The sequence below is a fragment of the Podarcis gaigeae genome, assembly GCF_964106915.1.
Source record: "Podarcis gaigeae genome assembly, chromosome: W".
Lineage (NCBI taxonomy): Eukaryota > Metazoa > Chordata > Lepidosauria > Squamata > Lacertidae > Podarcis > Podarcis gaigeae.
The window spans coordinates 9,766,174-9,910,352 of record NC_139695.1 but is presented as its reverse complement, the minus strand read 5'-3'; the positions used below and the strand labels follow the sequence as shown (position 1 = coordinate 9,910,352).

Here is a 144,179-nt window from a genome sequence, read left to right as displayed (position 1 = left end):
CCAATGCACAGTCTTCGCAGTAGGGCTCTGTTCCGATGGCATGAGGTAGTCACGACAAACTGGTAGATTCCTATCTGCTGCAGCCTTCATCTGCCTTCACAGCCGTTGTAACACACCGCTTATTATCATCCGCCTGTTCTGCCGTTGAGGACTTCTTGGATCATTCTTTGTCTAGCTCCTTCCCTGTTATGTACTAAGCTTGGATCCTAGAACAATAGGCAAGTAGGATCCTAGAATGCAAGAACTGATTGGCTTGCAGGAAAAGACCAATCAGGCTCCAGGAGGGAAGCAGAATCAGCCAATCAGACGGGGCTCATTGTGTAAATAATGTATATAAACGCCTGAGGTTTGGGGGGGAATTCAGTCACTGTTTTACAAGCTGCAATAAAGTGCATGAAATCACTACAGGACTCTGAGCATATTTCATTTTCTTTGACCTTACCGCCTTGGGTGACCCTGCTGGGAGTATGAGATTCCCGACGGCTTCACTCACAAGGGTCATAGGAATGTGCAAGCCCACTCACCATGACAAGTGAGAGAACTGCGATAGATTGCACTGAGCCCTGGTTTCATTAGACAAAGCGTGTCACCAAAAAGGCTCTGGCTCTTCTTGAGGACAGCCGGATATGTTTTGGGCCAGGGACCACCAGTAGGTTGCTGTTAGATGAGCGTCACACTCATGGGGGGTGTATTGGGAGGTCACAGACTGTTTAGGGCTTTAAAGGTTAGCACCAAAACCTTGAACCTGACTCGATACTCCACCTGGAGCCAATCCAGCTGATGAACAACCAGCTGAATGTGGGCTCTCCACAAAGTCCAAGTAAGAACTCATGCATCTGCATTCTAGACCATTTGGAGTTTCTGGAGCAGTCTCAAGGGTAGCCCTGCATCTCTCTCTCTCTCTCTCTCTCTCTCTCTCTCTCTCTCTCTCTCTCTCTCACACACACACACACACACACACACATTTACACATTTATACCCTGCCCTCCCCGGCTCAGGCGTAGAGCAAGTTAAAGTAGTCTAGTCTGCAGGTGACTGCTACATGGATCACCATGGCTAAGTTGGAAAGGGACAGGTACGGTACCAATCGCCTAACCTGACATAGATTAAAAAATGCCAGTTTGGCTACATTTGTGACCAATGCCTCCATAGAGACAGAAGCACCCAGGATCACACCGGGACTCCTGATGGCGGCTACAGGTGACTATTGCGCCCCATGAAGAGCTGGGAGCTGGCAAACTGAACCAAAATCTTTCCGGCCCAGCCATTGGACGCCCATCTTTAATAATAATTATTATTATTTATACCCCACCCTCCCCAGCCAAGACCGGGCTCAGGGCGGCTAACAACCAATAATAAAAACAAGTTGATTAAAATACAATTTAAAAAACAAGATTAAAATACAACATTAAAACATTAGGATGCAGCCTCTTCAATGGATAGAAATTCAGCCGACTCCGTTTCCTCCATCCCAGTACACGGGCCTAAAAATTGGCCAATATATCCAGGGTAGCATCTGGCCAGGGCCACAAAGCAGTAGATCCATGATGTTTGTGGTCAGATCTGTGGTTATGTGCAAGATATTTGAATAAAGGGTGAATTTGGGGCTCCCCAATGCAAAAAGAGTGGTGATCCATGAGGGTCTGTGCTTCAGAACCATGTTTTTGGGCCATGGCGTTGCCAGGAAGCCATGGATCCAAGTTTTCTGTAGTGCAGGCTGTGCCCCTGGCTATGATGTGTGATTTGACGGTGAGTTTGGGTTGGCCCAATGCAAAAAGCGTGAGGATCCATGAGGATCCATGCTTCAAAGCCAAGTTTTTGGGCCATGGTGTTGCCAGGAAGCCGTGGATCCGTGATTTTTGTGGTGGATGCTGTGCCCAGGGCCATGATGTTTGATCTGATGGTGACTTTGGGCTGATCTAGTGCAAAAATCATGAGGATCCATGTTTTTAAACCATGTTTTTGCGCTCCTGCGGCCCCACGAAATAGTGGATGCATGATTTTTTTGATTCTGCCTACAGAGTAAGACATGGTCTACAGTATCATGGTGGTTTTATTTAATTTGAACGAAAAAATCATATGAATTCATGAGGATCCATTTAAAATCAGCTGGATCCACCTTTTACCCTTTCCCGGTCTAAATACCTGTATCTTCCTTGGCTACGGGCTTCTTCTAAGGAAGCCCAACACACACAGAGAGAGAGTCTATGTTGGGTGTTTTTGTATGCGTGTCTAAATCCCCTGGGATAGCTCAGTTGGGAGAGCCCAAGACTCTTAATCTTAGGGTTGTGGGTTCGAGTTCCACCTTGGGCAAAATATTCCTGCATCGCAGTGGGTTGGATTAAATGACCCTCGTGGTCCCTTCCAGCTCTATGATTCTATGAAATCTGGAATAATAGTTGGCTTTGGCTCTGTGCTAATAATCAGGCGCTTGGAGATGGGTGCCTGCTCTACCCGGACCATTTTGAAAGAAGTGATCCTGAAATATACTCAGAGTCGCAAAGTGATTTCATGCTCTTTATTCAGCTCATAGTGGTGAGGAGGAATGAATGAAAGTCCCCTCAAAGTATCTGCTTTATATACATTATTTACACAATGGGCTGCACATGATTGGCTAATTCCGGAATTCTACTGTAAACCAATCAGGTTGTGGATTCACTTCTATCTGGAGCATGATTGGGTGGTTCCTGCCAACCAATCATACTGCTGCATTGTTCTAGGACCAATCAGACTGCTGCATTCTGAATCCTATTGTTCTAGGACCAATCAGAGTGCTGCATTTTGGATCCTCTTGTTCTAGGACCAATCAGACTGCTGCAGTTTGGATCCTATTCAACTCAGTACATAACACCCCTCCCTTCTAAGTTCCAGTCCTGCCCGGGAGGTCGCATTCATAGTCCTCAAGGTACGCTGGCGGCCTACGTGTGCGTTGCGGCCTGGGGTGTTCCCTGGTCCGGGGTTCAGGTTCTGGCTCGTGTTCCAAGGATGCTGGCTGTGATGGGGCCGTTTGGTCTGGCGCAACCGGCTCGCTCAGTCGTGGTTCTGGTTCCGGTGTCCTTTCGGCCTCGCGAGTCCTCTCTGTATTTACTGATTCTGCCTCTCCTGCTGGCCCCTCCTGCTCTATGGGCCTCACTGCCCCACTGTTCCCTTGGGACTCCTCTGACCTGTCCTCCTCCTGGTTTTCTTTTTTCTTTTTTTTTTAATAAAATTTTTATTGGGTTTTTACATTTTATAAAGACACACACACACAAAAAGACAAAGACAACACATATACAATTTCATACCCTTACTTTCTTTACCCTCTTTCCTTGACTTCCCCCCACCCCCTCTTCATACATCCCAATTCCAATAATTATTTCAGCAAGTTCTTGTTATTATTGTTATTATTTTTAAAACTTAACTCTTTTTACTTATAAACATTTAACTTTTCCATTTCCAATTCTCTTATAAACATTAAATCCTTTTTCTAAGGTCGACCTAACTTCCCTTCCACGAATTTCTCCCTTTATTATATTAATTATAGGTCACATTGGCCAAATACAAAAGTCATAAAATTTTAAAATTCTATTCTCCCCTCCCTCCCTACCCCGGTTTCCATCCCTTCCCAAGCAAATGTCCAAAAACAGTTCCTAGCCCGGATTCCTCACATCCGAGGCCTTCAATTCTCTGTCAGTCTCTCTCTGCCAATTTTGTTTGTAGTCCTTTTTGTTGGTCCTCAGGTCTCGAAGAAGTTCTGTCACAGTCAAATCAAATTTTCTTCCATCCAAAATGTTTAAAAGCAATTGCTGCAAAAGATCAACTGCTCTCCCATACTCAAAAAGGAAGTCTCGATCATATTTCTTTATTGTTTTGAATTCCAGTGTTCCAAGTACTCCAGGGACTTCCTTCTTCATCTTTCTCATCTTTCGCAGATTTGTAATCCAAAGATCTTCTTCCTTATTTTCTGACAATATAGGCTTTTGGTTGGTATTTATTTGGTTGGTATTTTCCACCTGAACTATCTCCACTCCTTCTTTCCTCTCCATCCATTCCAAAAATATCTCTTCTGGTTCAGCTGCAGATTTTTTGTCAATCGAATCCTTTGTGCACTCAGCAGAGTTGTTTGTTTTAGAGTTCAAGGTCATAAGTTCTTTGTTCATAGCCGTACTCTGCTCTTGCAGAATTCCCACGAGAAAGAACATTTTTTCTATTTCTGCCAGTAATTTTCCCTCTGCAGCCATTGTAATGTCTCTAGCTCCCCCTAGGGGGATTCCAATTGCTTAATAGTCCTTTTCCAACAATCCGTTACTTTATTATTTATTACTACTTTGTTTCCAACCACCTCAATTCAAATGTATCACCTTTAGTTCAGAGAGTTATTAAATAGCAAAATTCTTAACTTTAACCGCCCGTTTGACAGCTCCTTTGACAGCTGTCAAACTCCTTATTCTTTTTCCTCCGGCACCCGCACAGGACGCTCCCGGGTTCGGGGGGGGGGGGGATTTACACATAAAGTTCCAAAATTCCTCCCTTTCTCTCCAGCACAAAGACTTCTCCTGTCAAATTCATGGAAAGATCTTTTATCTGACAGAACAACAATCTCTCCACCTTAGTTCTCCGATCCTTGCTTTAGATCGTTTGTAGATAGGGGGGGTGCGGACTTCCCTTTAGCACATCCCCCGGTCGTGCCAAATTCAAAGGTAAAAATTTTACAGTCCAAATTCCATTCTACTCACAGGTTGTTTATTTTCCAGTCCAAATTTTGGGAAGAAAGTCAGCGCTCTCCAGCCATGGCTCGCGGCTTCACTCCACTGAAGTAGCGGTCTACTCACAGCACCACGCCACTCTCCGTACCCTCTCCGTAGCCTTTAAAAAGGCTCTTCGTGGGTCGGGGAGGGCGCTTAAGGTGCCCACCGAGTCACCATGTCCGCAGGCTTCCGCGCCTGCGGTTTCTAAGGGTCCCCGCGTCGCCGGCGCGGCAGGACCCGTCCTCAGCAGAGCCGATTCCCTCCGAAGCTCGGAGGGAATCCGCCATTCACCGATCGCGCTAACCCGGAAGTCCCTCCTGGTTTTCTCCCGGGAATCATCGCCGTATCTGGTCGCAGTGGCGGCGCCAGCACTGCCCCCCATCCGTTAGCACCTTGTACGACACAGGGCCAGTGACCCTGGTGACTGTGGCGGGTACCCATGCTGGGCCTTCCCCAAAATTCTTTGCATACACTGGGTTGGGGCCTCGAAGGTCCGGGGGTTCCTGCCTTCCCCCCCCCACTACCTCATCCTGAGCTCTATCGGGGTGAAGGCAGTCCAATGTGATTGCAAGGCGCCGACCCATTAGTAGTTCAGCGGGGCTCCGGCCAGTCGTTGAGCTGGGGGTGCTGTGCTGTGCTAGAAGGAATGTGGCAAGGCGGTACTCCCAATCCCCTTGCGTCATGTGGCAAAGGGTGTCCTTGGTGGTCCACACCATGCGTTCTGCTTGGCCATTGGTGGCAGGGTGGAATGGCGCCGAACGGATGTGGCGGATGGCGTTCTGCGCTGTGAAGGTTTGGAATTCTCCTGACGTAAATGCAGTCCCGTTCTCTGAGACGAGAGTGTCAGGGAGCCCGTGGGTTGTAAACAGCCTGCGTAGTACCCGGATGGCTGCGGACGTAGAAGTGGACGGTACCAGTGCAACTTCCAGCCATTTGGTGTAGGAGTCCACCACTATGAAGAATGTTTTCCCCTGAAAGGGGCCAGCAAAGTCCACATGCACAGTCCACATGACCATGGTGCTCGGGCAGACTCCCAGGACTGGACTGGGGTCCTTGAGGGATCTGAGCGGGATTCTTGGCAGGCCTGGCAGTGTTTGACCCAGGCCTCTATCTCTCCGTCAATCCCCGGCCACCACACATAACTCCTGGCAAGGGCCTTCATTCTTACTGAAGCATGTGAAAGTATAGTCGGTACCCACTTAGAGTGAACAAGGATCAGGCAGACACAGCTTTGGAGAAAAAGAAGGTGAGGTTTTATTGCTGAGCAATAAGGACCCAGTGGAATCTCTTCCAAAGAACTGGGACCCCGAGAGACAGAAATCCTGAGGTCTTTATACCTGAGCAAATCACAGCAAATCACAGATCATGAGACAATCATGAGACAGTCACGAATCGCCAGGGAAAATTAACCAATTAGCGTGCTTCTTGCCATGCTCACGGCTCCTGGTCAAGCGCAGAGTTCTACTTCTGCTTTCCGTTGCCTGCAGTGATGCGCTGTCTAACCTTTCCCCTAGTTCTGACAGAACAGGGAGTTTTTGAGTTTTTGTGGTTTAGCTCTTCCTCTTCTGTGGATTAATTTAGCCTGTATTTGAGGGGATTTTGTACCAGTGTCTCTGATTCATGTCTTCCCCTTGTTCAGGGTCCAAGGATGTTTTCTAGGGGAAAGGTCGGTTCTAAATTGCTGTTCCAAGCAGTTTGCAATTAGCTAAGGCAAAAGCTTTCCTTTGATTCAAAATGGATTATAAAAATACTGTAAGCCCTGATTATATGTGAGCATATATGAATATATTGATTACTGATAACTGATTATATGAATAGCATAAGGGTAGCCCTTCTTTCCTTGCCTCATTCCCCCCTTTTCAAGCTCAGAGAGAAGATTCATCTGACCCCTGAGCTTGAACACCACTCTGGACATCAGAATAAACCACTGTTTCCTGCAAGGGGACCTGTTCCTGCACCGGAACTGGTTCCCGATGCATTCGCTCGTAACCATTGTCTTCCTGGTCTTCCTCTGGCTCCTCTGGCACTGGGGGCAGAGCTCGATATATTGCCAGAATCTGGGGGTCAGTAAGATGCTTAATATTGCGGGCTATCATTCCCCTAAGCAAGGACAGACAGCAAGGGATTACAGAAAGAAGCAACAGAAAAATAAATCTTCCTATGGCTAAGGCAGTCAGAAGGCTATGCACCCACCCCTCTCCTGGGATCCACGACCACATCTTTTCCCAGGGATTTTGAGTGGGTGTGTTGTCACCTACAAGAGACTGTAGCTTTTGCAGTTCATCCTCGATTGTCTTGTTAAGGTCATGGAATTTAACCTGGCATTGACCTTTGGGGGCAATTTTGCAAAAACCTCCCGAGCATGCAAGGAGGTAGTCCAAAACTAATCTATGGGTCATCATCAATTGGTTCAAATCTTCAACCTCTGCCTGTAGGGAGCGCAAGACACGAGTGGTGGCACTGATAGTTTTCTCCAGCCTGCATGTAAGAGCAAAGAGCGCCACTCGATTTTGCTCAGAAACTACTCCTGGGTATATACCCATTGAGAGGAATCCTTTAAATTCTCCCCCTACGCTCCCCACAGAATTTGACAGAAAATTTTCATCTTCACAGTGCTCGCCTAGGGCTGCCCTTTTCCGTCTGCTTCCAAGGTGGGGTACCTGGTGATTGACCTCCACCATAACCGGAAAGGTGAACGCGCCCACGCCCACACACTGGAAATTTCCTGGGTGGAAATTTGTTGCCAATCCATCATATAGAAACCAAAGGTTAGGATCCTTAATCATCCAGCCAGAACATATGGATCCTTGTCCAGTGAAATTAACCGAATACTGAGGAAAGTATGGGTACAAATCTGAACAGGTAGTATTGCCTTGGTAGGAGGCATTGTAGGAACCCCAAAGCCAAAATTTATCAGTGCATTGGGTATAGTTTCCCAGCCATCCTTTGTCAATGTGGTACTTAACTTGGGGCCAATACTTGCATTTGAAATTCCATACTCCAGTGGAATGACAACAAAAACATAGGTGTCAGGGGCTCAGGAGCAGAAGCACAGGAAATGGAGAGCGAAGGGGAAGAATCTGAGGGCAGCGTAGGAGAAGATGACAGTGGCCCGAGAGATTCCATGAGCCTCTCCAGCGAATCGGAAGATTCACAGAAGGGGGCGCCGGTGGCCAGGGCAAGGGGGGTCCCAAGGGGGACACTCCAGAAGCAAGGGGCCAGCGGGGACTCCCAGAGCAGCAGTTGGAGATCAGGACCAGCTTCCCCACCAGAGCATAGTGGGGGGGAAGAGTCCCAGGTATCGGGGCCAGCGTATCCCCCAGCAGGGAGAGAAGATGAGTCAGGGCTGACCACGCCTCCATCGGAGAGTCAGGCAACGGAGGGGAGGTCAGGTCCAGCCAGCATCCCGGAAGAGGGAAGCAGTGATAGAAGCAGTGTAACGGTCAGGAGGAAGGTCACTGGGTTGGCGAGAGAGCCAAGTTCAAATGTACAGGCGCGCGGGACAGCAGAGAATGAGGATTGGGAACCAGGTCCTAAAGCTCGCCGGAGGCAGGGGGAGGAGTCAGGAGACTCAGCGTCAGAAGACTCAGTGTCAGGAGACTCAGCGTCAGGAGACTCAGCGGACAGGAGGACCCAGAGGAGGAGAGAGCAGAGGAAGAGGTGGAGCAGGGCTAGAATCTTAAACTGGTGTCAGGGGGGAGGAGATTCAGACGGAACTTCGGCGGTCTAGGGTTTAAGACGTAGAGCTGCGCGCTACGGCTTTGAAATGGAAACTGAACTTCAATAAAGACTTTTGTATATAATGACGATCTGGCGTTGGTCCTCTGTGAGCTGGGACCTTGGGGCAGCTCTGACAATAGGCCTTTTGTGGTTCTGGTGTATCGGATGTATCGGTAGGGGGTGTCATTCATTTCAGAAGGTGGGGCTGCAAAGAGGCCACTTTGATTGTAAAGCAGGCCTGCCAAAACAGCATCAGGATCCTTGATTAATCCTGGTATAAGGGACATGTCTGCTACCTTCCTTGGGTGCTCATAATATAATATAATATAATATAATATAATATAATATAATATAATATAATATAATATAATATAATATAATATAATATAATATAATATAATATAATATAATATAATATAATATAATATAATATAATATAATATAATATAATAATTATCTCCATATATTTGGAACATGTGTTCAGCATGCTTTATAAAGGCATTACCCACTACCATTGGGCCTCTCTGGAGTCACAAGCACATCAAGATTAATAGGAGCTTCATTCTCATTTTCCCTTTGTGGGCCTTCGGGGTTGAACTGTATCAGTTCTGGTTCTGGGTTGTTGTCACTACTGTAATCCTTCTTGTATATGCAGGAGAGAATCAGGACCAGAAGGAGTGAGGTTGCAAGAATTATATAAGGTAGCAGGTATCAGAACATACCTTAGGCGAGATTTAGCCTCCCGCTCGGCCGCACCCAGTGGACTTATCAGTGGTCCCCGGGTTCTGGTCAGGCTGGAGAGGTCAACTCACACTGTATACACTCTGCAACTGCTACCTTGAAGGGACCTGTGGGTGGTGGAGGGGAAAAGGCTACAGTGACCAGTATGGCACGGGGAAATGCCTCTTGGGGAGGTGGGTAGGAGAAGCTGCGTATGGCTCTCCTTGGTTCCCCTGGCATGTACTCTTCCCCCTGTATGTGACACTATTGTCTTGGACCTGCTTGTGCCCAATCTGGTATGTAGAATTCACAGAAAAAGAAAGGAATGTAACAACCGTATGCACTCAACCAATCCACCCACTTATCACGAATGTCCCACCTTCTATCTGCCCTTGTTACTGTTATTTGTACTAGGGGTTTATATGCAAAATCTGGCTGAAATCTGGGATTGACTGATATTTTAACTGGTAGGGGTCCTCCCATATGCTGGTGCAGCTCCCAAATCTTCCGGTGTGCGTAGACTCACTGGCTTCCGGGTGCAGTGAGAGCAGACCTGTAGTCCCGATGCCCATGCTCCTGCCCGCCTCCGGAGGGGCTAGGTGCAAGGGTTCCTGGTGAACGTCAACTTCAGAGGGTCAGACGGGTTCAGCTCACAGTTCCAATGTCCCTCAGACTGCTTCAAATGAGAATGATGAATCCACGGGGTTACTTCCGCTACTTTTACCGCTGTAGGCGTGGCCAGCAGCACTGTGTAGGGACCTCTCCACCGAGCCATCAGGGGTTCGCTTTTCCACTCTCGCACCCAAACTTGGTCTCCTGGGCAGAAAGGATGGACTGGATCGGCCAGGCTGATCGGCGTGCGTTCGAGACACCACCTGTTTAAATGAAGACAAATACGAGAAAGAGCCTGGATTTGCTCTGCTGCTATCTGCCCCCCCCCCCACTTGAGTTAAGTCTGCTGTAATTCCTGTAGCTATTGGAGGGGGTCTCCCATACAAAAGTTCGAAAGGGGAAAGTTTCAGTCTCTTTGTTGGTGAACATCTGATCCTAAACAAAGCTATAGGCAACAAGTCTACCCATTTACAATGAGTTTCCTGGCACAATTCTGCTAACTGTGCTTTAAGAGTCCGGTTCATCCTTTCTGTTTTTCACGAACTTTGAGGTCTATAGGCCGCGTGTAATTTCCATTGTATTTGTAAGGCTTTGCATACACCATCCACTATTGATGCAACGAAAGCTGGGCCATTGTCACTGCCTATACATCTTGGTAGACCAAACCTTGGGATGATTTCAGTTAGGAGGCGTTTTACGACTTCCTGGGCCTTCTCTGTTCTAGCGGGATAGATTTCCGGCCAGCCCGTGAGTGAACATGTGAAGACCAAAAGCGCTTTAAAACCTTTTGCCTTGGGCATTTCTGTGAAATCCACTATTAAATTCTCCATTGGCATTAAGCCTGTTTGTTGTATTCCTGGTGGAGGCACTGGGCCTTGCTTGGGGTTGTTTTTGGCACACAGAAGGCATGCACGTGACACTTCTTCGGCCAGCTGGGATAGCCTAGTTATGTAAAATTGTCTATTCAGGCTTTCCCGCAATGCTGTGGCCCCATAGTGAGTGGACTCATGATATTGTTTTACTATGTCCCTGCCTAAGGCTTCTGGGACAAAAACTAGCTGGTCTGGTAGGATAAACCATCCATCCTGTGGTGGGATTCTGTACCCCCCTTCTTGTAGGGCCCATTTTGCTTCTGCCTCTGTGTAAATAGGTTTTATTTGCTCTACATCAACTGCTGTAGGAAAAAGAGAAGCGGTTATAGAGGCAGGGGGCAGTGGTAATAGAGCAGCCCGTTTTGCAGTTAAATCTGCCAATTGATTTCCCTTTGCGGTTTCTGTGGTTTCTTTGCTGTGACCTCGGCAATGTATGACCACAACTTTTCTCGGAGCCCATACAGCTTCCAAAAGAGCCTCTAATTCCGAGCCATGTTTCAGAGCTGTAAAGGGAATTGGGGTTGCTTGTGCGTAAGTGGCCACTGCTTTTGGCAACGTTCCCTGGCTAAACTTTTCCCTGGCTGAACAGCCCTTTCTCCGTGGCTGTGTCAGTCACTGGCAGAATCCGTCAGTGGGCGTTTCCTGAACTTCTTCCAACATAAAAGCTGTTTGACACCAAGTCTCCGCCTAGCCTCCCTGCGCGGAGGTTTTCTGCGCAGAGTGGGTGTGGCCAGCGGAGGTCCTGGGCTCTCCCTGCTGGTCTCTGTGGAAGAGTCTTGGAGCCATCTCTCCGACGTCCCTTCCGGCTCTCTTTTCTTCCTGGTGTCACGCTGATCTCCTTCCTCCGATGAAGTGTTCCCTCTGTCCCGGCTGGGCCCTTCTCCTGCATCGCTAGGGAGCCTCACCTCCACTCTTTGCTCCGATGGCAGTTCCCTGACAAGAGCTTTTCCTTTTGCTCCTATGAGTCCCTTTTCCTTCCACAAGGCTCCCTGGGCATGTAAAGTTAAAAAAGCAAACTTTGAGTCTGTATAGATATTTACGTGACAGCCTGCTGCCAGCTGAAGAGCTCTGGTTAGAGCCACAAGTTCTGCTTTCTGCGCTGAGGTTGAAACTGGCAGAGGCCTCGCTTCGATGACGTCACTGAGGGTAACCACAGAATATCCAGCCCTCCTTTGCCCTTCCCTTATGAAGCTGCTTCCATCTGTGAAATATTCTACATCAGGGTCTTTTAGAGGCTCATCCTGCAAATCTGGACGGCTAGAGTAAATTGCGTCCATTACTTGAATGCAATCATGAGGCTCATGGTCCACTGACTCGGGAAGGGGTAGCAAGGAGGCGGGGTTCAGGGTGTTTACAACTTGCAAATGTACTTGTGGGTTACCACATAAAAGCCCTTGGTATTTTGTCATGCGCTCGTTGGAAAGCCAATAACTTCCTTTGTATTCCATTAATGTTAAAACAGCATGAGGCACATTCACATAAATTTCCTGTCCAAAAGTGAATTTAAATGCCTTTTTAACCAACAAGGCTGTGGCGGCTACTGATCTCATACAGGGTGGCCATCCTTTTGCCACTGCGTCCAGCTGTTCTGACAAATAGGCTACAGGTCTCTTCCAGTTTCCCAATATCTGAGTCAAGACCCCTGCTGCCACCCCGCTTTTTTCATGAACAAAGAGATAGAAGGCTTTATCCGGATTTGGCAAGGCTAAGGCTGGTGCCTGCGTCAGTTTAGATTTTAATGCATTGAAGGCTTTCCTTTGTTCTGCATGCCACTCAAAATGAGCATTCTCTCTGCCTTTTGTGCTTTCATAAAGAGGCTTTGCTAGGGTGCTAAAATCAGGGATCCAAATGCGGCAAAAGCTGGCTGCCCCCAAAAAACCTCACAATTGCCGGCGGCTTGTGGGTTCCTTAATAATACAAATGGCGTCCTTCCTTTCGGATCCCAACGCCCTCTGCTGGTGGGAAATGTGAAAACCCAAATATTTCACTGTCTCTTGGCAAATTTGAGCCTTTTTCCGAGACACTTTGTATCCTGCCTCCCAAAGGAGATAAAGCAAATCCTCTGTGGCCTTTTTACAAGTCTCATAGCTATCACCAGGACATGGCAAATAAAAAACAAAACAAAAAGAAAGTCAGATAAATAAAGTAGAGCACAAAGGGAAGGTTTATGAAACGGAAGACTAAATCAATAAATGTTTTGTAAAATACTTCAGAAAACTATATAAAAGAGGGTCAGAAACAGAACAAGAAATTGCAGATTACCTCTCAAAGAGGGAAATACCTAAAATAAGCAAAGAGAAAGTGGAACAGTTAAATGCCCCAGTTACGGTAATGGAATTACACCAAGCAATTTCTAGTTTGAAAATTGGTAAAGCACCTGGTCCAGATGGACTAACGTTGATCCACTATAAAAAATTGGAAGATAACATAGTCCTGCCTTTAAAAAACCTAAGGAATAAAATATTGGAAGAAGGTAAAATTCCAATGTCATGGCAAGAAGCAAATATTGTATTAATTCATAAGCAAGGAACACCTAGAGAGCCAGTAAGTAATTACAGACTCATATCGCTATTAAACAACGATTATAAATTATTTGCGGTCATCCTGGCAAGCAGACTCAAATTAATACTAAAATATACTAATAATTATGATCAATTGGGCTTTCTACCAAACAGACATATGAAAACAAACACTGGAGTGGTTATCGATTTAATTGAATATTTGGAATTAAGACCTAGCAAAAAAGTAGCATTTATGCTAATAGACGCCGAAAAGGCCTTTGATAACCTATCTTGGGCCTTTCTGCAAAAAAAAACTATAGAACTATCAGCTCTTGGAGAAAAAATTCTGTAGAGGTGTCAAAGCAATATATAAAGAACACCAAGACCGATGTTATAAAAATTGAGACGGGCACCAGGCAGGGTTGTCCGCTTTCGCCCTTGTTATTCATAACTCTCGGAAGTTTAAATTCAGAATTAAGATGAAATAAAAGGGATTACACTAGGGGAAAAGATATTTAAAAAGGAAAGAGGGGGCTTTGCCCTGCCAGACTTAAGGTTGTATTATGAAGCCGCAGCTTTCTGCTGGCTAAAAGACTGGCTACTTCTCGAAGACACTGATGTGTTGGATCTGGAAGGGTTTAATAATAATTTTGGTTGGCATGCATACTTATGGTATGACAAAGTTAAGATCAATAAGGCCTTTAAGAACCATATTGTCAGAAAAGCAGTGTTTAATGTCTGGACAAAATATAAAGACTTATTGGAAAATAAAACCCCAAGGTGGCTTTCACCTCTGGAAGCTAAGGCCCGAAAAAGACCCAATATGGAAGCCAATTGGCCAAAATATTGGGAAATATTAGAAAAAGATGGAAATAACTGGAAATTGCAGAGTATGAAAAAAATGAAGGATAAAGTGCGAGACTGGTTACATTACGCTCAGATTAAAGAAGTTTTTAAAAATGACAAAAAGCTAGGGTTCCAGGTGGAGAAATCGAAGTTGGAAACTGAACTGTTAGAACCTAAGACTAAGGTACTTTCAAGAATGTATAACTTGCTGTTGAAATGGAACACACAAGACGAAATGGTTAAATCGGCTATGATAAAGTGGGCACAGGACATTGGGCATAACATTATGTTTGAGGAATGGGAAAGGTTGTGGACCACTGGGCTAAACTTTACTGCATGTAATGCTTTGAAAGAAAATATAATGAAAATGATATACAGATGGTACATGACCCCAGTTAAGCTTGCCAAAATATACCACTCGTCTGACAATAAATGTTGGAAATGTAAAGAAAATGAAGGAACATTCTTTCACCTCTGGTGGACTTGCCCTAAAGTGAAGGCCTTCTGGGAAATGATATATAATGAACTGAAAAAGGTATTTAAGTATACTTTCACTAAGAAACCAGAGGCCTTCCTTCTGGGTATTGTCGGCCAGAAGGTGTCAAAGAAGGACAGAACTTTCTTTATGTATGCAACAACGGCAGCAAGGATACTCATCGCAAAGAACTGGAAAACTCAAGATCTACCCACGCTGGAAGAATGGCAGATGCAGCTGATGGACTATATGCAGCTGGCGGAAATGACTGGCAGAATTCGAGACCTGGGAGAAGAAAGGATTGAAGAAGACTGGAAGAAATTTAAGATTTATTTACAAAATTATTGTAATTTGATGGAATGCTAAGAAGGATGCTTGATTATAAACAATTGGCCATCACTAAATTAGATGAGTATTACTAGACTATATTGTAATGATTGGTTATAAGATTACAAATAAGATGGTAATTTGCTTGAAAAATTTTATGAACAATGTAAGTGCGAGCGGATGACGCGAGGAAGTCCAAAAATGTTATGAAATTTTGTAAAGACACAAACAATGCTGTTTTTCATTTTTGTATCTCTTTTATTAAAAAAACCTAATAAAAATTTTGGAAAAAAATAATAATATTTAAAATCAAGGCGTTTACTGATTACATCATTTTAACGACTGAAGAACCAGAAACAAGTGTCCCAAAAGCAATAGAGAAAATTCTAGCATTCGGCTGTGTAAGTTGACAAAGTTAATGATGAAAAACATGCAAGAGCAGGAACAAAAAGATCTACAGGAAAAGACAAAATTGTAAATTGTGAAAAAGGCAAAATATTTAGGTATAGAACTAACCATGAGAAATATCAATTTATTTGAAAATAATTATAAGGTTTGGAAAGAAATAAAAAAGGATTTTGAAACTTGGAGCAGATTAAAATTATCAACAGGAGGAAGAGTTTCCATAATTAAAATGAATGTCCTTCCCAAAATGCTCCATCTCTTTCAAACAATTCCCATAATACGTTTCAAGGAGTGGAGGAAAGATATGACAAAATTCATATGGCAAAATAAGAAAGCCCGCATAAAATTCAAACTCCTGACAGACAAAAAAGAGAGGGGAGGTCTGGCGTTGCCAAATTTAAAATTATACTATGAAGCAGAATGCCTTGTATGGCTGAAAGAATGGATCACTTTGAAAAAGCAGATTTATTAGACCTGGAGGGCTTTAACAACAGGCCTACCTCACATATGATAAGATCAAAGTCCATAAAGACTTCAATAGCCACCTAATTAGAAACGCGTTATTTAAAGTCTGGAGTAAGTACAAAGCGAGACTGGGGCCAATGACACCATGGTGGCTCTCACCTCTAGAAGCCCATGCTATGAAAAAAACTAAACATAAATAAGGAATGGGCAACTTATAGAGATTTGATAATGGAAGATCAAGGTAAACTTAGAATAAGACCATATGAGGAAATAAGGCATTATGTCTCCGACAGATGGCAATATATACAACTTGGAAGTGTCTTTAACTTGGACTCAAAGAAAGGCTTTGCTAAAGAGAATTAATTAATGCATGAAATGTTATTTTAAAAAAACAAAAAATTACTATCTAAAATGTATAACCTTTTGCTAGATTTGGACATGATTGACATGTTTGCACCAGGCATCCTATTGGGAAGACCCAGTTTTCCGAGTGCATGTTCTGGATCTTGGGCAATAGGGGCAGTACAGGATTCCTTTTGGTGTACCGACCTCCCCGCTGCACCAAGGATTCCCTGCCTGAGCTGCTTCAGGTCGTGGCGGATGTTCTCCTGGAGACACCTAGCTTGGTCGTCCTAGAGGATTTTAACATCCATGCCGACACGACCTTACAAGGGGCCGCTCGGGACTTCGTGGAGAGCATGGCCCTGAATAAATCTGGCCCAACCCATAGCCGCGGACATGCCTTGGACCTGGTGTTTACTTCTATGGATGTTGGTGATCTGACACTAAGTAAAAGCGAAATGAAAGAAGTGCCACGGTCAGATCACTTCCTGGTGCAACTGGACTTCTCTGCGACCCATCCCCTCTGCAGGGAGGTGGGACCAATTTGGTTGGTCCGCCCCCGCCACTTAATGGATCCAAATGGTTTCCAGAGAGTGGTAGGGGATGCTTTATCCCATGTTGATGGCCTTTCAGCTGATTCCCTGGTGGCCCACTGGAATGTGGAGTTAACCAGGGCTATTGACTGTTTGGCTCCGAAGCGCCCTCTCCGATTGCATGGAGCCCGGACAGCCCCGTGGTTTTCCACGGATCTGAGGGCAATGAAACAATCGTTGAGACGGCTAGAGCGCCAGTGGCGGATAACTCATTCCGAATCTGACTGGACACAGGTTAGAGCTCAACGTCGAGCCTACCAAGTGGCGATAGCGACGGCGAAGAAGAATTTCTTCACTGCCTCTATTGCATCTGCAGAAAACAGTAGCAGGAGACTTTTTCAGGTGGTTCACAATTTAGCGGAACCACCTGCAACATCGGGGCCCAGTACGGGCCACATGTTCTCCTGCAATGATTTTGCAAAGTTTTTTGCAGATAAAATCGCTCAGATTCGGGAAGAAGTAGACTCCACCGTGGGAGCAGGGCCGGGGCGGGAGAGTGCTAGAGTTCTGTCTAGTCAAGTTGAGTGGGATCAATTCCAATCTGTTACCTCCGAGGATGTGGACAGGCTGCTTGGACGAGTGAAACCAACCACCTGTCTCCTTGCCCATCCTGGCTTATAAAAGCTAGCTGGGAAGGACTGGGCGATGGGCTTCGTGGGGTGGTGAATGCTTCCCTCCGTGAGGGAGCCTTCCCAGACCCGCTGAAAGAGGTGGTTATTAAACCGCTTCTTAAAAAACCATCTTTAGATGCGGCCACGATGGCCAACTATCGCCCAGTCTCAAATCTTCCATTCTTGGGCAAGGTGATTGAGCGAGCGGTTGCCGAACAACTCCAGGCATGCCTGGAAGAAGCGGACCATTTGGATCCCTTCCAGTCGGGATTCAGGCCTCATCATGGGACTGAAACTGCCTTGGTCGCACTGGTTGATGATCTCCGGCGGGCTAGGGACAAAGGTGAGAGCTGTTTCCTAGTTCTGCTGGATCACTCAGTGGCGTTTGATACCATCGACCATAACATCCTTCTGGACCGTCTGGAGGGGCTGGGAGCTGGGGACACTGTCATACAGTGGTTCCGCTCCTTCCTCCTGGGCCTTGTTCAGAAAGTGGTGGTGGGGGATGAGTGTTCAGACCCCTGGGCTCTCACTTGTGGGGTGCCTCAGGGTTCTGTCCTCTCCCCCATGCTTTTCAACATTTACATGCAGCCGCTGGGAGAGATCATCAGGAGGTTTGGGCTGGGTGTTCAGCAGTATGAGGATGATACCCAGCTCTACCTCTCTTTTAAATCAGAACCAGTGAGGGCGGTGAAGGTCCTGTGTGAGTGTCTGGAGGCGGATGGAGGATGAATGGCGGCTAACAGATTGAGGTTGAATCCTGACAAGACAGAAGTACTGTTTTGGGGGGACAGGAGGCGGGCAGGTGTGGAGGATTCCCTGGTCCTGAATGGGGTAACTGTGCCCCTGAAGGACCAGGTGCGCAGCCTGGGAGTCATTTTGGACTCACAGCTGTCCATGGAGGCACAGGTTAAATCTGTGTCCAGGGCAGCTGTTTACCAGCTCCATCTGGTACGTAGGCTGAGACCCTATCTGCCTGCGGACTGTCTCGCCAGAGTGGTGCATCCTCTGGTTATCTCCCGCTTGGACTACTGCAATGCACTCTACGTGGGGCTACCTTTGAAGGTGACCCGGAAACTACAACTAATCCAGAATGCGGCAGCTAGACTGGTGACTGGGGGTGGCCGCCGAGACCATATAACACCGGTCTTGAAAGACCTACATTGGCTCCCAGTATGTTTCCGAGCACAATTCAAAGTGTTGGTGCTGACCTTTAAAGCCCTAAACGGCCTCGGTCCAGTATACCTGAAGGAGCGTCTCCACCCCCATCGTTCTGCCCGGACGCTGAGGTCCAGCGCCGAGGGCCTTCTGGCGGTTCCCTCATTGCGAGAAGCAAAGCTACAGGGAACCAGGCAGAGGGCCTTCTCGGTAGTGGCGCCCGCCCTGTGGAACGCCCTTTCAGCAGATGTCAAAGCGATAAACAACTACCTGACATTCAGAAGACATCTTAAGGCAGCCCTGTTCAGGGAAGCTTTAACGTGTGATATTTTACTGTATTTTTGGTTTCTATGGAAGCCGCCCAGAGTGGCTGGGGAGGCCCAGCCAGATGGGCGGGGTATAAATAATAAATTATTATTATTATTATTATTATTATTATTATTATTATTAGAAAGAGACAATGATTAAATGTGCACGAGACTTCGGCCACACAATATATTTAGAGCAATGGGAGAAACTTTGGCAGGAAGATAGAAGGTTTACCGTGTGTAGTACAATAAAAGAAAATTTCATCAAAATGTTCTACAGGTGGTATTTAACACCAGTCAAATTAGCAAAAATCTATAAACTGAAATCCAACCTCTGTTGGAAATGCAACAAGGAAGCTGGTACAACAATGCATATGTGGTGGAGTTGCACCCCAATTAAGTACTTCTGGGGAGAAATACATGAGGAGTTGAAAAAAATGCTTAAAATCCCATTAACAAACAAAAAAACCCAGAGGCTTACCTACTGGGCCTTTAGGAAAAGAAAATCAGAAATCGAAAAAAAGAATTTTTCTTATATGCGACCACCGCAGCCAGGATAGTAATAGCATCTAAATGGAAAGCTAAAGAACTACCTACCAAGGAGGAATGGATTCTCAAATTAAATATTTAAAATTGGCTAAATTAACAGTATCCATACGACAGCAGTCAAATCAAAAACTAAAAAATGAATGGCAATGCTTTGATGATTATATGACAAAATATTGCTCCAAAAAAGACATGCTTAATATGCTTAGATTAAGAATGTAAATGCATCAAAACTATAATGACATATGTACAGTGGTACCTTGGGTTACAGACGCTTCAGGTTACAGGTTTTCAGGTTACGGATGCGCCGAAACCCAGAAGTTCCAGAATGGGTTACTTCCAGATTTCGGCGCTCGCGCTAAATCACACATGCGCAAAAGTGCCGAAACGCAACCTGCGCGTACGCACACACAGCACTGCGGGTTGCAAATGTGCCTCCCGCATGGATCACGTTCGCAACCCGAGCATCCACCGTATGTATAGGGAGAAAATAAAAACAATCAGAATGCAATGATAAGAGTAAAATTGATTCTAGAGAAGACGAGTAGCGGTGGAGTGAAGTTAAACAGGGGGGTGGGTTTATTTTATTTTGTGTGTTTTTTCTTTTTCTTTTTTGGGTATTGTATAATGATTTAATGTATAACACTGGGCAACAATTTTTTACTTTTTGAATGTTGTCTAGATTTCTACAACTGATTCAGGGTATTTTTGCACTGCTGAATCAGGAAATGGCATCCATTTCTCTCCATCAGGTCAGGTTTTTGTGCTATGTTGATTTGAAAAAAATCAGATCTTGTGACAAAATCGATTACATTTTTGTGGCATTATCAGCTGGTTTTTGTCAACACATATCATCCTAAATATGTTTTTAAGAGAAAAAAATGTTTTTAAAACAACATATATTGATTACCTGATAGAAACATCGATTACTGTAAACTGAATGGTGGGCATTGATAAAGGTAAGAACACGTAAATCTTCGGGTAAAAGTAAATTTACCTTCGGGTAAATATAAATTGCCGTCCAGTCACTCTTCCCTGCGCGAACTTTTGCTGGGAATGCTGACCTGGCAGGATAGCAGAGTAGCAGCAGCGGTCCTGCGTCCGTGTGAGAATAGGGATAAATCACGTCCAGAGACAGTTCGTTCTTATCTCTAGTAGCTTTATTTACAAAGCAGTAAATCCATTAGTAACCATCAGAAACTTCAGCCATTCTCTGTGCTTTCCAAAAGCACTCTCTTGCAGCTTCTGTGCTGCTGCTGTGTGTCAGCCAGAAGCGAAAGCAGATCTGAACTGAGACACACACTGTGACGCATTTCCCTGCATCAAGCTCCTCCCAGATACAGGACACCACAGAGTTTTAACCCTGTTTGTTCCAAACTCCACACCCCTCTTGTCCTGCATCTGGGGACAACAGCCAACATTGCTTTCCCCATACACAGACCCTCACAGAACTCCTCGTGCTTCTGGAAGGTCAATGGTTTTGTGAAACCATCAGCGAGGTTCTTTGTTGAGGGACAGTATTTCAGAGCAACTAGCCCCTCATGAACGCTCTGACATACATTCCGGAAACGTATGTCCAAATGTTTGGTCCTCGCCTTGAATTGCCCCGTCTCAGCTAATTTAAGGCACGGTTGATTGTCTTCATGCACCACAACGGGCAGACAATTCTCTCCACAGATTTCCTCGACCAAACACACATAGAACTCCAGCTCTCTGCAAGCATCTGATAGCGCACTGAACTCAGCTTCAGTAGTCGAAAGCGCTATGAGACTTTGCTTCCGGGACCTCCACCCAATCACTGAGCCCCCAAACTTCACCACTAGGCCTGACACTGATTTGCGGTCCTCAGAGGTAGCCCAATCTGAGTCCACAAAGCAAGTCAGTTTGACTTCTCCTTCGGCTGGCAACCTAAGACAAAAATCTTTGGTATCTTGCAGGTAACGCAGCACCCGCTTTATACCATTCCAGGCCTGCACACTAGGACTTGAAGCCTCTCTACTGAGCAGATTGACAGCAAATGCAATGTCTGGTCTGCTCCACTGTGACAGATACAACAGACTACCCAGAGCTGACTGAAAAAGTTCAGTATTTTCGAACACCACGCGTTCTACTTGCTGACACTCCTTCATGTATCCAGTCTCCATGGGTGATCTGGCACCTGCACAATCAGACATCCTGAACTTCTCAAGCAACTGTTCAATCTTACCTTTCTGGCAAAGCAAGAAGCTTCCATCACTTGCTTTTGTGATCTGCACGCCTAAATAGGATTTGACATCTCCAAGCTGCTTCAGCTTGAACCGCTTTCCAAGCTCCTTAGCAAACTTCTCCACCTGTTCACCTGTCTGTGCCATGGTCAATATATCATCAACAAACACAAGCACCACTTGCTGTTTTAAGCCTGAATCTCTAATGTAAAGACAACTGTCTGCAAGAGATCTCTTAAAACCTAGCTCTTCTAAGGCTTCATGTAGGCACATATTCCAATTCCTGGCAGATTGCCGTAATCCATAGATGGATTTGTGCAACCGCCACACGACGCCTGGCTCACTGACTTCAAACCCTGGAGGAGGAAGCATGTACAACTCCTCCTGGAGATCTGAGTTCAGGTAGGCGACATCTACATCAAAATGGTTCACCTTCCAACCTCTCTGTGCTGCTATCGCCAAAAGCGTTCTTAGAGTCTCCGCTCGTGACGTTGGCGAATACACCTCCGTGAAGTGGACACCCTTTTTCTGTGTGAATCCTCGGGCCACTAATCTCGCTTTATGCTGTGGTTCTCCCGCTTCTGTGGGTTTCAAACGGTAAACCCACCTGCAACTAACAGCTCGCTGGTTAGCCGGCAGCTGAGTGAGTGAGAACACACCAAGAGACTCCATTGATTTCATCTCCTTCTGCATCGCCTCACGCCATTTGCTGGCTTCTTCCTGAGGCAACTTTTGAACATCCTCAAAGGATTCAGGTTCACATCTAGCCACACCAACCCAGACACTTGTGGCTTCATACCTTTCAGGTGGCTTCCCTTTGGTTGATCTTGCTGACCTCCTCAGCGTGAATTCTGGAACTGCGCCTGATTCACCTGGATCAGCCCTACTATCCTCTGTGTCTGAAACATCCCCATCTGACCTGCTGCGCCGTTTCGGGCGTACAGCTGGTTCTGCTGGCGAGGATGGTTCACTCCTTAACTCAGACTTGACAGAAACCTGTGGAGGGGTCCTGGGACTCCCTTTTGGAGAGATACGGAGCCTCCCCCTTGGAGATCCCTGCTCTGGACTCTGTGGCTGTGGACCGTGCATCTCAGCAACAGGTTCAACCTCGTCCTCCTCCTCTTCCTCACCTGAGTCTAACAGAACATCCGGGTTCCCGTGAAGACGTTTCCACCCACTCTGCTCGCAAAACTCAGCACTGCCGCTAATAAGCAGCTTAGACTGGTTGCCAGTAGGGTATGCAAAGCGCCATGCTTTTGAACCCGGCTCATATCCTACAAAGATCATCTTCCTAGACCTAGGCTCACCCTTTCTGCGCATGGCCTTTGGAATGAGAACCCAAGCCTGGCAGCCGAAGACATGAAAGTAGTGTACTTTAGGCTTCTTCTGATGCAACAAAAAATACGGTGTGTTGCCTACACTGGAATTGTACACTCGATTTTGGAGAAAACAAGCTGTTTTATAACTCTCAGCCCAAAAGCGCTGTGGCAAACCCGAGTCTGCCGACATAGCGTTCGCTGATTCCTGTAGTGCACGAAATTTTCTCTCTGCAACCCCATTCTGTTGCGGCGAGTGGGGGGGTCGTCAGTCGATGACTGATACCCTTCTGCCTGAAAAACGATTGCAGCGCAGAACCTGTGAACTCCCCCCCCCCCGATCAGATTGAAAGGAAATCACCCTGGTAGATAACCATAGCTCTACCGCTGTGATCCAATCCCTGATCAGTGCAGCTGCTTCTGATTTCTGTTTCAGCGTAAAAATCCAGGAATGCCTAGAAAAATCGTCAATCAGAACCAGAACCCATTTAGACCCAGCTAAAGAAGGTGTTGGCATGGGCCCTGACAAATCTGCATGCACAAGTTCAAAGGGTTTGCTGGTTCGCCTCTCTGACCTGGGGTATGTGCATGTTGTGACCTTCGATTGCTTACAGGCTTGACAATCTAGGTATTTGCCACAAGCCTTGAACCTACAACCAATGGTGTTTTCTGCAGCTTTTTGAACAAGTGACCACCCAGCATGTCCAAATTTCCTGTGCCACAAATGTATACAATCATGGTGTGGTGGGACATTCGCACACTTCCCTTGAGCATCTTCAATGGACTCTCCACTAGCCCCATTTTCCACCAGCCCCATTTTCCCACCAGTCCCATTTTCAATGGGCATCTCCACCAGAAAGAGCCTGTCTGTCAGAGCCACCCGAGGTCCCAGCTCACAAGAGACCAAAATCCAGTCCAAGTTATATACAAAAGGTTTTATTGAAGAACATTGTTGTTGTTACATCCAAGCTCCGTGGCTCAGCATCTGTTACCCTTAGATGTTAGAAGTCCCCTCTGAGTCAGTCCCGCCCCTGCACCAGCTTAAGAGGCTTGTACTGCTCCACCTTTTCCTCTCCTTCCTTTTCCGCAGGGTCTTCCTGCCCCCCTGTGCTCCCTCCCTCCGGGACTCCCCCGAGGCTGAGTCTTCTGACGTCTGCTCCCCCCTCCTTCGTGCTTTGGGACCAGGCTCCTCCTCAGGGCTCTCCTCATTTCCGCGCGCCTCCACATTTGAACTTGGCGCGCGTACGTTGCCTCTGACCTTCCTTTCGACCGTTACGCTACTCTCGGTACTACACTCCTCCCCTTCCGGCAGGACGTTCTGCTCCGAACTCCTTCCCCTCTCTGCTTCCTGTTCTGCTCTTTCTGACACACTGGCAACTCCACCCCCTTCACTCCGTTCCGACGGAGAGGCCGGTCCCGATCTCCAACCCCCACTGGGGATTCCCTCTTCGTTCCCCTGCTTCTGACTGCTTCCCTCTCTACTGCCCCTTGGCCTGACCAGGGGGGCTCCCTTTTGGGAATCCTCGGATTCACTTGACGGACTCACTGACAACCTCGGGTCGTCGTCGTCCTCTTCCTCGTCGCCCTGGGACCCCTCCCCCTCGCTCTCTGTCCCTGAAACCCTGACATCCATCCCCCCCTCGAAGCCCCCCCTTCCCCCCTCCCGCCCATCGGGTGCAGGTTGTAGGAGCTGCAGCTCTTCGGAGGTGGATGCAGGATACAGGTTGTGTACCTCCATATCCTCTGCTTGTAGTTCGGTGTATGAGTGTTCGAATTCGGGTTCCTTGACCCAAAGTGTTCTCTTCTCCCTCTTCCATTGGTACCTCGTCTGGTGCTGCCGGCCAAGGTCCCGTCAGCCATTTCCTGCGCCAGTCCTCCTCTGGTTGCTCGTCCCACCAATAGGAGGTTTCTGTGTCCACCCCTGAGCACGATCCCCTGGGCGGGCTAGATTCTGGCGTTCTCTCCTCGGCTGAAGAAAAACCCCGGAAAGTACTGCCTGAGAGTGTGGGCGTAAAGAGCCAGTCATCAAAGTACTCGGCTGGCATGGGTCTATGCGGGAAAAGGGCATGGAACTCGTCTTTTAGAAGAGGTTCGTCTAAAGCGTAGCCCGGCACCCAACCGTTGGCACTGGCTGGAGTGCCCTCTGTGGCTAGAAAGTATTCTACCCCCTCTTCCCCCCATCTCGAGTCCAGGATTTCTGTGACCTCGTTGAGTGGTTCGGCCCTAGGCGCCCTCTCCCTCTCCTGTGACTTAGTGTGTAGTTGCGGGACTGTTTCAGACTCCTGAAACCTGTGCGGTGCCTTGTAGGGGGTGAGCACCGACCTATGAAATACCGGATGCACTCTGGAACCTTCGGGGAGGGCTAGTCGAAAGGCTACAGGGTTGATCTTAGCCTCCACTTGGTACGGCCCTAACTGCCTGTGCCCTAGCTTCTTCTTGGCCAACGACTTGGCTGGCATGGCTTGGGCGGCTAACCACACCCAGTCCCCCACCTGGATCTCCTCCCCCGCTCTCCTGTTTTTGTCTGCCTGCACCTTATATGCTTGCTTGGCCAGCTCCAAATGTCTCCGCAACTCTTCGTGCACCTCCTGCAGCTCCGCTGCAAACTGGTCGGCTTCTTGCGGCACCCCCTCTCTCGGTGCCCCGAACCCCGGGAAGGTTCTGGGATGCCGACCGTTGTTCGCGAAGAACGGCGTCACCCCCGTGGACGCGTGCTTCGTGTTGTTATAGGCAAACTCTGCCATCGGCAGGTAGTCCACCCAAGCTGCGGGTCGCTGATTGGCGTAACATCTCAGGTACTGCTGCATGATCGCGTTGACCCTCTCAGCTTGGCCGTTGGTCTGTGGGTGTCTCGCCGACGTAAGGTTGATCTTGACGTTCAGGATACCTAAAAGCTTCTGCCAAAAATTGGAAACAAACTGGCGCCCCCTGTCGGACAGGATGGACTGCGGCAGCCCATGCACCTTGAACACGTGATCAATGAAGAGTTTGGCAGTCTGTTCCGCCGTCGCCACCTTTGCGCACGGAATGAAGTGCGCCATCTTGGTGAACAGGTCCACAACCACCAGTACCGCCGTCTTCCCTCTGGAGCTGGGCAGGTCAGTAACGAAGTCCAGGGCTACCCTCTCCCACGGTTGCTGTGGCGTTTCCAGCGGTTCCAACAGCCCCGCTGGCTTCTGGTGTACTGGCTTGGACCTTTGACAAGTGTCACACCTGGCGACGTAATCCGCTACCTCACCACGCATCCGAGGCCACCAAAAGTCCCTTGCCACCAGTTCTATTGTCTTCTCCTTGCCGAAGTGGCCTGCACTGGGGGCGTCGTGCAACTGCTGCAGAACCTTTGCGCGAAGCTCGTCGCTTGGCACGTAGAGGGCACCTTTGCGAGTTAGCAGCCCGTCGCGTAGTTGGAAATCTTCGCCACTCTGCACACCTCTGCGCAACTCCTCCATCTTGGACTGTGCGAACTGATCCACTTGCAACGCGCGTCGCACCGCGTCCAGATCTACTGTGATGGCAGCGCACGACCACGCCTGCGGTGCGAAAATGTGCCTGGCTGCTACTGGTGTCGCTTCATCGAGATATTGCGGTTTCCTGGATAACGCATCGGCTATAACGTTGGAATCTCCGGGGATGTACTCTATCCGAAAGTCGAAATCCGCGAAGAATTCCACCCAGCGCATGTGTCTCTGGCTTTGGAGCTTCGCCGTGCGCCAATACTCTAGGTTCTTGTGATCCGTGCGGACCTGTACTGTGTGCTTGGCTCCTATGAGGAAGTGTCGCCACGCTTTGAACGCTGCGTGAATGGCCAACAGCTCTCTGTCCCATATGGTGTAGTTTTGCTCCGCCTTGCTGAGCTTTCGGGAGTAAAAGGCACCGGGTCTCCAGTTCCCATGTGGATCTTCTTGCAGGAGCACGGCTCCAACCGCCCTGTCTGACGCGTCGGTCTCTACTCGCATGGGCCTGCCTGGATTCACGTGCAGCAGCTGCTCCTCGGAGGCGAAAAGGCTTTTAAGCTTCCGAAAAGAGCGCTCCGCCTGTTCCGTCCACACGAACCTCTTCTTCTTGGAACTCAGAGTGTCCGTGATCGCTGCCGTCTCCTTTGCAAAACCTCTGATGAATTTGCGGTAGAAGTTGGCGAAGCCGACGAATCTCTGGACTTCCTTCCGATTGCGTGGGCTCTTCCAGTCCAACACCGCGCGGACCTTGACGCTGTCCATGGCCAGCCCCTTGTCGGACAGCTTGTAGCCCAGGAAATCCACCTCCGTCACATCAAACTGGCACTTCTCTAACTTGGCGTAGAGCCTGTTCTCCCGTAGTCTTTGCAGGACTTCCTTTACGTCCCTCTCGTGGGCCTCTTCCGTCTCCGAAAAGATCAGGATGTCGTCGAGGAAACACACACATTTCTTGTAGAGGAGTCCCGCTAGCACGTGATGCATAAAGGCTTGGAAGACGTGAGATCCATTTTGGAGACCAAACGGCATAACTCTGTATTCATACGTGCCCAGAGGCGTGAACATGGCCGTTTTCCACTCATCGCCCTCCCGGATGCGTATGAGGTTATACGCTCCACGCAGATCCAATTTGGTGAAGATCTTCCCCTTCCTCACGGTTGCTAGGAGATCATCAATCTTAGGCATGGGGAAGGCCTTGGGTTTGGTCATACTGTTTATGGTTCTATAGTCCACAATGAGTCTCTTTTGGGGCGTGTCCTTCTTCTTCACAAAGAACACAGGACTGCCCCCCACTGCTTTCGATTCCCGGATGAATCCACGCTTCAAATTGTGCTCTATGAACTCCCTGAGCTCTTGCATTTCGTCCTCAGACATGGAATACAGCTTTGCAGTCGGCAACTGTGCCCCCGGCACCAGATCGATGGCACAATCATAAGGTCTGTGGGGCGGCAACTGGTCAGCTTCCTTCTCGCAGAAAACCTCCAGGAACCCTTCGTACTTGCTAGGTACTGCCTGCACCATGCCAAGTCGCAGCTGCTGCTCAGCCCCCTCCTCCTGGCAGGACTGGATGCAATTTTGAGCACAGTACGATGAACAAAAGGTGATCTGGCGTTGGTACCACGCTACAGCAGGACTGTGTCTCTCCAGCCAACTCATGCCCAATACTATAGGCGTGTCAGACAGGTGGGTGACATTGAAGCTAATGACTTCTCGGTGATCTCCAATCCGCATCACCATGGGAGGTGTCTGTTGCACAACTTGCCCTCCTAGCAATTTCCTGCCATCCACCGTGACTACGTTCAGAGGCGTTGTGGCGGGCAGAAGCGCTATGCGATGCTGCTTGACGAATTGCATCCCCACGAAATCGGCGTTGCTCCCCGAATCGATCGTGAGGGGCACTTCTAGGGTGGTCCCATTTGGCAACTGAAGTGTTGCAGTGAGCTGCACCGCTGGCTTGGGTGGTAAAGGGTCTGTGGGTTGCAAAGACGCTGGGGACTGTTCTACAGATTCGCCTGGCTGAGCCCCAGCAATTCTGCTTCCAGCCAGGCATTGTCGTTTCCCTGAGGTTCCTCTTCCTGGATCACTTCTGCAGCTACCGTCGCTAAAGCTGCAGTGTGTTTCTGGAGCCTCTGGGGGCACTCTTTCGCCATGTGCAGTGCACTGTCGCAGATGTAACACTTCCTGGTCCCTCTAGGAGGCTTCGCCTTTACTGCACCGGAAACTGGGGCTCTGGCTGTTGCTTGAGCCTTAGCACCACCAAGTTCCATCGGCTCCTCCCCCTGCCTCCCCAGCGGCGAGGGATGTGACTGACTGAACTCCCTGGGGATGAAAGAAGACGTCCTCGCTGGTGGACGCACCTGACGTTCTTCCTCATTGTGCCAAGGACGTCCCTCGTGACGTATCCCAATCGCCAGAGCCCTCTGCACCACCTCCTCCAGGGTCTGAGGTCTGTCTCCCCTGGCAAGTTCGTCCTTTATGGGCCCGCTGAGACCCTCCCAGAACAAATCCCTCACAGGTGTGCAGTCTTTCTCCCAGCGTAACGCAGTCAGTAAAGCAAAAAATCTGGAATGGTACTGACGCACAGTGGCTTTGCCTTGCCGCAGTCCAAATATCTCCCTGCGTGCAAGATCCAAATCTACGGTTGACTGGAAGCAGGCATCCATCGCTTTAATGAATTCATCAGAATCGCGGCGGGCAGGGCCATCTTCACGCCACAAATTGCGCAACCAGTCTCTGGCCGGCCCATGCAAGTGAGAAACAATAAACCCCACTTTCTCCTCCTCATCTTTAAAGTCATGACGAAGCAAGTGCAATGCATACAAAACGTCTGCTCTGAAACTGGGGTAGTGCTTCAGGTTCCCATCGAAGTGGGTGACTAGGCTGCCCCCCCGCCTTCCAAGTCCAATGCCCTCTGATCTGGACCCTGGGAACCCTTCCCTGTTTGCACGCTCCCACCTTGTTTGCAGGTCCTGGCAGCGCTTCTCCATTTCGTCATGCTTCTTCTGAGACGCAAGGACTGCAGCGGTGAGTTCGGAAACTGTAGTTCGCAGTGCTGTCAGCTGATCCTCCGCACTCATGGCTGTCACCGTTTGTGAGCTTTGCAAAAAAAAATTTTGCGTTCTTTGGGAGGGGACTTACTGTCAGAGCCACCCGAGGTCCCAGCTCACAAGAGACCAAAATCCAGTCCAAGTTATATACAAAAGGTTTTATTGAAGAACATTGTTGTCGTTACATCCAAGCTCCGTGGCTCAGCATCTGTTACCCTTAGATGTTAGAAGTCCCCTCTGAGTCAGTCCCGCCCCTGCACCAGCTTAAGAGGCTTGTACTGCTCCACCTTTTCCTCTCCTTCCTTTTCCGCAGGGTCTTCCTGCCCCCCTGTGCTCCCTCCCTCCGGGACTCCCCCGAGGCTGAGTCTTCTGACGTCTGCTCCCCCCTCCTTCGTGCTTTGGGACCAGGCTCCTCCTCAGGGCTCTCCTCATTTCCGCGCGCCTCCACATTTGAACTTGGCGCGCGTACGTTGCCTCTGACCTTCCTTTCGACCGTTACGCTACTCTCGGTACTACACTCCTCCCCTTCCGGCAGGACGTTCTGCTCCGAACTCCTTCCCCTCTCTGCTTCCTGTTCTGCTCTTTCTGACACACTGGCAACTCCACCCCCTTCACTCCGTTCCGACGGAGAGGCCGGTCCCGATCTCCAACCCCCACTGGGGATTCCCTCTTCGTTCCCCTGCTTCTGACTGCTTCCCTCTCTACTGCCCCTTGGCCTGACCAGGGGGGCTCCCTTTTGGGAATCCTCGGATTCACTTGACGGACTCACTGACAACCTCGGGTCGTCGTCGTCCTCTTCCTCGTCGCCCTGGGACCCCTCCCCCTCGCTCTCTGTCCCTGAAACCCTGACGCTGTAGACCTTCTTCCCATCCCTGTAAAAGGAACACAAATTGTTAGAGAACCGAATTTCGAACCCATCGGCCATAAGAGCTGGCACACTTAAAAGAGAGTGGGCAAGCTCTGGAACCACATAAACTTGCACCCAATGATCTATAAAAGAACAATAGAGAAACCCAGATTCAGTCAATGGTCTTTGAGACCCGTCCGCCAATTTAACGTAACGTCCAGTTTTAACTGTCTTGCAGTTTCTCAGGAGCTCCCGTGAATTCACGAGATTGTGGGTCGCACCTGAGTCCACCACGAAAGATAAAGTGTCTCTCTGGCTGTCTTCCAAAGCTGCCATGGCGTTGCTTGCTACCCTTCCGGTTGCCATGGCCACAGCCTCCCCCCGACTGAGGCTTTTGTCTTTTCCCAGAGACACCATCGCAGCTGTGAGGTCAAAAGACGCCTTGTCTTCGTTTTCCTCCTGGCCTGCAGCTTTCCCACGTTTTCGCTGAAAACAGGCCCTGGGAACCTGCTTTGTTGACATTCCACTCCAGCTGGTGTCCTTGGCAGCCTGGGCTTCCAGCTGATGCTTCCCAGCCCTGTTGGACGTCGCAGCAAAGCAAAGTTTTGGAGACTTTCGCTTTCTCAGAGCTCTTGGATCGGCCTGCACCCCCACTCTTGGGTGCACTGCTGCCTGAGGAACAGCTTGCCACTGCCTTCCTCTTTTCAGCTCTCAGCTTTTCTCCAGCACACAGTCCATCACACAGACGTGTTGAAGCATTGCAACAGCTTCCCAACACAGTGCCAGCCCCCACTGGGCTTTCTGGGCATCCTTCAGCCCCTGGGCTTCCAGCCCCCTCTGGTCTGGCTCCCGCTGAGCTTTCACACAGACTCCTCAGCGCCTGCCGGGCGGCCTGAGCCGATTTAACACCCTCCAGATGAGGCAACAGCAAAGCGTCCACAGAGGCTTGCAACATGCAAAGCTGTCTCTGCTCTCTCTCCCTCAGCAGAGCAGTTGCTTGCGTGGGTGGGGCCGGCTCCTTCTGGACTGGACTCCAGAGCCCTGTGGCCACAAACCACCCCCTGGCTCTTCTTGACCAGGCCTCCCAATTGGCCCCATTTAATCTTTCAAAGGGGATATTGAAGCTCTCATGGCCCTGCTGTGCCTGAGCAGCCATCTTCCACCCACCGGGGCTTAAAGCGTACTCACTCTGCCAGGAAGCTGGTCCTCCGAAGCAGCCGTCTCTCTTGGCTCTTGGCTCCGATCACCAGCATTCCTCACTGCCCTTCCTGGCAGGAGATCACAGCAACTCAAAGCTGACAGCCTTCCTCCCTTCTCACACTTGTCAGGAGACGCGGAACTCCCATAACCTCTTCAGGTAAAAGTAAATTTACCTTCGGGTAAATATAAATTGCCGTCCAGTCACTCTTCCCTGCGCGAACTTTTGCTGGGAATGCTGACCTGGCAGGATAGCAGAGTAGCAGCAGCGGTCCTGCGTCCGTGTGAGAATAGGGATAAATCACGTCCAGAGACAGTTCGTTCTTATCTCTAGTAGCTTTATTTACAAAGCAGTAAATCCATTAGTAACCATCGGAAACTTCAGCCATTCTCTGTGCTTTCCAAAAGCACTCTCTTGCAGCTTCTGTGCTGCTGCTGTGTGTCAGCCAGAAGCGAAAGCAGATCTGAACTCAGACACACACTGTGACGCATTTCCCTGTGTCAAGCTCCTCCCAGATACAGGACACCACAGAGTTTTAACCCTGTTTGTTCCAAACTCCAAACTCCACATGCATGTTGCTTCATCATTTTTCAAACTTCAGGGCTTGAACTTCCGTTTCTTGGAACTCCTGGAATGCTCAGCGGCAGGGAGTTCTCTCTTCAGAGTCCAACAGTAGTCAGCCATCATGACTGCGTCCCAGCGACCCTGATACCTGGTCTCCATCTCTTTCATGACCTGATGGAATCTCTCCCCCTGCTCGTCACTCATTGAACCCAGGTTCTCAGGAAACCGGTCCATATGTGAAGCAGTCAGCATGTTGTTGACAAGTTCTGCGTAGTTTCTGGCCTTATTGTTGCCAATAAAGTTCTTCACTACCAGAACAAATGCCTTCCATGCTTCCAGTTCCACTTCGTTCATTGAGTTTCCGAACTCTGGATCTCTGATGAGCTGACGGATCTGAGGACCGTCAAAGATGCCAGCTTTCAACTTCTCCATGGTCAATCCTGGCGCAAGTAAATGAAGCAGTCACCATCCTTGTCCAGAGCCTTGGTGAACTGCTTGATTAAGCCGAGCTTGATGTGCAGCGGTGGGAAGAGTATTCTGTTTCTGTCCACCAGAGGGTCGTTGATGACGTTTCTTTCTTTGCAAGGCACCAATTCCTCCTGCACAGGCCAGTCCTTCTTCGTGTAATGCTGAGCACGGTCTCTACTATCCCACATGCACAGAAAACATGGGTACTTGGTGAAGCCAGACTGTTGTCCCAACAAAAAGTTCACCATCTTCAGGTCAACACAAATAAACCACTTATGCTGATCATAACCAATTTTCTCCAGCACATACTTCACCTCTTCATAGTTCTCCTTCAGTGTACTCGAGTGAGCCATGGGTTTTGATCCCCCAACTTTATGCTTTGCCACACCAATTTATGGAAGATTTCGAGGTTTTATGACTTCAAACTGATCCCTTTTTGACATAATCACCCAGAACTATCGGACCTGAATACTTCTTGTCATTAAAATAATCATTTCCAATCAAAACAATTGTTCGACATGGCATTTTACCCGCACCAACTTCTTCTAAAATGCTCCACACAAGCGTACATGTGAACAAAAATGTAAAAAAAGACATGTGGCCATAACTCAAAAACTTGACCTGATTGAGCAAAACCAAAGTGATGTTTTGATTCAGCGCATCAGATTCGTCCTAAATCAGCTGAAAAAACGCAGACAACAAATTTGTTGTTGACCAGTGTAATGATTTAATGTTTCTTTTCTGTTATGTATTATTTCTCTATTTTAAATTAAATTTATGATGGAAAATCTAACTAACTAACTAACTAACTAACTAACTAACTAACCTGATTCTCATCAAGGCCACCATCAAAATAAGTTACATGCACTGATGTCTATTTTGCAGTTTCCATGACTCTGGTTCTCACTTTTGAATTTTTGGGAAATGATTGATTAAATGGCCAAATCAATGTGCCAAATAAAAGCAATGATGCATTGCTGGGGTTACACTGGATGACCCTTGGGTAGGGTTGCCATGTCTGATAAGTCCCAGACATGTTCTTTTGGGGCCCAACAGGCCCATCCAGGGGTACTTATAAATTTTAAAGGAAATGTCTGTGTTGGGGGGACAGTATTTACCGTATTTCCCCCTCTATAAGATGCACTTTATCCCTCCTAAAAAGAGGTAATGTATGTGCGTCTTATGGAGCGAATGCAGGCTGCGAAGCTATTCTGGAAGCCGAAACAGCAAGCAGGATTGCTGCACAGGAATCCCTCTTGCTGTTCTGGCTTCAGGGATAGCCGCGCAAAGCCTCTTCAACATTTGATTCAGAATATTTTTTTTTTTGTTTTCCTCCTCTAAAAACTAGGTGCGTCTTATAGAACGAAAAACAGTATTTTGCCTGACTTGGGCTGCTCTGCACACAGTGGCCGCTGCCAGCCTGAGCCAGGAGAAGCGTACAGGCACTCTGCATTCCCTGGCTGCTTCCAGCCTGAACTTTGTGGCTGTGGCCCCGCACGCCCCTTTCCCCAGGTCACTGTCCTTTTTGTACTCAATATATGGCAACCCTTTGCATACATTACTGACCCTAAAATTGTGTGCCCTTCGCAGGTTAACCTTGTGTCTCAACACTAGCTTTCTCCCTTCTTTGCAGGTATGGTTTGTGTGCAGCTACCTCCTACACGTGGTACAAGAAATTCATTCAGAAGGTTCACCTCGAAGACTTACAACTCCTTGGTGCAAGCTTGGCCTCAAAATGCTCACAGGAGCTGCAGCCAGTCTGAGGTCACTACTTTATACAGAGGAACAGGCCTTCTGACTTGATTGCAGCACTTCAGTGACCAGAGCAAGCAGACCCAAGCAAGGAAGACTCTTGTGTTCTGCTGAAAGTTGGCTGCAATATATTAGAGCTGCAGTGTTATCCGACTGACCTGGGAATAAGCCCCACTGAATTCAGTAGGACTCACTTCTGGCTAGGCATGGTTAAGGGAGGAATTGGGATGATAGGGGCCTTAACAGGGAAAGTGAAAGCCTTTCAAATTGTAGTGCTTATCTTGGGTTGTTTAATTCTATGTAATCAGAAATGACATGAAGGAAATCAGGATTAAAGAGTATTAGTGTTTGTGCAAATCAGCATGTTGCTGATACAATATGATGCAAAGTTCCATGTAATGAAGTAGTAAATAAATCATGTCGCATATACAGCTTTGTTTCTTCTTGGCAACAATAATGACACCAAGTCCCTATCAAAAAGAAGTATTGTAAACTTCTGAAGTTCATAGTTGCGGGGTATTTCAATTGCACTCTTCCCCTGTGAGCTGATTGATTTCTGTTGTCTTGTCAAGGCAGCTTATGAAATGTTCTAGAACCCAATATACTTGCAGCTAACATTGGCCAAAGCTCCATGGAGGTATTGTTTGAGCTTTCACACCTGCAGAGATAAGCTTCCAGGGTGCTCATTACTGGCACAAATCTTAAATTCTCTCCCCTTGGGACGGAAAATGGAGAAAGGAACGCTGGAATAATTTCTTCTTAGGTGCTATGGAATCCCCCTTTACTAGACAAGGCTACCATAAGACATAACTGACAGAACACCACACTCTAATCACTAAAAACTTACAGAAAACAACTGGAACACATTTTGTTTGCAGTATTTTATTTTTATGGGAATAACTTCTTGAGGCAAATCAGATACATCTATCCAAGTTTAGTGGCCAGTTCTTTAGCCTTGGCTTTTTCAAGCTTAGCAATGCGGGCAACTGACTTCGGCCCCAGAAGATTGCCGCCCCAGTGACGACGAATCTGGAAGGAAAAAAGATTGCTCACATGTCAAAGTGACTTACAAAACTTACAATTAAAATTTAGATTAAATGGTATAATTTTTTTGAGGATTTAACATTCACAGCAATAACCTGAGTGTCGGCTTTTAAGTACAAATTAGATGCAAAAACTACTACTGGAACAGAGACTCAAATCAACTCCACTTCATACATTACAGCTGTGCTCTAACAAGTAGTAACAGTTCCAAACATTGTAGTACTATAGACACAGACTCTGGAATATTGCTAACAGGCTGTGTAACTCAATGGTGGCTCAAGTCCTTTTCTTTTCTCTTGTGGGAATTTTTAGATTCTCAATCCTGTTATCTTGTCCAAAATATTTTTAGATGCTACCAGCTCAGTGGGTCAACATGATACTGCTGCTCACTCACATTATTTCTGCTACATGAGGGAATTCTCTACACAGGGCTGGAATGAATGTTCATATTGGAGGCTGCTAGCAAGCCATTCCTGATTTCAGCAAGCTGGACAGTGGTCATGCCACTGCAAGGGAGGGGGGGGCACTTTCCAAAAGCTGACAAATTAGTCAATATACCCACAGATCCTATAGGCACAATCTTACCTCATCGTATCTCTCATTGTAGTTGGTCTTGACAGCTTCCACGAGTTTAGCTAGAGCTCCCTTGTCCTCGCTGCAAAGGAGAAGACAGATTCAACAAGCCAGCAATTGAGTTTGAGTTCTCCAAGTAGATTACAAATTGAAATACTGCTTTAAGTGCCACTTTTCAGGGCAATGTTCTCTTAAAAGTTCATTTAGCTTCAGCAGTTGTGTTCATTCAATGACATTAGACACAAAGCAGACCCCTACAAATGACTAACAAGTCCCTTAATTTCTAAGGGTTGCATCCAATTTAGTCCTATTCAGAGTACACACTGAAATTAGTGGCTTCAAGTTAGGCATGTCCATTATTTTCAATGGGTCGGCTCTGAGTAAGACTCAATCCAATGGTTTGAACGTAACACCCATTATGGTCCACTTTAGGGTGAACCTCTAAGTAAAAACACAGTTTGATGCCACACTAAGCTAGCAGCAACAATGCCAACTTTTAGGCTTTACATGCAGTCAATGCCCTGCAGGCCTGGGGTCATGCAGTAGTTACCAATATGGGAACCAACTGCTCAGCTGGCACGTGAACTTAGCATTTTCAGATGCGGAAGGAGAAAAGGCTGCAGCTTTAACAGCTGTTTAGCTTGCGGTTAAAGGTGTAACTGCCCCAAGCCATACCAGCCTCTTCGGTTTCTTCATTTGAATTAGAAAATAGGTGAAAAATGTTTTCAGGGCTACTTACGGATTAACCTGAGTGAAGGCAACACAGGTACAGGTCTTTCGGTGGACAAGGCAGCCCAGCCTTGCCTTGCCTTTGATGATGCAATAGGGCACTCCCATTTTTCTGCACAAGGCAGGCAAGAAAACTACCAGCTGGATCAGAGAGGGGAGAAGAAATGCTTTAAAGCTGGCGGTCGTTCAGTTTTTAATACAGTAGGAAGAAGAAGAAGAAGAGTTTGGATTTGATATCCCGCCTTTCACTCCCTTTAAGGAGTCTCAAAGCGGCTAACATTCTCCTTTCCCTTCCTCCCCCACAACAAACACTCTGTGAGGTGAGTGGGGCTGAGAGACTTCAAAGAAGTGTGACTGGCCCAAGGTCACCCAGCAGCTGCATGTGGAGGAGCGGAGACACGAACCCGGTTCCCCAGATTACGAGACTACCGCTCTTAACCACTACACCATAGGAATTAGGAACTGTGGCCCTCCAGACTTTACTGGACTCCTAACTTCCATCAGCCCCAGTGGTTAGGGATGATGGGAGCAGGAGTCTAACAACAGGGCTGTCCCCATCCCTGCTTTACAACAAGGGCTCTGGCAATTGCTCAGGGTTAAAAAGCTCGTATGATTTTGCTCTTCACAGATAGGGGTCAGTGTTGAATGGTCTCTTTAAATTTGAAGGTTCATTATTGTTCCACAAGATGTGTATTTCTTTAAGGACCAGAGCAAATAACGTGACCTAGTTTTACAGCTGTGAAGCAGTATAGCAGGTGCTGTTAAGTTATGTTAATTAAGCTGTTGGGTATAGTATATAAAGAGCAGCACCTAGCTCTCTCAGTACCCTGGTGGATGGGTTGTTGGTTGGTTGGTGCTTACTGATATATTATAATTAATGTAAAAGGAGTTTTTGATTTTGTTATTAAACCCTAGCAAAAGTTATTGTCAGAGTTATTTTGCATTCCTTATAATGTGTGGTCTCCCCAGCACGCCTTCTGCAGCGCAACTAATCTGCAAATAGCCAACAGTCAGGTGAAGAAATTCAAGCACCATTGCAAAAGCCATACCCTGCTCTATAAAGAGTCAAATGGCAGAAGGATATTTCCAAGTTTGTCTGGGGGGGAGGGCGCAAAAGGCCAAGGATTAAACATAAGACACTTACAGATATAAAAGAAAGAGGCGGGTTTGCCCTGCCAGACTTTAAACTGTACTATGATGCTGTGTGTTTGGTTTGGATTAGGGACTGGATAAAACTGGAAAAGGAAGAAGCACTACATTTGGAAGGCCATGATAACAGATTTGGATGGCATGCATATTTATGGTATGGGAAACGGAAAGTCCACAAAGGATTTTATAATCATATAATCAGGAGATCATTAATGAGGGTGTGGGAGAGACCTATTAGAACAAAAAACACCCTGGTGGTCATCACCAATAGAAGCTTCGTTGCTCAAACCGCTTGGCAAAAAGGGGAAGTGGCGTACATAGAGATTTGTTGAGGATCAAGAAGGAAAATGGAAATTAAAAGATTATGAGGAAATAAAAGATCATTTTCAGAGTTGGTTACACTACAGACAATTACATGAGATGTACAAAGAAGACAACAAGAAAGGGTTTAGTATACAACTTCTAGATTTCAAAAGGACGTTATAGAAGAAGTGAAGCTGTTGAAGAAAACCTGTAGTATTTTGCTAGAATGGGAAACAAAAGATGAAGAGGTCAATTTGGTCATGATCAAATGGGCACAAGATATAGGACATAAGATACAATTTGAGGACTGGGGAAAATTGTGGAAAGTAAATTTGAAATTTACAGATTGTTCTCTTTTGAAAGAAAATTATATGAAAATGATGTATAGATGGTATATTACACCAGTACAGATATTGTAGAGAAGTTAATTTTTTTTTTTGGGGGGGGGGGAAATGATAAACAATGAATTGAAAAAAAATGTTTAAAACGACATTTGTAAAAAACAAACAAACCAGAAGCATTTCTGTTAGGGACTGTAGGACAAGACCTGCCAAGAAAAACAAAGAACCTATTTATGTATGCTACAACAGCAGCAAGAGTCTTGATAGAACAAGGATGGAAGAACAAGGAAATCGCAAAGAAAGAACAGTGGCAAGAAAAATTGATGAGTTATGCAGAGCTGGCTAAATTGACATACAAATTGCGGGACAAAGACAACTGTGACTTTAAGGAAGAATGGGAGCTTTTTACAAATTATCTAAAGACAACAAAATGAACTGGACTCCTTGGCAGGTTTTCAATGAACATACACAAATTTATTGGTTGACAACAGGGTAGATAATGTAAGGATATGTATAATTTCATAACATGCAGAGAATAATATGTGCTGAGACATCAGAGAGGAGCTGAGGGAAGTCTCGGGGTGGGGAAAAAGGGGGGAAATAATGAATATGATATGTTTTGATAATTTGTTATGTTGAAATTGTTAATATTTTTTTTTTAAAAAAGAGCCAAGTTTGAAAATTTGTTAACAGGACTCTGATGTTTTCCAAAGTAAGTTGTACAGCCAAGCACATTTGAACAGTAACCATAGTGACCGGGCAACATTAAGAATTATCTAGAGCAGGAGTGGGTGACCATTTTGTTCAAGCTACGGAAAGAAACAGCAGAAAACACCCGTACAAGAATGCAGTGGCTGCTATTCATTTAAAAAACTACTTAGCAGCATAAATCTGAGCTTTTGGGTACAAGACCCCGACTCTTGCACCTCCTTACCTCAACAGGGTCTACATCGTGTGCGATCACCACCAGCTGCGCCTTCTTGTTCTCCACCAGAGTTGTAACGGTGTTGACACCTGCAGAAAAAGCCAGTTAACTTGACTGTGCTACAAAAGTTTGTTTTCCCAGGCAAAAATAAAGAAATCCAAAGCTCCCTGTCTGTGGAAAAGCACAGTGGCTCAAGTGGTGTTAACAAAGCACCAAGCTGCCAGCTTTTCCTAGCCATGTCAAGGACTAGCAGAGGAAGGGCCTGCTACTGCTCAGGGTTTAAAAGTTATGTTATGCTCTTCAGTCTGCAGTTCAGGTGAAGAAATTCATACATCATCGCGGTAGCCAGTGTGATGCAGTGGTTACCTGGGCGAAACCAGGGTTCAAACCGCAACTCAACCATGGAGCTCACTGGGCAACCTTGGGCCAGTCACTGTATTTCAACCCAGCCTACCCTACAGGGTTGTTTGTGAGGGTAAAATGAGGAGGGGGAGAACCATCTACGCCATCTTGAACTTTTTGGATATAGACACAATAAATAAATACGGCTAGTTGTCCAAGCTTTCATTCAACCAGGTTTAAATGTATAAATATAAAGTAGGAAGGTTACCTGCTCTGAGCACAGGAGGCCTCTTGGTAGGGACGTCGCCTTTCCCTGCAGCCTTTTGCTCTGCACGGGCCCGCAGCCTCTGCTCCTTCTCTTGCTTCGTCTCAGGCCTGTATTTGTGGGCCAATTTCAGAAGCTGAGTAGCTGTGGAAGACAATCGGAACCCTTCAGAGGAAAGCCTCTCTCTTAAACACCATGTTCCCGTTATCCCCCTCCCCTAAAGGACATGACTTTTGTGCATCGGTTATCTTGGTGGTTGGGAGTCATCAAGGAAGTTCAGGTAGCAAATATTTTGCTAGCATCATCTGCACACAAAGGAAAACCCTTCCTTACTACAAAAAGGTAAAGGGACCCCTGACCATTAGGTCCAGTCGTGGACGACTCTGGGTTTGCGGTGCTCATCTCGCTTTATTGGCCGAGGGAGCCGGTGTACAGCTTCTGGGTCATGTGGCCAGCATGACTAAGCCGCTTCTGGCGAACCAGAGCAGCACATGGAAACGCTGTTTACCTTCCCGCTGGAGCAGTATCTACTTGCATTTCGTGCTTTCGAACTGCTAGGTTAGCAGGAGCAGGGACTGAGCAACGGGAGCTCACCCCATCGTGGGGATTTGAACCGCCGACCTTCTCATTGGCAAGCCCAAGGCTCTCTGGTTTATCCCACAGCGCCACCCACATCCCTACCTTTCTTACTATAGCACTGTGTAAAACTAGTTCTCTCACACTTGCCTCTTTCCAGCAAACTCCCAAAACATGGGGTGCACATTCAATTCAAGGAATCTGAGCAGCTACCCCACCTCCTTCTGCAACTCCACCTTATAGCCAAGGAAAGGAGCCGGCCTTCACCTGTCTGACGGTCCAATGCTTGAGTGAACTGGTTAACTGCTGGAGGCACCTTCAACCTTTTGTAGAGGATGGCTCTTTGGCGCTGAAGTCGGATATAACGAGGCCATTTCACAAAGCGAGTCAGGTCCCGTTTGGGCTGAATGTCCTGCCCTGAAAGGCAAAATGACAACTCAAAATAATTGCTTCCTTAGCAATTACTGGTTATCCTTTTGTATTCCTGGTTTTCAGCCCAGAGCAAAGGTGGCAGGAGCATCAGCGATCTTGGTGGAGAAGATTGTCAGCAGCATCACTCTGATAGCAAATATTCTTTTGCATCATTTGCTCACAGCCCAGAGAAGCTTGGTCTTCCAAAACATAGTGGAAACACCAGGCCCTTCTAAATGCCTGCCAAAAAGTTTGCTATTACATAAATCCTAATTTAGATAGAAATACACTGATAAAGAAAACATATTTAGCGAGACAAGCAATTAAGAAATATGATAGATTTAAATTTAAAAGATCTGTGGAAACTAATGCACCCTACCAAAGGAGAATTCACTTTCTTATCACCAGTGCATCGGAATTTCTTTTAATAAGACCAATTTTTAGCATCATCCTCAATAATCAAATCCACGATGTGTATCAGATCACAGCGCAGTAATCTTGAAATGTGAATTTAGTAAAACAGCCAAGGTAAAAAAATGGGGTATTTAAATGTTTCCCTTCTTAATGATGAAGGATTTATACAACATATGTGAACAGAAACTATATAATATTTTGATTCTAATTCTGCAACAGCTTCTGCAAGACCATTTGAATGGGAAGCATATAAAATGTATATGTGTGGCCGAATTATTGCATATTCCTCTGATAAAAACAAATTAAAGAATAAAAAGGGGGAAATGTTAAAAGAGGAAGTTAAGGACCTTTGAACACAAATGATTGGAAGTCCAACCACTATATTGTACAAGGAAATACCAAAAAATGAATTAAATAATATAGTAGCTCAGGAAATATGAGTGACCAGACTGGTTTCATAAAAACAAGACAAGCCGCAGATAGTATTAGACTAGTGGTGGACTTGTTACATTTAATAAAAATAAGAATCCATTTTTAATTATATCATTAGAAACTGAGAAGGCTTTCAACAAAATTTATAGACTACACAGAAGCAGCTTTAATCAATTTGGATTTCCGCTGGATTTTATAAAATGGATTAAAATACTGTACGTTTCAACCACATCTAGAGTTAAAGTAAATGGCATTATATCTGCTCTGTTTCAATTGGCCCAAGGAACCAGAGAAGGGTATCCACTTTCATGTTTGCTTTTTAATAGGTTTAGAACCCCTGGCGACATTTTGAGATTTACGTAGTTCTCAACTCAGTTAAATACAAATTAGTGTTATTTGCAGATGATATTTTGGCAAGGTATCAAGACACACTATTAATTGTTCCAAATAGGAACTGAGATGCCAGTAGGTGAAAATTTAATCACACACCTAATTAAGCAAAATCAAATTTCTACCGAATCTATTTAATTTGGGCATGTTAATACCAAGCGATATAACATAACTAGTAACAATTAATATAAATAACATCTATACATCAATAGTTAGGGTTATTAAGCCTTACCCTTTAGAGAAGGATGAATGCCCTAAAAATGAATATTATTCCCAGATTTATCTATATTCTGAGAGGACTTCCAGTTTTTTATATCTGGGTCATATTTCCAAAAGATAAACTGTTTATTTAGGAAATGCCTTTGGGGCTCAAAAATACAAATAATACCTTTGCAGAAAATGCAATTACTAATTAAAGAAAGTGGATTTGGAATTCTGAATTATACCACCAGGCATATTTACTGACAAGTATTATTGGAAACCTGTTGATGGTCTTAATGGGCTGGGCAGTATCAGGATCAAAATATTTGGAAGTTCAAATGACTCTTGAAACAATTAAAGTCAGCTAGAAAGATATGGAATGTATTAGCCAATAAAAATAAATTTGACCCATTTTCACATGCAAAACACTCTCTGGAAAAAAAGTGGTAATATAGAAAAGCTGCATGGGAGAAGGGTATTGACCTTGGACAAACCAACTGATAGATGAGGAAGATTAATTTTATACATATAATGCATTAAAAGAGAAATACCATCTACCAGTTGCAGCCCAATGACAATACCTGTAGTTACAGCATCTTTTAATAATTCTGTTTGGTCCAGTGGTCTTCTCAGCTTGAGGCACCTAAAATACTGGGGCAATTGGATAATTCATTTGAAACTAAGAAGCCAGTGATTACTTTTTAGATATTTAGTATCAATAAATAAATTTGATATGCAGAGTTTAAAAAATGATTGGAATAAGGAATTGGTATGTCCACTATTATGCAGACCTTGGGGAAATGTTTAAGCTTCAATATCAAACGCATCGATGAATCTTAAATTAAGACTTAAGGAGCAGAAAATATTATTCACAATCTATTGGACTCCATTACGCTTGTAATAGAAAGTGCTATCTAATGTAGCCTTTTGCTAGAGTTGTAATATGGATAATGCTTTTTTGATACACATACTTTTACAATGTCTCACACTTTTAAGTTTTGCGATTGATTATATAAATATGTCACTGAGGAATTTAAGATTTTCAGACGGGCATATTCTTTTGAACGATATACAGTACCCCTCTACCTATTGTATGGAAAGTGACAATGGGACAGCAAAAATAGATTCTACATGCCCTAATGGTGGCTAAGGGACCAATGAACTAGAAGAATAGTTATAATTCTCCATAATCAATAGCTTGATAACATGGCAATATTAACAAAATATGAACAACCACTTATAGATGCACTTTCTTTGGATAAATATATTTGGGACGGGTTTATACAGAAAATACTAGGTTATTGATAAACATATTTGTAACAGAATATTAAGGCTATACATTAGTCTTAATATGTACGGAAACCTAATTGAGTATTTTTTATTTTAATTCTCGTTCATATTTTCCTTTTCTAATCATTTTTTTAAAAAATGAAATTCTTCCAATGAAATATCAATTAAAAATTGCTACTCCCCAAGGCCTATGCAAGCATTTAAGAGTAGACCCCTCCTCAATGATCAACTGATGCTTGCTTTAAATTATTTTGCTTTTCAAAAATGATTTTACTGTATGGTTTTATACTGTTGCAAAACCTCAGCGATATATTTCTAGGATACAGAAGCATATAAATACTTGTTATAAATAGACAAATAAATAGTCACTGGTAAAAATGCAACAAAACCAGCAGTATTCCCCATGCACATGTGTTTTAGAGACAGGCGTGTATTTCCCACTTCTTGTGAAACGCCTATTCAGTATAGGCTCCTTGATGGATCAACAGGGCTGCAGAGACCCATCATTCCAATCCCCAATTCCTTTTTCCAACTCACCTATGCCGAAGTTCTTGGGCCTTTTCTCAAAGAGAGGATTTGCAACCTTCTTGGCCTCCTGTTTCTTGACCACAGCAGGGGCCGGAGCCACCTTCTTCCCCTTGGCCTTCTTCCCCTTGGGCTGCGTAAGTTCAAAGAACGATTCAGTGAATTCCCTACCAAAAGCGGGCGAGCTGCACATACATCGGAGGCCTGCACCAGGCCCGGGCCCCCAAGCCGGTTCCCCATTTCATCCGCTCTCCCCAATACAAGGCGCCAAGGATTCGCCCGGGTGTCCCGTGCCTCCCCTGCTAGAAGAAGCCCAACCATTAGCCCGTTTAGAGGACCGATGGCGGCGGATTGAGAGTCCGCCGCTACAACAACAGCCACAACAACTCACCATTTTGGCTTCAGCTTCGAAAAGGAAAGGGCAGGAAGCTCGGGGTAATATATTTAAGAGCCGCTGAGCGGGCTTTAGAAATCCGCGGAGCGGAAGTAAACTCTATAGTTATACGTCTATGGTCGTTGTGGCTTTTCACCGTAGAGATGCAAAGAGACAGAAGGCCGCTCCTCATCCATAGAGAATCCTGGTCCGTGACTAGAGCGTAATCGGTTTATGGCCGATGACAGTATCAAAGCGAGCATGCGGCTGCAAACCACACCTGCGCACGAAAGCAGGCATAGGGAATTCCCCAGTCAGCGTAGGGTTCACTTCCCACATTTATGGAACGCTCTTTCTAAGGGAGGGCTTTAAGGTCCCAGATTAAATCCCTGACATTTCCAAGTAGGGCTGGGAGATTCCCTGTCTCCATTCATGGAGAGCTGATGTCAGACAGTATATACAATACTGACAGCATACCCTCCAACATTTCTCTGATGAAAATAGGGACATCCCATTCCATAATTATAATTTTATTATTTATACCCGATACATCTTACTGGGTTGCCCCAGCCACTATGGGCAGCTTCCAACATTTATAAAAACATAAAAAAACAGTAAACATTGAAAAACTGCCTTCAGATGACTCAGGGTGGGATAACTCCACACCCTCCAACTTTTCTCCAATGAAAATAGGGACAGCCTAATGAAAGTGGAGGGACGTGGGTAGTGCTGTGGGTTAAACCACAGAGCCTAGGACTTGAGCTCCCGTTGCTCGGTCCCTGCTCCTGCCAACCTAGCAGTTCGAAAGCACGTCAAAGTGCAAGTAGATAAATAGGTACCGCTCCAGTGGGAAGGTAAACGGCGTTTCCATGTGCTGCTCTGGTTTGCCAGAAGCGGCTTAGTCATGCTGGCCACATGACCCGGAAGCTGTACACCGGCTCCCTCGGCCAATAAAGCGAGATGAGCGTCGCAACCCCAGAGTCGGTCACGACTGGACCTAATGGTCAGGGGTCCCTTTACCTTTAATGAAAAGTGGGACATTCTGGGATCAAATCAAAAACTGGGAAGGCTTTTCTAAATCAAGGACAACCCTGGAAAATAGGGACACTTGGAGGGTCTGTACTGAGTTAGAGGAACTAAATGTTATAGAAAATAAGGAGGTTGGCTTTTGCTGCCCAACTCCCCAAGGGACGGAGTCCACTAAGTCCATGATTGGTCAGAAAGGAATGGCGGTAGAATGCACTGAAAGCAAGGCAGATCTTTATTTTTCTGTTGCAACAGAGTTCCCTCCCCTCCTTGCAAGGAGGCAAGAGAGACCTAGAACAATGGTGCACAAGAAAACTGCCCACCCTGTAGCCTAAGACCACCCCAGAAACATCATACATACATCACAGAAAGTGGTCTCCAGCAGAAATTTGAGTGTGTTGCTTCTCTTCTGTCTGCTAGAATACCTGATAATGCCTTACTGATTGCATTTTCTGGGTAGCCTGGCCATTCCTTTGAAATGGTAAATACTTAAGTTCCTGAATCGCCTTTTTACAAATTTACACTTTATTGATAGTCTGCTCAGCTTAGCAGAAACTTGCCAGACTGGATTTGCAGGGAGGATTTGCAAATGAAAAGACAATTGGAAAGTTTCTCCCATCCTCATGCTGCAGAGAAATATTTGAGGTCCTTTGGGGAGAGTCAAAATGGCTTCAGGATTACTCTCTTGTACTATTTTAGACATGTGGTTTATATGCTTATGTATGTGTGTTTACCTTGTGCATTTATGAACATTTATTAATATTTATTCTATATATGCACCTGCCCGTTCTGCCTTCTTCCGGTTCAAAAGGGCCCATGCATCACACGTCAATTGAATCACACACCTAATATGGTTCCTGCTTGTATATCAGAAATTGAATCACTCCTCTGCTCTTTCACATGTCTCTAGTATCTGTGTAGCACCCTGCTTGTGGTTAACGCTTAGCTGGAATGAAATATTCAACGCAGCAATAGAGAAATTAAAATAGTAATTTATTTGTCAGACAAATAAATGAGAGGCACAGTGGTATATGGTTACCAAGCTCTGGCCTGGCCTCCTGCCATTCTGGCCAGCACTTATATTTCCTTAATCCAGCCCCCTTGCTCCTCCTTTGGCTGCCTCTGTCCAATCAGCCTGGTTGAAATTCCTATTGGCTGTTTGCTAGAACCAATCACAAAAGATACACCCATTTCCTTCTGTCCTTTTATGGAACACAAAGAGCTATATATTCTTATATCTATAAATGACAAATAAGTAGTAATATATCTTACATGTGTCTCAACAAGGAATCTTAATTACCAGCTCACCTCTTGCCCTCCTTGCCCTATTGCCTTCCAAAACAGATGGTTAATCTTAAATTTTTATCTTCAAGGATCTTTAGTTCACATCAACATTGAAAGATCTCCTTCATTTGAAGGTGTCTAAACAAAAAGGCCTGACAACTATATATCAGGAGTGCTCGATGGCGTCTCCTGTCTGGCAGGAGGCTGGGCTCATTTGCCCCTCTGGTCTCCTATTGCAATATGACTCTATGAAATAAGAATCTAGCATTTCTTAAATCCTTTGCATAATTACATTTAAGCTAATATATTTCATACATTATCATAGGTAGCCTTTTAAAAGAATTAAACCTTCTCAAAGTGAAAAGGAAGGAACAGTTTCCAGCCTCAAAATAAAAATAGAAAGAAGCTTCTTCTTCTCCAGCCAAGCCAGTTGCCTTTTTCACTGCTCTTGGCCTTTTTAACCTTAGGAAGAAGATATGGCTCATTTTACTGGGAGGCACATGGTGTTATTTTACTATTTACCAACCCTTAATTTGTTTATCTCTGCTTTTTTTTTATCTTCTGTAACATGCAAGGTCAGTGTCCTCGCTCTCAGCCTGTAATTCCCTTTTTATGACTTTGAGAATTGTTTTCTGCTATAAATCAGGGGGCCCCCTTGTCTTAGGAGGAAAAACATTGCCAAGGCTCTCTAGTCTTCTGCCTGGCATGAAACATTTGAAAATCTTTAAGCTCATTTTAAGATTCAGGCCCTGATCAAGCCTTAATAAAAATGCAGGCTTATGATTAGATGCCTCATCTGTGTTGCATCCCATCAACAACCGTTTCATTTTTATTGTCTACAAAATGGGAAAGGCACACTCATATTTTCAGCAATAACACAAAATTGACTTTATTCATTTAAAAAAATGATTTTATTGAAAATTTTCAAATATACAATCTTGCATTCATCGACTTCCCTCCTTCCCCTTCCATGGTTCTTTAAAATTTCCAATATCTGCATACTCTAAAAGGTAAAAAAAATCCATTTAATTTAGTTCCGCCCCCATTATATCTAAGTACTGTTGAATTTACCTTAATCCCGCTAGTGTTTTCACTTGTTTAGAGTTATTTTCCAAATATTCCATTAATTTTTTCCACTCTTCTTTATATACTTGACCTTCTTGCACTCTTAGGCCTGTTAACTCTGCATATTCTATCATTTTGAGCTGCCATTTCTCTTTCTAAGGAACTTCTCTCACCTAGTTTTGGGCTAACAAAATCCAAGCTGCTGTAATTGTATACATAAATACCTTTTTCTGGCTCCCTGGCACCTCTGTCTGCACCATTCCCAAAAGAAACACTTCAGGTTTGGGGGTGAATGTTTTTCTAACTAAAATATTTTTTCCATCTCATTATGCAGTAATACCTCCGCGAACGTCCGCCTTGTCTAGCGTCCATTCCGGCGAACGTCTGCAGCAAACCCAGAAGTACTGGAACAGGTTACTTATGGGTTTGCTGCTCGCACATACACAGAAACGCAAACCGCTCTGCACGCATGCGCAGATGCGACACTTCGCCCTGCGTCCATTTCGGCTAGCGTCCAGGGCTCCGGATCTGATCCCGGCTGCAAAACGAGATACGACTGTAGTTAAGGAATATTGGGAAATTATATAATCTGCATGCCCACCACATATGTAGAAATGTTCCTCCCACTTCTCTGCATTTCCAATACATATCAGATTTAGATTTATACATTTTAGCTAACCTGTTTGGAGTTATATACCATCTATGTATCATTTTCACATTGTTTTCTTTTAGTGTGTAGTACGCAGTAAATTTCAAATCTTTCTTCCACAGTTTCTCTCAGCGGTCAAATTCAATATTATGCCCTATATCTCTTGCCCAGTGAATCATTATTTTACCAGCTCATCTTTTGTTTCCTGCTCCAATAACAACTTATACATTTTGGATAATAATTTTTCATTGTTTTCTAATAGGATTCTCTCAAATTCTGAGCTTTGGTCCAAAAAAAAAATATTTTTAAAATCTATCTTGAACCATTCATTTAACTGATAACACTGGGGAACAAAATTTTTGTTGCATTGACACCTGCAGTTGTTCTAACCTAATTTTGACATGCTGATTTCATATCTGAAGTTAGTTTTGTTCTGTAAGCTCTAGTTTTTTTGCAATTCATGTTTTTCACTTTTCACCATAATCTTGGTTTTTCACAATGCAAAAATTCAATATTTTATTAAACATATAGCCAAAGTAGTACAATATGAGTATAAATGTAAGTGACTTATATAGCATTGAACGTGGCATGTACAGCATTGAAAATGACATGTATATCTATGTACAGTTGGAGGTATGCAAAAAAATGTATTCCCTTGGGATACACAGTATACTGGGGAACAAAAATGTTTTCATTTTCTTTTGCATGAGATTTTTCAACTGTTCTTTGTCAGCATCGCCCTTGAGCCAGTGCCACCAACTGGACTCATGCACTTCATCCCCGACTGGGCTAGGCGAGCTGGGTAGCACTTCCAGAGACCACCTTCTGGACAGGAACAGGTCAAAGTGCTGTGGACTCACAGCTTAGAGTTGTGAGCACCGGATTCACTTCCACAAGAAGACAGTCGTCGCACAGCAGAGTCTAGCAGAGTCTAGCAGAGTATATAAACGACTTGGAGAGCAGCTCTGTAGAATAACTTCTTTATTCTATCTACAACTATTATACAACTATATACAGAGCTTAATGAGGTCTAAGCATAAATGAATGCTGCACTACACTGAGTGTCTGCAGCTGCTCTTAGCAGCAACCTTATCTCTACACACGATCTGTAACACTCAGTCTGTCTCTCTCCAACACACTCACTGACTGACTGACTGACTCTTTGATGTGGTGCTGGAGCAGAATAAGTAGAGAGCAGAACACTGCTCCTCCTCTCTGGAGAGTCAGCAGAGATCATCAGGAGATTCTTGGATATGGGAGGGGTGAAATCTCCTCATGTTCTTTCAATGCTGATTTCAAATCTGAAATCGATTTTTGTATACATGCTATAGTTATCTTTCAATTTCCGACTTTTGCTGATATGTCATATTTACACTGGGGATAAGTGGACACTGACATGTTGATCTACCCTAACCACATGGTAATTATTATTTTGCAAACTTAATTTTTCTTTATTTTTACAGTTTTGTAACCTAAATATTTGTATTTTTCAGATCGGACCATGGCTTCTTCAAGTAGACAAAAATGTGTAAACTGAGTAAGACTAATGATTGGAGAGCTAGCAGTAATCCCAATTGGGCTACTCTCGAATATAGTTTCTTTGAACCTCTTGTAGGGTGGACTAAACTTGGCTCCAATTTTATGAAATATCCTATTATCCTGGAGACTATTAAAGCACCTATAAAAATTTGGATGAATATAAATAAAAATAATAAGGATGACCCCTATCAGCATGAGAAATTAACAATATGGGCCAACCCAAAATTAATAATTGAAAATCAAGTAATAATTTGGCAAAATTGGATGGAAAATGGTATTTTATAATAATTATTATTTTGACACTGAATCAATTAATTAATGAAAATTACAAATTTGTGGAATATAAGACTTTGCAAGTAAAGTATGGAGTAACCAGTGAAACACAATGGCAATACATCCAATTGAAACGTATGTTGGACAGGCAATTTGGCCCTGATGCTATAGCAGCATCAGAAACACCCATGCTGCTATAAGATTTAATTTCTGCAACAAAAACAAAAAACTCTACACTTGCACTATATAAAACCCTACTCAACAGGAAGAAATATGATTTAGAATATGATAGACAAAAATGGAGTGAAGAGTTAGGGGTACAGATAACAAATGATATATGGGAGTCAAGTATAAAATCAACAGAAATAGCGTCTATGAATCTAAGACTAAGTCTTATTCAACAGAAAAAGATATTTAGAGTCCACTGGTCTCCAGCAAAACTATACCAGAAGAAAATGACAAGTGCAGACAACTGCTGGAGATGTGGGAGTAAAAATGTGAACTTAGTACATATGATGATTAACTGCCCGATGATAAGATCATTTTGGTGCGAGGTGAGGATATCTATAGCAAGAGTAATAAAAAGAAATTGTTATTTAGGGGAACTGAATTTAATTCTAAATTATATTCTGGAAATGTGGGAGATTACAAGGGGTCAAAAAAATGGATGTACCGTGCCATATTAGAAGCAAAAAAACTTGTTTTGATTAATTGGAAGAGCCGCAAAAAGATTCCATTGAGCACATGGATTGATAATATGGACAGAATAGCTACATATGAACAAATTGCATGTTGACGCAAATTAAGAATGGATAAATATGAAGAAATCTGGAAGGAGTATTTAAGCGATAAGGCGGACAGTGGTGGGAAGTAGGGGGAGGAGAGAGAGGTAGGGAAATATTGTTTAAAAGGTGTAGTCATATAAGTATTCAAATCTGAATTGTCAAATTGTGTTATTAGTGTTACTATGGTTTTCGTTGTATGTGTCTGTTATGTGCTGGCATGGTTGCTCAAGAGCAAACAGGCAAGACTCCCACCAGTCTTTTCCAGGCTTTATTATATGTACAAACTCATTTACAGTGCAGAGCGTCTCAAGTCCATGTCTGCTCAGTCGCTAGCAGAATCTGGGAGTGGGCGGTCCTTAAACTTTCCCCAGCATAGCAGTCTTTTGACCCCCATCCTACGCCTCCCCTCTCTGCGCGTAAACTGACTGCGCAGAGAGGGCGTGGGCAGAGGGGGACCTGCCTCCCCCCCCTTTGCTCATGCTCGGTGCTGTGTCTCTCTCTTGCATCTTCCGAGCCCTGCATCCCTTCCCCACTGGAGGCGGGGCTTCCCTCCTCGCCGGAGGAAGAGCTGCTTCGCAGGATCTTCGGAGGCTTCCTGTAAGACAACTGCCTTTCCACTTCTCGTCTCTGAGCTGATGGCAGTTCCCTGTCAGTGTCTTTTGCAGTTGTTGTTTGTATTGAAAAAATGATTAAATAAATTTAAAAAAAGAAAAGAAAGGTTGGCAGTAGTTTTGTCAGTAGTTTTGCAATGTTTTAGATGGCCCAGTCCTGTTTTCAAATACAGTGGTACCTCTGGATGTGAACGGGATCTGTTCTGCAGGTTGTGATTTGCCGCGTCTGAACATGCGCGTGACGCCATTTTGAGCATCTGCGCATGTGATGAAGCCCGGAAGTAACCCGTTCTGTTACTTCCGGGTCGCGGCAGAGCGCAACCCGAAAACGCTCAACCTGAAGCAACTTCAACCTGAGGTATGACTGTACATGTACGCTAAGGTCCACATCCAGACTTTTACCAAAGTGTGAGCAGATGGTTTGCAGAGAAGGGTGTGGTAGAAAGAGGCATCAGCTTATACAGTAAGTAGTTACATGATAGGGCTTTAATTCCTTATACAGCTGATCGGAAGGGGAAAAGCCAAATACTCTAGCAACTGGAGTACAGTGGTACCTCGCAAGACGAATGCCTCGTAAGACGAAAAACGCGCAAGACGAAAGGGTTTTTCGTTTTTTGAGTTGCTTCGCAAGACGATTTTCCCTATGGGCTTGCTTTGCAAGACGAAAACGTCTTGCGAGTTTGTTTCCTTTTTCTTAAAACCGTTAATACCTAGGGAATCCGCGCTTCGCAAGACGAAAAAATCGCAAGACGAAACAACTCGCAGAACAAATTAATTTCGTCTTGCGAGGCACCACTGTATGGGAAAAGGACTAAGGCCTGTTCCTTTAGTCAAAAACAACCCTTGAACACTGCTCCCTGAAGCTACTCAATAGAGTAGGTATTTGCAGGATAGGGATGTGAGTCTTAGCTTACACAACTGATACGGAGAAAATACAGTACTGAAAACGTACTATTATTACTTTTTAATAGTTGTTCTTAATTTAGTACTAGGGCCACCAAGTTTTTTCATTTTGTTTACAGCTTCTGCACCTTCAAGAGAAACCGACCATGTGGACAAAGACACTCTTCTTATAATTTTGTATCCAGTGGCAATAATTTCAATGGGTTAAATTTCTGCCATCTTGGGCTGCCTTGAAGGCAGCTCTTGCTCTAAAAATTCCTATTCAGATACTAAAATGTCAGACTATAAGCAACAGCCTAACTTTTCCCCACAATAAATTCCATCTAAGAGAGCACAGTTCCCAAGGGATCTACATTTCACTCGTAGGTAGGGAACACTAAAAGAATGCCTGCACGCCAAAGACACAGCCACAAGAGAAGCAAACTTCCCATCTTGACTGCACTGGGCACTGGGTTGGCTACCCTGTGAGGTGGTGCCTAGAGAAATGTGGCTTCTTGCAAATACAGCTGAGGCCTGCTGCGAGAGAAGAGGTGAGGCGTTCCCAAAGTAAAGGAAGGATTGAACTCTGATTAATAAGAATACACACAGAGGCTTGAACCAGCAAGACTCTGGGAAGGGTGCGTATAATAATCTCTCTCTGTGTGCCTCCACCCCTTGGCCCAGGTCGTTTTATTCACAAAAGAACTTTTACAGAGTTGTCAGGGAACTGCCATCGGAAGGACAGGTGGTGGACAGGCTCCAGGAGAATAGGAGAGACTCTGCAGCAGAAGAAGGAACCAGCAGGGGGAGTGCAGGAGTTACAGCGGAGGGGAGGCTCTGGGATACTTCTAGTGAGAATAGTGAAGAGGGAACAAGACCCCCCTTAGGAACTCCCACCCTTCGCCGGAAACTGTCACGCAGAGAGTCACGAAGGCGCATGTCCGTCAAACAGCTTTTATGTTGGCGTAAGTTCCGTAGACGCCCACTGTCAGATTCTACCAGCGACTGACGGAGCCATGCTTTGGGGGCTCCGTTAGTGCCTCGGTTTGGATGACCAGCCAAACCCCAGAGGGATCAAGCTTTTACGCACAAGCAGCTCATTATCCCATCACAGCAATCTGACAGTCTCTGAAAGCAGCTTGTGCAAGCAGAGGGCATCATGAGTGAACCAGCAGGAACCGGAGCAGCTGGAGCGGGAGCAGGTCCAAGCCTGGAAGAAAGGTACAGGGCGTTGGAGGTCCAGCTCGCGCTGCAAACGGCGAGGCTCGAGGAGAGGAGGGCTCAAGATGCGGATAAGGGGAAAACCACCCCACTTGCCAGAAGGGTGCCTGGATTGGTGCAGAAATTTGGGGGGGATCCCAGGAACTATCAAGCCTTTAGGACAGAGATGCAATATGCTCTCAATCTACTGTTTGATGACTTCCCTGATGAGAACTCTAGAGTGGCGTACGTGATTGGCCATCTAGAGGGAGGGGCGAAGGACTGGGTTCGGCCCCTGATGGCAGCCAATAATGAAATCTTAAAGGACACAATGAAGTTTTTTCGCGCCATGGACTTGATGTTTTCCAGCGAGATTGAGCAGGGGGTGGTGCGCAGGCAGTTAATGGCGTGTAAACAGGGGAGCCGATCTGTACGTGAGTACTGGACTGAGTTCACCATGCTGATTCATAGACTGGGGTGGGACCTTGCTAGTGAACCTATTCAAATGCTGTTTGAAGAAGGTCTCTCTCCGGCAGTGAAAGATGAACTTTCCCGGGCGCCTAGGGCGGAGTCTATGGATCAGCTGACTAAATCAGCGCTGTCCATAGGAGCACGCCAGGAAGCTAGAGCTATGGAAAAGCGGGAAGGAAAGGGGGAACGTTGGAAGGACTTCCGCATTCCAGAGATTCCGGAGCAGCCTTTCCCGCCAGCAGAGCCGATGGAAATTGGAACAGCGCGCGCGCAGTTTCAAACACCAGTGAAGGGCGGAAGAAGGAGGGAAAGAGCGGCAAGAGATGTTATCTCTGCCAACAGCCAGGTCACTTTGCCAGAGTCTGTCCGCAAAGGAAGGAATGGCAAGGGATGGCGGGAACTGTTGGGGGGAAGGAGGAGGAAGAAATCAAGGAGCAAGTAAAAGCCAACGCCTGGCTGCCAACATCAGGGCACAGCAGCCAGGCCAGGGAGTAGTGAACGTGCCCACGCCGGAACCTCCAAGACCAGCGCTTGTGATAGAGGTGTTGCTGGAACTGGCAAACGGACACCCACTAAAGATAAAAGCGCTATTGGATTCAGGTAGCTCATGTAATTTCATGAGTAAGGAGTTTGCAGCTGAACACCAGATACAGACTATCCCATTAAGTAAGCCTTTGCAGGTTACCACGATTGATGGGAGGGAGCTGTTGGGAGGAGAAGTGAGCCAACAGACTGTACCAATGATAATGAGGGTGGCACGACACACAGAACTGATAGCGTTTAACGTAGCCACCTTGGGAGGAGCTCCTATTATCTTGGGAATGAGCTGGCTGGCACTACACGATCCGCTAGTAGGCTGGCATCAGAGAGTGGTTTCCTTTGGATCAGCACATTGCCTAGAACACTGCAAGGAGGGAGAGGGTCAGGCAGGCGCCAGGGCCACTCTAGCAGGGATGGAAGTGATGGACAAGGGGAAGGTGCCACCACAATACGCTGACTTGATTGACGTATTCAGCGAAAAAGAAGCAGATAAACTGCCCCCGCACAGACCCTTTGACTGTCAAATTACCTTACTCCCAGGAGCACAATTGCCAGTGGGCAAGCTGTATGCAATGTCAGACAGTGAGATGCAGGAGTTAAGGGAGTTCATTGACAAGAATCTCAAGCGAGGTTTCATCAGAGAGTCACGAGCGGTGGGGGGCAGCCCAGTGTTCTTTGTGGACAAAAAAAACACGGGTAAACCCAGGCTTGTATGTGATTTCAGGGCCCTAAATGCAGTGTCAGAACCAGTGACGTTCCCTATGCCTAGAATTGATGACATTCTGACACGGGTGAGAAAAGGGAAAATTTTTACCAAGCTGGACCTTAGGGGGGCATATAACTTGATACGTGTGAGAAAGGGGGATGAGTGGAAGACCACTATGTTCACCCCCTTGGGGGCTTTTGAGTACCTGGTTATGCCTTTCGGATTACAAGTGGGCTCCGCCTGTTTTCAATCATTCATGAATCACGTCCTGGGGCCATTGCTCTACAAGAACTGCGTAGCGTTCTTAGATGACGTCCTGGTGTACTCAGAGAATGAGGAGCAGCATGTGCGAGATGTAAGAGAGGTACTGAGCAAACTGCGAGAAAACCGGCTGTGGGTGAAACTGGAGAAGTGTCAGTTTCATACCAGGGAGGTGGAATTCCTGGGGTACCGGTTGTCTGACAAGGGATTGGCCATGGATCCCAGCAAGGTTCAAGCGGTACTGGAATGGAAAACACCAAAGACCAAGAAGGACGTGCAAAGGTTCCTGGGCTTCGGAAACTTCTATAGGAAGTTCATCAAAAACTTTGCCCATTTAACAGCGCCCATCACGGATTGTCTTAGTAGCAAAAAGAAATTTGTTTGGACGGAAGAAGCGCAGCGGGCGTTCGAACGCCTAAAGCAGGCGTTTGCGTCGGAAGAGCAACTTCTGCACGTGGATCTACAACAACCAATGAGAGTGGAGACTGACGCGTCAGACCGAGCGGTGGGGGCCGTGCTTCTCCAGCCGGGAAAAGATACGTCTGAATGGAGACCGTGTGCATTCTTCTCGCGGAAGTTGAACAAATCCGAGAGGAACTACACAGTATACGACCGAGAACTGCTCGCCATTCATGAAGCATTCCGGAAATGGCGGCACTTGCTGATTGGGGCGCAGCACAAGGTTCAAGTCCGAACTGACCACAAAAATCTGGAATACTGGAGAACAGCCCGAGTGCTGAACCAGAGACAAGTGCGATGGGCCCAGGAGTTCTCCAAGTTCCACTTTGAGATTCGTTACGTGCCAGGCTCCGAGAACGTGAGGGCGGACGCTCTTTCCAGGAAACCTGAGTACTTAGAGGGGGAGGGAGCACCTGAGGCAAGGCATGTAATCCCTGAAGACCGCTGGGTGTGTGGGGCGGCATTGGTGGGGCAGAGGGAACTGATAGAGGGTACTGAGAACGATGAATACGCCCAAGAGAAACTCAGAGAACTCAGGAGGACAGAGGAGAACACGGGGGTTTGAAGAAAAGAACGGGGCGTTGTATTACAAAGGGGCACTGTACATACCCGATGGGGAACTGAGGGGCAGAGTACTCAAGCAGTTGCATGACAGCCCCACAGCGGGACATTTTGGACAGCACAAAACCATGTGGTTGGTTACCAGGGAGTTTTGGTGGGCCAAGGTGAGGGAGGACGTACGGGAATATGTCAGGGGTTGCGACAGGTGCCAGCGAGCGAAAGGAGAGAGGGTGGCGCCAGCGGGGCTATTACAACCCTTACCCACGCCAGAAAGGCCATGGGAGGCAGTATCCATAGATTTTATGACGGACCTGCCAAAATCCAAAGGCAAAACAGCTGTCATGGTGGTGGTAGATCTATTAACCAAAATGTGTCATTTTATAGCTTGTTCACATACGGTCACAGCGGAGGAAACCGCCAAGTTGTTTGTAGAACATATTTTCAGGTTGCATGGCGCCCCCTTGAGGGTGGTCAGTGACAGAGGGAAACAATTTACTTCCAGGTTCTTGAGGAAACTTATGAGCTTACTGCACGTAGAACTCAATTTCTCTACTGCCCGGCACCCAGAAACAAATGGGCAAGCGGAAAGGGCAAACGGGATTTTACAACAATACCTGAGGTGTTATGTAAAAGACAGAGAAAATGATTGGGTAGATAAGTTACCTCTAGCAGAATTTGCCTACAACAACACGGAGAACGTGTCCACAGGGATGAGTCCTTTTCTGGCAAATTATGGGTGTCATCCCCGGGCATTCCCAGGAGAGGGAGGGGAGAGGTGGAGCGTGCCGGCGGCGGAACATTTGTTTGAAGAGATGGAAGCGATCCACCGTCAGCTTCAACTTAACTTAGAGAAAGCCAAGGAAGAATATAAGAAGCAAGCAGACAGAAATAGGAGGGAAGGTGAAACTATAAGGGTGGGAGACCGGGTGTGGTTGTCCACCCAAGGACTACCGTTCAAGGGCGGGAGTAAGAAATTGAGACCCAAAAGATTGGGACCCTTTGAGATCATACAGCAGGTCAACCCAGTAGCATTCAAACTCAGACTGCCCAGTCACATGAAATTACACCCAGTATTTCACAGGTCATTACTGTCGCCGTACCGAGAGGGAAGTGAGTGGGGGGAGCGTGAGAGAGAGGCCACCCAAACGCCCGTGATAGAAGAGAGAGAACGCGACATGAACGTGGCAGGAATCATTGATTCCAGGTGGAAGGGGAATCAGGTGGAATATCTGGTAGAATGGGAGGGGGAGGTAGAGTCGGAAAACACTTGGGTACCAGCAGAGGTAGTCAATGACGAGGTTTTAATAGAAACATTTCATCAGCGTTTCCCAAAAAAACCGCAACCCATGGCACGATTTAGAAGGGAACACTTTGGGACCACCGATGAGGAAGGAGAGTTTGAAGGGTTCCCAGAGTCAGGGGTGGGTGAGGAAGCCGTCTCCGACGAAGAAGAGGAAGACGGGGAGAGAGACGGTACGCCGTGGCTAGAAGTGTTTGAATCCTCGGACGACGAGGAGAGCTCCTTCAGGGGCTTTCCGCCCTCACCGCCAGTGGGAGAGGAGGCGGGGGGGGTGAAGGGGGCCCTGGGGGGGAGGTGGATGTCAGGGAACTGCCATCGGAAGGACAGGTGGTGGACAGGCTCCAGGAGAATAGGAGAGACTCTGCAGCAGAAGAAGGAACCAGCAGGGGGAGTGCAGGAGTTACAGCGGAGGGGAGGCTCTGGGATACTTCTAGTGAGAATAGTGAAGAGGGAACAAGACCCCCCTTAGGAACTCCCACCCTTCGCCGGAAACTGTCACGCAGAGAGTCACGAAGGCGCATGTCCGTCAAACAGCTTTTATGTTGGCGTAAGTTCCGTAGACGCCCACTGTCAGATTCTACCAGCGACTGACGGAGCCATGCTTTGGGGGCTCCGTTAGTGCCTCGGTTTGGATGACCAGCCAAACCCCAGAGGGATCAAGCTTTTACGCACAAGCAGCTCATTATCCCATCACAAGAGTGTTCAAAAGAACCAATCAGATTTCTTCTGAGCATTTCAACAAACTCATGTGGGAACAAAGTTAAATCAAAAGAAATTCTTTTAACTGCAAAGACTACTACTCTGAGCATGCATACATAATCTGAGAGTAAATAAAAGAGGACTAGAGAAACTCCGGAGATCACAAACAGGAGTAAACAAGAGAGGATGGAAAGGATGGCATCTTTATCACCTTCCTGTGAAACTATTTCCTGGCCCTAAGATCAACATCATGAGATTAACATATTGGAAAGGCTACTTCAAAGAAGCTTGCCCACTATCTTTATGGCCCAGGAGGCCTGCCTGTCGAAGCAACTGGCAGTGTACGTGACTGGTCAAGAAAGAGAAATGAAACAGGGATGCAGAGGTGTGGATTGATCAAGAATCATATCAAAATAGTTTAAACCCAGTCAACGGAATGCTTTCATTGCTGATACAGATGGTTTACTCTATATTTGTTATAATTCCTCATATCAATCCCACCTGATCACTACAAAGAGGGTCGGGGTGGGGGGGAGGAAAATGTTGTCTTGATGCAACCACCGGAATGTTCAACTGTCAAAATGCAACAAAGCTGGGGAGAATTTCAGGCTCCCTTTTCAGGCATGCTCCGCTGGGCCTGCTCCATGCCCGTTGATGTGAGGGTGAGAAGGAGTGGACCCCTGAGGGGCCAGAATGTTCTCTATCATGGCAGTCGCCAGAGGCATGGCTAGGCCTTCTCCAATATGCTTCACACAGTGGGAGGTTGTTGGTGTCACACAGACTGTAGCTTTCCCCGAATGAGATGCCCGTTAAGGAGAAAAGGAAAGATAGAGAGAGATACAGGAGGGAGAGAAAAGGAGAAAAGCAAGACAGAGGCAACAGTGTTAAGAAAACAGCAAAAAAGTTAAAAAAAGCAACAACTAAGGTTAAGAACGCAAGAGCCCTCCAAGATCAGGCCAAAGGCTCATTTAGTCCAGCATCCAGTTCTCACAGTGGCCAACCAGATGCTAGTTATGGGAAGTCCCAAAGCAGGAAGCAAGTGCAACAGCACTCACCTTACTGGTAACAACAGCTAGTAATCAGGTTTTACCGCATCCCCTCCAAGGTTTTGAGGAAAGGGAATCTTTCCCAGCCCACACTGGAAATACCAGGGATTGAACCCAGAACCATCCTCATACAAAGGATGTGCTCTGCCACTGAGCTATTGTTCTTCACCTAAAAGTAAAGCAACACTTCAGTCCTCATGATACTGAAAGGCAACATAGGAAGCTACCTCATCCCAAGTCACAACACTGGTTCATTGATCCCAGTATTGTGTACTCTTACTTCCAGCATTTTAGATAGGGAGTCTCTGATAGCCCTGTCTAGAGATGTCGGGGACTGAACCTGGGGCCTTCTGCATGCAAAGAAGGTGCTCCGCCACTGAGCCATACTCCCCCCCTTAAAAAAAAAAAGATGCTGCAAGTGTGTAACCATTTATCTTGGTCCTTCTTGCTTGTGGAAATCCTGCTCTGAAGCAAACAAGAGGTGCAAAAGAAAATAAAGCAGTGGAAGAAAAATTAATGTAGTTATCAGCTGAAATGACAATTATATTTCCCCATACACACTGCTGTTTTATTTACAATAAAGCTTGCAGCAAATATTTTTAATGGGATATATGTGTGTGTATAATAATAAATAATAATAATAATAATAATAATAATAATAATAATAATAATACTATAATATAATGGCATTACAAAAGACTCCTTAAAATATTGCTTTGTTTTGATGCATCTTAACGTTCCGAAACTGGAAACTCATGGTCCAGTCATTACAGACAGAAGAACAAATGCTTATTATGTCCAATCCTATGTATCTTTACTCAGAAGCAAGCTGTCAGGTGTGCGTGCAGGAGCCAGGCCCTGTGACCAATAGGTCTCTGCAGGACTGGGGCCTTCCTAAGTTTGTTCTGAAGAGGCAAGGCATGGCCAGACAGGTGAGGCCAATTGGTAACTCACAGCACCTGGTGGCAAGAGCCGGGAAGGGATATAAGGTCAGCATTTTCCCTTCGGCTCTTTGCCACAGCAACACGTTCCCTGCCTTGCTGCGTTTGACTCCTTGCTTCTTGATCCTTGGACCCCTGACTTCGTGACTCCTTGCTTCCTGACCCTCTTGGCTTTCTGACCCCTGGCTTCTGGACTCCCATTCCTGCTCCCACCCCGCTATCTTGCCCCCGGTCCTGACATCCCCAGCCGGGTCTTTGATCGCCCGTGAACCGGACCGTGACCCAAGCCCTACTCTACTCAATTGTGATCCCTTTCAGCTAAGGGTGCGTATGATTGTATCCTAAACCCCAAAGTTCCATATCTTCTCAACTGCAGCCCTTCAGATGTTGTTGTTTGACTACCACATGCTTGTACCATGCATCCGATACCACTTTAAACAATTATGGCTTCTCCTGAAGAATTCTGGGAGCTGTAGTTAAGGGTGCTAAGTACTATTAGGAGGCCCTTGTTCCCTTCACAGACCTACAATTCTCAGAGTGGCTTAACATTCAATCCCTGTTCACAGGGAACTCTGGGAATTAATTGTAACCCTGTAATCTCTGCACCATTCAAAAACTACAGCTCCCCTAATTATTTGGTGGAATCCATAACTGTTTAGTATGGCATCATAGTCCTTTAAATGTATTGTATGAATGTGGCCTAAAGCTGCCATCTTCATTTATTATTTATTTCATAACATTTATACACCACTTGATTGTAAAAAAAGATTCAAAGCAGTTTAATCCCACTTAGCTAGGAACAAACCCCACTGAATTCAAGAGGACTTCTGAGTAGACATGGTTAGGATTGCAGTTTACACTGACTAGTGATTAGCGTACTCTGGGCAGTTCAAGATCCAATACCTGTTCCTGTTTGCAAGTCATTTAGGTGACAAGATCACAATGCTGATGAGGGGGCAGGAGAGAAGCTCACCTCCACATCTCTGTGGAGAAAGTCCTAGTTACATGCTGTGCTTGCCCTCCAAAATGGCCACATCTCACGTCAGACATGAAGTACTCAGTAAAATGGCTTTGGGGCCCAGATTCTTTGGGTGCTGGGAATTTAGGGATGCTTTTTAAAACAAGGACAGTTGTTATTTTCACACACACCCCGCCCCCACCCCCTGTCAGAAGGAGGCAATTGTTGTGGTTACTATAGGGCAACTGTCCATGGCTTCACTTGTACCTGGAAGAGTAATATTCTTCCTCCAGCTCATAGAGGTTTATCGAGATCTCATCATGCAGGGTAATAAGCTTCTTGTCACATTCTTCCTGAAGGCTGCGCAACTGCTGGTTCCGCTGGTTGATGGCTTTGTTGATGGAAGGGAAGTCACTGAGGATCAGGAACTGTTTTAGGTCAGAGACAAGCTTCATAAGAGACTCACCAGCCCGAACCTAGCAGAGACATCCATATTCAAATTATTTATTGTATACTATTTATACACCACTAGATCATAAAAAGAAAAAGTGTCAAAGCGGTTTACAAAAAGAATAAAACAATGAAATCATAAGTAAAAAGAAAAAAGAAAAATACTACACTACTATTTAAAACAGGGGTAGGCAACCTAAGGCCTGTGGGCTGGATGCGGCCCAATCGCCTGAAGAATATTTATTGCTCAGATAAGCCTTGGCGTCCAGCCCGCTTCGGCTGCGCAGCTACCAGCCAGGCCTCCGGACTTCAAAGGCCACATTGCAAAGGCTCTGAGCAAACGCAGAGATAAGCAGCGGTCAGAGAAAGCTGCAAACTCAAGTGCTTTCTTCAGTGTGCTTAAATAAAGTCCACTCAGGATCATTCAGGGCATTACATGCCGTGAATTTCATTCCAGTGGTCCATAACCTTTCCCAGTCTTCGAACATAATGTTGTACCCAATATCCTGAGCCCATTTTATCATGGCTGATTTGACTATCTCATCCTGGGTATTCCATTTAAGCAGCAAGTTATACATTCTCGAGAGTACCTTGGTCTTAGGTTCTAACAGTTCTGTCTCTAATTTCGATTTTTCCACCTGGAATCCTATTCTTTTGTCCAACTTAAAAACCTCTTGAATTTGAGCATAATGAAACCAGTCTTGCACCCTATTCTTTAATTTTTCAAAGCTCTGCAGCCTCCAATTGTCTCCAGTTTTATCTATTATTTCCCAATATTTCGGCCATCCGACCTCCATATTGAGTCTTTTTCGAGCCTTGGCCTCCGCTGGTGATAACCACCTCGGGGTCTTACCTTCTAGTAAGTCTTTGTATTTTGTCCAGACCATAAATATAGCTTTTCTGACAATATGGTTTTTGAACATTTTATGAACCTTTACCTTGTCATACCACAAATATGCATGCCATCCAAAAGCGTTATCGTGCCCTTCCAGATCTAGGACATCAGTGTTCTCAAGGAGTAACCAGTCTTTCATCCAGCAGAAAGCCGCAGCTTCATAATATAACCTTAAATCTGGCAGGGCAAACCCCCCTCTCTCTTTTGCATCCGTTAGTATTTTAAATTTTATTCGGGGCTTTTTGCCCTGCCAGACAAACCTAGAAATATATTTCTGCCACTTCTCAAAACACTCCACTCTGTCCACGATCTGTAGGGTCTGAAACAAAAATAACATCTTCGGCAATACATTCATCTTTATAGCTGCAATTCGACCCATCAAGGAAAGTTTCAATCTTGACCAAATCTCTAAATCTTTCTTAATTTCTGACCAGCATTTTTCATAATTATCTTTAAATAGATTCAAATTTTTGGCAGACAAGTTTACCCCTAGGTATTTTACCTTTTTAACAACATTTAACTCTGTCTCTTACTGAAACCCATCTATTTCCAAAGGTGTCAAGTTTTTCTCCAGAACCTTAGTCTTTTGCTTGTTCAATTTGAACCCCGCTACCCGACCAAATTCATAAATTAGTTCTAACACTCTCTTCGTACTAGATTCTGGCTCCTGTAATGTTAAAACCAAATCATCTGCAAAAGCTTTCAATTTAAATTGTTTCACTCCGACCTGTATTCCTTCTACCAACCGGTCTTCCCTAATCATGTTCAAAAGCACCTCCAGAACAGAAATAAATAACAGAGGGGATAGGGGGCATCCTTGTCGTGTTCCTTTTTCAATTTTAAACTCTTCTGTCACCACATTGTTTACTATCAATTTAGCTTTCTGCTCTGAATAAATTGCCTCTATTCCATTTTCAAACCCCCGTCCCACTCCCATCCCTTCCAAAAAAATTTTTTTAACAATTTTTTTTAAATATGGTTTTTAAATGCTTTGTGAGCTTTAACCTTGTCATACCACAGATATGCATGCCACCCAAAAACATTGTTGAAACCTTCTAGATCCAAAATGTCTGTGTTCTCAAGAAGCAGCCATTCTTTCAACCAGCAAAATGCTGCTGATTCATAGTAAAGTTTAAGGTCTGGCAGGGCAAATCCACCTCTATCCTTAGCATCAGTTAATATTTTAAATTTTATTCTGGGCTTCTTGCCCTGCCAGACAAATCTAGAAATGTCTCTCTGCCACTTCTTGAAACAGTCCATTTTGTCCAAAATTTGCAATGATTGAAACAAAAACAACATTCTTGGCAATACATTCATCTTTATAACAGCAATTCGACCAAACAAGGAAAGCTTCAAGTTTGACCATATTTCAAGATCCTTTTTCACTTCTGACCAACATTTCTCATAGTTGTCTTTAAATAAATTTAAGTTCTTAGCGGTCATATTAACCCCCAGGTATTTTACTTTCTTAACCAGTATTAAACCCGTCTCCTTCTGAAACCTCTCTTTCTCAATCGGTGTTAAATTTTTCTCAAGAACCTTAGTCTTTAACTTGTTCAACTTAAATCCTGCCACTTGACCAAATTCCCGAATCAATTCTAATACTCTTTTAGTACTAGATTCTGGCTCCTGTAATGTCAGTACTAAGTCATCTGCAAACGCTTTAAGTTTATACTGTTTAGCTCCGACCTGAATACCTTTGATCAAATAGTCCCTTCTAATCATGTTTAGCAAAACCTCCAGGACCGAAATAAAAAGCAATGGGGAAATTGGGCAGCCTTGTCGTGTCCCTTTCTCCATCTTAAATTCTTCTGTCACCACATTATTAACTATCAATTTATCCTTTTGTTCTGAGTAAATTGCACCTATACCATTTTCAAAACCTTGACCAACCCCCATCCCCTGTAGATTTTTCTTCATGAAACTCTAAGAAATATTGTCGAAGGCTTTCTCCGCGTCAACAAATATCAAAACTGCTTTAGTATTAATATTCACTTGCAACTTCTCTAAAATGTTAATTATATTTCTCGTGTTGTCAGACAAGTGTCTACCCGGGAGAAAGCCAGCTTGGTCTTTGTGTATCTCCTCGACTAATACCTTTTTCAGCCTTTTGGCCAAAATATCTGCAAAAAAATTGTAATCCACGTTAAGTAGGGATATGGGGCGGTAGTTCTTAAATTGTGTTTTTTCGGACTCAGTTTTCGGTATAAGTGTAATATAAGCTTCCTTCCACGACTCAGGCGCTTTTTTCCCCTCCAAAATTTCATTGCAAACCTCCTTTAGTGGTTGAATTAACCAATCTTTCAAGGATCTATAGTATTTTGAGGTTAAACCGTCCAGCCCTGGAGATTTGCCCAGCTGCATATTTTGGATGGCACCTTCCACCTCCTGATCTGTTATTTTACAATTCAGCATTAATTTATTTTCTTGAGAGATTTTTTGTAATCCATTTGTTCTTAAAAATTGATCTATATCAGTCTCTTTCTGTGGCCCTTGTGTATATAGTTGTTTAAAATATCTCTGGAAGCACTTTCTAATCTCCACTGGATTCTGTATATTCTTTCCTTCCACTTCCAAGTTAGTAATGGTATTCAGTTTTTGTCTTTTTTTCATCTGCCAAGCTAGCAGTTTCCCACATTTATTAGCCGATTCAAATGTCTTTTGTCTCATCTGCTTGATTTTCCATTCTATTTCCTGATTTATCATTTGCATGTATTGTACTTGATACAGCTTTATTTCTCTCAGAATCTCTTGCGACTTTGGTTTCACTCTTAATTTCTTCTCTCCTCCTTTTATTTTCTCCAAAATTTTATCTTTTTTCTCATTTTGAGTTCTCTTCTTTATTGCATTCTGTTGAATCAGAAACCCTCTCATAACCGCTTTGCTTGCGTCCCAGATTACTCTTTTTTCAACCATAGTATTCAAATTTATCTCGAAATAGTCTCTCAAAGTTTTTTGGGCCTTCTTGGTAACTTCTGCATCTCTAAACAAGGTGTCATTCATCCTCCATCTAAAGGAACCAATTGGTGTTAATTTCATCTCCATTCTCACAGCATTGTGGTCGGAGCAAGTTTTAGGGCAAATTTCCGCTTTTCGAATTTTAGGAGCCAGTCCTCTAGTTATCCAAATTTGGTCAATTCTTGTCCATGTCATTTTGGCTTCAGAGAAGAAAGTTCCCTCTCTACCCAAGGGGTTCTTAGTTCTCCAGATGTCAATTAAGTCCATGTTGTCAGTCATGTCAAAAATGTTTTTTGGTAGTCTGCCGTCTTTAGTAATTACCTGTCTTTGGGACTTGTCCATATTTGTAGACACCACTCCGTTCATATCTCCCATCATAATAATGTTATATTCCATATAGTCCAACAATGTCTCATGCAATTTCTTTAAAAATTCAGATTTCCCCTCATTTGGTGCATAAACTCCTACTATCAAGAATTTCTCTCCTTGAATTTGTATTTCAATTGCCACAAATCTTCCTTGATCATCTTTAAAAATAAATTTCGGTGAAAGGCTCTCTTTTGCATAAATTACAACTCCGCTCTTTTTAACTTTATCTGACGAAATAAACTCTTGGCCCAATCTTTTATTAATCAGTACTTTCCTGTGGAGCCTTATCACATGAGTTTCCTGTAGGCAAATCAAGTCCAATTGTTCCTTTTTCAATAAATGGAAAACCTTTCTCCTTTTCTCTGGGGAATTAAAGCCATGACTATTCCAACTTAATATTTGCAGAGACATGATGTGATTATTTTGCTTCTCCTCCAACTGCTCCAAGTAGTTGTTCTTCTGTTGGTGGTGGCTCTTTCAATTTATCCAATCCCAAAGGTAGTGATACTAATTCTAGTAGTCCTGGTTTTAATGCTTTTGGCTCTTCTCCTTCTTCAGCTTCTTTTTGTAGATCTTCTTCGTGGTCTCTCAAGAATTTTTCTTTATCTTCCACTGATCTTATTTTGGTGTTTTACCCTTTAAAAGTAAAAGAAAGGCCTTGGGGAAATTCCCACCTGAAAACAATTCTGTTTCTTCTCAACAGGGCCACCAGATCTCCGTAGTTAGCCCTAAGATCCAATAAATGTTTCAGAATATCCTTGAAGATCTCAACTCTTGATTCTTGTATCTCCAGTGTCTGCTGGAAATGCAGATTCAGTATTTTGTCTCTCCCTTCTTTCATTCGGAGGGTAATCAAACAGTCTCTCACCCTGTTTTTTCTCCCTCCTCTTCCAAGTCTAAAGGCACTTACAATCTTAAAATCTTGCTTAGCATCCAGGTTCCAAAAGTCTGCAAATTCCTGCATAAGAAAGTCACTTAAACTGTCTTTTTCAAGTTCAGGTACTGCCCTGATCCTCAAATTAATCTGTTTTTCCTTAAGTTCAATCATAGACAGGAGCGTCCGGTGGTCCTCCAATTGTTTGCATATCGGTGTAATCTTTTCCTCCACAGCCAAAGCTTTTTCCTGTGCTTCCTCAGCTGCCTTTTGGTTCGAGGTAGATTTTTGCAGCAGTCTTTCGATGGATTCTGTGTTTGAGTTCACCTTTTGCCCCAAACTGTTAATGCTGGTAGTGTTTTGGTCGATTTTAGTTGTTTGTTCAGTAACTTGGTTACTTAGTTTTTCCAAGGTTTCATAAATTTTGCTTAATACTGAAGTAAAACTCTCTTCAGATGCCATTCCTTTAGGCCCAGCTTGTACTGGATCCTTTCCTTGTGTTGCAGTTTGTACTGCGGTTTGTGCAGGGTCTTTTCCTTGTGGTACAGGGGGGCCAGATGCGGATGCTCTGCGCTGCTGCAGTACGCTGGTCTGTGTCAATCTAACCTTACCCGATCTTGTTGTCTTTTCCTGAGGCAAGTCTGCCATAACACTTTATCTGAGGATCAAAGTCAGTCCCACGGCTCGAAGCTTGTTTTGCAGTGGAAATTTCCCTGGCCAGTTAACAGTGGAAAATCCCCAGCTAGTTGTAACAATTTCAGTATTCCTCTAGGGGGACACAGTAACAGTCAATGGAAACAATATAATGTCTTTTCCAGTTTTCCAAAGTCCCCCATCAACACAATAGGCAACAGTTTCTCACTTGCAGAGTTAGCTGTCAAAAAGTAACATTGTCTATGAACAGTGCATCTCTTATTGATCCTGGCAGTCTGTTCCCAGGGGTTAAGTGGTGGTCTTTACTCTCTTTACTTTCCTTTTTTTTTTGCAGGCAAAAAATACTTTTCTCCTCTTCCCTCCCCTTTCCTGCAATTCAGGGGGGGGGGATTTTTTTGTCTGATGTTCGGATTTAAGTCCTTTTAGACACAACTCTCCAGGTTTTAGCTTAAAGAGTCTTTGCTTTGATCTATATACAGAAAACGGAAGGCGGGCTTCCTGTTTACGCCTTCCCGCTTCAGTGCCAAATTAATCCTTTTTTCTTGTATCCCTGATCTTAAACTTGACCTACTCACGGGTAGTTGATTGTCAGCCGAATTGTCACAGGAAAAAGGTCAGCGCTCTCCGGCAACAGCTGTGCGGCTTCAACCCACGGAAAGAGCAGTTGGCTCTCAGCACCGCGCCAAACCCCCGTTACGCTCCGGAGCCCCTTGTGGGGTTCCCTTGCAAATTGGGGGGGGGGGCGCTGATGGTGCCCGCTGAGTCCCACGATCACAGGCTTCTCCCGCCTGTGAGTTTCAAAGGGGTCCCCGCTTCGCCGTAGCGGCAAGACCCAATTTTCGTGGAGCTGGTCCCTCGAGGTTAGAGGGAATCCGCCATTGCCGATGGCGCCACCTCCGGAAGTCCCATTTCCTTCTGCATCGCCTCATGCCATTTCCTGGCTTCTTCCTGAGGCAGTTTCTGAACATCCTCAAAACTCTCGGGTTCACACTGTGCCATTCCGACCCACACGCTAGTGACGGCAAACCTTTCAGGAGGTTTCCCCTTGGTCGTCCGAGCTGAACGTCGCAGCACTACTTCAGGAACCCCCTCTGACCCACTAGGGCCAGCCAGAACGTCCTTGGCATCAGAGAGCTCCCCCTCTGACTTACTGCGCCTTCTGGACTTCTCAGCCGAACCTGTGGGGGAAGATGGAGCACTGCGTTGCTCAACCTTCACAGCCTTGGGAGAAGTTCTCCCCTCTGCCTGCACTGGGTCTGAACTCTGAGCCTCAGTAGCAGGTTCAACCTCTTCCTCTCCTTCATCGGCAGAGTCAAGCAGACTCTCTGACAGGATGTCAGGGTTCCCATGTATCCTTGCCCAGCCACTCTGCTCACAGAATTCAGCACTGTTGCTGAGCAGAATCCTGGACTGATTCCCTGACGGATAAGCAAACCGCCACCCCTTGGTCCCTGTCTCATACCCACAGAAAATCATCTTTTGGGACTTGGGTTCACCTTTCTTGCGTTTGGCCTTTGGTATGAGGACCCAAGCCTCACAGCCAAAAACGCGGAAGTAGTGCACTTTCGGCTTCTTTCCGTGCAGCAAGAAGTAGGGTGTGTCACCTACCACTGAATTGAACGACCTGTTCAGAATAAAGTTGGCCGTTTGCCAAGCCTCCCCCCAAAAGCGCTGTGGGAGCCCGGCATCAAACAAAAGAGCTGCGGACATCTCCCCTAGAGTCCTGTTCCGTCTTTCCGCAATCCCGTTCTGTTGGGGACTGTGTGGAGAGGACAATCTGTGTTGATGTGCTGGTCCCGGGGGAAAGGTACCGTTACTGTAGTCCGAGTTCACAAGATGAGAGGCGAGGTCCGAAACAGGGAGCCGGGCGGGGAACAGGAACGCTGGAAGGTCAGAAGCAGGAGGCCGGGCAGGGAACAGGAACGCTGGAAGGTCAGGAGCAGGAGGCCGGGCAAGGAACAGGAACGCTGGAAGGTCTGAAGCCAACAACGACGTTGCTCCCGCAACCTGGGACCGGGCTGACTGACCTTTATCTTCTTCTAAGGCCAGGGGCGGTCCCGGCCCCCAGGAGCCCCGCCTCCTCTGGCCTTAAGGCGAGCACTCCTCCTGGGAGCAACCAGTTCCCTTCGCCTCTCTGCCCTAAGCCTCTGCAGTTCAGGAGAGGCCGAAGGGTTACTGGGCCCCGGAGGAGGCTCACCTGTAGACACTGAGTCCTCAAGCACCTCTGGGGCCAGAACGGTTTCACCTGGTGCCTGCTCCTGAGGATCTGACACAGGTGCAGGCTCCTCAGAATCTAGGCCTTGCCCCAGTTCAGCCGGCCCTGGAGGCGGGGACTCCTGTGCAGGCCGGGATTCCTCTGGTTCAGCCTCTGAATCGGAATCCCAGGCCATCACAGTTGAATCCCCTTTTTGCGGAAGAAACTTTGCAGTGCAGACCCGGTGAACTCCCCACCGCGATTGCTCTGAAAGTTTTATTTTATTTTAAATAAAATATTTATTGAAGTTTCAACAATTATATAAAAAAAAAACAATAATACAAACAAGACACAAACGAAAACAAGTATAATTTCAATCCCTTATTTTCTTATACTTACTTCCCCGACCTCCTCATACCTCCCCTTTCTGTATTCCAATTTCCAATTATTAATTCAGCAAATCCTCTCCCTTAATTTTCATTTAATTTTTAACCTTTCTTTTCTTTTTACTTAATCATTACAGCTGAAAACCACTTAATTTCTAAACCAACATCATTCTAACATTCATTAATTTTGCAATGTTTCCTAAGATAGTCCTTAAATTTCTTCCAATCTTCTTCCGCCGTCTCTCTTCCCTGGTCTCGGATTCTGCCAGTCATTTCTGCCAGTCCCATATAGTCTATCACCTTCATCTGCCATTCTTCCAAGGTGGGTAGATCTTGTGTCTTCCAATAGTTTGCGATGAGTATTCTTGCTGCTGTTGTAGCATACATAAAGAATGTTCTATCCTTCTTTGGCACCAATTGGCCGACCATGCCCAGGAGAAAGGCCTCTGGTTTCTTCAGGAAGGTATATTTAAATACCTTTTTCATTTCATCATATATCATTTCCCAGAAAGCCTTAATCCTTGGGCACGTCCACCAAAGGTGAAAGAATGTACCTTCCTTTTCTTTACATTTCCAACATTTATTATCAGACAAGTGGTAAATTTTTGCAAGCTTGACTGGGGTCATGTACCACCTATAAATCATTTTCATAATATTCTCTCTTAGGGCATTACTGTTGGAATTCTGCCTGGGTCAGAGGAATGTGCCACAACGTAGGCACCGGCAGATATTCCTTGTCGACCTCCCCGCTGCTACTCCCGGCAGATAAGCAGGCGAGGTCTCGGCGATTCTTCCCAGATGTGTGAGAAGAACACACCGTTCCTTCTCTCTCCCCTTTGGTATCCCCAGGGAGGGGAAAGAAGCAGACAGGAATCTATTTACATTCTTTATTTCTGTCTCTTACAGCAGTACAGAGAAACATGTCTGCACTCAACAGCAGTAAGAATTAAACTCCACCCATGTACTTCCAGTACGGGTCACATGACACACACACTGAGCTAACATCCGGTGCTCAGTACAGAATGGACTGCCCCTTTCTTCCCATGGCAACAGTCACAAACATCCTGTCTGGCTTTCCAGCCACAAGCAGCTGACTTGGCTGCTAGAACCTTTGCTTGCTGCTGCATTGGTGCTTTATGGTAACAATTACATGCTGTAAATTTCATACCGGTGGTCCACAACTGTTCCCAGTCAGTAAACATAATGTTATGACCAATATCTTGTGCCCACTTGATCATGGCTGATTTAACCGTTTCATCCTGCGTATTCCATTTCAACAGCAGATTATACATTCTTGATAATATCTTAGCATTGGGTTCTAACAATTCTGTTTCCAATTTTGATTTTTCCACCTGGAAGCCAATTTTCCTGTCCAACTTGTAAGCCTCCATTATTTGGCAATAATGAAGCCAGTCTCCCACTTTATCTTTTAATTTCTCAAAACTCTGCAATTTCAGTTTATCCCCTTCTTGTTCCAGTATTTCCCAATATTTTGGCCATTTGGACTCCATATTAAGTCTGCTCTGAAAGTTTTGCACCCGTGTGGAAAACTGCAGTTCCACAGCTGCAATCCAGTCTTTGATTAGCGGCGCAGCTTCATTTTTGTGTTGGATTGTGAAGATCCAGGAGTTGCGTGTATGGTCATCAATCAGAACCAGCGCATATTTGGCTCCGCCCATACTGGTCAAAGACATCGGACCACACAAATCTGCATGAATTAACTGAAAAGCCCTAGTGGTCACCCTCTCAGGCCTTGGGTATGTGCACGTTTTTACCTTTGCAGACTTGCACACTTTGCAATCTAGAAACTTAGCACATGATTTCATTTTGCACCCTTGCGTACACTCTACACTCTGGGATCTTCTTCACTGACCCCCAGGACACATGAGCCATACGTCGGTGCCATAAGTGAGCACACGCATCATGAACTGGAACGTTGGCACACTGTGCTTGAGCCACCCCCGTGTCACCTGTACCTGCAAAAGAAGCATCTATCACAAACAACCTGTCTTTACATTCAACACTGACTAGTTGCTGTCCATTCTTAGAAATAGAACACTTATTGTTCTCAAAACACACTCTGTAGTTCTCAGCAAGAAGGGCGCTGACAGACAGCAACGCGCAGGACAGTCCTGGAAGAACAAAAGCCTGGATTGAATCCTGTAAGAAAGAACAAAACAGTGAGCCAGTCTGCGTGAGTGGGTGTCGAGTCCCATCTGCTAAACAGATAGTCTTCCCAGAAGTTACAGAGGTGCAGTTCTCCAGGAATCCTGCAGATGGCACTAGAGGATGGGACGCTCCACTGTCTATTACAAAAGCCAGCACAGCATCCTGTTGACAACTCTTGACTGCAGCCATAGAGGCTGCCAAATGTTTATGTTCAGTGTCTCTGCCAGCTGCCTTCGGCTTGCCTTTCCCACGCTTTGAAGAAGAGCCCTTTATCTGGTTGCTACGGGAGACGGCCTTCGGCTGTTCCTGTGCCTCCACTGGACATTCTCTCACCAAATGGGAGGGGGAGCCACAGCGATAACAGCGGCGACGCGTAGCAACAGCTCTCACAGCTCCCTCTTCAGCCATTTCTGCGTTCCCAGCACCCCCACCTTTGGGTGCACAGCCTGGGCCTGCACGCTCCCCAGCACTCTGCTTGTAGGCCTCAACATCACGCGGCCCCTCGGAGACAAAGCAGCTACTCCCAGCTGTAACTTCAGGAACATGGCCAGCAGCCCCCACTGGGCTCTCGGCTTCCTCCTTGCTCTCGGCTTTCTCCCGGCCCTGGGCTCCTGCTGAGCTTTCACACAGACCCCTCAGCACCTGTCAGGCGGCCTGAGCCGACTCAACGCCCTCCAGGTGGAGCAACAGCAAAGGGTCCACGCTTGCTCTCAACATGCAGAGCTCTCTTTGCATTCTCTGCTCTCTATCTTCCAGCAAAGCAGCCTCCAGGTCTGCTGCGCCATCTTCAGCAGCAACTGGCATGGGTGGGGCCGGCTCCTTCTGGGCTATACTCCAGAGCCCTGTGGCCCAAAACCACTCCCTTACTCTCCTAACCCAGATATCCCAGGACTGGGTTGTGAGCTTTTCAAACAGGACATCATAAAAGTCCTGGAGCTCAGCCATCTCCTCCCCCAGTGCTCCCATTGGGGCTTTGAAGTACTCACGCATACCAGCCAGCTTCAAGGAGAGGCCTCCAGTGGCTCTTTGCAGCACACAGCATTTCAGCCAGTTTCCCTGCTTTCTCCCAGGCAAAGCCTCAAAGCAGGACTTTTTCTTCCGGCAGCAAAAACAGCAGCTTCTCAATTTTCACAGCCTTTTTAAGCACACAGCACTTCAAAGCAGGCTTTCCCCAATTGCCATTACTGTCGTCCATAACCTGAAGGATATTTATTGCTCAGATAAGCCTTGGCGTCCAGCCCGCTTCGGCTGCGCAGCTACCAGCCAGGCTTCCGGACTTCATTTTTTTTTTAAAAAAATATTTATTAGGTTTTTACAAAAAAGAAAAGTACATAACCACCACAAAAGTAAAAAGAATGTAAAAAGAAATAAAACATAATCAAAAATACACATAGAACAGATCAAAACACTAGAATATAGAATACAGTAAAGAAAGGTTCCACCCAACCAAATACAAAAACATAAAAACTCCAACTTTTTCGATCATACTTAATTAACTTCCTTTCTTGACTTCCTCACACCTCCCTTTTTTGTGTTCCTCTTTACCCAATCAGATACAGCAAATCCTTACCCTCTTTCAGATCTCATTTCTAATTATTAAGTTCATTCTATTATGTCACCAATCTTTTCTCCTCGTACTTAAACACCTTTATAATATTATTCACCTTCGACATAATATCACTTTAATCTTTCCTCCTTTTCTGTTGCATTTTGTATACTTTTTAAAGCTATACCACTAATGCCTTATTATTTCCAAATCCAACATTATTTTAACATTCATAAACTTTGCAGTGTTTCTGCAGATAGTCTTTAAACTTCTTCCAGTCCTCTTCCACTGATTCTTCTCCCAGGTCTCGGATTCTGCCAGTCATTTCTGCCAACTCCATATAGTCTATCACTTGCATCTGCCATTCTTCCAAGGTGGGCAAATCTTGTGTTTTCCAATACTTTGCGATGAGTATTCTTGCTGCTGTTGTCGCGTACATAAAAAACGTTCTATCTTTCTTTAACACCAGTTGTCCGACTATGCCCAAGAGAAAGGCCTCTGGTTTCTTAAGGAAGGTATATTTAAATACCTTTTTCAGTTCATTATATATCATTTCCCAGAAAGCCTTTATCTTCGGGCACGTCCACCAAAGGTGAAAGAAAGTGCCCTCAATTTCTTTGCATTTCCAACATTTGTTATCAGGCAGGTGATAAATTTTAGCAAGCTTGACTGGGGTCATGTACCACCTATAAATCATTTTCATAATATTCTCTCTTAGGGCATTACATGCCGTGAATTTCATACCGGTGGTCCATAACTTTTCCCAGTCAGCAAACAAAATGTTATGACCTATGTCCTGTGCCCATTTAATCATGGCTGATTTAACTGTTTCATCCTGAGTATTCCATTTCAACAGCAAGTTATACATTCTTGAAAGGATCTTAGTTTTAGGTTCTAACAGTTCTGTTTCCAATTTTGATTTTTCCACCTGGAAACCCAGCTTTTTGTCCAAATTATAGGCCTCTCTTACTTGATAATAATGAAGCCAATCTCGCACTTTGTCCTTTAATTTCTCAAAACTCTGCAATTTCAGTTTATCTCCTTCTAATTCTAATATCTCCCAATATTTCGGCCATTTGGCCTCCATATTGAGTCTTTTCAGAGCCTTTGCTTCCATGGGTGACAACCACCTTGGGGTCTTGTTTTCCAATAAATCTTTGTACCTTATCCAGACATTAAATAGTGCTTTCCTGACAATATGGTGTTTAAAAGCTTGGTGCGCTTTATTGATATTGCAGTGTCCCGTGCACAGCGGAATGATGAGGAGTACGTGCACATACTCTATATTGCTTTATTTACACTTCAAAGCTGGTAGGTTACAGAAAAACATCTTGCCTCTGCCGGAGCAGAGAAAAGCATCCTCTCTCCTCTAAAGCACGGAGAGAAACAACGCACTGAACTGCAAAGAACAGTGAAAAACAGGAAACCAGTGTACGTCACATCCAGTCTCCCTTTCCCGTGGGAAAACCCAACAGCAACTGACTGTGGAATGTAAACACCTGTCTCGTGACAAGCACTTCGCTGCACAGTGAAAGAGAGCAGAAACCAACTTCCTCCCCCTTTCTGTGAACATCACTGGGCAGCGTGTTCGTACAACATCAGTACAAACCCAACTTCTGCACATAGGTACAGTGTTGTTCCCTTGATACAATCTTGGACAATACATCAGCAGGAATTTCATTACCTGGCATATAGGACACCGTTACGAGTCCCTTCTGAATACGTTCCCTAGCATGTTGCAACTTCAATTGCAAGTGCTTCGTGCTTTGCTTACAACCTTCAGAATTCAGCAAAGCCAAACATGCTTTGTTGTCCTGGTAAACCTGGATTGGACATTTGACAGGAATTTTCATGTCTTTGCACAATTGTAACAACCATTCACAATCCTTAAGTGAATAAGACAGTGCATTCAGTTCAGCTTCACAAGTACTTAAGCTAACTGTTGTTTGCTTCTTGCATGACCAATCAAATAGACCCTGATTGTACATGTAGCAAACTCCAGACGTACTTTTCCTGTCTGTAGTGTCACTTCCAAAACTTGCATCTGCAAATATCTCAAGACCACCAGACTTCTGATTGTTAAATCTCAGTCTGTAATGCATAGTGCCTTTCAAATACCGCGCTATGCGTTTCAGAGCTTTCCAATCCTTAACAGTAGGATTGTTGACTTGTCTGCTTAGCAAATTACAGCTAACAGCAATGTCTGGTCTTGAACATCTGGCAATGAAGTTTAGCTTGCCTAGCACACTTCTGTACAGTGTAGTATCAGAAAATGCTTCTTCAGTTTCATCTACCTGATAACCTGTTGTCATCGGTGTGTCTACAGGATTAGCATCCATCAGGTTTAGTTTGCTTAACACATCAGCAATTTTCCGTGATTGGTGTACTAGAATGTTACCATCTTGATCTCTCTCTATTTCCAGAGATAGGTAGTTGTTTACCTCACCAAGATCTTTCATGTCAAAGTGCTCTTTCAGTTGAGCTAGGGCATTATTGTACATTGTGACATCCTTCCAAAAGAATAAAAGATCATCAACATAAAACAAACAATACAGTTTCTTTTGCCCCTCCTCTTTGACAAATACACATGGATCAGCTTTCCCTTGCTTAAAACCTAGAGAAAACAATACTTCAGTGAGTTTTGTGTGCCAACACCGTGCACTTTGTTTGAGACCATAAAGGGACTTCTTCAGAGCACAAACATATCCCTGTTTTACCTGTACGCCATCAGGTGGAAGCATATAAAGTGATTCATCTAGAGATCCGTACAGAAAAGCTGTATTCACATCATGGTGACTAATGTGTAGATTCTCCTCTGCAGCTAGCTTGAGCATAAGCCTAATGCTCTCATACCTCACGGTGGGTGAGTAGGTCTCGTGATAGTCTTCACCTGGTATTTGTGCAAAACCTCTGGCTACCAATCTGGCTTTGTGTCTGACTATCTTGCCATTTTGATCTGTCTTCGCTTTGAAGACCCATTTGCTTCCAAGCAGTTTCATTCCTGGAACTACTGGAACTAGGTCCCATGTTTTGTTCCTTTCTAAGGAATCAAGCTCAGCCTTCATGGCATTTAACCATGGCTCAGCTTCCTTTGAATCCAAATCCTGGATTTCTTGGAAACTTGAAGGTTCAAATACCTTCTTGGAGCTTTTAACAGCTGTTACTGCTATCTTAGCAAACTCATCAGCAAATCTCTTTGGAGGTCTGCCTTTTGTTGCTCTCTGTGACCTGCGAATTAGCCTTAAGTCTTCAACACTCTCCTCTTCCTTCTTAGGAGAAAAGTGACCTATTGTGAACAATGGTTCCTCCAATTCTTGATCAGAGCTTTCAGAGGGTCGCATAGAGGCTTTCGCACTCTTGAAATCCTCTGAATCACCCGATTCAGTGTCAGAATCAGAATCAGAACCTTCATCAGTGGGCGTGGGTTGTTGCGGTTGCTGTTGCCTATCCTCAGTTTCATCACTGTCATCAGGATAACATTGGAAAATTCCCACATTCTCCCCCCACTTGGCATTGTACTCAACACTTCTTGTGAGCTTAATTGTCTTAGAGTCAGTCATCATTATTCTGTAAGACCCTTTCTGATAGCCTAGAAAGATGCCATGCAATCCACGCTTGTCTAATTTGGAGCTTTGTGGTGAGTGAACCCACATGTCAGAACCAAAAATTTTCATGTGTTTGATGTATGGCTTCTTGCCAAACATCTTCTCATAGGGGGTACAACCAATCGCTGAAGATAACCTGCGATTATAACTGTAAACAAAACACGAGAGAGATTCAGCCCAATAACTCTCTGGAAGATTGGCATCATGCAGCAAGGTTTTTAACCCTTGAAGCAATGTTTGATTTGCCCTCTCGCAAAGTCCATTCTGCCATGGCGAATTCGTGTTGAATTCCTTTCTCAGTCAGAAAAGCTTCAAACTGCTGAGAAGTGAATTCCCCCCCGCGATCAGTGAAAAGAGTCTTTATCTTCTTACCATGCACATTTTCCAACCAAGCACAGAATTCCTTGAACCTAGGAAAAGCCTCTGATTTCTGCTTGAGATTGTACACATAAATATACCTGGAAAATGCATCAATGAGAACCATGAAGTACCTGTTTCCACCCAAAGAGGGCGCTAGTGGTCCAACCAAATCAGCATGAACAACCTGGTATGGTTCTGTAGCTTGCCTACTAGACACCTTACCTTTCGCAGCCATTTTCACCTTGTTTGCTGCGCATGCCTTGCACTTCATGTGGTACTTGCAGGGTTTAATAGTCATACCTTCAACCAAGGCAGGCATTTTAGATACTGCCTCAAAATTCAAATGACCAAATTTTCGAGGAAAATCATGAATACATCCTGCATGCAAACTTTCGTTAGTACCTGCAACGCAACAAGTTTCATCCTGCACAACATCATCAAAATACAAAACATACAAACGATCAACATATTCAGCATGCAATACATAATCATTTTTCTTTGTGATGATGCACCTTTTGTTCTTAAAGGAAACGTCAATTTTTCATTCAGCTGTCCAACGCTGAGCAGATTATGTTTGGCATCTGGCACATAAAGCACATCCTGTATCGATTAGTCCAAACTGTGAAGAACAACAGTTCCGTAGCCTTTACTGGGGATTGTGTGGTCATCCGCCTGGTGAATCGCACCTTCCTGCGGTGTAAAAGACACGAACAGTCGCTTATCGTTGCACATGTGATGCGTTGCAGCCGAATCAACAACGAAGAAAGATCTAGACGTCTTCTGGACCTCTGCAACCTTTGGAGTGAAGCGTGAGACCATTGCCTTGTGCTGCGTTGTCCTGGACACCGGACCTTTGCCTTTGCCTCGGCCTTTTCCACGCGATGAGCTTTCGCTGCGCTGCTCTGTCTTGGCCCTGGGATATCTGCATTTCCTCTTCATATGGCCTAGACGTCCACACGAGTAGCATTTCACTGCCTTCAAAGCTTTGGCGCCATCTGGTGGTTCCACTGCACTATGGGATGACGTCTGTGAAGTCTCCCCCTTGCCCATGCAGCTATCCCCCTGGCGGTCTGCTTCATTCTGAATCACGGCAGTATCACAGGCTACTGTGAGTTGAGCATTTGGCTGATCAGTGGTATCAAATTCCCCACTTGCCTCAGCCAGCCTTCTGCAGCTAGCCATCATGACTCTGGCATTAGCCTTCTGCGTCATCTCTGCTGCTTTAAATCAAGCTGCTTTATACAAGCTGCGTCTGTGCTGCTTCATTCCAAAAGCAAGTTCAAAACAGCCTCTGCCTGTGAGCCTGTGCCACTCTGCTTAACTGCAGCTGCTTCAAACCTCATTCCAAAGGCAAGTTCAAAAGTGCTTTCTCTCTGCTGCCTTAAATCAAGCTGCGTCACTGTTTTCTGCAGCTGCTTTATTCCAAAAGCACTTTTAAAAGTTACTTTCGATTTCCCCAGCATAGGAGCTTGTTCCTTTGAGCCTTTGCCTGTGCCCGGCAAAACGGCCATAAAAGTTCAAAGTCCAGCCATAAAGCCATTAATTAGAAGCTGGCAGGCTGCCCGGAGCAGTAGCACATACCTCATCAATCATCTTGACGCTCAGAGCAGATACCGTCCGATCCGTCCCTCTGCATTCCGATCCTTTTGCCGGCACTCCGATTCGACTTCTGGGCGTTTTTCTGGGCCCCATAACCATTTATGTTGATATTGCAGTGTCCCGTGCACAGCGGAATGATGAGGAGTACGTGCACATACTCTATATTGCTTTATTTACACTTCAAAGCTGGTAGGTTACAGAAAAACATCTTGCCTCTGCCAGAGCAGAGAAAGCATCCTCTCTCCTCTAAAGCACGGAGAGAACACCGAACTGCAAAGAACAGTGAAAAACAGGAAACCAGTGTACGTCACATCCAGTCTCCCTTTCCCGTGGGAAAACCCAACAGCAACTGACTGTGGAATGTAAACACCTGTCTCGTGACAAGCACTTCGCTGCACAGTGAAAGAGAGCAGAAACCAACACGCTTTAACCTTGTCGTACCACAAATATGCATGCCAACCAAAAGCATTGTTAAAACCTTCTAAGTCCAAAATGTCAGTGTTCTCAAGAAGCAGCCAATCTCTCAACCAGCAAAATGCTGCTGATTCGTAGTAGAGTTTAAAGTCCGGCAGGGCAAACCCCCCTCTTTCTTTCGCATCTGTTAATATTTTAAATTTTATTCTGGGCTTTTTGCCCTGCCAGACAAATCTAGAAATATCCTTCTGCCACTTCTTGAAACAATCCATCCTGTCCACAATCTGTAAGGTTTGGAACAAAAATAACATTTTTGGCAATACATTCATTTTTATAACTGCAATTCTCCGCAACAAGGAAAGCTTCAATTTAGACCATATTTCTAAATCTTTTTTAACTTCTAACCAACATTTCTCATAATTGTCTTGAAATAAATTCGAATTTTTAGCTGTCATATTGATCCCCAAATATTTCACTTTCTTAACTAAGGTCAAACCAATCTCATTCTGAAACCTTTCTTTTTCAGTCTGTGTTAAGTTTTTCTCTAAAACTTTAGTTTTTGACTTGTTCAATTTAAAACCTGCCACATGACCAAATTCTTGAATCAGTTCTAATACTTTTTTCGTACTAGATTCTGGCTCCTGTAATGTCAAAACTAGGTCATCTGCAAAAGCTTTCAGTTTGTATTGTTTGGCTCCGACCTGGATTCCTTTAATCTGACTGTCCCTTCTAATCATATTCAACAGCACCTCCAGGACTGAAATAAATAACAATGGAGAGATAGGGCAACCTTGTCATGTTCCTTTGTCTATCTTAAATTCTTCAGTCACCACATTATTAACTATCAGTTTAGCTTTTTGTTCTGAATAAATTGCACTTATACCATTTTCAAACCCTTGTCCCACCCCCATTCCCTTAAGGTTTTTCTTCATGAAATTCCAAGAAATATTGTCAAAGGCCTTCTCCGCATCAATAAAGATTAAAACAGCTTTTGTGTTAATATTCACTTGTAACATCTCCAAAATATCAATTATGTTCCTTGTATTATCAGACAAGTGTCTGCCTGGGAGAAAGCCTGCCTGATCCTTGTGAATCTCTTCTACTAATACTTTTTTTAATCTGTTAGCTAAAATGTCAGCAAAAATTTTATAATCCACATTTAACAGGGAGATGGGACAGTAGTTCTTGAGTTGTGTCTTTTCAAACTCTAGTTTAGGTATAAGCGTAATAAAAGCTTCTTTCCACGACTCCGGCACCCTCTTCCCTTCCATAATTTCGTTACAAACCTCCTTTAATGGTTGAATTAAGTAGTCTTTCAAAACTTCATAATACTTGGAGGTTAACCCCTCTGGCCCTGGAGATTTGCCCAGCTGCATATTCTGAATGGCACCTTCAATCTCCTGTTCTGTAATTGCGTGATTCAACATTGTCCTTTTTTCTTGAGATACTTTTTGTAATCCATTAAATCTCAAAAATTGGTCTATATCAGTCTCTTTCTGAGGCCCTGGTGTGTACAATTGTTTAAAGTATCTCTGGAAGCACCTTCTAATCTCCACAGGATTCTGGATGTTTTTCCCTTCTATCTCAAGGTTTGTAATAGTGTTTAACTTTTGTCTTTTTTTCAACTGCCAAGCTAGCAGCTTCCCACATTTGTTAGCTGATTCAAATGTCTTTTGCCTCATCTGCTTTATTTTCCATTCTACTTCTTGATTTATCAGTTTCATATATTGTACTTGGTAAAGTTTAATTTCTCTCAGAATCTCCTTTGAATTGGGTTTCAACCTTAATTTCCTCTCCCCTTCTTTTATTTTTTTTCCAAAATTTTATCCTTTTTCTCATTTTGAGTCCTCTTTTTTATAGCATTCTGTTGGATTAGAAACCCTCGCATGACCACTTTACTTGCGTCCCAGATTACTCTTTTTTCCACCATAGTTCTCAAATTAGTTTCAAAATAGTCTCTCAATGTCTTTTGGGCCTTCTTGATAATCTCTTGATCTCGCAGTAAGGTGTCATTCATCTTCCATCTGAAGGAGCCAGTCAGTTTCATTTCCATCTTTACAGCATTATGGTCGGAGCAAGTTCTTGGGCAGATTTCCACCTTCTTTATCTTAGGTGCCAGTGCTCTAGTTATCCATATCTGGTCAATTCTAGTCCATGTCAATTTGGCTTCAGAAAAGAATGTTCCTTCTCTTTCCAGGGGGTTTTTAGTTCTCCATATGTCAATTAAATCCATATTGTCAGTCAATTCAAAAAAAGCTTTTGGTAATCTGCCCTCTTTTGTTGCAGTCTGTTTCTGTGCCTTGTCCATATTCGTGGATACCACTCCATTCATATTTCCCATCATGATGATGTTATTATAGTCCATATAGTCCAGCATCATCTCGTGCAACTTCTTATAGAACTCCGATTTCCCCTCATTTGGTGCATAAATACCTAAAATAAAAAAAAATTCTCCTTGAATTTGAATTTCAATTGCCAGAATCCTTCCTTGTTCGTCTTTAAAAATAAATTTAGGTGATAGGCTTTCTTTTGCGTAAATGACCACTCCTCTCTTTTTAACCTTATCCGATGCTATAAACTCCTGGCCCAATCTTTTATTGATCAAAATTTTCCTGTGAAGCCTAATCACATGTGTTTCCTGTAAACAGATTAAGTCCAATTGTTCCTTTTTTAATAGATGAAAAACCTTCCTCCTCTTCTCCGGGGAATTCAGGCAGCAAATATTCCAACTTAATAGTTGCAGAGACATGATGCTGTGCTTCTATTTCCCTCCTACTGCTCCCAGAAGCTCTTCCTCCTTTGACGGTGGTATCACTTTCCCTGGCTGATCAGATCCCAAAGGTGGTAATATTGAGCCTAGTACTCCAGATCTTAAGGCTCTCAATTCTTCCTCCACCTCTTTTTGAAGGTCTCCTCCGTGATCACTCAATAATTTTTCCTTGTCTTCAACCGATCTTATTTTGACTTTTCCCCCTTTATATGAGAAAGATACCCCCTGGGGGAATTCCCATCTGAAGACAACTTTATTACTTCTCAATAATGCCACTCAGTCTCCGTAGTTAGCTCTAAGTTCAAGCAAATGCTTGGGGATGTCCTTGTAAATTTCCACTCTTGAATCTTGAATCTCTAAAGTTTTCTGGAAGTGCGCGCTCAATATCTTATCTCTCTCTCCCTTCGTTCTGAGGGAGATCAAACAGTCTCTCGACCTGATTTTCCTTCCTCCCTTACCAAGTCTGAACGCACTTACTATCTTAAAGTCCTTATCCTTTTCCAAAGGCCAAATTTTTTAAAATTCCTGTGTAAGATACTCACTTAAATTCTCTTTTTCAAGTTCTGGGACTGACCTGATCCTCAGGTTGTTCTCCTTATTTCTCAATTGTATCATAGACAGAAAATCCTGATGTTCCCCAACTTGTTTACGCATCGGCTTTATTTCCTGTTGCACAGCCTCTACTTTCTCTCTCGCCTCCTCAGCTATTTTCCGATTCGACGCAGGCCTCCGGACTTCAAAGGCCACATTCCAAAGGCTCTGAGCAAACGCAGAGATAAGCAGCAGTCAGAGAAAGCTGCAAACTCAAGTGCTTTCTTCAGTGTGCTTAAATAAAGTCCACTCAGGATCTTAGCAGCTAAAAGCAGTTTTTATTTACAGCAGACTATCCATTGTCGAACAGCATCGTGAAAACACGTCCACTCTCCTCAAAAGCGAAAGTAGAGGAAAAAAGAACAAAGGCTGGAGACTCTCGGAAATGACGCAGAATCTCCCCCCTCCCAACTTGTAGGCAGGGCGTACACTCTGAGCTGTTTAACCCTGTAAGCTCAGGTTCTCCTTACATCGCCTTCTAAATCTGGTCCGCGGACGGTTCGGGAATCAGCATGTTTTTACATGAGTAGAATGTGTGCTTTTATTTAAAATGTATCTCTGGGTTATTTGTGGGGCATAGGAATTTGTTCATCCCCCCCCCCCAAAAAAATATAGTCCGGCCCACCACATGGCCTGAGGGACGGTGGACCAGTTCATGGCTGAAAAAGGTTGCTGACCCCTGATTTAAAACATTCAATGAATAATTAAAGTCAATGACAAGCTGAAAACCAAATTAAGATGTGTCTGCCTTCTACATGTCTGGACAGGCTTACCTAAACAAAAATGTTTTTGGCAGTTACCTTGGAGTACAGTGAGGGCACCTGCCTGATGTCAATGGACAGGGAGTTCCAAAGCATCAGTGCTGCCACCCTAAAATATTAACTTCTTACAAGTGCAGAACAAGTATTACAGGGCATTTGTAACAGTGCCTGTTCGACAGATCAGAACAGTCCACTGGGCATATATTTGGTAAGACTATCTTGCAGGTAAACTGGTCCCAAGCTGTTAAAGGTTATATATACTAACACCATGAACATGGCCCAGTAGCAAATGAACAACCCTTGCAGGTTTCTTAGCTTGGGTGTTATATGCTGACAAGGTCTTGCTCCTGTCAGCAATCATGCTGCAGCTTCTGGAATGAGCACAAGGGAAGCCCATATACAGCACAATTTCAGTAATCCAATCTTGACATACAGCCCCAAATTACCCTGAATGTATAACAACAACTACAATTTATTGCCCACCCTTCACCAGCAGGTCCCGGGGCATATTAAAACATTCAGTTGTGTGGTTTTTGTTAAGTTTTTATTAGTTTTATCAGTTTTTATTCAGCTTTTATCAGCCTCAGTATTTTATCTTCAACATTTGGCAGCTTTTCCTTAACTAATATATTCACAAAGCTTGAGTTAAAAGCTCAAGTTAAAAGTCTTAGAGAAAGTCTTGGAGAAAGCCTTAGTTAGCTACAGCTCGACTCAGTCTACCAACTACTTATCAGCAGAAGTGGAGATTAATTGCTCTATTTTGGGAGGACGCCAAGCTTTTCAATTTACAGCAGAAATTACCACATTTTTTGCTCTATAAGACTCATTTTTCCCCTCCTAAAAAGTAGGGGAAAATGTGTGTGCGTCTTATGGAGCGAATGCAGGTTGCACAGCTATCCCAGAAGCCAGAACAGCAAGAGGGATTGCTGCTTTCACTGTGCAGCGATCCCTCTTGCTGTTCTGGCTTCTGAGATTCAGAATACTTTTTTTCTTGTTTTCCTCCTCCAAAAACTAGGTGCGTCTTATGGTCTGGTGCGTCTTATAGAGCGAAAAATGTAGTAGCGGCTGCATCTCCAGGAAAATGACTAGGTAGGAAAAAGAAGTGACCGGTCTCATCTCCACAAGTGAACCCACAGCTGGAGTGCAAGCAGTGTAAACTGGGTGATTTCATAAGAGCACAGAATTCAGAACCTACCACATCCAACAGAGCACATTCCCAGGTAGGTGGGGGCGTTTTAATGGGTGGAGATCACCTAGGGGAGAATGCTGAGACGAACGCTCATGAACTTGTTAGGATATTTCCGTTCCACCTTAAGAAGGGAGCAGGTTGTTGTGTCACAGCCTGCGTATTTCCTGTTCATAGGAAGTTTCTGTTTTGTCTATAGCTGTTGTTTTTTTCTCTCTCCGCGCCTGGACATCGAAGCAGGCAGTCATGTTTTCTTTGTTCTGACCAACGCTGAATAAAGTTGTAAATAATGCTCTCCTGAGTGCATCTTTTGTTGTGCGAACTCTGCTGATAGAGCGTGCACAAGCCCTGGAATGTGGCAAGTTATTTCTGAGGCTCGTGTCGCTAATTGACCGATACTGTATCTACGGGAGATCGATGGATCGTCCGGAGGCGACCTGGAGTCATGATGGCCTTAGTCTCCCTGGCAGTATCCCAACAGAACTATCCCATGAACTACTATCAGAGGGGGCACCGCTCTATGCAGAAATACTCACAGACCACTGACTGCAAGAACAGTGGAGGAAATTAACAGCAAATTAGAAAAGGTAACGTCTCTTTTGACTAAGTTGGTGCGTCTGGCGACCAGAAATAGCTCCCTCAATTCTAAAGAGGCTGGCCACAGTGTTGCCCTCCCCCATGACCATCGTGTACAGGGGTGTAACTGGTCTGGACTTGATAACTGAGTGAGTACAAATAGTAAAAATAACAATAGTGAAAGTAGGGACCTAATCCTACAATGCACGGAAGTAGCTCTCGATATATATCCTTTCAACGGTAAGCTGCCTTACTGGAAATCAATTGACAGCGTGAAGAGAAACTTTAAGCTTTTACTAAACATCCAGTGCGACAATTTGATCATGATAAACTTGCTTTGCACGGACCCCCCAGCACACTAGACTCATGCTGACATTTTCCGACTCGGCGACTCCTAAAAAGCTCCTGAAATATAGGGCCCTCTTACAGGACTATAATATTGATTTGAGGCACGTTTTAAAAGACACAGAACGAAAACAACTACTGCCAAATTTGCCGTATAGCCGGACCAACCCCAAGAAACCAACACCCTCTCTGCCAAAGGGCTTTTGTCATAGGTCTGCAATTCATTTGGAAGGGCCGTCAAAGATGGATACATGCGGTGAACCCAACCGTAATACTCCCTTGGAGAGGAAAACCTCAGAGCAAATAGGCCAAACACATAAAGAACGCCAGCCCAATCTAGAGAAGTCAAAGATAGAACAATCCATCAGACCTCTGGCAGATCCTGAATTTCACCATTCTTTACCCCAGCTGGAATCTATTCAGCCAACGACAAATGACGCTCCTTCCAAGGGTAACGTGACAAAGTCAGAGATAGATCTAATTGTCTTCGACGAAGCCCCCCCCCCCCAATGATCTCAGCAAATCAGATAACACTGTCTCCAGGAAAAACTACAGGGGAGTAGAATTCTAACATTGCTCCAAGTTCTAGTGAACTCACCCCTCAAATCGCCAACTCGAGTACGATCAAGGAGATGACAGTTGCAAGTCCAAGAAGTAATGACACCAGGGTCAACAGACTAACAACTGACACCCCAGAGCTAGTGAAGGAAAAACATCAGGAACAGTCTGGGGCTCCAAGTGATAGCCAACCTTCCGACATGCACCTAGATTGACTTTATGCCATGGCTGGGAACCTGGTGCAACATTCCTCTTTGAAGCTGTTATTGTGGAATGTGGCAGGGTGGTTTTCTAAGCTGTGTCTCCTTGACTTTGCAAAGTTAATAAGGGCACATGATATAGTTTGTTTACAAGAGACCAGGTCATTACATCACATTGAACTTGCAGGTTTTAATGCCTTTTCAATTCCGGCAACCAAAAGCCACAAGAAAGGTAGGCCTTCGGGTGGATTGTTAACCCTGTCGGGAAATTCAAGCCCTTCTCAGGAGAAGCTGGCAGCAGTCCCAGGCACCCGGCTTGATTCCCTGTTGACCTCCCTGGCTGCATTCCCCAGCAAGCGCAGGCAAGGTCTCGATCGGCGATTCTTCTCAAACGTGAGAAGAACACACCCCCTCTTCCCCTGGCAGGGGAAAGAGATAGACAGAAACGTATTTACATGCTTTTATTTCTGTCTTTGCAGCATTACAAAAAAAATAATAAATGACTGCTCTCTCCAAACTCCAGCAGTGTTGTGACTAACACTTCCTGTACATCCTGTACAGCTCATATTACACTCTGAGGTAATTCCGGTGCTTTGCACTGTGAAATGACTGCCCCTCTGTTCCCACAGCAGTCCCAACATTCCCATCATGTTTACTTTTCAAGCTAGGACTTTGCAGCAGCATTGCTTCATTATCGTAACAAACCCTGGTGGCTCCCCATATAAAAAGTAAACATCCTGTCGACAAATGCTAGCTGTAAATTACTAGTAACAAAGATAGAGCTAGTGTGACAGGAAATGTTATTGATCAATGTGTATATCCCTCCCACTCCTACTGTCACAGCCAAGAACCTACAATGGAAATTTATTGCACATGTGCTCGAGAATCTGGACTTCATTTGCCCTGACCTACATATTATCTTGGCTGGAGACTTTAATGCCTGCCTAGGCCAAGGGTGGGAAGTGTATACAAAAGCATGGGAGATCTTGGATACCACTGTTCTTCCAGACTTCTTTTTCTGGGAATGTATATCCTGGGATCCAGTAATTAATCTGGCTAGTCTGCGACTCACCAAGCTGACCTCCACCAGGACCCTGACGTGGCTCATGGGCTAACTGATTGGGAAGGCTCTGGGAATTTTACCTATATCTCCCCACAGGGAAATAGTGTGGTGGACTATATTCTGATACCCACTAATTTCATGCCCTATGTGGCTGAGTTCTACATAGGTGATCCTATGCTCAGTGGCCATCTCCCTCTACATTGCAAACTTGTCTTTCCATTGAGGAAGTCAGAACAGTTAATTAATCCATCCCCCCAGGAACCGAGTCTCCAGCACGTAAGGATACGAGTTAATGAGCATACACTATCTCTTTTCCAAAGCTTTGTGAATTCTGACTGTGTGATTCATTTGTTTTCGGTAGAGAAAGGTGAACTTTCCCCTGTTGTTGGAATCTCTCAGTTTGAGGAATATATTGACACTTTTAACAATTGAACTGTCCCATTTACACTCACACAGGTCACCTAAGAAGAGGGGGATTGGCGATTGGACTGACAAAGAAACCATAGCAATTAAAACTGAGGTTAGGAGACTCTACAGAGAGTTCAGAGAGACGGGCAGCTCTCAGTTGCCTGACATTTACTTCTCCAGATCTCAACAACTTAGGGAAACTATCCAGCTCAGCCGGATAAGATATAATCAGGCATGTTGGGATACGCTACTCTCAGCCATCCTAACGAAAGATCATAAGAAATTTTGGAAGGCTGTAGCAGACTCCCCACAGACACAGGATGATTCACTGACATTGATTCCATCTTTGTCATGGGTAGAGCATTTTAAGGCGGTTTTCTTCAATGACTATATTCCACCTGATAGTCAAGACCATACCACTTTTACTTTCGAAGATGAGTGGCCCCCTGTCTCCATCATCAAAGTTATAACTTTAATTGACCAGATGAAAGCAGGAAAGGCTGCCGGCCCTGATGCTGTTCCATCTGAAATGTTCAAAGCCAAGCCAGAGTGGTGGGCTCCGATACTAGAGGAACTATTCACTATGATAGATAGATCGGGTATCATACCTAACTCATGGCAGCAATCTATAATTATCCCAATCTTTAAAAAGGGTGACAAAAAGCTGCCATCCAATTATCGGCCAATAGGTCTACTGTCAAACATCGGGAAATTGTATGCTAAACATCTGTTAAATAAACTAACTACTTGACTTGATGAGAATAACATCATAGGTCCAGAGCAGGCAGGGTTCAGGCCAGGGAAATCTACCGTATTTTTCGCACCATAGGACGCACTTTTTCCCCTCCAAAAATGAAGGGGAGAGAGCGAGAGCACTCCCGCTGCTTGCGGAGAGTTGCCAGCATGCCGAAGCCTGCGCGCGCTGAGATCAGCGCGCCCAGGCTTCGCGGACCTCTCCGCAAGCAGCGGGAGCGCTCCCTCGGCTTGCAGAGAGCTGCCTGTTTGGGGGCTGGGGTTGGGGGAAGCTCGAGCTTCCCCCGCCCCAGCCCCGCGCCTGGGGAAAATTTTTTCCCCCCTTTATTTCCCCCCAAAAAAACTGGGTGCGCCCTATGGTCCGGTGCGCCCTATGGTGCGAAAAATACGGTACTTTACACAACTGTTTGGTGTTATCTCATTTAGCCACTAAGTACACACGGCTTCATAAAGAATGTCTTTATGTGGCCTTCCTTGATATCAAGGCTGCTTTTGACACTGTCGACAGGGGGCTGTTATGGTCCAAATTGAAGACAATGGGCCTAGAACCTAGATTACTGTAATGGCATAAGGGGTTGCTTGTGCGTAAGCGCTAAAACGCTCCCAGTTTTGTGGTTAGTTTTAAACTCTCTCTAGCCGGACAGCCATGAGTGCGTGGCTGCCTTAATCACTGGCAGAATCCGTCAGTGGGCGTTTCCTGAATTTCTTTCAACATAAAAGTTCTTTGACAGAAAGTCTCCTCCTAGATTCTCTGCGCGACAGCTTTCTGCGCAGAGTGGGCATCCCAAGGGGAGGCCCCGAGCTCTCACCACTGGTCTCGCTTGAAGCGTCTCTGTGCCTCACCTCCAACACTGTCTCCTCCTCCCCTTCTTCTTCAGCGGAAATTCTCCCTCTCCCCCTGCTGGTTCCCTCCTCAGCATCCGAGGGTCTCCCAGCATCCGAGAGCCTCTCCACCACCCTGCGCTCCGATGGCAGTTCCCTGACATCCACCTCCCCTCCAGGACCCCCCTCACCCCCTGTCCTCCCGTTTTCTTTGGGCGGTGAGGCTGAGAACCCCCGGAAAGAATCTCCCCCATCTTCTGATGACTCAAAAACTGCTCTCCACGTACTACTATCCCGTCTTCCTGAAAAATCTTCCCAATCTGATTCCCCCTCTTCAGATTCTTCTTCCTCTTCCTGCCCAGAGTCCGGAAATCCCTCAAACTCCTCTTCATCGTCTGTGGTGCCAAATTGCTCCTCCCAGAACCTAGCTAAGGGTTTGGGCTTCCTTGGGAACCTACGGTGAAACTCCCCCAAGAGAAACTCATCCTTGATGGTTTCCGCTGGTACCCATGCATTTTCTGACTCCGGTTCCCCTTCCCACGCCACTAGGTACTCCACCTGTTTACCCTTCCACCTTGAATCGAGTATTTCTGCTACATGACTGCTGTGCTCCCTCTCTTCTACTGGTGGTGCCGCGGGAACCTCTCCCTCCAGTCCCTGGAATTCCCGCCCTTCCCTGTATGGTGATAGTAAGGATCTATGAAATACTGGATGTCGTTTCATGTTGTCTGGCAGGTTGAGCCTAAAGGCCACCAGATTCACCTGTTGTGTAACCTCGAAGGGGCCCAGTCATCACGGTCTCAATTTCTTGCAACCTCCCTTGAACGATAACCCTTGTGTTGAGAACCACACCCGGTCCCCAACCCTTATGGTCTCTCCTTCCCTCCTGCTCCTATCTGCCTGCCTTTTGTACGCTTCCTTGGCCCTCTCTAAATTCAACTTCAGCTGTGGGTGTATTGCTTCCATTTCTTCTACAAAATGTTCTGCCACCGGTACACTCCATCTTTCCTCCCCTCCCCCTGGAAAGGCCCTAGGGTGACAACCATAATTGGCCATAAATGGACTCATGCCCGTGGACACATGCTCGGCGTTATTGTAGGCAAATTCGGCCAGGGCTAATTTCTCCACCCAGTCACTCTCCCTCTCATTGACATAACACCTCAAGTATTGTTGCAAAATACTGTTTGCCCTTTCCGCTTGCCCGTTGGTTTCTGGGTTTCTGGCCGTCGAGAAATTGACCTCCACGTGCAGTAGGCTCATGAGCTTCCTCCAGAACCTGGACGTGAATTGTTTTCCTCTATCAGAGACCACCCTCAAGGGGGCACCATGCAACCTAAAAATGTGTTCTACAAACAGCCTGGCGGTTTCCTCTGCCGTCACCGCATGTGAGCAAGCTATAAAATGACACATCTTAGTTAACAAGTCGACTACCACCATGACCGCCGTTTTCCCCCTAGATTTGGGCAAATCTGTCATAAAATCTATGGACACTGCCTCCCATGGCCTTTCTGGTGTGGGTAATGGTTCCAGCAACCCCGCTGGTGCTGCCCTCTCCCCTTTGGCTCGCTGGCAGCGGTCGCACCCCCTGACATATTCCCGTACATCTTCCCTCACCTTTGGCCACCAGAACTGCCTGGTGACTAGCAACATGGTTTTGTGTTGACCAAAATGTCCTGCCGTGGGTCTGTTGTGTAATTGTTTGAGTACTCTACTCCTCAATGGCCCCTCTGGTATATACAACGCCCCCCTGTAGTACAGCGCCCCATTTTTCCCCTCAAAACCCCCCGGGTTTTCCCCTGTTCCCCGGAGCTCTCTGAGCTTGTTTTGGGCGTACTCGTCGCCCTCGGTCCCCTCTGCTAGTTCTCGTTGCCCAACCAATACTGCCCCACACACCCAGTGGTCCTTGGGTATCACATGTCTTTCTTTCGGCGCTCCCTCTCCCTCCATATATTCTGGCTTCCGGGAGAGAGCGTCCGCCCTTACGTTTTCTTCCCCCGGTACGTAGCGAATTTCAAAATGGAACTTGGAAAACTCCCGTGCCCATCGCACTTGTCTCTGGTTGAGTACCCTTGCCGTCCTCCAGTATTCCAGGTTCTTATGGTCTGTGCACACCTGGATCTTGTGTTGTGCCCCTATTAGTAGATGTCTCCAGCGTCGAAATGCTTCATAAATGGCCAGCAGTTCCCTGTCGTACACTGTGTAGTTCCGTTCCGACTTGTTCAACTTCCTGGAGAAGAAAGCACACGGTCTCCAGTCGGACAGATCTCTTCCCGGCTGGAGCAGTACTGCCCCTACCGCTCGGTCTGATGCATCGTCTCCACCCTCATTGGTTTCTGCAGATCCATGTGCAAGAGCTGTTCTTCCGAAGCGAACGCCTTCTTTAGTTGGTCAAAAGATTGCTGCGCCTCTTCCGTCCATACAAACTTCTTCTTGCTACTGAGGCAATCGGTGATGGGTGCAGTTAAGTGGGCAAAGTTTTTGATGAACTTCCGATAGAAATTTCCAAACCCCAGGAATCTCTGCACGTCCTTCCTGGTCTTAGGTGTCTTCCATTCCAGTACCGCTTGTGCCTTGCCTGGATCCATGGATAATCCCTTGTCGGACAACCGGTACCCCAGGAATTCCACCTCTCTTGTATGGAACTGGCACTTCTCCAGTTTGACCCATAGCTGGTTCGCCTGTAACCTGCTTAGCACTTCCCGGACATCTCTGACATGCTGCTCCTCGTCCTCTGAGTAGATCAACACGTCATCTAAGAAGGCTACACAGTTCTTGTATAGCAAGGGTCCTAGAACGTGATGCATGAAAGATTGAAAGCATGCTGAACCCCCTTGTAATCCAAAAGGCATAACGAGGTACTCGAAGGCCCCCAGGGGGGTAAACATGGTGGTTTTCCATTCATCCCCCTCCCTCATTCTGATCAGGTTGTACGCCCCCCTTAGGTCCAGCTTGGTAAAAATCTTTCCCTTCCTAACCCTGGTCAAAATGTCGTCAACCCTGGGCATGGGGAAGGCTACTGGTTCTGACACCGAATTGACGGCCCGAAAGTCCACTACAAGCCTGGGCTTATTAGTGTCTTTTTTGTCTACAAAAAACACTGGACTGCCTCCCACCGTTCTCGACTCCCTTATGAAACCTCTCTTTAGGTTCTTGTCTATAAATTCCCTTAACTCCTGCATCTCCCTGTCCGACATGGCATACAGTTTGCCCACTGGCAGCTGAGCTCCCGGGAGTAGGTTGATTTGACAGTCAAAGGGTCTATGAGGGGGTAGTCTATCTGCTTCCTTTTCACTGAAGACGTCACACAGGTCGGCGTATTGCGGTGGTATTTCTCCTTTTCCCCCCACCGCCAGTCCTGCCAAACTGGCCATTGCCATCCCTGGGTCCCCCCCCCCCCCCGTGGGCTGACCCGAAAGAGACCGTCCGCTGGTGCCATCCCACTAACGGATCATGTAGCGTCAGCCAGCTCATTCCCAATATGATGGGTGGTCCCGCCAGGGTGGCTACGTGAAAGGCAATGACCTCCGTGTGCCTGGCCACCCTCATTCTCATGGGGACAGTCTGTTGGGTTACTTCTCCCCCCAGAAGTTCCCTCCCATCAATCGTGGTGACTTGCAAAGGATTACTTAGGGGCAGAGTCTGTATCTGATGCTCTGACGCGAATTCCTTACTCATGAAATTGCAAGAGCTGCCTGAGTCTAACAGCGCTTTTATCGTGAGTGGATGTCCGTTGGGTAGCTCTAGCACCACCCCTATGGCGATGGCTGCTCGGGGGGGTTCAGGCTTGGGCACGTTCACTGGTCCTTGGCCTGGCTGCTGTGCCCTGTCGGCGGCGGCCAGGCGTTGGCTTTTACCTGCTCTTTAACCCCCTCCTCTTCACTCCCAACAGCCCCCACCATTCCTTGCCAAGCCTTTCTTTGAGGGCAGACCCTGGCAAAATGTCCTGGCTGTTGGCAGAGGAAACACTTTTTGGCAGCTTTCCCCTCCTTCTTCCGCCCTTCGTTTGAATTTGAAGCCCCACGCACGCCTCCAATTTCCATTGGCTCCACTGGCTGGGAAGACTGTTCTGGTATCTCAGGAATGCGGAAATCATTCCAACGCTCTCCTCTGCCTTCTCGCTTCTCTAGAGCCCTTGCTTCCTGTCGCGCACCAATCGCAAGCGCAGCCTTGGTCAGCTGATCCATCAACTGCAGGCGGGGTGCGTGGGAAAGTTCATCTTTCACTGCAGGGGCTAGGCCTTCTTCGAATAACATCTGTATCGGGTCCGAAGCCAGATCCCAACCCAGTCTGTGTATGATCATAGCAAATCGCGCCCAGTACTCTCGGACTGATTGATTCCCCTGTTTGCACGCCATCAACTGCCTGCGTACAATGCCCTGCTCAATCTGGCTGGAAAACATCAAGTCCATAGCTAAAAAAAATTTCCTCAAGTCTTTCAAGGCGTCATTATCCGATGCCATCGGGGTCTAACCCATTCTCTAGCCCCTCCTTCCAGGTGTCCGATCACAAAGGCTACTCTCGCCCCCTCGTCGGCAAAGTCATCATACTGCAGGTTCAGAGCATACTGCATCTCTGTCTTAAAGGCTTGGTAGTCCTTTGGATCCCCCCCGAATTTATGCACCAGTCCCGGTACCTTCCTTGCAATGGGGGTGGGTTTCCCCTGTGCATCCTGAGCTCGCCTTTCATCGAGTCGCGCTGTTAGCAGAGCCAGCTGGTGTTCCAAATCTCTGTTTCTCTCCTCCAGAGTTGGTCCTCCTCCGGCTCCCCCCACTCCTCCGACTCCCGTTGGGTTGCTCATGATGCCCTTCCTTCGCACAAACAGCGTCAAAGACTGACGGATTGCTGTAATGGCATAAGGGGTTGCTTGTGCGTAAGCGCTAAAACGCTCCCAGTTTTGTGGTTAGTTTTAAACTCTCTCTAGCCGGACAGCCATGAGTGCGTGGCTGCCTTAATCACTGGCAGAATCCGTCAGTGGGCGTTTCCTGAATTTCTTCCAACATAAAAGTTCTTTGACAGAAAGTCTCCTCCTAGATTCTCTGCGCGACAGCTTTCTGCGCAGAGTGGGCGTCCCAAGGGGAGGCCCCGAGCTCTCACCACTGGTCTCGCTTGAAGCGTCTCTGTGCCTCACCTCCATCACTGTCTCCTCCTCCCCTCCTTCTTCAGCAGAAATTCTCCCTCTCCCCCTGCTGGTTCCCTCCTCAGCATCCGAGGGTCTCCCAGCATCCGAGAGCCTCTCCACCACCCTGCGCTCCGATGGCAGTTCCCTGACAATTACTTTACTTGATCAAAAAGCTTTACAGAAAGAACACCTGTCACATAAGAACAACACCAGGGAATGTAATGACAGATCCTGTCATTATAAACAGAGGAGTAAAGCAGGGCTGTGTACTCGCTCCCTCTCTTTTTAATCTTTTTCTTAATGACCTTGTTTATTTACTAAAACAGGTGGATGTCCACAGCCCAAAACTCAACGCATCAAGCATTCCCATCCTTCTATACACAGATTATATGATTTTGCTTTCATGGACAAGAATTGGCGTAAAACGTTTGTTAAATTCCTGTATTGACTATCTGTCCAGAATGAAATTGTGTATGAACTTTGATAAAAGCAAAATAATGGTTTTTAGGAATTCACGCAAAAGCTATAGCTGGGTATTTGGTGGAAAAACCCATCCAGCAGGTATTCAAATTCAACTATCTGGGAATCACATTCCATCATAGGCTTCTACGGTCCTCGCACCGTGAAACAGTGGTGAATGCCAGTAAGACGTCTATGCAGGCCATAATGTGTTTCTTTATAACAAGAGGTAATTTGCATATCCCCTTTGCCCTCAAGGTCTTCAAAGCCAAAGTTATAGTTCAATTGCTCTACAGAATTCCAGTCTGGCTGCCAGGGTTTACCCAGCTGGTAGAACGAGTGCAGGCAGCTTTTCTCTTCAAGATTTTTACAGTCCCACGTTGTGTACCCTATGCAGCCTTGTGTCTAGAGGGAGGTCAACACAAGGTAGAGACCATAGCCTGGGTGAGATTTCTTACATGCTGGTTGAACATCTGCCTCACAACAGATAAATATCCTCTCCTTAGTGAAGTTTTGCTAGATCCCTTTCTTTCCTCAGGGCTACAACGGTTTAACATAAAGGTACAGCAACTTGGGCTGTAAGTGGAATTTTTGCGATTGATTTCCCCACCATCTGCCAAGGCTATAATAAAAAACTAGACTGCGGGACATTGAATGCCAGGAACTAACAGCAGCAGCAGAGAAAACATGTTCCCCTCTTAACTTTCAACTTTCTTGGGCATATGAAATTAACCACAATTATCTTGAATTTTTGCTTAATCCTCAAGAAAGAAGGGCATTTCGCTGGCCAGGTTTAATTCAAATCCTTCAAACCTCCTATGGGGAAGGTTCTCGGGAATGGTGGAAGGAGAAAGAATTTGCCCATGTGAAGACCATCAGGTGGAAACTCTTACACATATGATTCTTAAATGTAAACTATATGTTGATCTCCGCCAGCAGTTTCTAGATCAACTCTGTATCCCCAAATGGAAACCAGAGTTGGAGGTCATACATTTTCTATTATTGGGGAATAATCAGGAGCTCACCAAGTTAGTGGCTAAATATCTTTATCTGTTTTTTTGTCGTCGAAACACAGTGCAGACGTCTGATCTCCCTGGAGACCTAGAGATGTAATGTTAGACTGCTTTGCCTCTTTCATTTGACAAATGTTTTGTGTCACTGGGAAGGCAGGAATTCTGTATTGATTTGCTATGGATGTTTGTATGTGATGCCAATAAAAGGTTTGATGATGATGATATTAAAACATTTTTTATATACTGAACAGTTAAAACAAATCACATTCAAAGGAATTGGGTGGATCCTAAAACACACACATCTCAACAAAAACGAGAAGACACTCTTCTGTGGGGGAATTCCATAATCGAAGAGCTGCCCCAGGGAATGAGCTGTCCTAAGCTATCAGCACCCAGAACGTCTGAGGGTGGCAGATCAACCAAAAAAGCCCCTCTGCTCTTCTCAACACCTGAGAGGGTCTGTAGGGAAGAAGGCAGCCTCTCAGGTATCTGAACATACCCTAGAACCCACCCAACATATGCTCCAATTGGATGGTTTTTACTCACAATATTTGCAGCTCTGACTTGCATCTCGTAGTTGTCCTGCTTGCCTTGGGTTGCCCAAGAAACTTGGGTTTCTTCCTCAATCTACAGCAAATGTTATAAACAAAGATTTTACACTGGGTTCAACATTTTTCTTCCACTGTTCTGCAGAGAAGAACAGCCCTCTCACTATCATCCATGAGATTTTATTGCATTCCCTCTGCCAGAGGTTCCAAACACTTCAGGCAAAAGCAGGCATGGGGAACATGTGACCCTTTAGATGCTGCTGGACTACAACTCCCATCATCCCTGACTGCTGACCATGCTGGCTGGGGCTGATGGGAGTTTTTGGAGTCCAAAATCATCAGGAGGAGCCACTGGTTCCTCAGCTCCGCCAAAGAAGAAGCAATAGAACACCCCCAACTAGTAAAATGGAGGTTTCTCATTCAATCCCTGTTATAGGAACATTTATTCATTTAGGCCTCCCTTCTATAAATTTGAAGCAGTATTATACCACTTTACACAGTCATGGCTTCCCCCAAAGGATTTTGGGAACTGTAGTTTCTTAAGGGCACTGACAGCTTTTAGGAGACCCCCTATTCACCTCACTGAGCAACAATTCTCAGAGTGGTTCAACAATCAACCCCTCTTTACAGGGAGCTCTGGGAGGGGACTAAATATCACCTAACAACTTTTGACACCCTTAACAAACTAAAGCTCCCAGAATTCTTTTGGGGAAGCTATGACTGTTTAAAGTCATATCATAGTGCTTTAAATTGAATGTGAGAATGTGGCTGCAGATTCCCCCCAGCTTTGACTAAAAGCAACAATGAGGTAGTATTTTTATGTTCCAATTAGGTGAGCAAAAACTTGGAGTTTGGAAGGAAGAAAGAATACCCATGACATGAGGTCCCACCACCCACCCACAAATAATCTCATACGTTTGCAGTTTTGACTATTTCTGTGAAGTTATCCATGATAGACTTGATGTCATCTTTCAGCCTCTTATTGTAAGACTGAAGGAGGGTTTCCTTGCTCTGGGGGAGCACGCGCTGCTGCGGCATTGTGGTGGCAAGAAGAGAATCTTAGCTGCTCACCAAGAAAGCTCAGAAAGAGTTACAACTAAACAACAATTGAGAGTCAAAGCTTTATTACATATATTTCAAGACAACAGTCTTGAATGAATAAGCCATTCATTACAAGCAGTGAGTTGCAACATAACCAGACACTGGAAAGAGCTTTCTAGCATAGTAGACAATTGGTACAAAACAGTTTGGGAATAAGCCCTCCTTGACAGAGTAATAAATAAACTACGGTTGACATAATAATAATTATTTTTTATTTGGATGCCACTCGTCTGACTGGGTTGCCCCAGCCACTCTAGGAGCCTCCCAACAGAATAGTAAAAACTTCCCTAAGCAGGACTGCCTTTAGATGTCTTCTAAAAGTCTAATAGTTGTTTATTTCCTCGACATCTGACAGGAGGGCATTCCACAAGGTGGGCACCACTGTTGAGAAGGCTCTCTGCCTGGTTCCCTGTAACTTCACTTCTCACAGTGAGGGAACCACCAAAAGGCCCTCAGTGCTTGATCTCAGTGTCTGGACTGAAAGATGGTAGTGCAGACACTCCTTCAGGTATACAGGGCCAAAGCTGTTTAGGGCTTTAAAGGTCAGCATCAACAATTGTGCTTTGAAATGTACTGGGAGCCAATGTAGATTCTTTAAGACTGGTGTTATATGGTCCCGATGGCTGCTCCCAGTCACCTGTCTAGCAGCCACATTCTGGATTAGTTATAGTTTCCGAGTCATCGTCAAAGGTAGTCCCATGTAGAGAACATTGCAGTAGTCCATGCGGGAGATAACCAGGGCATGCACCACTCTAGTGCATAGCTGTCAACATTTCCCTTTTTTTAAGGGAAATTCCCTTATTCCGAATAGGATTCCTCGCAAGCAAAGGGAAAAGTTGACAGCTATGCTCTAGTGAAACAATCTGCAAACAGGTAGGCTCTCAGCCGGCATACCAGATGGCAGTAGAAAAAAGACAGTCACAGAACCGAGAACTTACACAAAACAAATGAAATACCGTGAAAATCCCTGGCAAGTTTTAGACACCGCCCTATTTAAAGAAAGCCAAGCAGTAGTAATAAGGAGTTGAGGACTCGGCTGTGAAAACTCTAGTATTGCCTTTACAAAAAGGTTTAAAAAACCTACATAGCACAAATTCGAAGAAAGGAATACAAGATAAGCTGTTTTAGATTTTAAACAAACTTAAGAATAGGGCTGAAACACTCCCATGGTCTAGATGTTACTGCTGATGTTAAAGACTGATGCAGGGTGTTTCCAATCACAGATATTAGCATCAGATGTCATTAATTTTGTTGCAAGGTGCTGATTAATTGAGCCACTAACCTGTTTAAAGATTTATATATATGATGTATTACCCTGAATGAGCAAGTGAACGCAAGGATTGCAATCATTTATTATATTTATTTGATCTGATGAATTTGTGATATTGCTGTATTGATGATAGGCTGTAACTAATTAGATAATTGTTCATAATCAATTTTTAATATATTTAGTGAAACTGGTGAATATAAAGTATTAGTGAATCCATAGGCCAGAGATTATTATCAGATTGGTAAAATTGTCATGATTGTATTAAGGAAGATTGAATTTAATTGTTATCCAGTCTGTAAGACAGAAAGAAAGAGAACAAATTACATTGTGAGCTAATTGAATTTCATAGTGATGTTTGGTAAAAAAAACAACTGTGTCAGGTTCTGCGGCAGTTTTAGCCTCACAAATCAGGAGAACTTCTGTAATTGACATGGATCAACCGCTAGATATGAGAGAATTAATTTTAAGTTAGAAGAAAGATATCCAAGATTTAAAAAATAATGAAAAGGCAAAAGCAACAGAAGAAAAACTTATTTCAATGGGAGTTAAAATAGATGAAAATGTGAAAATAACAGCTGAGTTACCAACTCAGGCCAACAATTTAGTACAAAAAATTCAGAACTGATGAAAATAGTGCTAGACCTTAAAGGTAAAACACAGAATCTAGAGGAAGCTCAGAAAAAAATACAAAATGAAAATAGAGAGTTGAAAAGGGAATGCGATAAGATAAGGAAAGAAACAGCAGATCTGAAAGTGCAGCAGGATTCAACTCTGGATTCTATTGCGATGTTGCAAATGCAGAGAAGGGAGAATACCCTACGATTCAGAGGACTAGCAGAGGAAATAACTGGGGGAGGGATCTCAAAAGAGCTAGCAGCTTGGTTAGACCTAGAAGAAGGAGAAGTAGCACAAAAAATAGAAAAAGCATTCAGAGTCAAATCTAATGTAGCAAAAGCAAATATCTGGCCAGCTGTCTGTTTAGTCTCTTTTAACTCTATGGATTTGAGAAACAGAATTTTACAAGGTAGTAACAAGAAGAAATTCCAGTCGGAAGGAAATGATATTATCGTCCACAAGATTATCCCAAATCGCTTGATAAAGAAGAGAGACGCTTACAAACCTCTGGCCGAGGCACTAAAGGCAAAGGCAGCGGACTATAGATGGGAGTACCCTGAAGGCATCTCCTTTTTCTTTAAAGGGAAACGTAGAAAGTGCTTGTCGGCATTAGATGCGGACAAGTTCTGGAGAAAGTACCGGAAAGAGCTTGGAGGGAAAAGACAATTGTTGGGAGAATCAGAGGAAATTGAACAAACAGTTGAGAGTTAGGCGACAGATCTAAGAAGGGAATTTATTAAAAGTATATTGAGACCTTGAATGTGTAATTTATTTTTTATTTTTTTAACCTGTTGACTTACCAGAAAAATAAAGTATGGATTATAAATTTATTACTTGGAACGTAAATGGTTTAAATGAAAAATCAAAAAGGAACAAGGTGGAACATATTCTGGTTAAGCAAAAATATGATCTAATCTGTCTGCAAGAAACCCATGTAGTGGAAAAACATAAAGGAGTATTAATAAATAAAAGATTGGGGCTTGCGTTTATTACATCAAGTAAAGAAAAAAAGAGAGGGGTGGTAATCTATGTAAAACCTCAGATGGAGCCAACACTGCTTTACAATGACGAAGAAGGTTGAATGGTGATTATAGAAGTCAAGATCAATATTGAAAAAGTGATAGTTATTGGAGTTTTTGCACCAAATGAAAGAAAATCTGAATTCTATCAATTCTTGGAAGAAAAAGTCATAGAATATTTAAGGGAAAAAATATATTATTAGGAGATTTTAATCGAGTAGTCAATCCAAACATGGACAGAACAATAAAGAAGAAAGAAAAGAGGCAGAACAAACTCCCAACTACATTTTCCCAATTAATAGAACTCCTGAATTTGTTTGATGGTTGGAGGTTTAAGAATCCAACAGAGAGACTTCCGATTGGCTCACCCGATTATGGCGGACAGGAGTTCTTTCGCAGAAAGGGCACCGGCGCTTTGAAGACAGGGGAGAGCCGCTAGAGCGTAGCGGCGCCCCGAAAAACCCTTAGATCAAGTGTTCTGAGGACCTGGAGTTCCTGCAAGTGCCAGGAACGACTCCCCTGCTCCCCAGTAAGCTCTGAAAAAGAGTGCTGAGTGCGAGCGGGGTTGGAGACGGTGGCACAAGGGAATCAACTCGCTTCCTTCAAAGCGCGAAGCTCTGAGTCTGGCGATCGTGAGCGGCCAATTCCTCCAAGGAAAAAAAAAAAAGAAATGTGGACTTAACTCTTCTGAAAATTGTGAGTAAAGCGATCTAATTTGGAACTACAAATTGGGAAGGAAAGGGATTTAAAAACGGAGGTCGATCCCTTTCACTGAAGCAAAAGTGAAAGCAGCTAACGTTACCAAAAGCTGCAACTTTAACTTCATCTTTTTAGAAACTTTCAAGTGTTTCCTGTACCCCCTTTCTAGCAGGGGGAAGGGGGGGGGAGACAAAAAGTAAATTTCCCTGCAGAAGAATTGGGGATTTGTTTGAACTGTCATATCTTCTTTGTAGAAGCAGACCTCCCGGGTGATGGAAGGCTAGACTCCATTGTGACGTAACAAACGGATTGGATACTTTCAACTTTTGTTTCCCGCTTTGGAAAAATACAAAATAACTACAGCTGCCAGAGCTCAAAAAATATCTGGAACTGTATCTTTACCTTCTGCTACTAAGTTAAAGGCTTGAAACAAACTTTTGGGGATTTGATTAAAGGAGTAAATATAATGATTTCTAAAGACTTGTACTTCTCAGATTGAAAGACTGTGGGGAGGAAAGACTTTTACTTTGGAGTGGGGACTACTGCAGCTGGGAAACAGTCTGTTTATCTCACTATCTCCCCCTTGTGACTGTAGCTGACCTGGGGGGGGGGAACTATGGATGGGGGTGACAAAGGAGACAAGACAGAAAAGTCAGAGAGATCAGAGAGAGCAAAAATTAAACTAAGAAGAGACTCTAGAACACCAACATTTGAAGAATCAGTAATGCAACTTCTTCAGGAAATTAAAACAGAAGTAAGAGGGAACGCAAAATGTGGCCTGAAGCTCAACATCAAAAAAAGAAGATCATGGCCACTGGGCCCATCACCTCCTGGCAAATAGAAGGGGAAGAAATGGAGGCAGTGAGAGATTTTACTTTCTTGGGCTCCATGATCACTGCAGATGGTGACAGCAGTCACAAAATTAAAAGACTCCTGCTCCTTGAGAGAAAGGTGATGGCAAACCTAGACAGCATCTTAAAAAGCAGAGACATCACCTTGCCAACAAAGGTCTGTATAGTTAAAGCCATGGTTTTCCCAGTAGTGATGTATGGAAGTGAGAGCTGGACCATAAAGAAGGCTGATCACCGAAAAATTGATGCTTTTGAATTATGGTGCTGGAGGAGACTCTTGAGAGTCCCATGGACTGAAAGAAGATCAAACGTATCCATTCTTAAGGAAATCAGCCCTGAGTGCTCACTGGAAGGACAGATACTGAAGCTGAGGCTCCAATACTTTGGCCACACCATGGGAAGAGAAGACTCCCTGGAAAAGACCCTGATGTTGGGAAAGATGGAGGGCACAAGGAGAAGGGGACGACAGAGGACGAGATGGTTGGACAGTGTTCTTGAAGCTACAAACATGAGTCTGACCAAACTGCGGGAGGCAGTGGAGGACAGGAGTGCCTGGCGTGCTCTGGTCCATGGGGTCACGAAGAGTCGGACACGACTAAACGACTAAACAACAACAACAACAAGAAGAAGAGGGAACCAAAAAATTATTCAAGACTTGAGGAATGACTTTGTTGAATTGAAAGAGAACCTAAAGACAGTGAAGTCTGACATTACTTCACATGAGGAAAGAATTTCGCAACTGGAAACGGTAAAGGTCCGGGACTTAGAGACTGTCCAGCAGGAGGCGTTAAATTCAATTGTGTTTCTTCAATTGAAGGAGAAGGAGGCCCATTTGAGATTGAGAGGGGTAGTCCAGAGGGAACAGGACAACTTGAAGGGTTGGCTCATTGAAGAATTTTCAACTTATTGGGAGATCTCAAAAGAAGAATTAAATTCGTGGATTGATAAAGCATATAGATTTGGCCCTAAAAAGGATTCTAAAATCACACATGATTGTATGGTGATGTCAGGGAACTGCCATCAGGGCCGGAGGGAGAGAGCGGGCTCCGGAGGGGTCCCAGAGAGCGTCCTGGGATGGGGAGAGGCATCCCATCTTCAGAGGAAGTGAATCAGCGTAGCACCAGTGGAGAAGGGCGGCAGATGGGGGAATCGGCGAGGCGGTCCCATGACTCCTTGCCAGGGACCAGTGGGGAGAGTAAGGGTCCTCCGCTGCCTACACCCTCCTTGCGCAGAAGGCTTCCGCACAGGGAGAGTAGGAGGAGACTAGGCGTCAAACAGCTTCTTTGCTGGAAGAAGTTCAAGAAACGCCCACTGACAGATTCTGCCAGCGATTGAGACAGCCACGAGTGAGTGGCTGTCCGGACAGAAAAGGTTCACTCAGGCAACCCAGCCAGGTGTTGCACCGGTTTACGCACGAGCAACCCCCAGAACCATTACAGCAATCCGTCAGTCTCTGACGTTGCTTGTGCGCAGCCCCGGAGAGGCAGCACGATGAGCCAAACAGCGCCGGCCGGAGGGACAGAGCAAGAAGCCATGGTGCGAGGTCTGGTCGAGAGGAACCAAGACCTGGAGGCGCATGTCGCTACCCTGTCCGCGCGGCTGGAGGAGAGACGGGCTCAGAATGCACAGGTCAGAGCCACCCCGATAGGGAGGAAGGTCCCGGGGCTGGTACATAAGTTTGGTGGAAAGCCCCAGGACTACAATGCCTTCCGAACGGAAATTCAATACTGTCAGGGACGCAGCGGGAGCGCAGGGAGGGGAGGAGATGGAGAGCGAGGGGGAGCAATCCGAGGGGAGCGTAGGAGAAGAGGACAGTAGCCCGAGAGATTCCATGAGCCTCTCCAGCGAATCGGAAGATTCACAGAAGGGGGCGCCGATGGCCAGGGCAAGGGGGGCCCCAAGGGGGACACCCCAGAAGCAAGGGGCCAGCGGGGACTCCCAGAGCAGCAGTTGGAAATCAGGACCAGCTTCCCCTCCAGAGCGTAGTGGGGGGGAAGAGTCCCAGGTATCAGGGCCAGCGTATTCACCACCAGCGAGAGGAGATGAGTCAGGGTTGACCACGCCTCCATCGGAGAGCGAGGGAACGGTCGAGAGGAAGGTTACCGGCTATGCGCGCGCCAAGTTCAAATGTACAGGCGAGCGGCACAGCAGGTAGCCCGGATAGGGAACCAGGTCCTAAAGCCCGCCGGAAGGAGGGGCAAGAATCAGGGGGGTCAGCGTCAGAAGAGTCCAGAAAGGAGGAAACCCCAGCGGGCAGGAGGGCCCAGAGGAGGAAGGAGCTAAGGAAGAGGTGGAGCAAGGCTAGGGTCTTAAACTGGTGTCAGGGGGGAGGAGATTCAGACGAAACTTCGCCGGTCTAGACTTTAAGACGTAGAGCCGCACGCTCCAGCTTTGAAATGGAAACTGAACTTCAATAAAGACTTTTGTAAATAACTACAGCCGGGCGTTGGTCCTTTGTGAGCTGGGACCTAGGGGCGGCTTTGACAGTAAGTTCCGTCTCCAAAAAAACCTTCGCAGCGTGAGAGACGCAGCGAGGGACAAAGCTTGGTGCTTTGCTAGCTCACGAAGATTGGGAAAGATGAGTACCGATGAAAGAATAAAAACCTTGCAAGATGCAGTCGCGAGGCTTAACTTGGAAATAGCAGCATCCAGAAAGAGGGAGGATGACGCAGCCGCTGCCTGCCGGGATCTGCAAATCAGGTTGGAAGTGATGACCAAAGAGGGGCTACCGGGTGCCAGACCAGAGGGGATTGGTCTAGGGAAGAGGGGAGGCAGCCTCGTGTCTCATTTTGATGGGAGCCTGCAGCAGTATCCTAATTTCAGAGCAGACGTAGTTTTCGCGCTCAAGTTGCTGCAGAAGGATTTTAGAGATGAGGAAGAGAAAGTGGGCTTCATACTAACTCATCTCCATGGAGAAGCGAAAGCGTGGCTGCGCAATCTATGGCGCGATAATGACCCAGCCCTCCGAAATGCGGATGCCTTTATTAAGGCGATGGACGCTTGTTTTTTATCAGAAGTAGATGTAGATGTGGCCAGAAGGGAGATACATGGACTGAGACAAGGGAAAGCCACTGTGCGACAATATCACTCCCGCTTTTTCGCATTGGTCAACGTGCTAGGGTGGGAAAAAGACTCAGCTGCCGTCAGGGACCTGTTCTGGGAGGGGCTGAATGGGCCGGTTAAGGATGAAATTGCGAGGGGGGAGAGACCCCAGACCACTCAGGATGTCGTCCAGAGAGCGCTGACGATAGGAGTGAGGCTGGAAGAACGTCCTTGGAGCAAGGATGAAGGACGTTGGGGACGCACGCCAGCTAGATCACCTCCTTTCTTCCCCAGAGAGACAGCGCGCACCCAGTCCACGCCTCCACTGGGAGGAGGTGAAGAGCCGATGGAGATAGGTGGTGCCAGGGCTCAGACAGCAACCAGAGCCCAAACACCAGGAGCAGTCAAGGCGAAGCCTCCTAGAGGGAACAGGAAGTGTTACATCTGCGAAAGTGCTCAGCACATGGCGAAAGAGTGTCCCCAGAGGCTCCACAAGCACACTGCAGCCTCAGCAACAGTAACAGAAGCAGTTCAGCAGAGAGAACCACAGCAGGGAAACGACGGAGTCTGGCTGGAAGCAGAGGCACTGGGGCCCAGCCAGACGAGTCAGTGAAGCAGTCCCCAGGAATCTTACAGCCCACAGACCCCCTCCCACCCAAACCAGTGGTGCAGCTCACCGCAGCACTCCAGATTCCCAATGGGCTCACCATGGAAGTCCCTATTACCATTGACTCTGGTAGCAATGCAGACTTTATAGGAGTGGATTTCATCAAGCAACATAGCATAGCGCTCCTGCCAGCCACGATGCCCCTGAAAGTAGTGACAGTCAATGGAAGAGAATTGCTGGGGGGACAGGTGGTACAGCAAACGCCGCCAATGGTGATGCGAATTGGGAATCACCGGGAAGTCATCAGCTTCAATGTCACCCACCTGTCAGACACGCCCATAGTATTGGGCATGAGTTGGCTGGACAGGCACAGCCCGGCATTGGCCTGGTACCAGCGTCAGTTGACCTTCTGCTCCTCCTACTGCGCAGAACACTGCATCATGACTAACCAGGAAGACGAGGGGCAAGAGGATGACCCACAGCTACAACTGGGCATGCTGCAAGCGGTACCCGACAAGTACAAGGCGTTTTTGGAGGTCTTCTGCGAGAAGGAAGCGGACAAGCTGCCTCCCCACAGACCCTACGACTGCAAGATTGACCTCCTGCCGGGGGCGACGCTGCCGACGGGGAAACTGTATTCCATGTCTGAGGATGAACTGCAAGAACTCAGGGAGTTCATAGATCACAACTTGAAGCGGGGATTCATCCAAGAATCCAAAGCAGTGGGGGGCAGTCCCGTGTTTTTTGTGAAGAAAAAAGACACGCCCCAAAAGAGGCTTGTAGTTGATTACCGGGTCATAAATTCGAGGACGAAGGCCACGGCATTCCCCATGCCCAAGATTGACGACCTGCTGGCGACGGTGAGGAAGGGTCGCATCTTCACCAAGTTGGATCTACGTGGAGCGTACAATCTTATACGCATGCGGGAGGGCGACGAGTGGAAAACAGCCATGTTTACGCCGTTGGGCACCTATGAATATAGAGTTATGCCGTTTGGTTTACAAAATGGTTCCCACTATTTTCAAGCCTTCATGCACCACGTCTTAGCGGGACTCCTCTACAAGAAGTGCGTCTGCTTCCTGGACGACATCCTGATCTTCTCGGAATCACAGGAGGATCACGAGAGAGACGTCAGGGAGGTCCTGCAGAGACTAAGGGAGCACAGACTTTACGCCAAACTGGAGAAGTGCCAGTTCGACATGACGGAGGTGGATTTCCTGGGCTACAAGCTATCCGACAAGGGACTCGCCATGGACGGCACCAAGGTCCGCTCGGTGTTGGACTGGAAGAGCCCGCGCAATCGGAAGGAGGTCCAGAAGTTCGTCGGATTTGCCAACTTTTATCGCAAGTTCATCAAGGGGTTCGCCATGCAAACGGCGGCCATCACGGACACCCTCAGCTCCAAGAAGAAGAAGTTCATCTGGACGGAGCAGGCGGAGCGGTCCTTTCAGACGCTCAAGCGTCTCTTCGCGTCCGACGAGCAGCTGCTGCACGTAAACCCCAGCAAACCCATGAGGGTTGAAACGGACGCTTCAGACAGAGCTGTGGGGGCAGTCCTGTTGCAGCGAGACCCGCAAGGGGACTGGAGGCCGTGTGCTTTCTACTCCAGAAAACTCAGCAAGTCAGAGCAGAACTACACCATCTGGGACAGGGAGTTGCTGGCAATTCACGCAGCCTTCAAGGCGTGGCGGCACTTTCTCATCGGAGCCAAACACACAGTGCAGGTCCGCACGGACCATAAGAACCTGGAGTACTGGCGCACGGCGCGGTTCCTGAACCAGAGACACATCCGCTGGGCGGAGTTCTTTGCAGATTTCGACTTCAGGATAGAATACATCCCGGGAGACAACAACATCATGGCGGATGCGCTAACCAGGAAACCGCAGTATCTCGAGGAAGAGGCACCGGCGGCGGCCAAGCACATTTTCGCACCGAAAGCGTGGGCATGCGCCTCAGCCACAGTGGACCTGGACGCGGTATGTCGCGCGCTGCAGACGGACTCCTTCGCACGAGCCAAGATGGAGGAGGTGCGCCGCGGCACAGCGAAGGACGACGAGTTCCAGATACGCGACGGACTGCTCCTCAGAAAAGGGGCCCTCTACGTGCCAGGAAACGACCTCCGAGCAAAAGTACTGCAGCAGTTACACGACGCGCCCAGCGCTGGGCACTTCGGCAAAGACAAAACGGTGGACTTAGTAGCCAGAGACTTTTGGTGGCCCAAGATGAGGGGGGAAGTCGCGGATTACGTCACGAGGTGCGACACATGCCAAAGGGCCAAGCCAGTACACAGGCCGCCGGCGGGACTGCTGGAACCGCTACAGACACCGCTCGAACCGTGGGAGAGGGTGGCCCTGGACTTTGTCACGGATCTGCCCAGTTCCCGGGGCAAAACAGCAGTACTCGTGGTCGTGGACATGTACACCAAGATGGCCCACTTCATTCCTTGCGCGAAGGTGGCCACAGCGGAACAGACCGCCAAACTGTTCATAGACCACGTGTTCAAGGTGCACGGTCTACCACGGTCTATCCTGTACAACCGGGGGCGCCAGTTCATCTCGAACTTCTGGCAGAAGTTGATGGGCATCCTGAACGTCAAGATCAACCTAGGGTCGGCAAGACACCCGCAGACCAACGGACAAGCGGAGAGGGTCAACGCCATCATGCAGCAGTACCTCAGATGCTACGCGAATCAGCAGCCTTCGACATGGGTGGACTACCTACCGCTGGCCGAGTTCGCCTACAACAACACGAAGCACATGTCCACTGGGGTAACACCGTTCTTCGCCAACAAGGGGCGGCATCCCAGAACCTTCCCGGGATTAGAGAGAGTGGGGGAGGGGGAACCACAGGGAGCAGAGGCCTTGGCAACGGAGTTACAGGAGGTCCACGAGCAACTCCGGAGGCAGTTAGAACTAGCAAAACACGCATACAAAATGCAGGCAGGCAGACACAGGAGAGTTGGGGAAGACATACAGGTGGGAGACTGGGTCTGGTTAGCGGCCCAGGCAGTACCGGCCAGATCGTTAGCAAAGAAAAAGCTCGGACACAAGCAGCTAGGGCCTTACCAAGTCGAGGCACAGATCAATCCAGTGGCCTTCCGGTTGACACTCCCGGAGGGATCCAGAATGCACCCGGTCTTTCATAGATCAGTGCTCACGCCCTACAAGGCACCTCACAGGTTTCAGGCGCCAGAGACAGCACCAGACCCGCTCAGGGAAGCGCCCACGAAGGGGGGGTCGCCGAGGGTGGAGCCACTCAACGAGGCCACAGAGATTTTGGACTCGAGATGGGGGGAGGAAGGGATTGAATATCTACTCGCCAGGGAGGACACCCCGGCCAGCACCAACAGGTGGGTACCGGACTATGCCGTGGAGGAGCAATTCCTCAAAGACGAGTTCCATGCACTTTTCCCACACAGACCCATGCCGGCAGATTATTCTGATGAATATCTTTTCACACCCACACTCTCAGCCAGCACGTTTCAGGGGTTCTCCTCAGCGGAAGAAACGGCGCCAGAGACTACCTCGCCGGAGGGGTCGATCTCAGGCTTTGGCACGGACCGCTCTTATTGGTGGGACACTCAACCCGAGGAGGAGTGGCGCAGGGAACTGCTAAGGGGGCCCTTGCACACAGCCTCACCCGGGGGGAGATGGGGGGACAGGAGGGCTTGGACGGGTTGGGGGAGGACCCTGGGTTCGAGCACACCTGCACAGAAATGGAAGAGGAGGAGATCAACGTTGATGTGCCCGTCACAGACTGGCAGCATGCCAGGGGGGAAGAACTGTATCCAGCACTCACCCCCACAGCATTGGAGCACCCGGAACCCACGCCAGAAGAGGGAGAGGGGGGAAGGGGGGGCTTCGAGGGGGAGATGGATGTCAGGGACGCAGCGGGAGCGCAGGGAGGGGAGGAGATGGAGAGCGAGGGGGGGGGCAATCCGAGGGGAGCGTAGGAGAAGAGGACAGTAGCCCGAGAGATTCCATGAGCCTCTCCAGCGAATCGGAAGATTCACAGAAGGGGGCGCCGATGGCCAGGGCAAGGGGGCCCCCAAGGGGGACACCCCAGAAGCAAGGGGCCAGCGGGGACTCCCAGAGCAGCAGTTGGAAATCAGGACCAGCTTCCCCTCCAGAGCGTAGTGGGGGGGAAGAGTCCCAGGTATCAGGGCCAGCGTATTCACCACCAGCGAGAGAAGATGAGTCAGGGTTGACCACGCCTCCATCGGAGAGCGAGGGAACGGTCGAGAGGAAGGTTACCGGCTACGCACGCGCGCGCGCGCCAAGTTCAAATGTACAGGCGAGCGGCACAGCAGGTAGCCCGGATAGGGAACCAGGTCCTAAAGCCCGCCGGAAGGAGGGGCAAGAATCAGGGGGGTCAGCGTCAGAAGAGTCCAGAAAGGAGGAAACCCCAGCGGGCAGGAGGGCCCAGAGGAGGAAGGAGCTAAGGAAGAGGTGGAGCAAGGCTAGGGTCTTAAACTGGTGTCAGGGGGGAGGAGATTCAGACGAAACTTCGCCGGTCTAGACTTTAAGACGTAGAGCCGCACGCTCCAGCTTTGAAATGGAAACTGAACTTCAATAAAGACTTTTGTAAATAACTACAGCCGGGCGTTGGTCCTTTGTGAGCTGGGACCTAGGGGCGACTTTGACAAATACGCTTTGGATTTGCAGAAAAATGACTTTGCGGATGACGGGGAGAGGGTGGCTTACATTGTTGGACATCTGCAGGATGGGGCGCGCGAATGGATCAGGCCCCTAATGGCGACGCAGAATGATGCATTGAAAGATCTTAAGAAATTCTACCAGGCGATGGACGCGATGTTCTCCAGCGAGGTGGAGCAATGCGTGACATGGAGGGAGCTGATGGGCAAGGGGGCCAGTCCGTCAGAGACTACTGGTCACGTTTTGCAATGTTAGTCCACAAGCTCGGGTGGGATCTGGACTCTGAACCAATACAAATGTTGTTTGAGGCAGGTTTGGACCCTGGAGTGAAAGACGAGCTGTCCCGAGCGGTCAATGGATGAACTCACAAAGGCTGTGCTGGAGATGGGAGTACGCCAGAAAGCGCAGTCTCAGGAGAAGCGGGAGATAAGGGGAGAACGTTTCCATGGTAACCGCATTCTGGAGATGCCGAGGGAGCCTTCCCAGGTGGCAGAGCCAATGGAAATTGATGGCGCGCGCGCAAAGTTTCAAACACCGGCAAAGGCCAAAAGAGGGAGGGGAAAGGAATGGAAGACTACCAAGAAGTGTTTCCTCTGTCGGCAACCGGGACATTTTGCAAGGGTCTGCCCTCAACGGAAAGCCTGGCAAGGCATGATGGGGACTACAGACCACGACGAGAAGGGGGAGGAGGGGCCGGTGCAGGGAAACGACAAAGCCTGGCTGCCAACCAGTGGGGGCAGCAGCCAGGCCAGCAACCAATAGAAGTGCCCCAGCCTGACCCACCCAGGGCAGCTATAGCCATAGAGGTGGTGCTAGAACTCCCAAATGGGCACCCCGTCAAAGTGGAGGGGCTGCTAGATTCTGGCAGCTCGTGTAATTTCTTCAGCAGAGACTTCGCTCTGGAGCATCAGCTCCACCTGTTGCCACTAGATTTTCCCTTGCAGGTGAACACCATCGATGGCAGGGAACTCTTGGGAGGGGAAGTGACACACCAGACCCCGCCAATGCGAATGAGTGTCTCCAGGCACACGGAAACCATAGCCTTTCATGTGGCCACACTGGCAGGACCCCTAATAATACTGGGAATGAGCTGGCTGGCAATACATGACCCAGTAGTGTCATGGCATCAGCGGTCAGTCACCTTTGGGTCAGCGTACTGCTTAGAACACTGTCTGGGAGGGAAGGAACCAAGGATGACTGTGGCCAAGGTGGCTGGGGCAAAAAAAGGGAGGTGCCACTGCAATATGCGGATTTGAAGGAGGTCTTCAGCGAGAGGGAGGCAGACAGACTGCCCCCCCCAGACCATTTGACTGCCAAATCAACCTGCTTGCAGGGGCTCAGTTATCGGTGGGTAAGCTGTATGCCATGTCCGACTGGGAGATGCAGGAGTTGCAGCAGTTTATTGACAAGAACCTGAAGAGGGGTTTCATAAGGGAATCCAAGGCGGTGGGGGGCAGTCCCGTGTTCTTTGAGGACAGAAACAGAGACTAATCAGCCCAGATTAGTTGTGGATTACAGGGCCGTAAACCTGGTGTCAGAACACGTGACTTTCCCAATGCCCAGGATCGACGATATTTTGACACGTGTGAGGCAGGGAAAGATTTTTACCAAGCTGGACCTCAGGGGAGCATATAATCTGATTAGGATAAGGGAGGGGGATGAATGGAAAATGACCATGTTCACCCCCCTGGGGGCCTTTGAGTACTTAGTCATGCCATTTGGATTACAATCGGGGTCCGCCTGCTTTCAAGCCTTCATGCACCACGTGTTGGGGTCCCTGCTGTACAAGAATTGTGTAGCCTTTTTGGATGACGTCTTGATCTATTTGGACAATGAAACGCAACATGTCAGAGATGTCAGGGAGGTGCTACAGAGATTGCAGAAGCATCAGTTGTGGGTCAAGCTGGAAAAATGCCAATTCCACGCCAGGGAGGTCGAGTTCCTGGGGTACAGGTTGTCCGACAAAGGACTAGCCATGGATCCGGGCAAGGTGAAGGCAGTGCTGGAATGGAAAGCCCCCCAAAACAGAAAGGATGTGCAGAGGTTCCTAGGCTTCAGCAACTTCTACAGGAAGTTCATAAAGAACTTTGCTCACTTGACAGCGCCCATCACAGATTGTCTTAGTAGCAAAAAGAAGTTCGCATGGACAGAGGATGCGCAGCAATCCTTTGAAAAGCTGAATAAGGCGTTCGCCTCGAAGGAGCAGCTCCTGCACGTGGATCTGGAGAAGCCCATGAGACTGGAGACGGACGCGTCCAACCGTGCGGTTGGGGCGGTACTTTTGCAGCCCGGGGCCAATCAGAACTGGAGGCCATGTGCCTTTTTCTCTAGGAAGCTGAGCAAGTCAGAGCAAAACTACATGGTGTATGACCGAGAATTGCTTGCGATTTATGCGCCATTTCGGCGATGGAGACATCTGCTGATAGGGGCGCGGCACAAAATCCAGGTCTGAATGGACCACAAGAACTTGGAATACTGGCGGACCGCATGAGTGCTCAACCAGAGACATATCAGATTGTCCCAGGAGTTCGCCAAGTTCTTCTTCGAGATTCGATACGTGCCGGGAGAGGAAAACGTAAGGGCAGATGCTCTCTCCAGGAAACCGGAGTACATGGAAGGGGAGGGGCCACCAGAGACTAGGCTAGTGTTCCCCGAGGACCGGTGGGTGTGGGGGGGAACGTTGGTTGGGAAACGAGAACTGGCAGGGCTCACCAGAGACGGTGAGTTTGCTCAGGCCAAGATCAGGGAACTCAGGGATGGAAAGGAAGACAATGGAGGGTTTGAGGAAAAAGAAGGGCTACTGTACTATAAGGGAGCGCTGTATGTACCAGGGGAGACTTTGAGAGGGAAGGTACTTAGGCAACTCCACGACAACCCAACAGCTGGGCACTTTGGACAGCACAAGACCATGCTACATGTCACCAGGCAGTTCTGGTGACCAAAGGTGAGGGAAGACGTACGAGAATATGTACGAGGGTGCGACCGATGCCAGAGGGCTAAGGGGGAAAGGGCGGCCCCTGCAGGGTTACTGGAACCCCTACCTACACCGGGAAAGCCCTGGGAGGTGGTGTCCATTGATTTTATGACAGATCTGCCCAAGTCTAGGGGGAAGACAGCGGTCATGGTAGTAGTCGATCTACTGACGAAAATGTGCCATTTCGTAGCTTGCTCACATGCAGCAATGGCAGAGGAGACAGCCAGGCTGTTTGTGGATCACATTTTTAGACTACATGGGGCTCCCTTGAGGGTTATCTCGGATCGCGGGAAACAATTTACTTCCTGGTTCTGGAGGAAGCTCATGAGCTTGCTACAGGTCGAGGTGAGCTTCTTGACGGCGAGGCACCCAGAGACCAACAGACAAGCAGAAAAAGCGAACGGTATACTCCAGCAATGCCTACGCTGCTATGTCAGCGAGAGACAGAACAACTGGGTAGAGAAATTAGCTTTGGCTGAATTTGCATACAATAATGCTGAACACGTGTCCACGGGAATGAGCCCTTTCATGGCCAATTACGGGTGTCACCCCAGGGCCTTCCCGGGGCAGGGGGAGGAAGGATGGAGTGTACCCACGGCTGAGCAATTTGTGGAGGAACTGGAGGCCTTGCACCAGCAACTCAGGTTGAACTTGGAGGGGGCCAATGAAGTTTACAAGAGGCAGGCGGACAGGCACCGTCGGGAGGGGGAGGCCATACGGGTGGGAGACCAGGTGTGGTTGTCATCCCAAGGGTTACCCCTAAAGGGAGGGTGCAAGAAGTTGCAGCCGAGGCGGCTGGTACCTTTTGAGGTAATACAGCAGGTAAACCCAGTGGCATTTAAACTCAAGTTGCCTGACAGCATGAAGATACATCCAGTGTTCCATAGGTCCCTACTTTCAACTTACAGGGAGGGGCAGGAATTCCCGGGACGGGAGGGAGGGGTTACCACCCACCTGCGGGTAGAGGAGAGGGAACACTGTAACCAGGCCACGGAAATACTCGATTCAAGGTGGCGAGGTCGCCAGGTAGAGTACTTGGTAGCCTGGGAGGGAGAACCGAGGTCGGAAAACACGTGGGTCCCCGCTGAATCAATCAGTGACGGGTATATGGTCGAAGAATTCCACAGTTTGTTCCCAAATAAGCCAAAACCACTAGCTAGATTCTGGGAGGAAGAATTTGGACCCACAGACGACGAAGGGGACTTTGTGGGTTTTCCTGCCTCCGAAAGGAGGGAGGGGAGATGTCCGAGGGAGAGGAATCAGATTGGGAGGTTCAAACAGCGGGAAGAGATCCGAGCGGATGGGAGGCTGGTTTTGAATCCTCAGGAGATGATGACAGCTCCTTCAGGGGGTTCCCCGCATCGTTGGCCGAGGAGAGAGAGGAGGTGGTATCGGAAAATCGTGCCGGGGTGGGGTGGGTCCTGGGGAGGAGGTGGATGTCAGGGAACTGCCATCAGGGCTGGAGGGAGATAGCGGGCTCCGGAGGGGTCCCAGAGAGCGTCCCGGGATGGGGAGAGGCAGCCCATCTTCTGGGGAAGAGAATCAGCGTAGCACCAGTGGAGAAGGGCGGCAGATGGGGGAATCGGCGAGGCGGTCCCATGACTCCTTGCCAGGGACCAGCGGGGAGAGTAAGAGTCCTCCACTGCCTACACCCTCCTTGCGCAGAAGGCTTCCGCACAGGGAGAGTAGGAGGAGACTAGGCGTCAAATAGCTTCTTTGCTGGAAGAAGTTCAAGAAACGCCCACTGACGGATTCTGCCAGCGATTGAGACAGCCACGGGTGAGTGGCTGTCCGGACAGAAAAGGTTCACTCAGGCAACCCAGCCAGGTGTTGCACCGGTTTAGGCACGAGCAACCCCTAGAACCATTACAGGTGATTTTTAAAACAAAAGAACAAAGAGACACGATATGGGGACACCACTATAAACAAAGTCTAAAGATAGATGGGAAAGCTGTGATTCTGTTCAAGGAGGTCCCACAACATTTTTTATCTTTGAGAAATAATTATACAGATCTGGCAACTGCTCTAAGGAAGAAAAATATATTCTTTAGGTGGGAATTCCCAGAGGGTCTCTCCTTCAAATTCCAAGGGAGGAAACAAAAAATCAGAACTGTTGGAGTGAAGGAGAGATTTCTGGAGAAAAACGCAAGAGAATTTGGTTTGGAAAGTTCCCCTCCTTTGGGTGTTGGGGCCGAAGGGCCCTAAAAATTAAAAATGTCTTTAAGAATTTACTCCTGGAATGTGAATGGTTTAAACTCTCAGAAAAAAAGAGGCCAAGTCTTTCATACTTTGGCGAGATATAATTTGGATATAATTTGTTTGCAAGAAACACGTTACAAGATTGCATAGAAAAAATTTACAGAATAAAAAACTGGGTCAGGACTTTATTTCATCAGACAAAGTTAAAAAAAGGGGAGTGGTTTTTTATGTCAAAGAAAAATGGAACCCCAAGTTGTTGTTTAAGAATGAGGAAGGAAGATGCATTGCCATGGAAATTACAGCACAAGGCGATAAATGTCTTTTATTGGGAATTTATGCACCAAATGATGGAAAAGTAGAATTTTTCAGAAATTTGGATTCTAAACTCAATTACTACCTGGAATATAAAATAACACTGGGCAACAATTTTTTACTTTTTGAATGTTGTCTAGATTTCTACAACTGATTTAGGGTATTTTTGCACTGCTGAATTAGGAAATGGCATCTGTTTCTCTCCATCAGGTCAGGTTTTCTGTAAACTGAATGATGGGCATTGATAAAGGTAAGTACACGTAAATTGCATGTTGCTTCACCATTTTTCAAACTTCAGGGCTTGAACTTCTGTTTCTTGGAACTCCTGGAATGCTCAGCAGCACGGAGGTCTCTCTTCAGAGTCCAACAGTAGTCAGCCATCATGACTGCGTCCCAGCGACCCTGATACCTGGTCTCCATCTCTTTCATGTCCTGATGGAATCTCTCCCCCTGCTTGTCACTCATTGAACCCAGGTTCTCAGGAAACCGGTCCATATGTGAAAATAGGTAGTGCATCTTGACCCTCATGTTGCAGCCTAGGTTTCTGAAAGCAGTCAGCATGTTGTTGACAAGTTCTGCATTGTTTCTGGCCTTATTGTTGCCCAGAAAGTTCTTCACTACCAGAACAAATGCCTTCCACGCTTCCAGTTCCACTTCGTTCATTGAGTTTCCGAACTCTGGATCTCTGATGAGCTGATGGATCTGAGGACCGTCAAAGATGCCAGCTTTCAACTTCTCCATGGTCAATCCTGGAAAAGCCTGGCGCAAGTAAATGAAGCAGTCACCATCCTTGTCCAGAGCCTTGGTGAACTGCTTGATTAAGCCGAGCTTGATGTGCAGTGGTGGGAAGAGTATTCTGTCTCTGTCCACCAGAGGGTCGTTGATGACGTTCCTTTCTTTGCAAGGCACCAATTCCTCCTGCACAGGCCACTCCTTCTTCGTGTAATGCTGAGCACGGTCCCTACTATCCCACATGCACAGAAAACATGGGTACTTGGTGAAGCCAGACTGTTGTCCCAACAAAAAGTTCACCATCTTCAGGTCAACACAAATAAACCACTTATGCTGATCATAACCAATTTTCTCCAGCACATACTTCACCGCTTCATAGTTCTCCTTCAGTGTACTCGAGTGAGCCAGGGGTATAGAGGCAAACCGGTTGCCGTTGTGTAGCAGAACACATTTCAGTGATCGCTTGCTGCTGTCAATGAACAGTCTCCAATCTTTGGGTTCGTACAGTGGCACTCCAAGCTTGAGCAGAAGCTGCGCAATATCTGCAAAGTGCACCAAGTCCTTCTCTTCCGAGAAAAAACGGAGGTACTCTTGATGCCTGTTGCGCAAGAAGCTGATGCGAGCACTGTCAGAGAGGAGGTTTTTTCCCTTCAATCTGGATGCCAACAGTTCGGCAGAGTCCTTTGACAAGCTGAGGTCACAAACTAGATCATTCAACTCCTTTTGGGAAAATGGATGTGGAGCATCATCTTCATGAACCACTTCTTCTTCTTCATGTCCTTCAACACTGGAGGCATCTTCGTCACTAATGTCAGGAAGTTCTCCGAAGATAGGCACTGGAATTTCATCACAATGAGCTACAGGATGATGTGCTGATTGAAGATCAGGATCCTTCATGGGACCGCTGCCCCATTAACTTAGTTTTGATCCTCCAACTTTATGCTTTGCTGGACCAATTTATGGAAGATTTCGAGGTTTTATGACTTCAAACTGATCCCTTTTTTACATAATCACCCAGAACTATCGGACCTGAATACTTCTTGTCATTAAAATAATCTGTCAGGGAACTGACATCAGAGCGAGAGGCGGAGGCAGGGCTCCAGAGCGATGCCGGAGAGGGGACCAGCAGGGGGGAAGGAATTCAGCGCAACACCAGTAGAGAAGGGAGGGAGATGGAGGAATTGGAGACTGGTCTCCAAGACCCTGCATCAGAGACTAGTGGAGAGAGCGCTGGCACACCCCTGCCTTCCCCTTACTTGCGCAGTCGAGTTCCGTGCAGGGAAAATAGGAGGAGACTTGGAGTCAAACAGCTCTTATGCTGGAAAAGGTTCAAGAAACGCCCACTGACAGATTCTGCAAGCGACTGACCGGCCACGGAGTGTGGGCTGTCAGCCAAGGCATGGTGAACCAGGCAATCGGACACAACTAGCAGGCAACTTACGCACAAGTAACCCCTTACAACCATTACATAATCATTTCCAATCAAAACAATTATTTGACAAGGCATTTTACCCCCACCAACATCTTCTAAAATGCTCCACACAAGCGTACATGTGAACAAAAACGTAGAAAAGGACATGTGGCCATAGCTCAAAAACTTGACCTGATTGAGCAAAACCAATGTGATTTTTGGATTCAGCGCATCAGATTCATCCTAAATCATCTGAAAAAACGCAGACAACAAATTTGTTGTTGACCAGTGTAATATTAATGGGAGATTTGAATGGAGTAGTCTCCACATTTATGGATAAATCACAAGAGCAGAAAGTGCAAAATGCAGGCAGACTTCCAAAATTGTTCTTTGACATGGTAGACAAATATGATCTGTCAGATATATGGAGACTACAAAATCCTACAGAGAAAGACTATACTTTTTTCTCAAATTCGTCCCAGACATTTTCACGAATCGATTACCAATGGATTACCAGGGATTTAACTCCAAGGGTAACAAAAATCCAAATATGTCCTAGAACTTGCTCTGACCACAATGCAGTGTTATTGGAAATGAAATTGTATCTGCAGGATTCCTTCAGATGGAGGATGAATGATGGGTTGTTCAGGAATGATCAGGTGGGGGGAAAGGCCCAAAAGACTCTGAAAGACTATTTTGAGCTAAATATAAACACAGAGGTAGAAACAAGAGTCATTTGGGACGCTAGTAAAGCGGTGATGAGAGGATTCCTCATAAAACACAATGCTATAAAGAAAAAGATACAAAATCAAAAAAAGGAAACAATTTTATCTCAAATTAAAGAGAAAGAAAAGAGTTTAAGATCAAAGCCGAAAAGCCAACAGATACAAAAAGAAATTAAAGTGTTGCAGACTCAATTTTCTCAAATTATAAACCAAGAAATAGAATGGAAAATAAAACTAATAAAACAGAGGAATTTTGAATCTCCAAACAAATGTGGAAAACTGTTGGCTTGGCAATTAAAAAAGAGACAGAAACAAAACACAATTACAAATATTGTATCGGAGGGAAAATCTGTAGAAAACAGATATTAGACAATGCTTTCAGAAATATTGTAAACATTTGTATAAAAAAGGTAAAGAGGATACAGATAAAATTGAGCAATTTCTTAGGACAAATGAATTGCAGAAAATTCCCGCAGATAAAAAACCACTACTCAATGGCAAGATTACTAGACAGGTGGTTGAGATGGCAATAAACCAGATGCAACTGGGCAAGGCCCCAGGACCGGATGGATTGTCTGCCAAATACTATAAAACTTTTAAAGATTGGTTAATTCAACCTTTGGTAGAGGTTTGTAATGAGATACTGAAAGGAGGGAGGCCACCTGAAACCTGGGGAGAGGCATTTATAACTCTGATACCGAAATCTGAGCAAGATAGGTCAGATGTAAAGAATTACAGACCAGTCTCACTACTGAACATAGACTATAAAATATTTGCAAATATCCTGGCTAATAGACTGAAAAAAGTTTTATCAGAATATATACATAAAGACCAAGCAGGTTTTCTGCCTGGAAGACATATGAAAGAAAATATTAGAAATATAGTGGATATTCTGGAAAGATTAGAGGCTAAAAGAAACACCAAAGCATTATTAATGTTTATTGATGCGGAGAAAGCCTTTGACAATATCTCTTGGTTTTTTATGGGGGGAAAATTGGAAAGTATTGAGGTTGGTCAACAATTTCTAAATAGTATCAAAGTGCTCTATTCTGAACAAAAAGCTAAAATTATTATTAATAATGTGGTATCAGAAGAAATTAAAATTGAGAAATGAACCAGGCAAGGGTGCCCACTTTCCCCTCTATTATCATCATCAATCTTTATTACAGTCCAAAGACCCAACAAATCATTACAAAACAATACACAATTCATACAGCTTACCTCCAGGTTAAACAAGCATTTTGTTTAGAATATAGGGCTCATTTGATCTTGCAACCACCGATAAAAACTTTGCCACTGCTAATGTTCTAACATTTGTCTGGTCTTCCCTCTATTATTTATTGAGGTCCTGGAGGTCTTGCTGAACAGTTTGAGAAAAGAAGAGAAAGTCAAGGGCATTGTAGTGGGTTCGAAACAATATAAACTAAAAGATGATTTGGTTTTAACCTTACAGGATCCAGAGACCAGTGCAGTAAAAGCACTGGAGATGATACAGGAGTATGGGCAGCTGGCTGGTTTTAAATTAAACAAGAGCAAAACCAAAGTAATCAATAAAAACCTTAGATAAAGATGAAAGAAAAACCCTTATAGAAAAAAAGGCCTAGCATTTACGAAGAAGGTTAAATACTTGGGTGTGAATTTAACAGCCAAGAATTTGAATTTGTATAAAGATAATTATGAGAAAGTATGGAATGGAATAAAAAGAGATTTAGAGATTTGGTCAAACTTAAAATTTTCACTTATGGGACGAATATCGTTGGTTAAGATGAATGTATTGCCGAAAATGCTGTTTTTATTTCAAACTTTACCTACTATTGATAATGTCAAATGTTTTAAAGAATGGCAGAAGGCCCTGTCCAAATTTATCTGGCAAGGGAAAAAAACGAGAATTAAGTATAAATTACTTACAGATTCAAAAGAAAGAGGAGGCTTTTCCCTACCTGATTTAAAGATATATTTTGAGGCTGCGGCCTTCTGCTGGATTAAAGATTGGATCAATTTAGAAAATGAGGACATTTTGGACTTAGAAGGAATGGACAATAGGTTTGGCTGGCATGCATATCTTTGGTATGACAAAATAAAGGCCCATAGTGGCTTTAAGAATCATATAATTAGGAAGGCACTTTTTAATGTTTGGTCTAGATATCAGGATCTTTTGGTAAGAAAAAACAACCAAATGGATTTCACCAATGGAAGCGCAGGCACAAAAAAAGAGCTTAATATGGAAAATAAGTGGTTGAGATACTCAGATTTATTGGTTGAAGACGGGGAGGGATTTAAATTAAAATCATTCGAACAAATCAAAGATAAAGTAAATTGGCTTCAATATTACCAAATGAATGAATTATTTAAGATTGATAAGAAAAAAGGTTTTGCAATTGAGAAAACCAAGCTGGAAACGGAGTTGTTAGATACTAATGTTAAAAATTTGTCTAAAATGTATAGTTTGTTATTGGAGTGGCATACAAAAGATGAGCAAGTAAAATCGGTTATGATTGATTGGGCACAAGATGTGGGACATAATATAATGATGGAGGACTGGGAGAGACTTTGGAAGAAAGGGGTTAAGTTTACTGCATGTACAATGTTAAAGGAAAATATTATGAAAATGATGTATAGATGGTACTTAACCCCTGTTAAACTGGTGAAGATCTACCACAATTGTGATAATTTGTGCTGGAAATGTAAAGAAAAGGAAGGTACTTTCTATCATATGTGGTGGACTTGCTCCAAGGTAAAGACTTCTGGGAAAAAAATTATAATGAATTTTAAAAAATGATGAAATATACATTTATGAAGAAACGAGAAGCCTTTCTCCTTGGAATAACAGGTTCTGAACCGCCCAAAAAAGATGTAAAAGTATTTTTGTATGCCACAACTGCTGCATGGATTTTATTAGCCAAAAAATGGAAAACACAAGAACTACCAACGGTAGAAGAATGGCAGATGAAGATGATGGAGTTTATGGAGCTGGCTGACCTCACCGGGAGAATCCGCGACCAGAAAGAAGAGGAACAATAAGAAGATTGGAAGAAATTTAAAGACTATTTGAATAAATGTTGTAATATTAAAGATATGTAACCACTTGAAAGAAACAATTAGGCCTAGGATTAAACTGGAATTAAATTTATAAATAAGAATATGTACAATAAGGAAAGTTATGTAATATGATTAGGACTGTGATATGGTCTTTTGAAACACTGATATTGGAAACCGCTACATATAATTACTAAGAAATTCAGATGGAAGAGATTCGAGGAAGTCAAATACTATGTTTATGAAGATGGATGGTACTTAATTTTAATTAAGTGGTAATATGCTGTATGTATCTTTTTTCTCTTTTCTCTTTTTCTTTTATTCTTTGTTTTTATTATTGTTAATCTTTTTTTTTACTATGTTTATCTACTGAAAATAATAAATATTATTGGGGGGGGGGGAAAAGAATCCAATAGAGAAATAATTTACACATTATTCAGAGCCACATAACTCAGTGCGACAAATCAATGCGATCTGGACAACAAAGGATTTATTAAATAATATTACAAAAGCAGAAATCCATCCAAGGACAATTTCAGATCACAGTGCGGTCTGGCTTAACCTTAAAGGAAAAGAAGAAAAGGTTAAAAGGTGGCAACTTAATGAGATCATCATCATCATCATCATCATCATCATCTATTATTTGTTTTTTTTAAAAGAATATTTATTAAAGTTTTCAATAGTAATACAATAAAAAGAAAAAAGAAAAAATAACAAAAATACAAAAATAAAAATATTTAAAAACACATAAAGTTTCCATTACTTATTTTTCATTAACTTATTTCCCAGACCTCCTCATACCTCCCTTTTTTGTATTCCAATTCAAATTGTTGGTTCAGCAAATCCTTATCAATAAGTTTTAACCTATTTCTAAACCTTTTTTTCCATATTCTCTTAAAGCATTACAGCTGGAAACCACTTAATTTCTATCCGACATCATTCTAACATTCATTAATTTTGCAATATTTCTGTAAATAGTCTTTAAATTTCTTCCAATCTTCTTCCGCCGACTCTTCTCCCTGGTCTCGGATTCTGCCAGTCATTTCTGCCAATCCCATATAGTCCATCACCTTCATCTGCCATTCTTCCAGAGTGGGTAACTGTGTCTTCCATCATCATCTATTATTTGTACCCTGCCCATCTGACTGGGTTTCCCCAGCCATTCTGGGCAGCTTCCGCAAAGACCAAAAATACACTAATATGTCATACATTAAAAACAGGGCTGCCTTAAGATGTCTCCTGAATGTCAGGTAGTTGTTTATCTCTTTTACATCTGATGGGAGGGCGTTCCACAGGGTGGGCGCCACTACCGAGAAGGCCCTCTGCCTGGTTCCCTGTAGCTTTGCTTCTCGCAATGAGGGAACCGCCAGAAGGCCCTCGGCGCTGGACCTCAGCGTCCGGGCAGAATGATGGGGGTGGAGACGCTCCTTCAGGTATACTGGACCGAGGCCGTTTAGGGCTTTAAAGGTCAACACTGACACTTTGAATTGTGCTGGGAGCCAATGTAGGTCTTTCAAGACCAGTGTTATGTGGTCTCGGCAGCCGCCCTGAGTCACCAGTCTAGCTGCCGCATTCTGGAGTAGTTGTAGTTTCCGGGTCACCTTCAAAGGTAGCCCCATGTAGAGCGCATTGCAGTAGTCCAAGCGGGAGATAACTAGAGCATGCACCACTCTGGCGAGACAGTCCGCAGGCAGATAGGGTCTCAGCCTGCGTACCAGATGGAGCTGGTAGACAGCTGCCCGGACACAGAATTGACCTGCGCCTCCATGGACAGCTGTGAGTCCAAAATGACTCCCAGGCTGCGCACCTGGTCCTTCAGGGGCACAGTTACCCCATTCAGGACCAGGGAGTCCTCCACACCAGCCGCCCACCAAAAACAGTATTTCTGTCTTGTCAAGATTCAACCTCAATCTGTTAGCCGCTGTCAGGGGCTCAGGAGCAGAAGCACAGGAAATGGAGAGCGAAGGGGAAGAATCTGAGGGCAGCATAGGAGAAGACGACAGTGGCCCGAGAGATTCCATGAGCCTCTCCAGCGAATCGGAAGATTCACAGAAGGGGGCGCCGATGGCCAGGGCAAGGGGGGTCCCAGGGGGGACGCGCCAGGAGCAAGGGGCCAGCGGTGACTCCCAGAGCAGCGGCTGGAGATCAGGACCAGCTTCCCCACCAGAGCATAGTGGGGGGGAAGAATCCCAGGTATCAGGGCCAGCGTCTCCTCCAGGAGGGAGAGAAGATGAGTTAGGGCTGACCACGCCTCCATTGGGGAGCGAGGGAACGGTCAAAAGGAAGGTTGCCGACTGGGCGCGCGCGCCCAGTTCAAATGTACAGGCGAGCGGCACAGCAGGTAGCCCGGATAGGGAACCAGGTCCTAAAGCCCGCCGGAAGGTGGGGAGTGAATCCGGGGACTCAGCGTCAGAAGAGTCCAGAAAGGGTGAGACCCCAGCGGGCAGGAGGGCCCAGAGGAGGAAGGAGCTAAGGAAGAGGTGGAGCAAGGCTAGAGTCTTAAACTGGTGTGGAAGGGGAGGAGATTCAGACGGAGCTTCGGCGGTCTAGGGTTTAAGACGTAGAGCTGCGCGCTACGGCCTTGAAATGGAAACTGAACTTCAATAAAGACTTTTGTATATAACGACGACCTGCCGTTGGTCCTCTGTGAGCTGGGACCTGGAGCAGCTCTGACAGTAAGCTCCGTCTCCAAAAAAACCCTTCGCAGCGTGAGTTGACGCAGCGAGGGGCAAAGCTTGGTGTTTTGCGAGCTCACGAAGATAGGGAAGGATGGGTACAGAGGAGAAAATGACAGCCCTGCAAGAAGCAGTCACGAGGCTTTCCATGGAAGTAGCAGCATCCAAAAAGAGGGAGGAGGAAGCAGCCACTTTCTGCCAGGATCTGCAAACCAGGTTAGAAATTTTGAGCAAGCAGGGGCTGCCAGGTCCCAAGCCGGAGGGGATTGGCCTTGGAAAGAGGGGAGGCAGCCTCGTGTCTCATTTCGATGGGAGCCTGCAGCAGTATCCTAACTTCAGAGCAGACTTAGTGTTCGCACTCAAGTTGCTTCAGAAAGACTTTAGAGATGAGGAGGAGAAAGTAGGCTTCATACTAACTCATCTGCATGGGGAAGCTAAAGCGTGGCTGCGCAATCTTTGGCGCGACAATGATCCCGCCCTCCAAAATTCAGATGCTTTTATTAAGGCTATGGACGCTTGTTTTCAATCTGCAGTGGATGTGGACGTTGCCAGGAGGGAAATGCATGGACTGAAACAGGGCAAAGCCACTGTGAGACAATATCACTCCCGCTTTTTTGCGTTGGTTAATGCGCTGGGATGGGAAAAGAACTCAGCGGCCGTCCGAGACCTGTTCTGGGAGGGGCTGAATGGGGCTGTGAAAGATGAAATTGCGAGGGGGGAGAGACCCCAGAGCACTAAGGAAGTCGTCCAAAGAGCGCTGGCGATCGGGGTGCGTCTGGAAGAACGCCCTTGGAGCAAGGATGAAGGACGTTGGGGAGGCACACCAGCCAGATCACCTCCTTTCTTTCCCAGAGAGACAGCGCGCGCCCAGTCCACGCCTCCACTGGGAGGGGGAGAAGAGCCGATGGAGATAGGTGGTGCCAGGGCTCAGACAGCAACCAGAGCCCAAACACCAGGAGCAGTCAAGGCGAAGCCTCCTAGAGGGAACAGGAAGTGTTACATCTGCGACAGTGCTCAGCACATGGTGAAAGAGTGTCCCCAGAGGCTCCACAAGCACACTGCAGCCTCAGCAACAGTAAAGGAAGCAGTTCAGCAGGGGGAACAACTGCAGGGAAACGACGGAGTCTGGCTGGAGACTGAGGCACTGGGGCCCAGCCAGGCGAGTCAGTGAAGCAGTCCCCAGGGATTTTACAGCCCACAGACCCCCTCCCGCCCAAACCAGTGGTGCAACTCACTGCCTCACTCCAGCTCCCCAATGGACTCACCATGGAAGTCCCTATTACCATTGACTCTGGCAGTAATGCAGACTTTATAGGAGGGGATTTCGTCACGCAACATCGCATAGCGCTTTTACCAGCCACTATGCCCCTGAACGTCGTCACGGTTGATGGAAGGGAGCTACTCGGAGGACAGGTGGTACAGCAAACACCGCCTATGGTGATGCGAATTGGGAATCACCGCGAAGTCATCAGCTTCAACGTCACTCACCTGTCAGACACACCCGTAGTATTGGGCATGAGTTGGCTGGACAGGCACAGCCCAGCATTAGCATGGTACCAGCGTCAATTGACCTTCTGCTCCTCCTACTGCGCAGAACACTGCATCCTGACTAGCCAGGAAGATGAGGGGCGAGAGGATGAACCACAGCTGCACTTGGGCATGCTGCAAGCGGTGCCCGACAAGTACAAGGCGTTTTTGGAGGTCTTCTGCGAGAAGGAAGCGGACAAGCTGCCTCCCCACAGGCCCTACGACTGCAAGATTGACCTCCTGCCGGGGGCGACGCTGCCGACTGGAAAACTGTATTCCATGTCTGAAGACGAACTGCAAGAGCTCAGGGAGTTCATAGATCACAACTTGAAGCGGGGATTCATCCAAGAATCCAAAGCAGTGGGGGGCAGTCCAGTGTTTTTTGTGAAGAAAAAAGACACGCCCCAAAAGAGGCTTGTAGTTGATTACCGGGTCATAAATTCGAGGACGAAGCCCACGGCATTCCCCATGCCCAAGATCGACGACCTGCTGGCGACGGTGAGGAAGGGTCGCATCTTCACCAAGTTGGATCTGAGAGGGGCGTCCAACCTTATACGCATGAGGGAGGGCGACGAGTGGAAAACAGCCATGTTTACGCCGTTGGGCACCTATGAATATAGAGTTATGCCGTTTGGCTTGCAAAATGGCTCCCACTGTTTCCAAGCCTTCATGCACCACGTGTCTCTACAAGAAGTGCGTCTGCTTCCTGGACGACATTCTGATCTTCTCGGAATCGCAGGAGGCTCACGAGAAGGACGTCAAGGAGGTCCTGCAGAGACTACGGGAGCACAGACTTTACGCCAAACTGGAGAAGTGCCAGTTCGACATGACGGAGGTGGATTTCCTGGGCTACAAGCTGTCCAACAAGGGACTCGCCATGGACAGCACCAAGGTCTGCTCAGTGTTGGACTGGAAGAGCCCGCGCAATCGGAAGGAGGTCCAGAAGTTCGTCGGCTTCACCAACTTTTATCGCAAGTTCATCAAGGGGTTTGCGATGCAGACGGCGGCCATCACGGACACCCTCAGCTCCAAGAAGAAGAAATTCGTCTGGACGGACCAAGCGGAGCAGTCCTTTCAGAGACTCAAGCGTCTCTTCGCGTCCGAAGAACAGCTGCTACACGTCAACCCCAGCCGACCAATGAGGGTTGAAACGGACGCCTCGGACAGAGCCGTGGGGGCAGTCCTGTTGCAGCAAGATCTGCAAGGGGACTGGAGGCCGTGTGCTTTCTACTCCAGGAAACTCAGCAAGTCGGAGCAGAACTACACCATCTGGGACAGGGAGTTGCTGGCCATTCATGCAGCCTTCAAGGCGTGGCGGCACTTCCTCATCGGAGCCAAACACACAGTGCAGGTCCGCACGGACCATAAGAACCTGGAGTACTGGCGCACAGCGCGGTTCCTGAACCAGAGACACATCGACTTCAGGATAGAATACATCCCGGGAGACAACAACGTCATGGCGGATGCGCTATCCAGGAAGCCGCAGTATCTCGAGAAAGCGGCACCGGTGGCGGCCAAACACATTTTCGCACCGAAAGCGTGGGCATGCGCTTCAGCCACCGTGGACCTGGACGCGGTACGTCGCGCACTGCAGGAGGATTCCTTCGCACAATCCAAGATGGAGGAGGTGCGAAGAGGCACAGCGAAGGACGACGAGTTTCAGATACGCGAAGGACTGCTCATCCGCAAAGGGGCCCTCTACGTGCCGGGAGACGAACTCCGCGCGAAAGTACTGCAGCAGTTACACGACGCGCCCAGCGCCGGGCACTTCGGCAAGGACAAGACGGCGGAATTAGTAGCCAGAGATTTTTGGTGGCCCAAGATGAGGGGAGAAGTCGCAGAGTATGTTACTAGGTGTGACACATGCCAAAGGGCCAAGCCAGTACCAGGCCGCCGGCGGGACTGCTGGAACCGCTACAGACGCCGCTCGAACCGTGGGAGAGAGTGGCCCTGGACTTTGTCACAGATCTGCCCAGCTCGCGGGGCAAAACGGCGGTACTCGTGGTCGTAGACATGTTCACCAAGATGGCGAACTTCATTCCTTGCACGAAGGTGGCCACGGCGGAACAGACCGCCAAACTGTTCATAGACCACGTATTCAAAGTGCACGGCTTACCGCGGTCCATCCTGTCCGACCGGGGTCGCCAGTTCATCTCGAACTTCTGGCAGAAGCTGCTGGGCATCCTGAACGTCAAGATCAATTTAGCGTCGGCACGACACCCGTAGACCAGCGGACAAGCGGAGAGGGTCAACGCCATCATGCAGCAGTACCTGAGATGCTACGCGAATCAACAGCCCTCGACCTGGGTGGACTACCTACCGCTGGCCGAGTTTGCCTACAACAACACGAAGCACGTGTCCACTGGGGTGACACCGTTCTTCGCCAATAATGGGCGGCATCCCAGAACCTTCCCGGGATTAGAAAGAGTGGGGGAAGGGGAGCCACAGGGAGCAGAGGCCTTGGCAGCGGAGCTACAGGAGGTCCACGAGCAACTCCGACGGCAGTTGGAGCTAGCAAAACACGCCTACAAGATGCAGGCAGACAAACACAGGAGAGTTGGGGAAGACATCCAGGTGGGGGACTGGGTCTGGTTAGCAGCCCAGGCAGTGCCGGCCAGATCGTTAGCTAAGAAGAAGCTCGGACACAAGCAGCTAGGGCCTTATTGAGTCGAGGCACAGATCAATCCAGTAGCCTTCCGGTTGACACTCCCGGAGGGTTCCATAATGCATCCGGTCTTTCATAGATCAGTGCTCACACCCTACAAGGCACCCCACAGGTTTCAGGCGCCAGGGAACGCACCGGACCCACTCAGCGAGGCGCCCACGAAGGGGGGGTCACCGAGAGCAGAGCCACTCAACGAGGTCACAGAGATTTTAGACTCGAGATGGGGGGAAGAGGGGGTTGAATATCTACTAGCCAGGGAAGGTACCCCGGCAAGCGACAATAGGTGGGCTCCTTACTATGCGGTGGAGGAGCACTACCTCAAAGACGAGTTTCATGCACTCTTCCCACACAGACCCATGCCGGCAGATTATTTCGATGAATATCTTTTCACACCCACACTCTCAGCCAGCACGTTCCAGGGGTTCTCATCAGCTGAGGAAACGGCGCCAGAGACTACCTCCCCAGAGGGATCAATCTCAGGGTTTGGCACAGACCTCTCTTATTGGTGGGACAATCAACCGGAGGTGGGGTGGAGCAGGGAACTGCCGGGAGGGCCCTTGCACGCAACGCCACATGAGGCAACAGGGGGAGAGACGGACATGGACGTGTTGGGGGAGGGTTCTGGGTTCGAGCACACCTGCAGAGAAATGGAAGCAGAGGAGATCGACGTCGACGAGCCCATCACAGCCTGGCAGGATCCAGCCGGCTGGCTGCACACCAGGGGGGATGAACTGTATCCTGCACTCACCCCCACAACACTGGAGCACCCGGAACCCACACCAGAAGAGGGAGAGGGGGGAAGGGGGGGCTTTGAGGGGGGGATGGATGTCAGGGGCTCAGGAGCAGAAGCACAGGAAATGGAGAGCGAAGGGGAAGAATCTGAGGGCAGCATAGGAGAAGACGACAGTGGCCCGAGAGATTCCATGAGCCTCTCCAGCGAATCGGAAGATTCACAGAAGGGGGCGCCGATGGCCAGGGCAAGGGGGGTCCCAGGGGGGACGCGCCAGGAGCAAGGGGCCAGCGGTGACTCCCAGAGCAGCGGCTGGAGATCAGGACCAGCTTCCCCACCAGAGCGTAGTGGGGGGGAAGAATCCCAGGTATCAGGGCCAGCGTCTCCTCCAGGAGGGAGAGAAGATGAGTTAGGGCTGACCACGCCTCCATCGGGGAGCGAGGGAATGGTCAAAAGGAAGGTTGCCGACTGGGCGCGCGCGCCAAGTTCAAATGTACAGGCGAGCGGCACAGCAGGTAGCCCGGATAGGGAACCAGGTCCTAAAGCCCGCCGGAAGGTGGGGAGTGAATCCGGGGACTCAGCGTCAGAAGAGTCCAGAAAGGGTGAGACCCCAGCGGGCAGGAGGGCCCAGAGGAGGAAGGAGCTAAGGAAGAGGTGGAGCAAGGCTAGAGTCTTAAACTGGTGTGGAAGGGGAGGAGATTCAAACGGAGCTTCGGCGGTCTAGGGTTTAAGACGTAGAGCTGCGCGCTACGGCCTTGAAATGGAAACTGAACTTCAATAAAGACTTTTGTATATAACGACGACCTGGCGTTGGTCCTCTGTGAGCTGGGACCTGGAGCAGCTCTGACAGCCGCCATCCATCCTCCAACCGCCTCTAGGCACTCACACAGGACCTTCACCACCTTCACTGGTTCTGATTTGAAAGAGAGGTAGAGCTGAGTATGATCTGCATATTGATGGACACCCAGTCCAAACCCCCTGATGATCTCTCCCAGCGGCTTCATATAGATGTTAAAAAGAATGGGGAAGAGGACGGAACCCTGAGGCACCCCACAAGTGAGGGCCCAGGGGTCTGAACACTCATCCCCCCCCACCACTTTCTGAACACGGCCCAGGAGGAAGGAGTGGAACCACTGTATAACAATGCCCCCAGCTCCCAGCCCCTCTAGACGGTCCAGAAAGATGTTCTGGTCTATTGTATCAAAGGCCGCTGAGAGATCCAGCAGAACTAGGAAGCAGCTCTCACCTTTGTCCCTAGCCCGCCAGAGATCATCAACCAGCATGACCAAGGCAGTTTCAGTCCCATGATAAGGCCTGAATCCCGATTGGAAGGGATCCAAATAGTCCGCATCCTCCAGGCGTGCCTGGAGTTGTTCAGCAACCACCCACTCAATCACCTTGCCCAAGAATGGAAGATTTGAGACTGGGCGATAGTTGGCCATACTGGCCGGGTCTAAAGATGTTTTTTTAAGAAGCGGTTTAACGACCGCCTCTTTCAGCGGATCTGGGAATGTTCCCTCACAGAGGGAAGCATTCACCACCCCGCAGAGCCCATCACCCAGCCCTTCCCGGCTTGCTTTTATTAGCCAGGATGGGCAAGGATCAAGCAGACAGGTGGTTGGTTTCACGTGTCCAAGCAGCCTGTCCACATCCTCGGGGGTAACGGATTGAAATTGATTCCATGCAACTTGACCAGACAGGGCTCTAGCACTCTCCCGCCCCAGCCCTGCTCCCACGGTGGTGTCTACCTCCTTTCGAATATGAGTGACAGGAGATCTTGGGGTCTTTACAAGGCCCCGGTGGTAAAGGTGGTTCCGTTAAATTGCGGACCACCTGAAAGAGTCTCCTGCTACTATTTTCTGCAGATGCAATAGAGATGGTGAAGAAAGTCTTCTTCGCCATCGCTTTCACCACTTGGTAGGCTCGACGTTGAGCTCTAACCCGTGTCCAGTCAGATTCGGAATGAGTTTTCTGCCACCAATGCTCTAGCCATCTCAGCGATTGTTTCATCGCCCTCAGGTCCGAAGAAAACCATGGGGCTGTCCGGGCTCCATGCAATCGGAGAGGGCGCTTCGGAGCCAGACAGTCAATAGCCCTGGTTAACTCCACATTCCAGCGGGCCACCAGGGAATCAGCTGAAAGGCCGTCAACATGGGATAAAGCATCCCCTACCACTCTCTGGAAACCATTTGGATCCATTAAGTGGCGGGGGCGGACCATCCGAATTGGTCCCACCTCCCTGCAGAGGGGATGGGTCGCGGAGAAGTCCAGTTGCACCAGGAAGTGATCTGACCACGGCACTTCTTTCGTTTCGCTTTTACTTAGTGTCAGATCACCAACATCCATAGAGGTAAACACCAGGTCCAAGGCATGTCCGCGGCTATGGGTTGGGCCAGACTTATTCAGGGACAGCCCCATGGAGGCCATACTTTCCACGAAGTCCCGAGCGGCCCCTTGTAAGGTCGTGTCGGCATGGATGTTAAAATCCCCTAGGACAACCAAACTAGGTGTCTTCAGGAGAACATCCACCACGACCTGAAGCAGCTCGGGCAGGGAATCCTTGGTGCAGCGGGGAGGTTGGTGCACCAAAAGGAATCCTGTATTGCCCCTATTGCCCAACTTCCAGAACATGCACTCAGAGAACTGGGTCTTCCCAATAGGACGCCTGGTGCAAACTAACGATTTCCTAAAAATCACTGCACCCCCCCTCCCCACCCACAAGGCCTGGGTTGCTGTGCGTAAGAGAAACCTGGTGGACAAGCAGCAGCTGAGACAGGCCCATCTGCTTCACCCCACCAAGTCTCTGTCACACATGCCAGGTCAAGTCCTCCATCCACGATCAAGTCATGCATGGCAGTGGTTTTATTCATCATTGACCTGGCATTACACAGCAACACCTTCAGGTCATGTGGGTTTCCCTTGTTGATTCCAATATCCATTCGGTCAAGGCCAGACCCGGAGGCAGGGATAGTCTTCAAACAACGACTAAACCTGCCTCCTCGGTAATGACATGGTCTGGTCTTAGTGTAACTCCTCCTCCTGCTCATGATCACCGAGATTGGATATCCCAGTGCTTCCCCCCTGTGGAACTTGCCCCAGCCATTGTGTTGGCTGGGGCCCCACTCCCAGGCAGCCCTGATCTCTTAAAAACAAAAAGCAAACAATACAACCAATAAAACAACAAAAAACAAAAACAGAACAATTATACTAAAATTAATCCCAACCAAATATCCATCCCACCCACCCCCAACAAAGAAAAAAAAGAAAAAAGAAAGAAAAAATTAAAATGCCACCGACTGCTTGAGGACATTTTAAAACACATTAACCACTTGGAACAGGGAAGCAATAGCAGAACAACTTCCCGCACTTCCCCACAAATTTGTTCCAAATGAGTGCCTGGGCCACGCCCCCTGGGCCAGTTGGAAAGGGCCCTGGGAGGGAGCAGGCCCTGCAGTCCTCACCACAGCCGATGGTCCAAGGTCTCACTGCCACAGGAGTCCCTTTGTAGCTCGGAGAGTGAGGGCTTGGGCCACGCCCCCTGGGCTAGTTGGAAAAGGCCCTGGAAGGGAGCAGGCCCTGCAGTCCTCACCACAGCCGATGAGAGTATGCTAAATGATGAAACAATTGTACAGAAGCCCAAGCAAATCTTAGAAGAATATTTTAAGTTTAATTTAAATCAAGGAGTAGATCTAGAGATGGTTTGGGACGCGAGTAAAGCCATTATAAAAGGTTTCTTTATCCAACAAAACGCATTCCAAAGGAAAATAAAGGAGAAGAAGAAAATGGAGATCTGGGAGGAAATTAGAAAAAAGGAAAGGATCCTTTTCCAAAAACCAGATGTTGAACTAATTAAGCAAAGTATTAAAATTTTACAGATGCAATTCTCCATGATAATAAACTAAGAGATAGAATGGAAGATAAAATGGCTGAGACATAGAAATTTTGAGTTTGCAAATAAGCCAGGCAAACATCTGGCCTGACAATTAAAGAAGAAAAAGGAACATAGAATTATCAATAAAATTAAAATTGAAGACAAATGGATTCAAGAACCAAAGGAAATTAGTAAAAACTTTACTAGTTTTTTCAGAAATCTATATAAAGAAGGTCCAGAGAATCTAGAAAAAATAATTGATTATTTGGGCAAAAATAAATTACCAATAATACCTAAGGAAAAAAACTGAAATTTTGGTTTTTTTTAAAATGATATTTATTAAAGTTTTATAGACAGAAAAAAGTTACAGAATAAAAAAGAGAGAAAAAATAAAAATACAAAAGATACAAAAATACAAATGAAAAATACAAAATACATGAAAAATAGATGAAAAATAGAAAACAATTAAAAACAGATCAATCTTTTCAAATCTTATATTTCATTTACTTATTTCCCTGACCTCCTCACACCTCCCTTTTTTGTATTCCAGTTCACATGGTTAATTCAGCAAATCCTTTCCCTCTTTGTTTTTATCTTAATTCTATATCTTAACATATTAAAGCTTCATATTTTCATCTGATTATCAATCCATTTTTACATATTCTTTTAACCTTGTTGCTAAAGCCATTTCATTTCAATCCAACATCATTTTAACATTCATTAATTTTACAATGTTTCTGCAAATAGTCTTTAAATTTCTTCCAATCTTCTTCCACCAACTCTTCTCCCTGGTCTCGGATTCTGCCAGTCATTTCCGCCAGTTCCATGTAGTCCATCACCTTCATCTGCCATTCTTCCAGAGTGGGTAACTGTGTCTTCCACCATCATCTATTATTTGTACCCTGCCCATCTGACTGGGTTTCCCCAGCCATTCTGGGCAGCTTCCGCAAAGACCAAAAATACACTAATATGTCTCGGATCTCAGATTCTGCCGGTCATTTCTGCCAGTTCCATATAGTCTATTACTTGCATCTGCCATTCTTCCAGGGTGGGTAGATCTTGTGTCTTCCAATACTTTGCAATAAGTATTCTTGCTGCTGTTGTGGCATACATAAAAAAAGTTCTATCCTTCTTTGACACCGATTGGCCGACCATGCCCAGGAGAAAGGCCTCTGGTTTCTTCAGAAAGGTATATTTAAATACCTTTTTCATTTCATTATAGATCATCTCCCAGAAAGCCTTAATCCTTGGGCATGTCCACCAAAGGTGAAATAATGTACCCTCAGTCTCTTTACATTTCCAACACTTATTATCGGGCAAATGATATATTTTTGCAAGCTTGACTGGTGTCATGTACCACCTGTATATCATTTTCATAATATTCTCTCTTAAGGCATTACATGCCGTGAATTTCATACCTGTGGTCCACAACTGTTCCCAGTCAGCAAACATTATATTATGTCCAACATCTTGTGCCCATTTAATCATAGCAGATTTAACCGTTTCATCCTGAGTATTCCATTTCAGCAGCAAGTTATACATCCTTGACAGGGTCTTAGTTTTGGGATCTAACAGTTCTGTTTCCAATTTTGATTTTTCCACCTGGAAACCAATTTTTTTTTGTCCAAATTGTAAGCCTCCCTTATTTGATAATAATGAAGCCAATCTCACACTTTGTTTTTTAATTTCTCAAAACTCTGCAATTTCAGTTTGTCACCCTCCTGTTCCAAAATCTCCCAATATTTTGGCCATTTGGCCTCCATATCGAGCTTTTTCTGAGCCTTCGCTTCCATCGGTGATAGCCACCTTGGGGTTTTATTTTCAAGTAAATCTTTATGTCTTGTCCAGACATTAAACAATGCTCTTCTGACAATATGGTTTTTAAATGCTTTGTGTGCTTTAACCTTGTCATACCACAGATATGCATGCCACCCAAAAACGTTATTAAAGCCTTCTAAATCCAAAATGTCTGTGTTCTCAAGAAGCAGCCATTCTTTCAACCAGCAAAATGCTGCTGATTCATAATAGAGTTTAAGGTCTGGCAGGGCAAATCCACCTCTATCCTTTGCATCAGTTAATATTTTAAATTTTATTCTAGGCTTCTTGCCCTGCCAGACAAATCTAGAAATGTCTCTCTGCCACTTCTTGAAACAGTCCATTTTGTCCAAAATTTGCAATGATTGAAACAAAAATAACATTCTTGGCAATACATTCATCTTTATAACAGCAATTCGACCAAACAAGGAAAGCTTCAAGTTTGACCATATTTCAAGATCCTTTTTCACTTCTGACCAACATTTCTCATAGTTGTCTTTAAATAAATTTAAGTTCTTAGCGGTCATATTAACCCCCAGGTATTTTACTTTCTTAACCAGTATTAAACCCGTCTCCTTCTGAAACCTCTCTTTCTCAATCGGTGTTAAATTTTTCTCGAGAACCTTAGTTTTTAACTTGTTCAACTTAAATCCTCCCAGTTGACCAAATTCCTGAATCAATTCTACTACTCCTTTGGTACTAGATTCTGGCTCCTGTAATGTCAATACTAAATCATCTGCAAAAGCTTTAAGTTTGTACTGTTTAGCTCCAACCTGAATACCTTTGATCAGATGGTCCCTTCTAATCATATTTAGCAAAACCTCTAGGACCGAAATAAAAAGCAATGGGGAAATTGGGCAGCCTTGTCGTGCCCCTTTCTCCATCTTAAATTCTTCTGTCACCACGTTGTTAACTATCAATTTGGCCTTTTGTTCTGAGTAAATTGCACCTATACCATTTTCAAAACCTTGACCAACCCCCATCCCCTGAAGATTTTTCTTCATAAAACTCCAAGAAATATTATCAAAAGCTTTCTCCGCATGAACAAATATCAAAACTGCTTTAGTATTAATGTTCACTTGCAGCTTCTCTAAAATGTTAATTATATTTCTCGTGTTGTCAGACAAGTGTCTACCCGGGAGAAAGCCAGCTTGGTCTTTGTGTATCTCCTCGACTAATACCTTTTTCAATCTTTTAGCCAATATATCTGCAAAGATTTTGTAATCCATGTTAAGCAGGGATTGTTGGTTTCTGCTTCCTTCACTGTGCAGCGAAGTGCTTGTCACGGGACAATGTTTTGCATTCCACAGTCAAAGTACTGTTGGGTTTCCCACGGGAATGGGAGACTGGATGTGACGTACACTGGTTTCCTGTTTTTCACTGTTCTCTCGGTGTTCTTTGTTTCCGAGGAGAGAGGAGTTGCTTCTCTGCTCTCACAGAAGCAAGATGCATGCTTGTAATCTCTCAGCATTGAAGTGTAAATAAAGTAAAGTTAAGCATGTGGCATGTACTGCTCATCCTTCCGCTGTGTACAGGAGTCTGCAATTACAACATTTTTGGTTCCGGGCCCAGAAAAACGCAGTCAAACTGACAGATGGACTCCAGAAGTCGGGTCAACAGAGAAACGGATCGGATGTTATCTTCTCTGCGTCAAGATGATTGATGAGAGGTATGTGCTCATGCTCCGGGCAGCCTGCCAGCTTCTAGTTGATGGCTTTATGGCTGGACTTTGAACTTTTAAAGGCCGTTTGCCACGGCACCAGGCAAAGGCTTCAAAGGCTTGGGGGAGGCTGGAAAACCGAAAGTAGTTTTGAACTTGCCTTTGGAATGAGGTTTGAAGCAGCAGTGACGCAGCTTGATTTAAAGCAGCAGAGATGGCTAGCTGCAGAAGGCTGGCTGATGCTTGTGGCACTCAGATTGCTATTCAGCCAACTGCTCCGCTCACAGTAGACTATGTTACTGCCGTGATTCTGAATGAAGCAGACCGCCGGGGTGCTAGCTGCATGGGTAAGGGGGAGTCTTCACGGACGTCATCCCAGAGTGCAGTGGAACCACCAGATGGCGCCAAAGCTTTGAAGGCAGTGAAATGCTACTCATGTGGACGTCTAGGCCATATGAAGAGGGAATGCAGATATCCCAGGGCCAAGACAGAGCAGCGCAGCGAAAGCTCATCGCGTGGAAAAGGCCAGAGCAAAGGCAAAGGTCCAGTGTCCAGCACAACGCAGCACAAGGCAATGGTCTCACGCTTCACTCCAAAGGTTGCAAAGGTCCAGAAGACGTCTAGATCTTTATTCGTTGTTGATTCAGCAGCGACCCACCACATGTGCAACGATAAGCGACTGTTTGTGTCTTTTACACCGCAGGAAGGTGCGATTCGATTCACCAGGCGGATGACCACACGATCCCCAGTCAAGGCTATGGAACTGTTGTTCTTCACAGTTTGGACTTATCGATACAAGATGTACTTTACGTACCGGATGCCACACACAATCTACTCAGTGTTGCGCAGCTGAATGAACGGAAAATTGACGTTTCCTTCAAGAACAAGAAATGCACCATCACAAAGAAAAACGATTATGTATTGCATGCTGAATATGTTGATCGTTTGTTTGTTTTGTATTATGATGATGTTGTGCAGGATGAAACTTGTTGCATTGCACGTTCTAACAAAAGTTTGCATGCAGGATGTATTCATGATTTTCACCGGAAATTTGGCCATTTGCATTTTGAGGCAGTATCTAAAATGCCTGCCTTGGTTGAAGGTATGACTATTAAACCACATGAAGTGCAAAGCATGCGCAGCAAACAAGGTGAAAATGGCTGCGAAAGGTAAGGTGTCTAGTAGGCAAGCTACAGAACCATACCAGGTTGTTCATGCTGATTTGGTTGGACCACTATCGCCCTCTTTGGGTGGAAATAGGTACTTCATGGTTCTCATTGATGCATTTTCCAGGTATATTTATGTGTACAATCTCAAGCAGAAATCAGAGGCTTTTCCAAGTTTCAAGGAATTGTGTGCTTGGTTGGAAAATGTGCATGGTAAAAAGATAAAGACTCTTTTCACCGATCACGGGGGGGGAATTCACTTCTCAGCAGTTTGAAGCTTTTCTGACTGAGAAAGGAATTCAACACGATTTGTCTAGTCCTCGCTCGCCATGGCAGAATGGACTTTGCGAGAGAGCAAATCAGACATTGCTTCAAGGGTTAAAAACCTTGCTGCATGATGCCAATCTTCCAGAGAGTTATTGGGCCGAATCTCTCTCGTGTTTTGTTTACAGGTATAATCGCAGGTTATCTTCAGCGATTGGTTGTACCCCCTATGAGAAGATGTTTGGCAAGAAACCATACATCAAACACATGAGAATTTTTGGTTCTGACATGTGGGTTCACACACCACAAAGCTCCAAGTTAGGCAAGCGTGGATTGCATGGTATCTTTCTAGGTTATCAGAAAGGTTCTTACAGAATAATGATGTCTGACTCTAAGACAATTAAGCTCACAAGAAGTGTTGAGTACAATGCAAAGTGGGGGGAGAATGTGGGAATTTTCCAATGTTATCCTGATGACAGTGATGAGACTGAGGATAGGCAACAGCAAAAGCAGCCGCAACAACCCACACCCACTGATGAAGGTTCTGATTCTGATTCTGACACTGAATCGGGTGATTCAGAGGATTTCAAGAGTGCGAAAGCCTCTATGCGACCCTCTGAAAGCTCTGATCAAGAATTGGAAGAGCCATTGTTCACAATAGGTCACTTTTCTCCTAAGAAGGAAGAGGAGAGTGTTGAGGACTTAAGGCTAATTCGCAGGTCACAAAGAGCCACAAAAGGCAAACCTCCAAAGAGATTTGCTGATGAATTTGCTAAGACAGCAATAGCAGCTGTTAAAAGCTCCAAGAAGGTATTTGAACCTTCAAGTTTCCAAGAAATCCAAGATTTGGATTCAAAGGAAGCTGAGCCATGGTTAAATGCCATGAAGGCTGAGCTTGATTCCTTAGAAAGGAACAAAACATGGGACCTAGTTCCAGTAGTTCCAGGAATGAAACTGCTTGGAAGCAAATGGGTCTTCAAAGCGAAGACAGATCAAAATGGCAAGGTAGTCAGACACAAAGCCAGATTGGTAGCCAGAGGTTTTGCACAGGTACCAGGTGAAGACTATCACGAGACCTACTCACCCACAGTGAGATATGAGAGCATTAGGCTTATGCTCAAGCTAGCTGCAGAGGAGAATCTACACGTTAGTCACCACGATGTGAATACAGCGTTTTTGTACGGAACTCTAGGTGAATCACTTTATATGCTTCCACCTGATGGCGTACAGGTAAAACAGGGATTTGTTTGTGCTCTGAAGAAGTCCCTTTATGGTCTCAAACAAAGTGCACGGTGTTGGCACACAAAACTCACTGAAGTATTGTTTTCTCTAGGTTTTCAGCAAGGGAAAGCTGATCCATGTGTATTTGTCAAAGAGGAGGGGCAAAAGAAACTGTATTGTTTGTTTTATGTTGATGATATATTATTCTTTTGGAAAGATGTCACAATGTACAATAATGCCCTAGCTCAACTGAAGGAGCACTTTGACATGAAAGATCTTGGTGAGGTAAACAACTACCTATCTCTGGAAATAGAGAGAGATCAAAATGGTAACATTCTAGTACACCAGTCACGGAAAATTGCTGATGTGTTAAGCAAACTAAACCTGATGGATGCTAACCCTGTAGACACACCGATGACAGGTTATCAGGTAGAAGACACTGAAGAAGCATTTTCTGACACTACACTGTACAGAAGTGTGCTAGGCAAGCTAAACTTCATTGCCAGATGTTCAAGACCTGACATTGCTGTTAGCTGTAATTTGCTAAGCAGACAAGTCAACAATCCTAGTGTTAAGGATTGGAAAGCTCTGAAACGCATAGCGCGCTATTTGAAAGGCACTATGCATTACAGACTGAGATTTAACAATCAGAAGTCTGGTGGTCTTGAGATATTTGCAGATGCAAGTTTTGGAAGTGACACTACAGACAGGAAAAGTACATCTGGAGTTTGCTACATGTACAATCAGGGTCTATTTGATTGGTCATGCAAGAAGAAAACAACAATTAGCTTAAGTACTTGTGAAGCTGAACTGAATGCACTGTCTTATTCACTTAAGGATTGTGAATGGTTGTTACAATTGTGCAAAGACATGAAAATTCCTGTCAAATGTCCAATCCAGGTTTACCAGGACAACAAAGCATGTTTGGCTTTGCTGAATTCTGAAGGTTGTAAGCAAAGCACAAAGCATTTGCAATTGAAACTGCAACATGCTAGGGAATGTATTCAGAAGGGACTCGTAACGGTGTCCTATATGCCAGGTAATGAAATTCCTGCTGATGTATTGTCCAAGATTGTATCAAGGGATCAACACTGTACCTATGTACAGAAGTTGGGTTTGTACTGATATTGTACGAACACGCAGCCCAGTGATGTTCACAGAAAGTGGGAGGATGTTGGTTTCTGCTTCCTTCACTGTGCAGCGAAGTGCTTGTCACGGGACAATGTTTTGCATTCCACAGTCAAAGTACTGTTGGGTTTCCCACGGGAATGGGAGACTGGATGTGACGTACACTGGTTTCCTGTTTTTCACTGTTCTCTCGGTGTTCTTTGTTTCCGACGAGAGAGGAGTTGCTTCTCTGCTCTCGCAGAAGCAAGATGCATGCTTGTAATCTCTCAGCATTGAAGTGTAAATAAAGTAAAGTTAAGCATGTGGCATGTACTGCTCATCCTTCCGCTGTGTCCAGGAGTCTGCAATTACAACAGGGATATGGGGCGGTAGTTCTTAACTCGGCCCCAGACACACTGATCAGATGCTTGGACCCGGCCCCAGACACACTGATCAGATGCTTGGAGGCTGTGGCTGGATGGTTACGTGGGAGCCGGTTGAAGTTAAATCCTTCGAAGACAGAGGTCCTCTGGCTGGGACGGGACGACATGGGACTGAGGGGGCAACTCCCATCTCTTGCGGGGGTGCAATTAGTGCCAGCACCGTCCGTTAAGAGTTTGGGTGTAATCTTCGATACCTCCCTCTCCATGGAGGCGCAGATTGCAGCTATAACAAAGGCGGCATTTTTTCATCTCCGCCAAGCTAAGCAGTTGGCTCCTTACCTCTCTCGCCCTGACCTAGCCACTGTGATCCACGCGACGGTCACCTCCAGACTGGATTATTGTAACTCGCTCTACGTGGGGCTGCCCTTGAGACTGACCCAGAAACTCCAGCGGGTGCAAAATGCTGCAGCGAGACTCCTTACGGGGTCTTCGCTTAGAGATCACATTCATCCGGTGCTATACCAGCTGCACTGGCTCCCGGTGGAGTACAGGATCAGGTTTAAGGTGCTGGTTTTAACCTTCAAAGCCCTATACGGCCTAGGGCCCTCGTACCTACGGGACCGCCTCTCCTGGTATGCCCCACAGAGGAACTTACGATCTTCAAATAAAAACACCTTGAAGGTCCCAAGCCACAGAGAGGTTAGGCTGGCCTCAACTAGAGCCAGGGCTTTTTCGGCTGCGGCTCCAACATGGTGGAACGCTCTGTCACAAGAGACAAGGGCCCTGCAGGACTTGACATCTTTCCGCAGGGCCTGCAAGACAGAGCTGTTCCACCTGGCCTTTGGTCAGGGCGCAGCCTGACTCCCTCCTTTGGCAATCTTTACAAAACTTTAGTTTATGGTTGCCATCAATTTTGATTTTAATTCATTTTTATAATGTTTTATAATGTTGTACTGTTTTAGTGTTGTTAGCCGCCCTGAGCCCGGCTTCGGCTGGGGAGGGCGGGATATAAAAAAATTTATTATTATTATTATTATTAAGTTGTGTTTTTTCAGACTCAGTTTTCGGTATAAGTGTAATGTAAGCTTCCTTCCACGACTCTGGCGCTTTCCCCCCCTCCAAAATTTCATTGCAAATCTCCTTTAGTGGTTGAATTAACCAATCTTTCAAAGATTTATAATATTTTGAAGTTAAACCGTCCGGCCCTGGAGATTTGCCCAACTGCATATTCTGGATGGCACCTTCCACCTCCTGTTCTGTTATTTTATAATTCAGCATTAACTTATTTTCTTGAGAAATTTTTTGTAATCCATTTGTTCTTAAAAACTGGTCTATATCAGTCTCTTTCTGTGGCCCTTGTGTATATAGTTGTTTAAAATATCTCTGGAAGCACTTTCTAATCTCCAGTGGATTCTGTATATTCTTTCCTTCCACTTCCAAATTTGTAATAGTGTTTAATTTTTGTCTTTTTTTTCATCTGCCAAGCTAGCAGTTTCCCACATTTATTAGCCGATTCGAATGTCTTTTGTCTCATCTGTTTAATTTTCCATTCTATTTCCTGATTTATCATTTTCATATATTGTACTTGATATAGCTTTATTTCTCTCAGAATCTCTTGCGACTTTGGTTTCGCTCTTAATTTCTTCTCTCCTTCTTTTATTTTCTCCAGAATTTTATCTTTTTTCTCATTTTGAGTTCTCTTCTTTATTGCATTCTGTTGAATCAGAAACCCTCTCATGACCACTTTGCTTGCATCCCAGATTACTCTTTTTTCAACCGTAGTATTCATATTTATCTCAAAATAGTCTCTCAAGATTTTTTGGGCCTTCTTGGTAACCTCTGCATCTCTAAACAAGGTGTCATTCATCCTCCATCTAACGGAACCAATTGGTGTTAATTTCATCTCCATTCTCACAGCATTATGGTCGGAGCAAGTTTTAGAGCAAATTTCCGCTTTTCGAATTTTGGGAGCCAATTCTCTAGTTATCCAGATTTGGTCAATTCTTGTCCATGTCATTTTGGCTTCAGAGAAGAAAGTTCCCTCTCTACCCAAGGGGTTCTTAGTTCTCCAAACGTCAATTAAGTCCATGTTGTCAGTCATGTCAAAAAAAGTTTTTGGTAGTCTGCCATCTTTAGTGACTACCTGTCTTTGTGACTTATCCATATTTGTGGACACCACTCCATTCATATCTCCCATCATGATGATGTTATACTCCATGTAGTCCAACAATGTCTCATGCAACTTCTTAAAAAAATCAGATTTCCACTCATTTGGTGCATAAACCCCTACTATCAAGAATTTCTCTCCTTGAATTTGAATTTCAATTGCCACAAATCTTCCTTGGTCATCTTTAAAAATGAATTTTGGTGATAGGATCTCTTTAGCATAGATTACAACTCCTCTCTTTTTAACCTTATCCGATGAAATAAACTCTTGGCCCAATCTTTTGTTAATCAGTACTTTCCTGTGTAGCCTTATCACATGAGTTTCCTGTAAGCAAATCAAGTCCAATTGTTCCTTTTTCAATAAATGAAAAACTTTTTTCCTTTTCTCCGGGGAATTAAAACCGTGAATGTTCCAACTTAA

At 46.1% G+C, this 144,179-nt stretch overlaps 2 protein-coding genes across 2 annotated transcripts; both read right to left on the bottom strand.

The window, feature by feature from the left end:
* Positions 1-34,942: 34,942 nt before the first annotated feature.
* On the bottom strand, positions 34,943-44,406 carry LOC310835963 (large ribosomal subunit protein eL8-like). The gene is made up of 8 exons (XM_083720932.1): positions 44,378-44,406; positions 43,999-44,119; positions 40,591-40,740; positions 39,751-39,891; positions 39,150-39,229; positions 36,433-36,563; positions 35,706-35,775; positions 34,943-35,105 (listed from the first exon to the last, which is right to left on the bottom strand). Exons 1-8 carry the CDS (start codon positions 44,378-44,380, stop codon positions 35,001-35,003), a joined length of 801 nt encoding a protein of 266 aa, XP_083577058.1. The 5' UTR covers positions 44,381-44,406; the 3' UTR covers positions 34,943-35,000.
* Positions 44,407-61,872: 17,466 nt separating this feature from the next.
* On the bottom strand, positions 61,873-98,623 carry LOC310835976 (mediator of RNA polymerase II transcription subunit 22-like; the record flags this gene model as incomplete). The annotated part of the gene is made up of 3 exons (XM_083720947.1): positions 98,176-98,623; positions 97,259-97,339; positions 61,873-62,091 (listed from the first exon to the last, which is right to left on the bottom strand). The coding sequence occupies exons 1-3, from the start codon at positions 98,296-98,298 to the stop codon at positions 61,873-61,875; spliced, it is 423 nt and encodes a 140-aa protein (XP_083577073.1). The 5' UTR covers positions 98,299-98,623.
* Between the last annotated feature and the right edge of the window lie 45,556 nt (positions 98,624-144,179).

What these genes read in the sequence shown, in the direction of transcription:
- LOC310835963 (XM_083720932.1), bottom strand. An exon ending in AGCATTGGACCGTCAGACAG is followed by an intron (nt 39,892 to 40,590) that starts GTGAAGGCCGGC and finishes TGTCTTCCACAG; the next exon opens with CTACTCAGCTTCTGAAATTG. An exon ending in GCCTCCTGTGCTCAGAGCAG is followed by an intron (nt 39,230 to 39,750) that starts GTAACCTTCCTA and finishes CTTTTTCTGCAG; the next exon opens with GTGTCAACACCGTTACAACT.